At 58.0% G+C, this 121,896-nt stretch overlaps 10 protein-coding genes and 1 pseudogene across 12 annotated transcripts; 8 read left to right on the plus strand and 3 right to left on the minus strand.

Annotated features, from left to right (window-relative positions):
• Positions 1 to 19,416: 19,416 nt before the first annotated feature.
• STK35 (serine/threonine kinase 35) lies at positions 19,417 to 27,991 on the minus strand. Its single transcript, XM_074157568.1, is given in 4 exon segments — positions 19,417 to 20,129; positions 26,282 to 26,765; positions 26,767 to 27,023; positions 27,937 to 27,991. Coding segments are annotated over 4 exon segments (1,509 nt in total).
• Positions 27,992 to 32,038: 4,047 nt separating this feature from the next.
• PDYN (prodynorphin) lies at positions 32,039 to 36,333 on the plus strand. Its single transcript, XM_074156806.1, is given in 6 exon segments — positions 32,039 to 32,089; positions 32,091 to 32,198; positions 32,201 to 32,296; positions 32,298 to 32,446; positions 35,295 to 35,442; positions 35,758 to 36,333. Coding segments are annotated over 6 exon segments (1,128 nt in total).
• A 1,754-nt stretch (positions 36,334 to 38,087) lies between these two features.
• On the minus strand, positions 38,088 to 49,985 carry LOC141470653 (tyrosine-protein phosphatase non-receptor type substrate 1-like). 2 transcript variants are annotated; one of them, XM_074156804.1, is made up of 8 exons: positions 49,835 to 49,985; positions 42,775 to 43,128; positions 42,198 to 42,512; positions 41,713 to 42,063; positions 41,354 to 41,455; positions 40,878 to 40,899; positions 40,428 to 40,467; positions 38,088 to 39,701 (listed from the first exon to the last, which is right to left on the minus strand). In XM_074156804.1, exons 1-8 carry the CDS (start codon positions 49,914 to 49,916, stop codon positions 39,447 to 39,449), a joined length of 1,521 nt encoding a protein of 506 aa, XP_074012905.1. In that variant the 5' UTR covers positions 49,917 to 49,985; the 3' UTR covers positions 38,088 to 39,446. The 2 variants fall into 2 exon arrangements, with proteins under 2 accessions (XP_074012905.1, XP_074012906.1); XM_074156805.1 differs by having other exon boundaries at positions 41,354 to 41,451; positions 41,730 to 42,063; positions 49,835 to 49,916.
• A 14,712-nt stretch (positions 49,986 to 64,697) lies between these two features.
• LOC141470656 (uncharacterized) lies at positions 64,698 to 67,306 on the minus strand. Its single transcript, XM_074156807.1, has 5 exons — positions 67,234 to 67,306; positions 65,976 to 66,320; positions 65,647 to 65,848; positions 65,190 to 65,229; positions 64,698 to 64,931 (listed from the first exon to the last, which is right to left on the minus strand). The coding sequence occupies exons 1-5, from the start codon at positions 67,304 to 67,306 to the stop codon at positions 64,803 to 64,805; spliced, it is 789 nt and encodes a 262-aa protein (XP_074012908.1). The 3' UTR covers positions 64,698 to 64,802.
• A 647-nt stretch (positions 67,307 to 67,953) lies between these two features.
• On the plus strand, positions 67,954 to 70,156 carry LOC141470657 (signal-regulatory protein beta-1-like). Its single transcript, XM_074156809.1, has 5 exons — positions 67,954 to 68,065; positions 68,402 to 68,755; positions 69,018 to 69,332; positions 69,467 to 69,793; positions 69,913 to 70,156. The coding sequence occupies exons 1-5, from the start codon at positions 67,993 to 67,995 to the stop codon at positions 70,014 to 70,016; spliced, it is 1,173 nt and encodes a 390-aa protein (XP_074012910.1). The 5' UTR covers positions 67,954 to 67,992; the 3' UTR covers positions 70,017 to 70,156.
• A 1,077-nt stretch (positions 70,157 to 71,233) lies between these two features.
• Positions 71,234 to 73,455, plus strand: LOC141470914 (signal-regulatory protein beta-1-like). Its single transcript, XM_074157225.1, has 5 exons — positions 71,234 to 71,363; positions 71,700 to 72,053; positions 72,316 to 72,630; positions 72,765 to 73,115; positions 73,211 to 73,455. The coding sequence occupies exons 1-5, from the start codon at positions 71,291 to 71,293 to the stop codon at positions 73,312 to 73,314; spliced, it is 1,197 nt and encodes a 398-aa protein (XP_074013326.1). The 5' UTR covers positions 71,234 to 71,290; the 3' UTR covers positions 73,315 to 73,455.
• A 1,475-nt stretch (positions 73,456 to 74,930) lies between these two features.
• Positions 74,931 to 76,753, plus strand: LOC141471153 (signal-regulatory protein beta-1-like). Its single transcript, XM_074157569.1, has 4 exons — positions 74,931 to 75,351; positions 75,614 to 75,928; positions 76,063 to 76,413; positions 76,509 to 76,753. Exons 1-4 carry the CDS (start codon positions 74,931 to 74,933, stop codon positions 76,610 to 76,612), a joined length of 1,191 nt encoding a protein of 396 aa, XP_074013670.1. The 3' UTR covers positions 76,613 to 76,753.
• A 452-nt stretch (positions 76,754 to 77,205) lies between these two features.
• Positions 77,206 to 81,723, plus strand: LOC141471154 (uncharacterized; annotated as a pseudogene).
• Positions 81,724 to 82,096: 373 nt separating this feature from the next.
• On the plus strand, positions 82,097 to 90,927 carry NSFL1C (NSFL1 cofactor). Its single transcript, XM_074157039.1, has 9 exons — positions 82,097 to 82,219; positions 83,053 to 83,150; positions 84,121 to 84,195; positions 85,409 to 85,574; positions 85,915 to 86,007; positions 86,647 to 86,756; positions 87,213 to 87,350; positions 87,862 to 88,026; positions 89,076 to 90,927. Exons 1-9 carry the CDS (start codon positions 82,118 to 82,120, stop codon positions 89,236 to 89,238), a joined length of 1,110 nt encoding a protein of 369 aa, XP_074013140.1. The 5' UTR covers positions 82,097 to 82,117; the 3' UTR covers positions 89,239 to 90,927.
• A 6,587-nt stretch (positions 90,928 to 97,514) lies between these two features.
• Positions 97,515 to 108,217, plus strand: LOC141470966 (sodium-dependent lysophosphatidylcholine symporter 1-like). 2 transcript variants are annotated; one of them, XM_074157305.1, is made up of 15 exons: positions 97,515 to 97,899; positions 100,431 to 100,550; positions 100,874 to 100,998; positions 101,692 to 101,824; positions 102,233 to 102,311; positions 102,727 to 102,881; positions 103,005 to 103,095; positions 103,567 to 103,688; positions 103,803 to 103,886; positions 104,068 to 104,151; positions 105,112 to 105,224; positions 105,687 to 105,830; positions 106,111 to 106,287; positions 106,488 to 106,535; positions 107,813 to 108,217. In XM_074157305.1, exons 1-14 carry the CDS (start codon positions 97,813 to 97,815, stop codon positions 106,528 to 106,530), a joined length of 1,557 nt encoding a protein of 518 aa, XP_074013406.1. In that variant the 5' UTR covers positions 97,515 to 97,812; the 3' UTR covers positions 106,531 to 106,535; positions 107,813 to 108,217. The 2 variants fall into 2 exon arrangements, with proteins under 2 accessions (XP_074013406.1, XP_074013405.1); XM_074157304.1 differs by having other exon boundaries at positions 97,813 to 97,899; positions 102,727 to 103,095; positions 107,813 to 108,209.
• Positions 108,218 to 109,831: 1,614 nt separating this feature from the next.
• On the plus strand, positions 109,832 to 120,803 carry FKBP1A (FKBP prolyl isomerase 1A). Its single transcript, XM_074156986.1, has 5 exons — positions 109,832 to 109,939; positions 110,072 to 110,119; positions 116,573 to 116,685; positions 117,421 to 117,573; positions 119,417 to 120,803. The coding sequence occupies exons 1-4, from the start codon at positions 109,903 to 109,905 to the stop codon at positions 117,547 to 117,549; spliced, it is 327 nt and encodes a 108-aa protein (XP_074013087.1). The 5' UTR covers positions 109,832 to 109,902; the 3' UTR covers positions 117,550 to 117,573; positions 119,417 to 120,803.
• Positions 120,804 to 121,896: the final 1,093 nt, after the last annotated feature.

The raw sequence follows: 121,896 nt of genomic DNA on the forward strand, positions 1-121,896 counted from the left end.
GTGGCGAGCTCAATACCATGACCGGGGTGTTCATCAGCAAACCGGACAGGCGCCCTGCGTCTGAAGGTGCCTTCATACTCCCCCCGTGATTAAATCTTTGGGTCAGGGTTTAGCCTTAATGCTGTCTTGTACGCTTAGCTGGCGCATCTCCGCTAAGCTTTTTTAATTGAATGATAGGCAAGATCCATAACGCCAGCCCTGAGCTGCTGCTTGAACATCAAGGGAGGAGGCGATCTGTCATTTTAAGAAATCAATGCGTCTTCTCAAGGCAGCCGGAGCTTACCATTTCATTTCACAGCTGCCAAGAGATTAACTATACAATTGTCAGGTGTGATTCTCTAACAGACAAGGTAACAAATATGAGTGAAAGACGGTTGATAGCCTTGCTTGGCGGGGAGGGTTAGCAGAGATCAGTATTTGATAATGATGCCAAGTTTCTGCAGGAAATTAACGTTCACGCTCGTGTCACGGATCCCAATCCTGTCGTTGGGGCTGTGTGTGCTGGGAACTGGACCTGTCCTTTTCCCTTGGCCTTGGTGGTCCGAGGGCTTGAGGATACAAGAAGAGTCCTGTGGAGGTCCAGCCAACCTCGCCTCCTGTTCCAGCCATGGCCCGTGCCGGATGCCCCGGGAGGAGCTTAAAGCAAGGCTTGCACTTTGTGTCCGTTTCCCTTGGCGCCCTCCCATCTCATGATTTCTGAAGATGCGTTGGTGCTTTTGTATTCAATAGCTCTCGGTGGACAGCATGTCTGCCTTTGAGCTGGCGAGGTCTAGGCTATTCAGGGTGTCCCTGTACCCCAGAACTGACCTGAACAAGGCGGAGGCAGAAGATGGAAGTACTGCACAGCTGAGTGCAGTGGCTGAGCTTCTCACACAGCAAAGGGGAAGTCCTGGGCTTAGCGGCCTTTGCTCCTCATTTTGGAAGGGTTGGGATGTCACCTGAAGCACTCTCTATGAGCCCAGCTCGGTGCACGTTTGAAACAGGGTTTGTTGCTGGAGTTGTGCAGAGACTTTTGCACTGAGCTTGCTCATACGTCTCATTGTCATAAATGCTAACCTTCACCCCAAATTTAGCATGGAAAAACGGAATCCTTTTGGCTGCCCTATCCAGAACAGCTGGCCAAGCTGCTGTCTTGATTTTAGGAGTATGAGCATAAACCTGCTTATAGTCTGCAGCTGAGATTTTACTGTTTTCAGTAGCTTTGCATGAGCGATCAATTCAACTCTAGGATTTTATAGCAGCCTATGAATCTTTTTGAATTAATCCAAATACAAATGTGTTTGAAGCATTCAAACACCGTGTGTACCCCTTTTCGCCCTCTCTCTCATCAGCTGAGCTGTCTCTTTAGCAGAGCTGACAGCCGTTGTCTGTCACGTTTGTCATCTGCCCTGTCCTCCTGCCCACAGCATCAAACTAAAGACCTTGTTAGTCCTGTCTTTGAGATCAAGATATAAGCAGACAATTGATTTTTCCTCCCTCTTCTCATTAGTGAGCTCTGACACTTAATAAAACATATATTTCCACTCTCGGGGTAAGCAGAACACCCAGATAGTGCCTGTCAGAGAGAGCTGGGAGCGGGGATTCATCTTTATGGAAAATCAATATCTGGAACAGAGAAATTGGCAGAACCCAAATTAAAAGTCGCTGGCAATTTCTGTCTTCATATTTCACGTCTACTGCATTTCTGAAACAGTAATTTGCTGCAAAGGAAACCACCACGGGTCCAGGGAGGAGGACGGACTTTGTGCCTGGGTCTTCCTCTGCTGCTTCCAGGTGGGACCTCCTGGGTGAAGGTGGGTGTCAGGTTTGGAGCAGCTCTTTGAGCAGTGACTGGTTTAAGGTCCTGGGGACAGAGGGCTGCTCAGACTGTGGCTCTTTGTGTCAGAGGTTGTGTTACCACAACCGTTGCTGGCAGCACCATCGTAAAAGTCTCCCAATGTCACTACATCCTCCGAGGTACCCATACTTCATCATGTTTGCTTGGCCCCACGGGAGTGGGACTTTCAGAGCAGGGCAGCCCATCAGCTGGCTGCACCGAGCTGCTTCAAATCCCATTATCACAAGACTGTGACTGATTTACTCACCGCTGGCTCCAAGTTTTGCTAGTGCCTCATATACCTGAAATAAATTATACCTTCCAGATATATCCCCAAATCTAAGTCATGGCCACACAGCAGTGAACTTGCTTTGCTTGTCAGGCTGTGATTCAGAGGGCTCATTTTGAGAAGGAAGAGGGATGTAAGTTTTCTAAGGAACCTGGGGGAGAAACTGCTCTTCTGGGATGCAAAAACCCCAGCTGGACCAGGCCAGGAAGGAGTTAATTGTGTCCCCGAGGCAGCAATTATCTCCAGCTCATTACACCTACTAATGGCACCCAGGGAGGGAGCCCCTAAGCCTGGACCAGCTGGAGTTTGGGGTAGCTGTTTGCCTACAGCAAGCCAAGAAGTTTGGGGGTTTGGAGGTTGGTTTGGGGCAAAAAAATCTTCCCCGGTGTGTGCCCAGCCCTGAGATCTGCTGTGTGCAGGGCTGAGTGTTCGGAATTTCCTTGGGAAAGGGAGCCGTCATCTGTCAGCTCTCCATCCCTCCCCTGCTGTGATGGTTGGACAGCCCGGAGAGGTCTTGGCACTGATTGTCCTAGGGAGGACAACCCCTCCATTTTCCAGCGGTGACATTAATCTGAGTACCCAGGCTCGTGTGCAGGATGTGAGAGGTGAGAGCTCTCGTCTGAGCTGCAGGCTACAGCAGGGGTTGGCTTCCCGTTGATCTAGCTCAAGGGTCAGGGAAACTCGTTTATCTTGCTGGAAGCTCATCAAAAGCCCGTTCGGATACCCTTGTATCCACTTGACAAGACAGATGTCCCTGAGCGTAAGTCCAAGGCAGGCTGTCGTGTCCCAGATCCCATGAGACAGCCCCTGCTGGCAGGCTCCTCCGAGCGGCGAGCATACGTGCCCCTTTTTCTGGGAAAACTTCCCAAGGGGGGGGTCACGTTTGCTTGGATGTGGGACAGAGACCGAAGACAGAAAGCAGGAAGCTCGTTGAGCCTGCAGTCTTGTCCCCCGGTTGTCACCTGCGGGGCTGCGGCTGGTGGGGAGCAAAGTAACCTCAGGACAGGCAGGGTGATCCCTCAGAGCCGGGTGTCCCCCCCTCCCCAGGGCACAGGATGTGAAAGCAGCTCCGAGGCTTGAGCATTCATCCCTCTGGGAACACGGTGACCAGCACCTTTCGTACCAGCGGGCAGAGCTTGGAGCCTGCATCCCGTGATTTATCGCCTGGCTGGCCCACGCTCCCGGCCATCGCTCAGGGCCATCGCGTTAATCTGCAGTGCCAACTTGCCGCATAAATTAGCCCAAAAGCCTTCGTTCCCACAGCAGTCTCCGAGCGAGGGAAGGCTGCAAACCCCCAGGGCGTGAGCAAGGCTGGGGCATTTATTTCTTGCCGTTGAAGGCTCACGGGAGATTTGTCTGTGTTCCCAAACACAGGGCCGGTCGTGGGGCATTTCTGTGTTACAAGGAGGAATTGAGACCCGTGGTAAGATAAAAGCATCACAGAACGATAGGGGTTGGAAGGCACCTCTGGAGATCATCTCGTCCAACCCCCCTGCCAGAGCAGGGTCACCCAGAGCAGGTCGCACAGGATGGCGCCCAGGTGGGTTTTGAAAGTCTCCAGAGACGGAGACTCCACCACCTCTCTGGGCAGCCTGTTCCCGTCCTCTGCCACCCAACAACTTTGGCTTTGTGGAAGAGGGGAGGTAAAGCCCGCACATCCAGTTTAGTGCCCCACACTGATTTCTAGAAGACTTTTCAGAGGGGGAAAATAAGGGCCTTTCGCAAGATCACAGGTGCTGGCCCTTCTCGGGTTAAACCAGGAGCGATTCTGGAGAGAGATCCGTGCAGAGGGAGCAGGGTTGGAGCTCGGAGCGGTGCGTGGCTGGGTCAGGCTTTGCTGCCGCTCATAGGGATGCTCGCCCCAGGGGCATCATCCAGCCCTGAGGCTGGGGCAGGAGGCGGCCACACTGCATGGCAGTGGTCCCCATGGCTGATCCGTGGGGGCTGCTCTGGGAATACTGACAGCCCTGGGCTCCGGCAGCAGGACAGCAAAGGTGAAGTCATGCCCGTGTCAGCTCATCCATCTCCGCCGCTCGCAGGCTGGTCCCGGGGGAAGCACAGGCTTTGGCAGCTGTAAGTGGGTTGGAGGCGGATGCAATTCTGGAGAACAAGATTCCCTTGCAAAACCTGTAAAAAAAATATTAAACTTCTTGGCTGAGAAGCTTGTTTAAAGATCTTATCTCTGGCAGAGGAAATAAAGTCTTAATTCCCTCCCTCGCTGCTTGCCTCCCAGCGCGTCTTCGCAAGTGCTGGGTCCCCAGAGGAGCGCAGGCCATTAATTCTGCCAGGAAACGAACTGGAGATGAGAAGCGGTTTTTGTTTGTGGAACCAAGACTGACCTGAAGCGGCTGCGGGCGAAGCTGCTGCCTCTGCCACGTGCGGTCCCGGCTGTGGGAGAGGCAGGTGGAGGGGGTGTGGGGGGGTGGACACCCTGTGCAGCTCCACAAACGTGCGTTCAAGGCAGGTAGCAGGCAAAAAAATACATTTGGCTTTCTGACTTGGCCATCTTTCTTTTCTCGGTTGGAATCCGGAGGTGGTTTGGGTGATGTTGCCCCCTCGTTCCCTCCCCCGGGCAGGGCTGGCATCCCAGGGGCTGCCTGGGGTTTCTGTAGGAGGAAGGATGGGGTGGCCATGACCATCCTACAAACACCGGGGGCTGCACTGCTCCTGCCCGAGATGGCAGGGGAGAGCTGCTGGGATGCTGTGTGCGATGGGATAAATGGTATTTAATAAGAGCCAGCTTGATATCGCCCATGGCCTTATCTGCCATGTGGCAGAGCATCGAGGCTGGGATGTCCCTCCGCTGAGGACCCCTCTTGACTGTCCTGCATCCGAAGAGGGGGACAGAGGATGAGGAGGGTCCACCCTCCTGCCCTGCAGCACGGCAGCCGGTGGGGAGAGCAGAGCCCCTGCTCGCCAGCTTTCGTACCCTCGTGTTTCATCATCACCTCCACCCGCACGAAGAGCCTGGTCTGAGTCATCTCCTGGCTAAATGGAGTGTGTGGGCTTACGGCAGCTTTAGCTGTTCATCCTCTGCTTTGCTGGAGCCTGACATGGGGTAAAATAGAGCTATTCATCAATGTGGAGATGAGGCAGATGAATGTCCTGTACCAATAAAACGGGTCTTGCTCTCCTCCTACCAGCTCGAGCAGCTGGTGTCTCTTTGTGGTCCAGCGAGGACTGCTTAAGTGGCTGCTGCTTGAGGAGCTCAAGAGATCTTAAAAGAAATACGGACTTACGTTTTTGCACTGAATGACTTAGTGCTCTAGCTATAAAACGCAGCGCCAGAGCCTCTGTGGGGAGGAAGCTCTTGAAAATGTTCCTACCGTGTGTCGAAGCAGGAGACGGAGAGGGGGAGCGAAGCTGGTGGCAGCATCTCTGACATTAAATCCCTCCGGGGTGAGGTTGGTGCTTGCCCACCCAGCACCACATCTGGCCTGGTGGCTGCCATGGGTTTCCGTGCCTGTCCCACCCTCGCCCTGATGCCTGGCAGCGGCCTTTGCCACGTACAGCTCTACCCCGGCACGTGTCCCCTGCCGGTCCCCGAGGAGCCGCAGGGCAGGGGATGGCTGGTGCTGGGGGTACTTTTGTCAGCCATCAAGTCACTGAAGCGTTGTTGTGGAGCTCAGCAGCCCTCTTTGCATGCGAAATAGCAGGTCTCCAGAGAGCAAAACCGGAGTGAAACATTCCTCCCGGTGACTGACACCAACCTCTCCCTGTTAATGACGTTAAAAGCTTTTCAGCTGTCGGCTGCGCCGTGCGGTCACCTGCCCTCACCGGCTTCTTGCCTGCGGCACGGTGGCACACGTGCCAGCCGAGCCGGGCGCCCGCCCCAACCAAGTTCCTGCTGGTTTCCATCTTCATCACGTTTGCAGGGGCCGAGCTAACGAGAGCTGGGGGCCGTGGGAGCACATGGAGCATGTTACGTGTCTGGTCACGGACAAGTGCATGATGCCATGAACCTGGGGGCTGGCAAAATGATCCTTGTCACTGTTGGGGCTTAAAACAGAGGGAAGTCATGGGGGCAAAAGGAGCCTCTTTGGAGGGGCAGCAGTACTTGGGGGTGACTGCATGAGGAGGGGGACAGCGAGACGTGTCCAGGGCAGCAGGATTATGAAGCATCTCTACAGACAAGGTCAAAGCGTACGTCTCCCAACAAACCTTTCCCCTGTGGCGTCACCTCCTCCAGCAGGATGCCACCGATCCGGACCCCGAACCAGTGGTGTCCCCCCCACTCCCCAGCCTGCGGCGATGGTGTGAGCAGCCCCACTTGCCCAGTGAGTGCCGAGCTGGTGACCACACAGTGGCAGCAGTGTGGCACAGCCACTCTCGGCAGCTGCACTTGTCACCAGGACAGGGACAATCTCGGGGCTTGTCCTAGACCTGCTGCCAGTGTGACCGGAGCCGACCTGGCCCCTTCCCTGCCTGCAGGAAGGATGCTCTTGGCAGGACCAGGGGGGGATGTTTGAGCACCCTGGGTTGCCCTCACAGTGGGTACCATGCAGTCAATGCCCCTCAGCCCTGGGATAACCCAGCTGGAAGCTGGGGGCCAGGGAAAATGCAGCTTGAGCCCCCCCACCCCTTGCTTGCCTGTTGGTGAGTGGGGCAGCTCTGGCCCCTCAGCATCACTCTAGCAGGGGCCAACCAGCCCCACTGAGGCCCCGCTGGGCTGAAAGCATCCATTTTAGGTCTCTGTCGGCAGCAATTAGGGAGCACAATGCTGATGGCCGGGGTGTTGGGGGGGGCTGCAGCCATGCAGCTGGTGGTGCTGGGGCTGCTGGGGAGGGGGGAGGACTGGCCGCCCAGCATGTCCCAGCAAGTTTTTGAGGCCGTTACGCAAGGGCTGGCGAGCGGCAGTGAATGGCCCCGTGTGCCAGGACACCCTGTGTCCCACGATGGCTCGGGGTGGCCCCTCGCCGCTCGACATCCGGGACATCGCTGGTGACCATTCCTTGCCCGAAGGAAAACTCATCACTGTGGGAATGCAGCTCTGCCTCGTTGTGCTTTTCCCATCGTGGATGTCAGCCCTGGCACTGTGGGTCCCGGCTGGAAACAGGGCTACGAGGACTCCCAAACACTGTGACCACCTTGAGCATCTGGGATTTGGAGCAGAAGATCTCTGCAAAGGGAGAAAATATTTGTCCCTTACTAAAACGACAGTTCTGCAGGGCACTTTGCTTGCAGCCACCTCCGGAGTGGGTGGCCAGCTGGGCGAGGGGCTGCTTGCCCTCTTTGGCTCCCAAGCCATTGGGCTGCCAGGGAGGGGGGAGGACGGGGAGGCGTTTTTGCAGGCAGTGGCCGAGCTTGCCCACCCCGCTAATCGCCGTGGCCTACTTGGTGTCTGCAGCGAGAACGGGGCTAATCCTAATCCAGGACAAGGATAAACGGCTGCCGGTGCCGCGTGCCAGGGAGCCACGTTCTGCTTGGCACTGGCCACCATGCCTTGGTTTAGTGCCCCCAGCTGGGGTCAGGTTGGCTAGCCCAGCAAGGGTTTAGCTGGTCCCGCTCTCCGGGATGGAGCTGCGACCACTTTAGGGCCTTAGTCCCCCCCACCTCTTCTTTACAACCCCACTGCTGGCAGCACAGCCGAGGACAAACGCACAAAGCTCGTGTTTCAAGTTGTGTGTGGCTTTTCAACCCCATCAAATAGCTTTATTCACACAAACGTCCCTTAATTTACAAAGCCTCTGCCACTCATACACATCAGGGTATCCACAGTGTTCAAAGAACTTAAATAGAACGTCTCATACCAACCCAAGTAAACCAAGTACAAAAAATATTTATATAAACTTGTTCACACATAGGTCCTAGATTACCAGCTTCTGTGCAAAAAAAAAAAAAAATAATAAAGAAAAATACAGATTCATTTACTAATATCATTATCTTTAGTTTGGAGTCTGGGTTTAAGCCTTCTGCTCTCGCTAGCTCAGCACAGGGGCTGCAGGGAGCGGGGGGAGCCTGGAGCAGGGCTGGGACAGGGTGTCCCTGTCCTGGGGCTCACCCAGTGCTGCTGCAGCCCTGGCACCCCCTCGGCGTGGCAGGGAAGGGGCTCGCTTCTGCAAAGCTGCTGGGTTTTGTTGGATGAGCGAGCTGAAGGCCCAGGGTGGGCTGCGCAACTGCTGGGGTGGGGGCAGGTGCCAGAACAGGGACAGCAAGCACCCCCCTATGGTCCCCGAGAGCTCTGGAATCACCCTCAGAGCTAAAAGCACTTGGGCAGGCTGCAGAGAAATGGGAATTGTCAGGTTGCGGCTGGAAGAGAGCAGCTCCCTGCACTTCCCTTCCAGCCGTGCCCACCACCCCGACACCCTGCTCTGAACTGTGAAATGCTTTTGGACACGAAGGGCCACACGCTGGGATGTGCCCAGTAACCAGCTGAGCAGCAGAGGAGCTGCCGGCACGGCTCTCCCCACCACCAGCGATGGTAACGAGGAACCAGCAGCACGAGCATCGCCCGCATCCCACTGCCGAGGGATCCAGAGGCTCTCCTCTCCGGATGCTGCCCCTCTGCCGAGCCTCAGACCTCCTCAGCCTGGCTGATGGGATGGGAGGCTGCGAGGAACCGGGGCAGAGCACACAGCCTTCTCCTGTGGCACAGGCAGGGCTGAGCACCCTACGCCTGTGCCACAGCAGTGTCACCAAAAGGGGATCAGGAGCCCACCCCCCCCCAGTGAGCTGTAGTGTGAGGCTTGGGCAGCGCACACCTGGGGTAATGAAGCAGCAACAGGTTTCCCTGCTCTCGTGACCCGCAGAAAGCGCAGGGAAACGCAGCCCAGTTTGTGCCCCAAAGCAGTTGCCCCGTGAAGCTTGGCAGGCTTAGACCCAGACTCGGTACTGCATACGGAGGAGACATACAATGCACACAACGGAGGATTTCCATGACGATGGTAATGCTTGTTTTAAGTCTTATTGCTCCAGAAAGGCTCTGGGAGCCTCTGATATGTGAAGGAGCTGGGTCCTGAGGAGTAAAGGAAGACCACAGGGGTAACTCTTATCTGTCACTAGCACTGTTGAACCTCAAACACAGCAGCAAGGGGACAAGGGGGAGCTAATCTAACCCCTCTAGGCTAGAGCTACCTCTGCTCTCTCCTCCCCACGGACCGAAGCTGGTCGGGAGATCCCCGTGATGCCAGCAGTGTCAGCCTTGCTGCAGGCTGGTGCAGATAACACGTTTCCCAATCCTCCTGAGGCTTGGCTTGTTCCCCCCACCCACCCCACATCCCTCTTGTAAACAGCATAGTCAGAAGTAAACAGTTTCATACAATCACTCCCCCGGCACAGGCACCGGCTGTGGCCCCACAAGCTCAGAGGGCGGCGGGGTTTCACGAAAGGGTGCTTGGCTCCCACCACTCTGACCAGTTCCCCCCCCAGCACCTGGATGCTCAGCTTCGCTGCAGCCAGGAAGAGATGGAAACAGCCTGGCCCCGGTCTGGGCAATGGGCTGCAGGCTCGGTGCTGCTTTCTTTAGCTTGAGTTTTCCCAGCGGCGCATCCTAATGCCAAAAACATCTATAGCAGAGGGAGAAGTTCAGCCTGCAGGAGCTAGGCAGGAGATGCCCGACAGGCCCACCTGGGAAAAAAAAAGCCTAAACATCCTCCATCCCACAGCACGTGCAGGTTTGAGCTGTTCCCACTTTATTCTAGAGGGAGTGCTGGTCTGGGCCAAAGTAACTGGGAGGAGAGATGCTGGGAGCTGTAAACACAAGGCAGGTTCCCATATAGTCTGGGGAGTCAAGCACAAACAGCAGCAAAATAATCAGGGAGAAATGCTCTTAAAAGAACAAATTAATCAGGGAAGCATCCACAATGGCCAAAGGCTAGCAGCCCTCGGACTCATCCTTGGAAGTGTTTGCTAAATCCTAAAGTAAGGCACTACGGTCTAGCTCACTAACATCAAGCTGCTTTAAAAACACAACTGCAATGCAAAAAGCTGAGGTGGAGATGTGTGGTTTGAAGATGGCCTGAACCAGCAGTGGAGCAAGAGGGCTGACCCTCCCAGGATGCTGCCAGGCTCACCCCTGTCCCCAGAGAGGAGCAGGGTGCTGGCAGCCAGCTGGAAGCAGCAGTCCCAGTGAGCAACCCATTCCCCACCTTCCACCTCGGTTTCCACCCATGGAAAGGTCCCTTCAACTGGGATGTAATGCCTGGTGAGAGGCCCTTCCAGCCGGGAAAGCCACATGAGCAGGGCTGGGAGGGTAAAGCCCTCTCACTGCACTGGTTCAAGCCAGGGTTAGGTTGTAACAGTCAGGAGCAAAGGCTCTGTCAGGTGGGGGAAGGATGGTCCAGTGATCAGAGCACTAACACTGTACCTATGAACTACAGGGCTGAGCTCTTATCCTTCCTGAGGGATGCAGGAGCTGGGGGAGAAACCCCTCTAAAGCTCCTCAGCACGGCCGCTGCAGGGATCTGCTGCTAATTAGAGAGAAATGAGAGCAGCCAAAGTGCCGCTCACAGCCCCCGAGAGTGCTCTGCGAGTGCACAGAGCCTGCTAACCAACCCCAAACTGCTCAAACCCCAGTAACCAGCCTGGAAGGAGCCTCTACAGTCATGGTCTGGCTGTGGCTGGCCACAGCCCACAGAAGCATCCCTAAGAACAAACAAAAAAAGTGGCGTGGGAACAGGGGCTTGGCGCTGAATTCGTGCTGTCCGAACTTTCACAAGTCACAGACTGATGGTCTGGAGCCTCCTGGCATCGTCCTCCTAAAAGGGACCTGGCCTTCCTGCAGCAACAGCCTTAGCTTTGTGTCCTGGAATAGATGGAAGAGGAAAAAAAAAAAAAAAAGAAGAGATACCCCTCCCTCTTCTCCCTGCTTTAGCTCTGTCTTAGCCCAGCTGAATTCCCTGCATTTCCATTCACTCCTCTGAGGTCAGCCAAGTACACAGAGTAAATACAAGGAGGTGCTGTGTCAGTTCAGAACCTGAAGTGTCAGTGATGACACAGGAAAGCTGCAGCCTGCAGCTCCCGCAGCCAGGGACAAGGGGCTCAGAGGGACCCTGTGGCCCTGGCCAGGTCTGGCCATGGTAAGGGCTGAGCATCCAGGCAGCTCGTGAGCTCCCCAAACCACTGCCAGGTGATTGAGCCTGATGAAAAGTGTTTTTATAGTTGGTTCAGAACTTGCAGGGTGGAGAAGAGGCGGTGCTTTACATAGCATTTACAGTGAGCAAAGTCTAAAGACCATCAACACAGAGTCAGCCCTGGAATATTAGTGTTGCTCTAAATATAGGCAAGGAAATAGAGTATTAACTGCTCAGCCTGAGGTTCCAATCTCCTTACCTGAGCTGTACTGTAACCAAACCCAAACAGCAGCATTGCCTTTTGCTTCCTGAAGATAGTTATCTAGCGGGGAAAAGTGTTTCACAGGAGGCTAGAATCCAGCCTGTGAGCCATTTAGGCCAAACCTCCTCCTCTCCCAAGTTTTGTTCCTTACAACTGAAGTTTGGCATTAAACGGCTCAGAGTAGTGGACTGCTTTCTGTTGCTTTTGTACGCAGACGATGTCCACCCAAAAACGTACCTATGGGCTCCCCGTTACCCTCTGTATAGAAAGACTGTAACAGATGTCACAAGTGAAATCCACCTTGGGGAGAATGAAGGTCTGCCCATGGCAGCGGCAGACCTGCCTCGCTGAATGGCTTTCTAGCTTGTTTATGCTACTTTATCCTAATGTCGACTGCTCACAGCCTGGGCAGCATCCGCCTACTCAGAAGCCGCCTGGCTATGAAATTATTTAGTCGCTTGGTCTGAAAGACTCACTCTTTCTAAAGCATTGCACGCCCGATGCAATTCCAGCAATCACTTTCCTCCTGTTTCCCTTAGGCAAAAGCAATACCTTTAAACCCAAAGTTGTGCCCAGCTGGTGCCTGGTAACACACCTCGCTGCCAGGCTGCCAATCCCCACCTCCTTATGGAGCCAGATCTTCTCTAGAAACACCTACTGAGTCAAACGGCAGCACAGGAGACACAAGGAGGGCTGGGCAAGGGCAGCTCCACACTCTGGATCTTAAAAGTCTTGTGAGCATGACAGCTGTCAGCTTGTGCTCTTCCACATGCCCCTGCAGCCTCCTCCTGCACTGCCGGAACCCCTCTTCCCAACAAAACAAAGTAACACCCAAAGATTTCACATTGCCAGAGATCCTGCGGACCGGGGATCTTCTGTGTCATCATCTTCCCTTATCTTTGCCTTCCCTCGTTGCACGAAAATAATGGAGATCATGGGTCCCTGGTAAATAAACCTGCAAGAAGAACAAGAAAGGAGAAAGAGAGGTCAGGTACGTCAGCGGTTTTGTCCCAGTTACTACATTGTGACAACATCCTTCCAGCCCTCCCGCTGCCACCCAACCCAGACTGCAGACAGGTAAAGCAAGCAGGATCACAGGTGCAGCGTGCTCGCTGCAACTCTCCTTTCATTTCCAAGCCTTAATTAAAGCATTAATTGAGGGTCTGGGAGAACTTGAGGTGAGCGCACGCCTTCTTGTTACATGGCCCCATACAATGACTGCAAACAGCAATGCCTACAAACGACTGCACCGGGTAGAAGGTGTAATGGTACCCAGACTGGTGCTGGATGGAAGGGCTGGAGGATGCCACTGCGGAGAGGACACCCAGTCCCACAGCCCCCCCACTGGTTCCAGTTAGTCCGAGATGAGCATTGCCACATCTCTCCCCTTCGCAGTGCTTTTGTTACCGATCCAGGCACTGGACTGGGTTGGTTTACAGTCATTTCTTTCTCAGCAGTGATTCAGACAGCCCTGCACAGAGCACCCTGCCAAGACCAGGACGCTTCCAGCCACCCCAGTGTGTGGGCTGAGCTGGGATGGGTCGGCTGGGGGTCAAGCATCACTCCACACACCACTAACAGCCCCATCCCGCAGGGCTCACTGCGGCGACAGCCCGGCTGGAAGGAGGATGAGCATTTCCACAGCACAGTCCGGCCTTGAGGGTCCACGTGATGTGCTGGTGTGTGCTGGTTCCCGCTCCTCCACCAGGAAAGGTGGAACAAGCTGTGACACCAAGGACACCCTGCACTGCTCGCCCTGTGCGTCAGCAGCAGCTTGGGCTTCTCAAGTGGCTCTGCAAGAGGCCGGTAAAATCCATTGCAGTGCAACTGAAAGCAGAGCAGGACGGGTTCGCAGCGTGGCCATGCCACATCCTGCTCTTGAGATGAGGATGCTCCATGCCAGGGATTTCAGGGAAAAACAGGCAGATCTTTGCTGCTCCGGTCCCTGCTCCAACATACAGCATCCCCCATGGCCACTGAAGCAGCAAGGATGCTGCACCGATTCCTCCACAGCCCTGGCACTGCACCCTTCTGCCCTCCGAGCTCAGGGATGCAGAAATGCTCAACTCTGTACATAAATCACCAGCATTTTCCTCCCAGTTTGTTTGCAATCCTGCAAATTCCCTGTGGACATCCCATCCCATCCCATCCCATCCAGCGGCAGGGCTGGACTCAGCAGGGGAACAGCACACGTGCATGAGATGTCACTTCTGTATTAGACATACATCACCGAGGATGTCACAGCCTTCAGAGGAGGGACCAGCAGAGCTGAGGCCAGGGGCTGTGCTGGGAAGCAGCGGTGATAGTTTGATGAAAGCTGGGACCCATCTGCCTGATGGAGGGACCCGGGGATCCCCCCCACCTCTGTCAGCTCTGCCCACTGGCTCCTCAAGGGCTTCCTGCAGTGGGGGACAGGGCTGGAAGTCACTAAAACACACACAAACCTTCACCCCAAAGGGAGGACCCTGCTTCACTTCATCACCCCTCATGGTATGCACGGGTGGGAATTTTCCAGGAGTTCCCAGCAGTTTAATTTTTCCCCAAACTTGAGCTCTGACCTCAGGCAGCTGGAAATTACAGAATCACAGAATCTTCATGATAGGAAGGGACCTTTGAGATCATCGAGTCTTGAGGGGTGTGGATTTAGCTGCCCCCTTCAGCAGGGGCAGATCCAACTCGGGGGTACAGCCAGGTCCTCTCCCAACTGGGAACGGGCAAAGGGGCTCTGCAGAGACACCGAGCGATGGAGCAGCGTGAGGGACCTGCTGAAGAGAAACTGCCACTGCCCAGCAAATTATTCAAATCCCTTAGCCCTAGGAAATCTCATTAAAGAAATCCGTGCCCGAGGAACACGTTTCTGAAGGAAGAGGCTGCCTCTGGCCTCCACTGCTTGGAGCAGAAGCCGGGGCCATGGGCACACTGCTTTTTCAGGAGAGGTTAACTGGGAGATGTTGCCTTTGCAGGCTGCAATCATTTAAAAAAAAAAAAAAAAAAAAAGCCTTTCTGTTTGAGAAGGCAAAGCTTGCGAGAGGCACCCGGACATCAGGTCAGGGGCAATGGCGCGAGGAATTTTCTGGAAGATTTCTCCTGTGGTGCAGCTTCATTAACAAGTAGGGCAGTGTTTCTGTTTGCACTTCCCTGGAGTAGGAGCGTTTTCAGGGAAGGCTCTTGCTCGAGCAGCCCCGAGCTCACAGCTCTGAGACAGGAGAGCTCACTCCATTGACGCACGCTGTTTCGGGGGCTTGTTGGAGAGCTTTTAATCCCTCCACTGATGCCACTTATAGTTTTAATCAGCTCGAATGTTCATTCGGCATCAGCAGGATATGAACCAGCAGCCCATGGAGTCCTCATCCAGCACCTAAGGAAGATGACACTAATGCGTGGGTCACGGCAGAGATGGGAGGTGGCAATGAGGTCTGCGTGGCAGCAGAGGACTCAGCGCAGGGGAGGGAGAGATAACCCAGCACCTTCTCGTGTTAATCACATCACCTACCCCTGCGTGGGAACACCGGGTACGAGGGAAGGGGGCTGAGAGCCTGCTTTATCTCCTAAGTTCTTCCTCATGCTCTGTACGTACATTTGTGACGCACTCAGGTCCCTTAAATCCAACTGCAGTGGCCTCCCCCAGGAGGGAGAGCAGGGCGATGGTGGGAAAACGAAAAGACTAACACATCTGGCCAGAAGTGACGTGATCCAGTTCACCCTCAGGGCTCTGCTTCTCTCCAGATAGAGTCACCGCTGCCCAAAAGATGTCACCACTCTGCAGTGGTGACACCACCGCACCTGCTGCTATGGCCAAGAGGAGGAACTGACCTTGCTTTTACTGTCCCATGGCTTGTTTTGACCATGCCAAGATTCACAAACCACACTGAAACCAGTCTGAAGATAAAAATCAATGTTCAGAAATGAAACCACTACCCTTTTCCTTGACTCGCTCACCCATTCCTGGCCAGCAGGGTCAGGGCACTTTTACCGCATGGTAAAGTTTGAGTTGAGCAGTACTAACAGACAAGACCTAACTCAATAAAACGATGGCCCCCGCTCACTGACAGCTCCCCAGCACAGACACTGCTGATGTGTGTCCAACCCCTGCCCTCCGGCTGTGAAATTCAGCAGGACAGCAGTTTATTAGCGGTGCTCAGGAGCAGGCACAGCACCAGCGAGCTCTCGCTGGGGACAGACACCATCAGGCAGAGCAGAAGAGCTTGTTCAGCATCACCTCCCATCGCATTGTGAAAACACAAAGAGGAGAACAATGCAAATGCAAACAGCTACTTCCAGCTGAAACTGGAATGATCAAAACCTGGTGAGAGAGGAGGAGGAGTGCTGGAGCGAACCAGGCTGGCCTTGGCTGTCAGACACCTTCTGGCCCCCGAGATGCTGCAGTTCACACTACACCATGTGCACAGATTCCTGCCATTCACCTTCAGCATCCACCCCAAAAATCAGACCTACTGTTTTATCCACAGTGAAAATATCATGGAATATGATCTACCAGAACAAGCTGCCTTCTACATCGATCACGACCTTTGCAGTTTGATGTCCCACATGAATTAAACTGACAAATTTTCTTAATTATAAAACTGTAGGTGGTGGGTGCTGCTGCCACTTGGTCCCCCTGTATCTGGTTTTTGCAGCCAGTATCACTGGTGCCACGCCAGTGACCAGCAAACAGCCACGTGCTCTCACTGTACCTCGCTCCTCAACAACTGGCCTAAGAAGTGCTCAATCCTCACTGCACAAACCCCCAGCGTTAGAAGGTCCCACCAAAGCGGTGTCCACCACATGATCCCCATGTGCCCTGGGGAATTCACAAGGCAGCTACAAAACATGCAGAGAAAAAGATGTTCAAGTTGCAGGAAAGGAGGAGAGACAAGAGTGATCACTTCCTAAGTGAAATACTCCTTAGTGCCGGGCTATCACCCGGCAAACAAGAGACCATCAGCAGGTACCCAGCACAATCCAGCCACTCCCCAGTTGTACTAGAAAGGCTTTTGTCCTCTTTGCCCAAAAGGCATGCTTCTGGGAACAGTCTGGATTTAGATAACTCCTGCTGCAGAAGATGGGGAAGCACAGGGTTCAAATAAGAAAGGGAAGACCTTTGTTTTTTGCCCAGGGCAATGGCTGTCCACCTTTGCTGGACCTAGTGCCCCGGGGCCACCAGCACTGGTGCTGGTGGAGCATGGAGATAAGCAGGTTTGTCTCTACCCCAGCAGAAACCCAGCCAGAATCACTTTCCTGGCTGAGAACTGACATCCAATGTCTACATTTTGGAAGGGTAACAGAGCACGAAGCCTGTCGACTGACAGGTGCATGCAGCATCTGTAGCAGAACTAAAGGCAGAGCTGCTGGAACATGAAGCAAAATGAGAAGAGGTCAGTGACGTACCAAAGAATAAGCAAAAATCTTCTTGCCGGGGGACAGGGAGGGTTACAGTTTTCCAGGTTATGACATGAACCAAGGCTGAGCGGGGTCTGAAGCTATCCTGGGCAAGAGGAACCCACTGCATGACCCAGCAGCCCTATAAGCAACATGCCAGCACCACAATTAAGTTGGAAGAGGTTACTTGGGTTTCTCGGTCAACTTAAATTACCTGAGAGCAGAATTCAGATTCAGGCCCTGTTCTAAATCCCATTTTAAGCTTCTCAAGCGGGTTTCCGATTTGAGATTTGCATTTAATAACAGCCAGAGGCAGGCTGATTTGAATGCACAAAGACACAGACGCATTAGAAAAACCCTATAGGAAAGCACACCAAATATTCTGCCGTCCCACAAACAAGCCAGAGGAATTTTCCCCCGATTGCACAGCGCAATGCTCGGGGTTTGTGGTGAACATATGGCCGGCGCCGGGCTCCTATCTGGGCCAAGCAGCCACGCTACGTGTGCCGGGTTGTGTTATACAAGTGCATCCATCCCCGCTGTAGCTGTGTCACCGATCGGTGCCGACTCACGGCTGGCTCCGTCCGGGGATGGAGGTGGAGGGGCCGGAGTGGGGGGGGGGGGGACGTTTTGCAGAAGGCAGCTGGGTTTTAAGCAAACAGCCCCAGGGTAGGACTGTCCCCTCGGTGTTTGTTATCCCTGCATGTACTATTCTGCAGATATGCGCAGGATGAATTTTTCCCCGGAGGGCACGGGGTTGCATAACTCGGCAGCATCGTGTCAGCGCCGAGCGAGGGCAGATGACGGCCGCAAACCCCGACCCGACCCTCCGCCAGGCAGAAAAACTGCTCCCCAAAACCAGGGGAGACCCACGCCTCGCCCTGGGGCACGAGGTGGGGTGCCCCGAGACTTTATCACACCCATCTTGCGAGCTGGCATTTCTACAGATTCATTCCCCCCACCCTAATCCCCAGCCCACACTTGCACTGGGACCAGTGACGAGCCCCAGCCCCAGGCGGAAGCAGTCGCATCAATTACTTGCGCCGGAGATCTTAAGGGCGTTAAATATTTTGTGCCCGGGGGTGTGCGGAGGGGATGGTTTGTGGAACGGTTTGGACAAACCGGCAGTGACAGAACTAGACCTACCCCACGGGTCTTTCCTTTTCTGTCCTCTTATTTTTCTGCAAACAGCGCAACGCTTACCTGGGCACACACACGGAGAGGGGACGGGCAGCACATCACTTTACATAAGCTCAAGAACCCTCAGATGGGAAGCAATGAGGGTTTTGGGTTTGGTTTTTTTTTGGTTTGGTTTTGTTGGGTTTTTTTTTAGCAAAAACTGCCAAAATGCCCTCACCTTCCCCACCACCCTGCTGCTGGAGGCTCGCTCTCATCGGCTGCCAGTGTTTGCTGGTTAGAACAAGCCGTTTGGTCCCTCTCTGCTCTCCTGTACCTCTGGTCAGCTCTGGTCCAGCAGGATCTGTGTGGTTTTGGGGGGAGGTAGGGGCTGGGAGCCCAAGGCTGCGGTGCCAGCACCTGACACAGGCTTTCAGAAGTCTCCTGTGACCAGCCACGGTCAGGAAGCTCTGCAGGAGCTTGAGAAAGAACCTGGGCTGGGAAAACATCAGCCTCGCCCCTTGTAATCTGTAATTTTTCAGTTTCATTGAAGTGTTTGGCTGGGAGAAACCCTAGTAACAGCTCCTGTTTACAGACAGCTTTGCCATGCAGGCAGCGCCTCCCAGTCCTTCGGCGTCCCTGGTTCATGACACCACCAGCTCCCCCACGTCCCTGGGGATCCTTGCAGACCATGTGTGACCACCCAGGCCTCAGGACCTCTGAGCTTGGGACTATTTGGGAACCAAGCTGAGGGGAGAAGGGAGGGGACTCTGCTTGGAGTGAGCTCACTCTGAGCACGACTGTGTTGTAAGCTTCCTTCCTGAGCAGACACAGGTCTGAAAACACAGATGCTGGAGACCAAAGCATCCTACTGGGTTCGGACAACTGCAGTTCACACCAGAGGGAAGTCCTGCCTTTATCAAGGAAACGAAACGAGACGGACCCACGTGCCTTGTAGGTGAAAGCAGACGATTTTGTCTGTGCTGAGAAGGACCTGCCACTCCATTTGGAGCCAGCTGAGCCCTGAGGTGACCTGTCTGAGTCTCAGAGGGGAAGGGGACTGTGCTAGAGAATGAGGTGCTCTCACCACTGACCACAGAAGTTATACCCCACACAGCAGAGGAGGCAGAACTGGCAGTGACTTCCCTGCCCCTGGGAGAGATGGACGCACTCAAAGCTGATGTCAAAGTGTCTCACCACACACCAGCCTGTCTCAGCCACTGGCCAGGACCTCTGAGGAGGCTGACCTGGCTCCTACCCAGCCCTGCCAGCTCCATTGGGCCTTTTGGCAACAGCAGGACGTGCAGCTGCTAATTCTGCTTCCCACCTCTAGTTTATTTTTGCAGTAGAATAGGTGGGGGGGGGGGGGAAAAATATTACGAAGCAGTGCTCTGATGAATCACTATAGAAATAGCTCTGGAACATAAAAGACTCCTTTGTGTCACTACAAAGTGCATTATCAGGCTGGTACAGCAGACAGAATAATACAAAAACTGCAGATCACTTACCCAGCGGTAAAGCACAGCAGTGCCCTGCCCTGAATTTAAGCAGCACATGTAACCTGGTCCATTCTGGTTTCAAGCTCAAAGGCATCGGGTCGATCCTGCGGGTTAGCAGCCAACATGTCTTTCAAGAGCTGCTTGATGCCCTCAGACATGGAAGTCCTGCGTTTCTGAGGGATGTGCAGCTCCATCTTTGGGTTTTCTAGCAGCGCTTCCCCAACAGGCACAATCTCAGTCCCCTGTTTGATGTAGGTCCCCAGCAGCTCCTTCTTGGTCTCCGCGTCGATGAAAGTGATCCTCTCAATCATGGCCCAGATGATGATGCCGAGGGCGAAGATGTCAGCCTTGGCGGTGTAGTGTCCCTCCCAGACCTCGGGCGCCATGTAGAAATCGGAGCCACAAGCCGAAGAGAGCCAGTACTTGTTCACATTCACATTTTTGTTCTCGTGCGTGCCCTCCTTGCCCCGAGCAGTCAGGCCAGCGCAGACCTTGCTCAGCCCAAAGTCGGCCACCTTGAGAACGGGGGTGCCAGACTTCTCGGTTATCAGGATATTGTCTGGTTTCAGGTCCCGGTGGACAATATGGTTCTTGTGCAGGAAGGCAATGGCGCTGGTCAGCTGAAGCATGAAGCTCTTGTTTGTCACCGGGTCGGGTCTTCGTGAGAGGATGTACTGGTTGAGGTCTCCCCCTTCGCAGAACTCCATGACGAACCAGAGATAGCAAGGCTCCTCCGCGTAGCCCAGGATCCTCTCACCTTACCAAAAGAGACAAAAACAAGAGTGGGTTTTTCCGACACATTACAAAATGTCCACAGGAACTCAGAGCAGGCAAGAAAAGGGTCTGGTTTACACAGATAGTAAAGGCCTTAGGAATGTGACTGGGGACCTATCGCATCGCAGGGCACCAGCAGCGATGTTGACACTGCTGTGGCTTCAAGTCCTTTAGAATTCTGTTGAGTGTCACACACCAGCGCCATATTTATCGCCTGGGAGCCAGCTCAGGGACCTGCTCCCAGCAAAGTGCAGGTGTGCGAGTGAGACCACAGAATGATATGGAGTTGGAAGGAGCCTCTGGAGATCATCTAGTTCAACCCCCCTGCCAAAGCAGGTCCACCCAGAGCAGGTTGCACAGGAACGTCTCCAGGTGGGTTTTGAATGTCTCCAGAGACGGACACTCCACCACCTCTCTGGGCAGCCTGTTCCAGGGCTCTGCCACCCTCAAAGTTCCTCCTCATATTTAGATGGAACTTCTTATGTTCAAGTTTGTGTCCATTACCTCTTGTCCTGTCACGGGGCAGCAGTGAAAAAAGACTGGCCCCATCCTCCTGACGCCCACCCTTTAAGTATTTATAGGTGTTGATCAGATCCCCCCTCAGTCTTCTCCAGACTAAAAAGACCCAAGTCCCTCAGCCTTTCCTCATAACAGAGATGCTCCAGGCTCCTCATCATCTTTGTGGTCCTCTGCTGTACCCTCTCCAGCAGTTCCCTGTCCTTCTTGAACTGGGGAGCCCAGAACTGGACACAGTGCTCCAGCTGGAGCCTCATCAGGGCAGAGTAGAGGGGGAGGATAACCCAAGCACACATCTTCTCAGGTGCTTGCAGGGAATTTGGAAGCAGAGGGTTATTTTCCTCCACTACAGTCAGGCAATTCTCCCCAGGCTCTGAAAGCCAAAGCAACAGGCTCTGAAAGCACAATTAGCAACGAGTCTACGTGAAAAAAAAAAAACAGTTCTGCGTGAACACCAGCTCTCCCACCTGAGCTCTGCCGCAGGAGGCGAAGGCTGGCTTATACCTTACGCTTTACTAGTATAACTGCAAGTGGGGAATAAATCACATCCCTTAACGCTGTGCCACTACAGCCTCGCTAATAGCAGCCACACCAGTGTCACAGCCCCGCGGTGCTCCGGCACTTCTTAAGCTAAAATTTGTGCATTTAAGCGTTGTGTTTGTGCTAGGGGAGCTCTGCCACTTCATACGGCTTTCGCCGAGCGCCAACAAGCCTTTGAAGAGAAGAAATTGGAGGCCCAAATAGCAGACGTTTAAGTGCAATCTCTGCCACGCTTATGAATATAACTGTCGCCTCGCTCTTTAGCGCTGCTACTCAATATTACGGCCCAACAGCTTCTTCCTTCACCGGACACCTCGTTGACCTCTTCAAGCTCAGAGCGTCTCAGCTCCCAATTCATCACATCTAGGATTTACTCCACACACCCCCCCCGCCAAGGCAAATCACTGTCTCGGACAAAAACCAGACATATGGAGAAATGCAACAGCATTGTATCAGCTAAGGGGGCCGGGTTTGCTGCCGGCGGTCCCCAGGGCATCCTAGGGATGCCCTGGGGACCGCCGGCAGCAAACCCGGCCCCCTTAGCCCATGCCAGGATGCCAATCCTGCTGCCAGATCCCACATCACCTTCACAGAGCACCAAGGTGACAGTCAGAGCCTGCACACACAACCAGGGCATCGTTTTGCTCTAGGAACTAGGTTGTTTTTTTTTTATTATTACTATTTTCCACCCTCAAGCACCATAAGGGAGAAAGCTGGAGGACACCACTCACCTCTGCCACAGTTAACGAGTCGCAGAGACGAATCCAAAGTGTTTTGAAAGCAGTTAAATAACCCCACCCATTTGACAAAGTTGGGTTTTGTTTCAGCAAAGCCCTAGAGAACATCTGGGAAAGCAAACTTCCAGCAGCAGGTAAAGCCAGTGACTACCACGGACACCAAACCCGGCGCCTGCAATGGTCAGTGATCGGTGTGGGTGGGAATATTGGTTATTTGCACAAACAGTCTGTATCCATGGCTACTGCTATGGAAATGAAAAGCCTGCACAACAGAAAGATTTGGCTACACCTCCCTGCCCTCAGCAGAAGATGAAGGTTAGGTCTGGGGGATGGGGGGGACCGTGAACAGGCTGGAGACACGGGGCACTGGGTGCACTTTGAGAAGCCAAAGGAGACCCCCGAAGTGCTGGAGGGGTGCTCAGCACGTGAGCCCAAGGGCCAACTGGGAGCAGCATGGGACAGCTTGGCTCTGGAGGCCAAAACACCAACGAGGACAAGCAGGTTCTCTGGTGCGAGCCACCCTTTGGTGAGACTAACATGACAGCATGGAAATGGAAACAGAGGCCACTAGTCCCAGGAGCGGAGACCTTTGCACAGCCCCAGCTCACACTGCTGCTGCCACCTTAGATGTGCTAAACCCCAGCGCAGCAGAGCACAGGGCTTTGCTTTCCTGCTCCCCTCAGCACCATGTAGCCCTGAGACGGAGTGCAGGAGGGTTTGGGTCCTCTCAGCCAGGAACTGCCCCAGGACAAGCAGCACCGTGCCCACACACGGCCAGGAGCATCATGCCAGGGCACACAGGTGGGAGGGTGAGCATTCACACAGCAGCGCTGCCCAAAGCCCCTTCCCGCAGGGAATCAGCTCGAACTCCAGCTCACCAGCAGCACAGACCTGCTGGCTCCAAGAAGCCAAGATTTGTTTTTAGCATAACAAAGCCTCTGATTTAAAAATTGGCCCCTGGACATCAGCAGGGAGGACGCCGCTGAGCCAGCAGTAGCTGCTAGCACCGTGCACTTCACTTTGGGTGGAGCGCTGCGAGGAGAGGCTCAAGCCAAGAGTAATATTTCCTCATTTTCTTTCTATAATCTGAAAGTATTTTAGTTGTTAAATCATCTTCCTGCCTTCAAAACAAACAGCTTTAAACATAAAGAGCTGGCAAGCCGCTTCCTAAAGATGATGTTTGCAAACTGAAGTCAAGCAGCCAAGGGCTGAAGAGATGCAGATGCCAGGCCAGACCTGGTCTACATCACGAAGCGAGCATCCCTGTGTGTTCCCTGCCCAAAAGCAGGGCGACACACACTAACCTCCCCAAACCTGCAGCAGCGCTCCCACGACCTATCCTGGGAGCTCATTAACAGCTTGTTAATTTGCCTAGCATCGAAGGGAAAAAAAAATAATAATCAGAAGCAGCATCCCACTGTCGCATGTAACCTCCGACTCCCTCTGTGCAAAGAGGCTGCGCTGGAGAGATGAGAACCAGCAGCGTGAAGCCTGGATGCTCGAACTAATGGTAACACGCGTGGGCGATGCCAGGGCAGCCTGCGAGCGTGGCTGAGCACCGGCAGCGAGTCAGTGTCACCCATGGGTGACATGCTAGGAAGCAACACCCTATACAGGTTCACTTAAGGCAGCTCCATCACTGCTGTGGGTTAGGAACAACAAGAGGGGCACGTGGCCGTGCACAAGCCCCAGACGTGTGCGTGTATCAGGGCACCAAGCACACTGCTCAGGTCCATGCCTCTCCTCCAGGCTCAGTGCCGGGCTTTCAGCTTCCTTTTTGCGCTCTGTCCTTAAATTTATTATTCCACATCTCATTAAAATGATGACGGTTCAGGCTCCGCGCTGCAGCCGAGACCCGACATCGCCTGGTATCCCGACAGTTGTGCTCCCGATCCAGAAAGTCTCCGACTAATCCCCCCGCCTCCCTCCCCGTGCCCTGAGCCCCGGCGTGTTGGCACAGCATCTGTGCAGGCCCGTAAATAGCCCAGCTGCGGTCGTGCAGAATGGCACGGCAGCACGGCTACGTGCTGGCTACCTCGGCTGGAGCGACAGCACGATGGCTCTACGCAGGCAGCCCGGGAAGGAAGAGCAAGCAGAACCTGGGAGGCTCATCTAGCACTAGCTTTTGTTTTGAAAATATTTATCGGTGCCGTATCAGACTCAAAGCTTGGGAAAGAGGGAACAGCCTCTGCCCGAGCCTGTGGCCAGCACAACGCAGCCCAGTCAGGAGGAAGGCAGACAGCACTCTGGTTTGGGGAGTGAAACTGGTGCTTGGGATGAAGAGCCCAGCTCTGCTCCCCTCTTCAAAGGGGTGCAGCAAGACCATGGCAGGTTCCTGCCCGCCCCACGGCGTGCAAGTCAGGACTCTCTCTCCCTGCCAAGAGACAGGGGACACCTATAGCTACCCAAGAGCTTTCCCCAAGCCATGCCACCTCTTCTCGAGGTGTGCCACATGACAAATGGTGGGGCAGGAAACCCCCATATCTGCCAAAAAGAGCTTGAGTTGCTACAGCTAGACACACACCCAAAGGGAAGAGCTGGCTCCTCTCCCAGGGAGCTGTGCCCACAAAAGCACATAAAGGAAGCACCGGGGCTATACAGAAATTTGGACACTGCCCTTCTTGGGGAGGCTCCCTTGAGTGGTTGTCTGTGGAGTGTGAAGGGAGAGCAGGATCAGGTCTGGACATGTCCCCCCAGGAGTGCGGAGGGGACAGGAAGGGTAGGGGCAGTCTGAGAGCCTGAGTTTTGCTCGGAGGATGGGTCTCAGCAGCCCTACCTGAAGTTTGTAAGCCTGGGACAGGGCTTAGAGGCTGCTACACTGGGGAGCGTGGGGACACTGAGCTCCCCAAGGAGCAGATGGGAGCCCTGGCACACAAGTTCGGGGAAGGGAGGGGTTGGGATGAGCTGGGGGGGCTGGGGGGCATTGAGGATACAGAGCTCTGGTATTTTTCCACATCTTCACTGCACGTTGGCAGAGCTGGGTCTGACAAGCAGCCAAGGGAGCAGAGGGAGGGAGGGAGCATTTTGGAGATGTCACTATCACAATCATCGGCTGTGGCAGGAGAAGGTGACTCCTGACAGCCCCGTGATGCTGCTGATGGACCCCAGGGAAAGATGGGGGTGTCAGCCCATGCTGCTGGCACTGCTGCTTCTAGGGCTGTCCCCATAGAACCAGGACTGGGTGGGTGGGGGGAACGGGGACAGGAGAGCACAAAGAAAGGTCCTAAAGATGTAAGACCTCGAGGGAACAGGCAGGGCACCATAATGGGCTGCAGCCCTGGGGCACTCAGAGGAGATGGGACTGTGGCTCAGGTGGGGAGGGGGAAGATGTCCCCTTGGTGTGACTGGGGCAGAGACCAATGAAGGTCCCTGAGGGACATGCACGGGCTGTGGCGCAGATCAGAATAGCAGAGGGAGCCCCAGGAGGGGGGTGTAACGGAGGAAGAGGAGGAACGCACTGGCAGAGGGTGCAGGGAAGGCCTGAGGGCAGCACATAGGGATGCTCCACAGGGCTGGGTCTGAGCTTGGAAGTGATAATGGGGTCCCTCAGGAGGAGGGGCACAGGGCTGGGGTTCTGCAGAAGTGCAGGACACAGGGAGGGACCCCACAGGCAGGGCACAGGTTAGGGATTTAGGGAAGGGTGTCCCTGGGAGCATCACACAGAGGAAGGGAAGAGAGTAGTGGGGGGACACAGGCAGAGCCCAAGGGCACAGCACAGGGCAGGGGCCAGGACAAGTGATGCTTGCAGGAGTCTCGGGGGGCGTTTGGGGTGGGTGGCAGCAAAAAGGGGTGTTGGGGCAGCAGAGGGACCCTGAGGGGGAGCCCTGCAGGGACAGAACCCAGGAAGGTGATGGAGCAGTGGGGAGCATGCCTGGGCAAGTAGCACTGCAGTGCAGAGGGACCCCAGGGCTGGCAGGGGTGACAGAGGAGACTGGGACAACCAGGGGTGCAGTGGGGGGAGCCTAGGGGCAATTATACTGGAAAAGTGGCGAGTTGAGGTACAGGGAGGCATGTTGCAAGAGGTGGGGGGAATCTTTGGGTGCTCCTCTGAGGTCAGGGTGATGCCAAGGAGGGATGTGAGCAATGGAGTGATGCTGGAGGGCAAGGGGGGGCTGCCCAGGCTGCGGGTGTCTGGGAAGGGGGGGGTGATCCCAGGGGTATCCCAGAGGTTACCTGGTGTGGGGGCATCGATGACAGCAGGGAAGTGGCAGACCCGGGGGTGGATAACCCCAGAGTGTGTGTGCGTGTGGGGGGGGAATGGTGACACTGGGGATGGGTTGCACCCAGGGAGGATGACCCTGGGGTGCCCAGGAGGGTTCTGGGGGTGGGGGGGTAGGGGTACCTTTGAGGGAGGTCTCGACGAGGCGCAGGTAGAGCTGGCTGCGCTTGTTGCCGTGGCTCATGCGCTGCCCCAGGCCGTGCCGCTGCAGGACGCACTCCTCGAAGCGCACCACGTTGGGGTGCTGCCGCCGGAGGCTGGTCAGGGCCCAGAACTCCGCCAGCGCCAGCTCCACGTTCTCGGGGGCGTCGCAACGGATCCGTTTCACCGCCAACCGGGCGCCGCTGCGGCCCGACACCGCCTCGTACACCACGCCGTAGGCCCCGCGGCCGATCTCGGCCAGAAGGCTGTACCGCGGAGCCCCACCGCCGACGCCGCCACCACCACCACCGCCGCCGCCACCGCTACCACCGACACCAGGCCCGGGCCCCGCCACCACCGTCGCCGCTGCAGCCGCCGCCGCCGCCATAGGGCCTCGCCGCGCCGCCCGCCGCCGCGTCGCCCTTTGTGTCCCGCGGCGGCCGCCGTCCGCCGGCTCCATGGCGCCCGCCGCCGCCGCGCGCCCCCCCTCGCCCCCCGCCCGCCGGGGAGCGCGGAGCCGGCGAGCGCCGCGCGGGCGAGGGGGCACGCGCCGCCGCGTCGGAGGGCGGAAAAGCGCGCCCTGCCTGCCCCTTTAAGCGCTCGGCCAATCGCGGCGGGGCGGGACGAACCACAGCGGCGGCGGGGGGGGTGTGTGTGTGGGGAGGTGTGTGTGTGTGTGGAGACGGGGGGCGGGGGGTGTGTGGCAGCGGCGGCGGGACTCGCCCTCCACACACAAATACACACACACACACCCCGCGTAGCGGGTGGAGGAGGCGGCGGTCCGGTCCCCCAACCCGGTGGCCGGTAACCGGGGCGCCGAGCCGCCCGGGCGACTCAGTGCGGCGGCGGGTTCAGCGAGGCGGCCTGCCCCCACGCCACCCTCTTCCCCCCCCCCGCCGCCGCCGCCGCCTTGGTAGGCGCCGCCCCGGTGTAAACAGGCCGGTCATGGGGGCGCCCGCCCTGCGCTGCTGCTGCCCCGGCCGGTCCGGTCCGGTCCGACCCCACCCCGCGGGGTATCGCACGGGGAGGGGTGCCGCCGCCGCCACGGTGCGGGCCCGTCTCATGGGGCTCACCTGAGGCGTGGTGGCGGCGGGGCTCCGGGCCGGGTGCTGCGCGGCACCGGCGTGTTAACGCGGGGGGGCGGCGGCGGCGGGATAACAGCGGCGCCCTGACGTAACCCCTTATGTAACGGCGGGGGTGACCCGCCCGCCCCCCCCCGCCCCCTTCTCCCCCCCACCGCACCGGGACGGCCGGTGCGTTGGGGAGGGGGTGATGCCCCGGGGAAGGGGTGGTGCCCCGGGGAGGAGGATCGGTGCACCGGGATGGGGGTCAGTGACCCAGCGGGGGGGGATGCCCCGGGGACCGTGCAGCGGGAGAAGGGGGCACGGTGCACCGGGATGGGTGTCAGTGACCCCGCGGGGGGGGGATGCCCCGGGGACCGTGCAGCGGGAGAAGGGGGCAAGGTGCACCCGCGGTAGCCGTGTGGTGCGTGGAGGTCGGGGTACCGGAGCCGTGCAGTCGCACCGGGAAGGGCGGACGCGGGGGTGAGGGGCGGTTTGAGACCCTTCGGCAGCATTTGGGGGTCCCTCCCGGCCACCCTGCCGGGGACGGTCTGACTCTCCCATCCCGGGGCTCACCGGGGGTTTCCAGCTGGAAGTTCTCCGGGAAAGTCGCTGAGATCCCGGAGAGCATCGCCCGTGGGACGGGAAATGCATCGGCCACCAAACACGGGGCACAGCGACTGCCAGGTGCCGGGACCCTGAGAGGCGGCGGTGTCCCCCCCCGGGCTGCAGTGTGTCTCCCCGGGATGTCCCTGTGACTGGGATCCTGGCTCCCTGCGGGGCTGGTTTGGCCACGTTGCTCCCACGGGCAGGTGGTGTGGGATGGCCACGTCCCCACACAGGGGCCCTTGTCCCACACGCTGTCCCCAAACTGTTCTTCACCCCCCCGGCTGGGGACTTCATGTGCATCCATCCTCCCCGGGCAGTGCGGAAGGGCTAATCCCGGCATCAGGGCTGCTGGGCTTGGTGCTGCTGGGGGTGGGCAACCAGTGGCCTCCAGGGTTTGGGGCTTCACATGCCACTGTGCCACCCCCCCCACCATGGGCTGGGAGAGGGGGAATGGTGATAAAACAGGTTTTTCTCCAGTTCTTTTCTCCCCACATTTTCCTGACCCCCGACATGGATGACATTAGTGGCAGGCACCCTGCTGGCGGTCGAGGAGAGCATCTGCAGAGCCACTTTACGGAGGAGCTTGAAAAATTACCAGTTTCTTGACTCATTTCTGAGGCATGTGCCTTTCCGATCGCACAAACAGGCTGCATCATGCCGGTCCCACCACCCCGGAGGGGGATGGAGACCCCCAGAGCTCCCGGCACCCAGGGTCTGGCGTGTGGGGTGGGTGATAGCACCCATGGTGGGGCTGACCCTCGGTGGCACTGCGCAGGCTGTGGCTCCTGCAAGTGGTTTGAACCCAATTTGCTTTTAAGTGGGGCCACTTCATCTCTGGGGCTGGGGGATGCGGGGGCCGTGCCGCAGCCCCCTGCTCCCGGTGCCGCTCTGCGGTGGGGACAATGGCAGCGGCGTGACTCGTCGTGTTTCCATGGGCTCTGCTTTTTATTCTGGCGTAGAGTGGCCACTTGTGCCTCATGCCCACGCAGGGAGGTCACCGTGTGCCCGCACGTGTGCCCACCTGGGCTGCGCGGTGACCTTGAACCGCCACAGCATGATGCAGGCAGGGGCTGAATCGGCTCCTGGTCCCACGCCGCTGTTGTACCCGCTGCTGCGTCCCCCGCAGGGGTGGGCCCCCCCGCCCTGCTCAGTGCTGCCCACCTGGCATCTGCCTCCAGATCATCCCAGTGCAGCTACTGGATGTTCGCCCCAGTGCTGTTGTGGACAATCAGAGACTGCACAGCTCCTGTGGGTGGTTGGGAGGAGACCCCTGGGCTTAACCCCCCCTCCAAATTCTCCCCCCGAGCTGGTGGTGCCTCTCATGACCCACAAAATGCATCCAGTGTACCCCTTGTCCTGCAGCCCGGCAGCAGCCACAGGCAGCCCTTGCTGCTGTGCCCACATCTGCCTGCAAAAAGGCCACCTCCTGCCCTGCCCGTGGCAGCCTGGTGTCACTTTAGGGCCAGGAGGGAGAGTGAACATTTTAGGACTTTCTGGAAAAAACATGTCGCACTGAATAGGATAAAACTGATGGTGCTGGAGGAACCACAGCGGAGCGATTGGTTCCCATGGGATGCTCCCACCGGCAGCACCGAGTTGTGGTCCCAGTCCTTGGGGACAGTCCAGCTGACTGGCATTGCTCTTCCTGCCTGTGGGGGCAACTTACCCCCATCTCAGGACGGGGAACCAGCCACCCTTGTGGCTGCGGAGCCAGAGGTGCCGTGTCTGGGCTGGGGGCGTCGGGGCAGAGCTGTGCCACTGCCGCGGGTGACGTTATCTGCCATTAACTCCCACTTGCTTTCGCGGGAGCCTGGTGCGCACGCTCGTCCCCCTCCTCGCTAAACCCGCTTTTCACTCATGTAGTTAAGAAAACTTAACTTTTCTATTACCGCACATTTCTCTTACCCAGGTGCTTAATTACCATTGTCCCAGGGAAATGTCAGTGTGACTCAGAGACGGTTTCCCATTAGGAAGCGGCAGATGAATATTAATTAAACTTGCTGGTGGGTGGGCTCGCTCCCAGCTCCTTTCCCGGGGGGACCCTGTCACCCCCACACCTGCACGGACCACGACCGGCCCTGGGGAGGACCTTCTCACCCAGCTCAGCACATATGCAGCACACCTAGAAAATAGGACTCCGCTCTGGGGGACAGGAGTAACTTGACCTCCCTCCTGGAGCAAAAAGAATCAGCCCTGAGGAAGGAACGTTACTACAAACGACTTTTCTCTCTGTTCCTGTGGGGTTTGCTCCGTCTCCAGAACCGCATCTCCCTCCGGTGCAATTACCCTGCACTGGGAGGTGGCTGCACCCCGGGCTGTTGGGCTCCAGGGGGGTGCTGCAAGCAGGTCAGCTTTTGGGGTGGGGGGCTGGTGGCAGCCACGGTCACCCTCATGCCCTCCACACTCCATGTCCCCAGCAGGCACCGGCCTTTGGGGTGATACTGTTGCTCTCACCCAGAGACATGTCACAGCTCCTGGATGGAGCCATTTCCCCACATAACAGGTTGAACTGGGAAGGCCGGGCTTTAGGGATGGACTTGAGGACTTGGGAGGGCTACTTGATAGAAATAATGGGTTTGGTGTAAGAAATACTCCTCCCCGCTGTGTCTGTGGTGCCCACAGGACTGTTGGTCCCGGCAGCAAGGGTTAAACCTGCCTGGGGGATGCCGGCAGCCCCCCGGCTGAGTGTGTCTGTGGTGGTTTGCAGCTGCGTTTTGTTCTCCTCGGCTTTGTTCTGTGCCTGCACAGCCCAGCACATCGCAGTGAGGGGGGGCCATGGCTGCCCTCTGCCCATGCCCTCATGGGGCCCGAGCCTCCGTCCCCCCTTGCTGCAGCGCTGCTGCCTCCCGGGATGGGTCCCACAGGAGATGTCTCCTCTGTTGGCCCTGGGGAGATGCAGGATGCCCCTGCTCTTGCCTCACCCTGCTCCCTCAGTCCCTCCGAGCCTGGTCAGCCCCAGCCCAGGGGAGCCAAAATCCACCTCCAAGCAAAAGCCGTGGGATCCCACGTGCTTTCTGGGGAGCAGAGCCTGGCACCCCAAACGTAGGTGCTAGCGGAGGCAGCCACCAGCCTTGGGGACAAGGGACCATGGGCAGGCTGCCCTGCTCACCCAGTTGCATCTTCTGGGTGCCCCGTGGAGGGTCCTTGCCATGCCAATGGCCCCTGTGCTCCTTGCCAACACCGGGAGGGCTGAGCGGGGGGCACCGGGTCCGGCAGCCGGTGTTCGAGCCGGGGAGAAAGGCAGGTTGCTGGGAAACATCCCTCTTGAGCTCCGATAAAAATAGCTCCGTCTTCAAGGCGAGAGGACGGGCTGCGCTGCCGGCAGCGTGTGGGGTGCGCTCGTACCCACCGGGGCTGCAGGGGATGGGACAGGATGGGCTTACGCCGGGGGGTCTGTGCCTCAGACCCCCCCCCAGCCCTACACCTCTGTTGGGTCACGGTGCAGGGGGATGGTGGTGCACGGGCTTGGGGGGTGCCCAGTGCTGCCCTCCTTCACCCCCAAAATCACACTTGGAAATGTGTGCACAGGACTCAGGGCTGAAGTGGGGAAGGTGGGGAGGTCTCTGTCCCCCCCCCCCCCCCCCCCACTTCCGCTGTGGCTCATCTCTTTGCATTTGTCCCCAGGAGGAGGGGGGACGGGGAGAGGGGGGTGGTGGGAAGCCTGGTGGGTTTGAGCCCCTTCAGGGCAGAAGTGGGGGGTTTCCCTGTGAGAGCTTTGCTGCCCAGCCGCAGCCGGACTGGGTGGATTGGGGGGGGTGATCCTTTCCGCGGACATGAAGACCCTCTCGCTCTTCCCAGCAGCTTTGGATGGGCTTCACTCCTCCCCCCAGCATCGCCACAAGGACTGTGCCTCTCCCCAGCCTGAGTTGAGGGAGTCAGGGCTTCTCCCCTCTATCCCCCCTTCCTTCTTGGGCAGGATTTGAATTTGGTGGGCAGGGGCAAATCACACCCCCGGCAGCCAAACTCCTCTGACACGCAGCTGGGACCCCATCCCGGTCCCCTGCCACCTCCCGTGTTTGGAGCACACGTTTTGGCCCTGAGGACAGAGGCTGTCGGGGATCCCTGAGGGATGCAGCCGGTGATGGTGCAGCAGCGGGACATGCACCCCAGTCCCTGGGGTGGCCCGGGGGGCTGCGGGGAGGCCCCGGCACGGCGGGAGAGCCTGCTCGGGAGGTGGTGAGGATGCTGCGGGGCTGATTATTCACAGCTTCCCTCGCCCCGATTGGCTCCGCGGCGCCGAACGCAGCCGGGCCCCGCTGCAGGAGGAGACTCCGTGGCCATAAAAGCGGGGTGGGAGCCGGCGGGCGGCGAGTCCGGTGGGCACCCTGGGGCACTGCTGCAGGGCCACCAGCCAGCGTGGCCTTGCCACCGCCACCGATGACCGGCTCAGCTTGACACACACGGAGGGACACCCACCACCCACGACCCATCCTGAGTCGGCGAAGCAGGTGCTCGGCGGGACGGGGAGCAGTGGCAGGTAGGGCAGCCGGGGTCGCCGTCCCGCTCCCATCGCGCGGGCACAGCTTGGAGTATCACTCCTGCTCACCAAAGAGTGACTCTCTTTAAAAACACCTCCCCGAGCCACGGTGCCGAGAGTGGCTTGTGGTCGGGCTGGTTGCGTTATTTCAAGGGGCTCCCGGCCGGCTGCAGGTGCTTCCTCTCGTCCCTCGAGCGGTTTTGTAGCCCGTGAACTGCTCTCCAGAGCTTCGCTGGGGTTTGTTTCGACACCGATGCCGTGTCTTCCACCCTTGCGGCAGGGACACCCGGGGCTCGGAGGGTCAAAGGGAGCTGGGGGAGAGGATGGGGAGAGGTTTCTGTCTCCCCCCCCAAGCAGTAGCAGCGACCTCAGGGCTGGGTTTCGCTGCAATTCTGTTCCAAAAGTCATCGGCTTTTTTGAGGAGCCTTGTCCTGAAGGCATTTCCAGGCGTCACCACTTTTAAAGGTGAGGAAAGGGATGGCTGGAAGGGGATGATTCTTCTCCACCAGAAATCTCTGCAGGGTCCTCACCTGCCCGAGTTAGACCTGTGTGGGAGGAGAGACCTGCTCAGCCTGGGAGGGCTGTTCACATCCCTCACTAGAAATAATCGCAGGTTAATCGTGATGGCGGGGGGGCGATGTCGGTCTCTGTGCCGCCTGACACACACAGTCCTGAGTCCCTGTCTCTCTTTGGGCTGCCAAATCTGTAACCGACCCCTAGGGTGCACAGGCACAGCTCGGGGCTTTTCCGCACAAAAGCAAAGCCTGGGCACCAAAAACTGGAGTGGAAACGGGACAGGAGGAGGGGATCCCGGCAGATGCCTGACACAGGTAGGACGTGCTGAGGGTGGCTGCGGTGGCCGGGACCCACTTCTGGCATTGCCAGACGCTGCCACAATCCTTTCGAGGCGTTTCTGCAGGAGGGACGGCTCCAGAGCCTCGGGACTCCTCCAGGTAACGCAGGATCGAGCTCTAACTCTGCTTTTTTTTTCCTCCTTTTGTGTCCTTCTTTTTGCTTTTTTTCCAAAGCCCTTTGTTTTTCTCCCCTTTTCCTGCCCCAGTTTTACCAGTGTGTCCCCCCCCCCCCCTCGCTGCAGAAGCACGGGGAGTGCTGTGGGGGCATTTGTGGCACCGCTTGGACAAGGTACGTTTGCAGCAGGGTGTCCCAGGGTGTCTGGGCATGGAGGGTCCTCGGTCCCGCTGTGCCCCGGAGAGCCGCAGCTCCCCTGGGTGCCATGAAGTCCCCCGTTCTTCTCTTGCTAGCAGGGTACGGGGCTGCCGGCAGCAGAGGAGGACGGCAGGGACAAGGGAGGGGAAGCTGGTGGGAAAAGCGGGGATAAAAAGGTTTCCCAGTGGAGCTGCTGGGAAGCAGCCAGTGGCTTTTCTTGGAAGTTTCATTCCTCTCGGTGCTGCAGCTGGCACCTACCTGCGCGGCTGGTGGGTCCTCGCTCGTCGGGGCTGTCTCGGTGGCGGCGAGGCAATAAGGGACCATCGCTGTGTCTCAGCGGCGAGGGCTGGCTGAGGTCCCGCCGTGCCTGTGCCCATCCTGGGCATCTACCCACCCTGGTGCCCACGGCTCTGCCGGGGCGAGTTGAGGGGATGCACTTAGGGCTGCACGGAGCCGGTGCGCGCTGCAGCCGAGGAATGCAGACAGCTTGACACACGATGGTGCAGATAATTCAAATTAAATTTTAATCTAGCATGAATTAATACTGTGGCATTAACATTTCTTCATCAGTGCCAATTACAGTACATTAGCAGATACTGCTGGAGAATACAATAGTCTCTAATATGCGTCATTCATGTGTAACAGATCCCTCTGGGTCATGCCTTTCCACCCCAGATAAAAGCAGCCAAGGAGGTGGGGGGGGGTGCTTGTTGCCAGCGCACCCCTTTGGGGTCGGCTCTCGCTGCCAGGGCCATCATGGTCCCAGTGGCACCGCGGTCCCGTGGCACTGCAGCTGGGGCCAGCGCTGGTCTCTCCAGCCTCACCTGGGGGGTTCTGGAGCGGCACCAGGCACTGCTGCTGGCACAGCCCCTCTCCCAGCCGTTGCACGGTGTGTTCAGCCCTCTCTGGCCTCATCCACGAAGGCGAGAGGCTCTGGCACGGCTGAAGGACTGCGATCGCAGATTGCAGGTAGGCTTCCACCTGAAATCTGGCTTTTTTCCCCCTCCCTCCTTCTGCACCAGCCCAGCAGAAGCGGCGGATGGGAGGGAGGGGAGCCGGGACTGCCCTGGTGCAGCAACCTAGGAGTGTGAGACTGCACTGGATGATGGCGTCCTCCTGTCCCTTTCTGCTGATGGCTCCGATTGCGGTGCTTTTCTTCCCCAAGGCCAAGGGGGAGAGCCAGTGATTCATCCCCTCCACACCGCACAAATGCAGCGATTGCAATATTGCAGAGAAACTCAACGCTAAAGAAAAAAAGGGGCTTTTCTTTCTAATGGTACAGAAGGAATGATGGATGGGATGGGATGGGATGGGATGGGATGGGATGGGATGGGATGGGATGGGATGGGATGGAGTCCCTGCCCCGGGGACATTGGTGGCCCTGGGGGCCTGGCCGTGGCTCAAGGCTTGTGCCAACAACTGGGCTGCATCTGGGCTAAGGGATCACATCCCGTGGTGTCCCTGCTAGTCACTCCTGACCTTTTCTCTCCCTGCCTGGGACCCAGGAGCGGCACCCGAAGGTGAGTCCCATGGGCACAGGTCCTGGTGCGTGTCCTCAGGAGCAGCCACGCAGGTGGAGGTGGCAGGTACCCCACGCTGAGGGTGCCAGTGGGGTGGTGATGGGGTCCTTGGAGCCGGTGCGGGGAAGGTGATGGGCTCTGTGCTGTCTCTCCCTCCCCAGGCAGTGGCTGTGGGGTGAGATGGCGCGGCAGGCGCTGGCGCTGGCCCTCTGCCTCTCCATGGCCGCGGTGGCATCCGCTGACTGCGTGACCCAGTGCTCCCTCTGCGCAGCCCAGATCCGCGGCACCGAGAGCAGCGTCCGGCCCCTGGTGAGTGACGGCCCCATGCAGCCATTACTGGGGGGGGGTGTGTGTGTGTGTGTGTGTGTGTCACAGCGGTGGGGGTGTCACGAGTGCTGGTGCATGGTTGGCAGAGCTTGGTGTGCCAGGGTGGTGGTCGTGGGCACCCCAGGGTGCTGGGAACATGCAAGGTTTGGCATTTTGCTGAGCTTGGCAGCACGGTGGGTGCGGACCCCTGGGCTTGGGGTGGGGGCACCCCCAGGGTGGGGTGGGAGGAAGGCACAGGAGGGTCACCCCGAGCAGTGGGGTGATGCTGGTGGGTGCTCCGGTGCTGCTGTCTTGCAGATGTGCCTGTGGGAATGCCAGGGCTCCTCACCACCCGGCCCCGAGTGGGAGACGTGCAGGAAGGCGCTGGCGCTCCTGGCCCCGCTGGTGGCCCTGGCCGAAGGGACAGACCCGTCCCTTCGGGAAGCAGAGGAGGGTGAGGAAGAGCTGGAGCAGGAGCTGGGTCCTGGTGAGCTGCTGCCGGCGCCGGTCAAGCGCTATGGGGGCTTCATGAAGAAGATGATGGCCAAGGGGAAGCTGCTCTCCTTGCTGCGCGAGAATGCCCACACCAAGGGTGGCCTCAGCAAGAAGTTTGGGGGCTTTGGCCGCAAGCCAGAGGAGCGGGCAGCCCCCGAGGACTACCCGGGGCCAGGGCCAGCAGGTGATGGGGACGAGGAGCCCACGGGTGCCGGGGCTGAGGGGCAGGAGCTGGCGGAGCTGCACAAGCGTTATGGTGGCTTCATGCGCCGGATCCGGCCCAAGCTCAAGTGGGACAATCAGAAGCGCTACGGGGGCTTCCTGCGGCGGCAGTTCAAGGTGACCACGCGGTCGGATGAGGACCCCAGCGCCTACTCAGGGGAGGTCTCAGACCTATAGAGCCAGGTGTGGGATGGGCGGCACCACAGTCTCCACGCTGCCAGCCCGGACCACGCCATCACCCCCATCCCCATCCCCTGCCCAGCCCGGCGTGACTGGCATCATCCCTGCCTCACTCCCCCCCTCACCCCCTCCCCCCCCCCGGCCAGGGGACAATGGGTCCCCATCCCCAGTTGTCCCTCTCAGGTTCACCTGCCCATCCCTTAGTGACCCTGTGCATTGAGAGGACAGTGCCACCCCTCCAGCTGCTGGTGGTGTGGCTGTGGGTCCAGCCCCAGGGCTCCGGGGTGGGGGCAAATCGAGGCGGGGGGGGGGGGGGGGGTGTCATGTATTCTCCACTCTCCCGTGGTGCAGAAGTGCAGCAGGGTCTGGAAACCATCACAGCTGATGTACAGCACAATGGCCTCTGAGCACCAGGAAGGACGAGCCAGGGCAGGATGAGTCCCTCCGGGCTGGTAGGTGGCCAGAGCAGCCAGCGCGGCCATGGGAGAGGCAGCGGGACAGGGCTGGCACTGCGGCACCATCACCAGGGCAGGCAGCTGGCTGAGCACAGCCCCGACTCCCCTCCCCGAGTTCCACCCATCCCAGCGCTCGCCTGGTCCCCCCAGGCTCCCCCCTCAAAAAAACAGCCCCCAAAGGCAGGGTCGGACCTGCGCCCCGGCCCCTGCTCCCCCCGCAGCCAATAAAAGGCAGATGCCAATGAAGCCGAAGCCGTGCCGGGTGCTGAGCGTCCTCCATGGGGCAGACCACGCATGAAGGGACCACACATCCCAAGCTGGGGCCGAGGGGTGGGCTATGGGGGGGGGGACGCCATGGGTGCCCAGGGTTGACGTGCCAGCTGCAAGACCTGCAGGCAACGGCAGTGATACCCTCCCCACACCATGGGTGCTGAGGGGGATGTGGGGCACCCACACACCCCATTGCTGCTGCCCCTAGAGCAGGCAGGGGACCCCCCCCGCAAGCCAAGCAAGGGCAGGGATGCTCAGCCCAGCCCGGGTGCATGTGGGGTGCTGGCTGGGGACCTCCCACAGCACAGGGCCACCCAGTCACCCCCAGGGAAGGCTCCCATGGGAATTCCAGCAGCTGCCCTGGCCAGGAAGGGACAGCCCTACCGAGGGCAGTGACCAAGCCGTTCCCTTCCCGCTCGCACTTTTGAGGATGGCGTGACCCCACCGGCAGCAAGTCAGTGCCGAGAGAGCCCAGCCTGGGCAGCACGTTCCCTTTCAAACTTCTCCTTCGTAACCTCACCTTCCGTCTGGCTCGTCACAAAGGGGAAACTTCAGGCCTCAGAGGTCCTGGCCTTGGTGCAACACAGCTTGTGTGCCAGACAGAGCCGAGCCCCTGGCTCCGGGGTGGGAAAGGGGGGGGGAGGTCACCGCAGAGCACTGACATGCTCAGCTCACCCACAGCACAGGCTGCAGCTTGCTTGCACCCCGGTTTGGGCACCCCAGCTCTAGCTCACCTCCCAGGGGCACCTAAAGCTGCAGCGGGGCTGTGTGGGGAGAGCTGGCCAGACCCTGGGGTGGGCTGCTCCCCTCCCTCGTGCTGCCAGAGGGACCAGCACCACAGCCCCCATCGTAGCCTCAACCTGCTTCTGCCTTCCTCCTCCTCTCTTCCCTTCCGCAGGGCTGTGCAGGATGAAGTGCCCTCCTCCCCCCCCCCCCTCACCGCAGGACATGCAGACCCCCACCCCACCATGCACCCCCACTGCAGGTGACAAGTTGACCGCCCTAAGCACAGGGACAGGCTGATGTGCGGGAGCAGCCACAGGACTTTTCACTTTTATTATAAAAAAATATCTTGCAAGCAGAAAAGAAAAGAAAAAAAAAAAAAAACCAAACAAAACATAGTCTGTACAAGCAGTCACATTGTCCTCAAAGCATCACCAGGTCCCCCCTCACCCCCCCGCCAGCAGCCGTGGGGCCAGCCCCATGTGTGCCCACTGCTGCAAGGCCACCTGGGTGCTGCAGGAGCCAACGCAGGGTACTGACCCCCATGCGGTGGTCCAGGGAAGGGGGCACATGGAAGACACTTGTCCCCACGGGTGGGCTGGGAGAAGCCTGCCCGGCCCCCACGGCAGAGTTTGGGGTGTGTGTGTTTAAGTCTCTTTTAAGGTCTAGGGGTCTTTACTGAGAACTCAGTCTTGACTTTGCACATCTTATTCTAGTGTTAAGTACACAGCAGTACACCCACGTACAACACAAAACATTGGGTTTAAGCTCTAAAAATTAACAGTTACATGTCAAACAGTCAAAACATGTTACACAGTACCTGCGGGGAGCTCCCGGGGGGGTGGGGGGAAGGAACTGGGCTGGCGGGGGCACCCGCAGCCCAGCCGGCGTGGAGCTGCACGCTTTGTACAAGCCTGGGGCAGCGCTGGTGGGTCCCGGTGTGGGGCAAGGCTGTGCAGAGGAAGATGATGATGATGAGGAGGAGGATGCTCTGTGCTGGTGAGCTGTACCTGGAGCCTCCCCTGGGTGACAGGACCGGGGAAAGCCCACAGCACGGGGGCTTGGCTCGCCAGCCTTCCCAGCCTCATTGGCCTTGGTGCGAGACCGAGGTCCCGCAGAAGGGACACTTGGGAAGAGAGAGGTGGACACTTAGGTCCTTCCTTTAAAGCCAGAGTTTGTTTTCCAGGCGCTGTGGCAGAGCCCCAGAAGGCAGTGTGGGGGTCCCAGCCAGTCCCTGCGGGGTCGGGGTGGCTGTGTGAAGCTGTGCAAGCCTGGCCAGGCAGTGGCATCCCCACAGGAGCGGGTGTGGAGGCACTGTCCCCATGTCCTCAGCCCAGCTGGAGCTTCCCGAGGAGCCACAGCTCCGTTGGCTTAACCCGCTTGCAGGCAAACCTGGCACATCGAGGCTGAGCGGCCCCCGTGGCTGCGGGGGGAAGGTCCCCAAGGGATTGAGCCGGCAGCCCCAGGACCAAGCTGCCCCCAAAAATCAGGTCTTTGAGGATGGGAGCTGACCCCCACAGTATTGTGGGCTCCATTTCCACCCCAAAACGCGGGTACCACAGCACATCTTCACATCACTCGGTGCTTCCAAGAAAATCCTCCCAGGAGGAGCAGGGCAGCTCCCCTTGGGGCAGGGGGTCCCGGCAGCCACTGCAGCCCTGCTCACTTCCTCGGAATCTGGACACTGGCATACTCGGAGCCGGTCTCCTCAGGTTGTGGGGCTGGCCGCTTGGGCGCCTTGCTGAGGTGCACCATGTCCAGGTCGGCGTAGGTGAGGTTGTCATCGCCATTGGGCGCCCGGCTGGTCTGGATGCAGGCATACTCCGACTGCTGGCTCATCTCCACCATCCGGCGGATGGACTTCTTCTCTTTCTCAAAGTTGAGATCCGCGTAGGTCAGGTTGTTGGGGTCAGATTCCTGCGCGAGACAGCAAGAGTTCCTCACTCAGGAGGAAGAGCGAGGAGCACCCCCGTGCCCACCCCATGCACCAAACCCAAAGCCACACGCGTCTATCTGGCTGCATCTTGACCTGAGACAGCTCGGTCTCTGCTTGTACCAGGTAAATGATGCCAGCAGCTGGCTGGGACCATCCCACAGCAATGCTTTACCCCATGGCTGCATCTTCAAATCACCAGCCACCGCTGCCACTGACAGGCTTCAGAGCCACCACTGCGATTCAAGAGCCACCCCATCCTGGTGGGAATGGGCAAGGGCCAGCGTGCCCAGCAATGCCCACGCGGGAGCTGGCAGAGGCTGGGAGGGATGGACAGATTGCTGCTGATCACGACTTCGCTCATGGCTGCGTCACCACATGCAAAATAACTCCACAAATAGCCTGGCTGGCTATCGCACAGCTGGTTCTCCAGGCAGCACAAACCCAGACTTTCCTGGGAGGAGGAGGAGGGAGGGAGGGAGGGCAAAGGCAGAAAAGATGCTGAGAAGTGGCTATCCCATCCCTGGGACAGCTTCTGCTCCCTCTTCCAGCCACAGTGTGGAGACATCGAGACGTTTCACAAGGGGAACCACCACCCTCCGCTGGAGACACCGAGGTGTTTCATGCAGGAACCACCACCCCATAGCTCCTGCCTCCGGTGTCTCCCGGCTGCTCTCCCTCCCCGGGTCCCCGGGGATTGAGCGACACACCTGGGTAGTGGCCTCGCTGCTCTTCTCCGGCTCATGTAACCTGAAAGGGGGAACAAAACACGTCAGATTGACCCTCTTCCCTAGTGATGGAGCTCTGGTGGGGGTTCAGATGGAAAACAAGGTCCTTGCAGCAGCACCCAGCAGGATGAGTCCTTGCTGGTGACTATTTGCTCACGTGCTGGTCCAGCTACATCTCTGCAGGCTGGAGACCCACCTCCCACCCACTTGTTCAGCCTCACCAAAAGCCAAATGCTTGGGTACAAGATCACCATGGTGGCAGAACCACAGGCAGGGAGACCAGCAGAGCCTGCGCTCCTGCCTTCCCTTTCACAACAAGCTTTTGGGGATCCAGCTCCATCCCAATCCCAAGGGACCCCCGTTTGTGGGCTGGAGGTGTCCAGCTCAGAGCACCTGTGGCTGTCTCAGCGACTAGAAGAGATCCGCACTTACCTAGCGGACGGCGAGCTTTTCCCTGGAGGAAGAGAAATAGTTCAGGAAAGAAAGTTCAGGAAACAACATAACCCCCCCTGCCTTCCCTGGGGCACGTGAGCCCACACACAGAGAGTGCTGCAGGAGCAGATACACATCTTTTCCCAGAGGCGAGTGCCTGCAGTTTCCTGGAGTTTCACTCCATTTACTGCAGGACTGGTTTTGGGCAGAGGGCAGGAGGTGGTCAGACATTTTGAGGGGCAAGGAACAAGCAGCACATTTGAGACTGCTCCTGGCAGGCATTGGCATGCAGCGCAACCAGGCAGAGCTTTCCCTGCAGCCTGCAAACAGCCTGGAGAGCTCTAGTCCATCCTCCCCTTTGGGCACGAGCTGCTGGCACACAGCCGTGAATTCAGAATGCAAGCACTGATGCTCGAGAGAGGGAGAAGAGGGGTCAGGAGCAGATGCTTCTCCGCCACGCACGTGGGATTCCTTACCCTTGCTCTGCTTCAGCCGGATGAGGTAAAGAATTGCAGCCACCAGCAGTGCCAGCACAGTGCAGACCACTCCCACCACGATACAGATCAGGAGCAAACTGCCTGAAACATGAATGCAAAAAGGTCACCGTGGGCCTGAAAATCCTGGTACCGAGAGCCCCTGCAGCCTTACAACTGGTGTTAGCTGGGTGATGCCGCAAGCACCGAGGACAACAGCTCAGTACCTGTCAGCATCAGACCCCCCCAGCCCTCAGTATGGGGATTTTGTGTCCTTGAAGCAGGTTCTGGTATGACTTTCTCAGGGGGGTGATATCTTACAGCCCCCTGGCAGAGAACAAATCCCAGCAGCTCTCACGCACCATTAACTGCTGAGGACTCGTCATCCATTCCCTTCCTGTCTGGAGCAGTGATCCGCAGGGTGGCCATCCTGTCAACAGGGTCCTGGGCATCATGCACCACACGGCAGGTGAATGTGGACCCGTTCTTCTCCTCCATCGCTTTCACCTCCACCACGCTATTCAGCTGGAACAAGCCCTGGGGCATCTCCACCAGTCGGGAGGTGTTCTCCACGTTCATCTCTGTCCCATTCTCCAGCCAGGTGACAACTACATTTCCTGGGTAAAACCTCTTCACATGGCAGGTGAATTTCACGGTCTTGTTCACCCCAACGGGGCTTGGCGGGTCAGCATCCACATGGACAGTGGGAGAAACTGGGAAGAGAGGCAGCGCCTGATGCACAGCGTCCCCCGGCTCCGCTGCCAGTGGGGTGCCGTGTCCCTGCCCTGGGACTCCCAGCCCCGCGGGAGCTGGACACCCTGAGCAGTGGTTCCCCCCCAGCCCTCACCTCGCAGGGCTTGGCTGAGCTGGTACGTCCCCCTCAGTGAGGCTGTCAGCGTGCGGTGCTGCACCTCGCAGATGAGCTGTGAGCGGACGTCTTCCTCCCACAGCGTCATCATCACGGTGCTGGACATGTTGTAGGAGGATTTCGTCCGCCCGGAGGTGATCTGGGGTGGCTGAGCCGAGATGGAGGTCCGATTCTTGAACCATTTCACGCTGATGTTCTCAGGGAAGAACCCTCCGGCCGTGCAGGTGAAAGGCACCAATTCCCCCGGCCCCACTCTGTGGCCAGGCCCGGACACGAGCGGGTGGGTGGGTTTGGCTGCGGGGAGAAGCGTGGGGCCGTCAGAGTGGGCTCTCCCCTGCCCCGCATGGCCCCGGGGCTGCAGGCAGAGGGGTCTCCCACAGGGACACGGATGCACCCAGGGATGGTCCACAGGACCCACTCCTGGGACCAGCACCCAAGCCCCTTCCCCATCCTCACAAGCCCCGAGCAGAGCCCACCAGGCTGGGCTGGGCTGTGCCGGGAGCAGCACCCAGCAGGGCTGCTTCCCACCGGGAGCTGCCCTGGGAGCCCCACTCACCAAGTACGGACACCTCTGTGCCATTTCCACGCTGTAACACCTCCTCAGCAGCTGACACTGATTTGCGGAACTTCACGCAGTAATAGGTGCCGGCATCCTCGGGTTGAACATCCCTGATGTGGATGGTGTGTACTGTGTCGGACCCATCCACTGCCCTTGTCACGCGGGGGAAGGAGCCCGTCTGCTCATAGATGGTCTGGTTCTCACTGCCCCAGCCCTTCAGCCACTTCACGGGGCCAGGGGGACTGAGAGGGGATGTGGTGCAGATGAGGGTGAGTGTCTCTCCTGCTTTCACCGACACCTTGTCCTGGGGCTGCTGCAGCTCGAAGCCCAGAGTTGTCTGGGCACCCACACCTGGGGAAAAAAGAGACAGAGCCTAAGCCGGGCACTGCACCCCCAGCCCAGCTCCCCACCATCCCTTCCTGGCCACGGGACAGACTGCACACACAGCATGGACCACGGGTGATGGGGCTGTGCCAGCAGTCCCCGGGAGAGGCTGCGGTTACGGCTGCAGGCACAGACCTCTGCCCCCAGGTCTCACCAGCGGAGCCAGCCAGAGCTTTGCTAGATGGCCACATATCGTGCTCCGTACAGCTCAAAATCTCGAGCAAATCCCAGCTGCCCACGCCTGCCGGCACACTATGCTGCCTCCCAGGGCTGCTCGGCTTCGTCAGTCTGAAGGAAGCAAGGGCATGAAAACACTCCAAAAAGCAAGCTCCCCCTGCAGACGCAACACCGCATTTTCTGCGCCGAGCCTGTCCCATTTCTGCACTGAATCCAAGCCCCGATGCGCTCCAGCGGAGCACAGCCATTAGCCGAAGCCAGTGCCAGTCATGCAGCCGCCATTCCTGCTTGTCACCGACAGAGGAGAGCAGTCCCCTTCGAAGCATCTCAGAAACGCAGCTCCCTGACCCAGCCGACCGTGTTTCACCTCCCCACCGCCAACAGAAAGTACCCCCTCACCTACGCACCCCATGGTTGCCGATGCTCCTTCCCCCATGCACAGTCAAGGCAGGGAGAAACTCCTGAGCTCTCCAGGAAAACCACAGGGGCTCTGCTCTCCACAGGCAATACCAAAAATCCACCTGGGGTGGACCCACAGCCAGCACCGGGGGTCCGAGCTCACTGCCGTGCAGGAGAGATGCTCTGGGAGCCGGCTGGCTCAGCCCCGGGGGACCCAGTGATGCTGCTGCTTCCTAAAACCAGCTGGAGCAGCAGAGACAGCCACCCCCTAGCCTACGCAGCTCATCAAGGGATTCATTTTGGCAACACCATGCCGATATAGTTATTGCGACTGAATTGAACGAGATTTCAATCCAGGTCACTGCTTGAAGGAACATTTTTAAGCAACGCGGGAGCACGACCTAAAATCTGCCTGCTGATAACAGGGGCCAGGCACTGCTGACTGCTGCAGTCCCAGAGCTGGCAAGTGGGACGCAGAAAGGGTGTCAGGGTCATGCAGGGACCCCCGTATGTTTGAGCGGGTAACTCCTGCTGCAGCTGAGCGGTGCTGGGAGCTCATGGACCAGCGTCCCAGGAGGGTGGGAGCTGCATCAGCGCATTCAGCTCTTCAGCCTTGCTGGCTGAGGGGCTCCAGCTGCACCCCACATCTCTCACACCAGAAAAACCCAGGGATGTAACTCCTGTGAAGGCTGCCCTTGGTACTTCCACAGCCTCCCCCGCTGTAACTGTCCCCAGGATGGGACAAAATCCTTGGCTGGATGCTCCCAGGAGGACCCGCTGTAGGACAAGCTGCTCTGACCTCTCCCGGCCACGGCTGGCTCCCACCGAGCCGGGAGAGGATTTTTGGCAGCTGTTAATCCCTTCTGACTTCCAGGGGTATTTAGTGTATCCACAGATGTTCTCAGTCTCTGTGCAATTACTCGATCTTGATGGCCAAAGTTACCAGGAGCACAGTTTCTCCAGCTTGCTCAAGTTAAAGGCTTTTTGCCCAGGGCATTAGTCTGCTGCATCCCCAGCACAGGCTGATGCTCACAACTGAAAGCGTCAGCCCTTCGAAGTCACATCAAGGCTAATGCCGTAGCAGTGCTCGACACCGTGACAAGTTTGTCCCGCAAGACAAGCATGGAAGGAGAGAAACCTGGCTTGCATCACATCCGAGCGTATCATCCAGGCTGATCCTTGGTCTTGCATCCGAGCAGCAATGGTCTGGGCTTCTGCAAGGTGAGCCCGTGTTTCTTGGGTGACAACTGAATGCAGAGGAGCAGCCCCGGAGCAGAGCCCCTGCCCTCGGTGGGGGCTGATGTACCCCATGTGCAGAGCATGGCAGTGACACAGGGCACACAGCGCTGGCTCCGCTGCTGCAGCATCTCCTGAGCTTCTCCATCGCCTGCTGCCCCCGGACCTTTCGCAAGAGGTGGTTGAGAAACGCGTAGAGGAAGTTTAGAAGTACAGAAGCATCATCTGCCTCTCACTAAGCACCCGCATGGAGACATGACTGCTCTGGCCACAGGGACCCGGCACCCCCAGACACCCACTGCACAGACCCCCAGGCCCCTTTGGATGCCCAGGGCGGCCACTTTGTTAATTGCTCGCTCCACCAAGTTGGGCAAATGAAGCCACATTGCCTCACTGCTCATTAGAGCAGGGGGTTGGCAACCGGGTCCCCTCCCAGCCACAGGGGGTCTGCACCCAATGATGAACATGTTGTTCACCATTCCCCTCTGCAATCCTGCCCAAGAGACCGCTGCAGGGTGGTGGCCCCCCATTTCCCCTGTAGGGTCCCCCACGCCAGGGAGAGCTGCTCTGCTCAGATGGGCCAGCGCCACCTCGCCCAGGCAAGCCCACCCCAGCCTGCAGCGAGCCCAGTGCTTCCTCTTCATCCTCCTTCTCTCCATCTGTCCATCTCCCTGCAAGGCACGCACTGTACCGGAGGGGAGAGAGACAGGGAAAAGCACCTGCTTTGGGGTCCAGGAGCTGACCCCAACACCAGAGCATGGTCAGGGTGAGCAGCTCAGCTCCAAAGCTCATTTCTTGGTTGCAGTGATGGGATCTCAGAGCCGCATCCACAAAAGCACTGGGCAGTTAAACCGAGCACGGCTAGGCTGTAGTTCACTGCCACCTCGGCACAACGTCCCTGCCTTCCTGGGGACACAGGGATTTGTTTCTACCTCTCCAAGAGCCCAGGTTTGCAGCCAGGCTGGCGATGGTCTCTGTGCATCTCACCCTGCCGAGCCCACATCACCCCCTCACCAGGCAGCAGCGTGTGAGCCCCCCGCCCCGCTCCCCGTGAGGAAGGATTTACAGGCAGGGCACTCGCTGTTGTCCAGTGACAGGCTGCCAGAGGTGCTGCTGCGGCGGCGCCACCACTGCACGGGGCTTTTTTCATGGTGCTGCTACTCCCAAAGTGGTCCCAAGAGCAGCCAGAGAACAAAAGACCTTCGTGCTACCTCCGGTGCCACTTCCCTGGCAGCCCTCAGTCTCTTGGTCACTGCAGAAAACACTGCACGGCTTTAGGGAGCCTCTCAGATAGGGCTAAAACGTGGCTTTTTAGTATTTTTCCATATATTCTGCTGCAAGCCACCATGCTACTTTAGAGACTTTCACACGCAGCTCTGCTGGGCCGGTGCTCCCATTCACCCCATCCAGAGATGGCAGGACATCCTGCAAACATCCTGTCCCTGCACCCCATCCAGGGTTTGCAGGACACCTATCGTACATGAGCTTCAGCCATGATATGCCCCGTTAACACCACGCTCCCTTAACGAGACCTGCTCACACCTCCTACCCAAGGAGTCTGGGCCAGACCACCCAACTTCTCCACCTGCCTACCCTGCACCAGCACCAACCTGACTCATTGTGTGCTCAGAAGCACCTCCAAACTCCAGCAGCAGCCTGCAGAGCAACGCGCCCCCCTTCCTCCCCCCACGATGGGAAAACACAAAGGGGAAGTTGATAGAAAACCCCAGAATATGCAAGTTAGAAAATGCAAAGTTTCCACTGAAGCTTCTCTCCTCCCTTCCCCCTGAATGCAGCTTCTCCTTTGCACCCAGGAGAAGATGTCTCTCCTCCTTTCCCTTTCTGGGTGCTCACCCCGAGGAGCAATGGGGCCAGAAGCCTGGCCAAGCCCCCTCCCAGCAGGTATTTACCAGCAGCACACGTGAGACTCGGACCCTCACGACGTGCTGGTGCACCGGGAGCAGGATGCGGGGTGTCTTCGTGCTGCAAACACGTGGGGGACACCACGATTTCTCACGGCGAGCACCGGTTCAGTGCAGACCCGCTTCCCACCTGCACGTTCACCGTGCCGCCCGACGATGCTATTTTCTTAGACTTCGATTTCAAACCACCTGGAGTCGGAGCGCAATCCTTTTGCCACCAAGAGCAAGGGGAGTCCAGGTGCTCCGACCCCGTGATCTGCTTTATTCTACACTCCAGAATGAGCAAAGTGTTTTAGAGCCCTGAAAAATCGTCACCTGACAATTCCCACGTAGGTGGGAGCACCCTCCCAACTCAGGCTGTGCAGAGCCTCCCTCCTGTTATTCGGTTTGATCCTGTTATTCAATTTAAGTTGAGAGCAAAATAATCCCCAGCTCTCCCATGGTGGTGCAAGTTTTCCGTCGCGGTGACACATATTTTTTTTTTTTTTTCTTTTCTATATTCCACCTTTTGAAGTATTTGATACTGAACAGATTGCAAGAGGCCGGGGTTTAATTCAGGAGAGGCTGCTTGGATGCTTCCTGATAAAAATAGATTTTTTTTCCCCTTCCGAAGGAGCCAGTTAAGGAGCTCCGGGATGGTGAGGGAAGGGCCGCGTGCTCCAGAAACAACGTGCAGCTGGTCACCGGCATCCGGAGCCCCACGGTCACTCGCTGAAGGAACGGGCCGACGGGCAAGAGAAGCCCCAAAATAATCCTGTTGGAATTTCACCTGCAGCAGGGCTGCCCGTGGGGGAAACTAACAGGTGCTGCCTATAAAAAGGGGCCTGGAATCTGCAGTTCGGGGGAAGACACAAGAAAAGAGACCCCGGGGTAGCTGTTGAGAGCTATGCAGATCCCAGAGCAGCTCAGGGACGCTTATAGTAAAGGCTATATTTTACATACGTGACATCAGAGGAAGCCTCGGATCACACGCAGCCACCATTTGCAAGCTTCCCTCCTACAGCATTAGCAGAAATTCAGCTTGAAAGCCAGAGCCCCACGACCAAACAGATTTCCTCTTTAGAGCAGGCTCCTGGAAGCAGAGTTAAACCCTGCGTTGAGAAACGCCTGCACAGCAGGGTTTTCTGCACGGCGCAGATTTTGCAACGGGGCTTTGCAATCCAGCTTCCCAGCATCTCGCTCCTCTTTGCCCTACAGGAAGATCTCCTGCAGGATCTTCCCTTTTCCCCTTTGCTTCTGCAGAAGCGCCGTCGAAGCAGCCGCCTTCCGGCAGCGGGAGCCTGGGCCAGCTCTTCTGGAGTTCAGGCTTCGTTCGAGCCATGGCCCAGGAGGGTTCACCACAGGGTCTCCACCACATGGAAAAAAAAGAATATAAAGATCTGCACGCTTGCACCTGAAATCAGGGACGCAAACCACCTCCCAACCCAGGGCTTTCTGCCCCAGGACGGTTCTTTTCCTAAGGCTGGCTTGGAAAAATGGGGTTCTTCCTCCAAGGCCACGTTTAATTAAACTCAAGAGCTTTGCTGGAGCCATTCTTTCGTGGCAGGAAATCGCAACAGTTCACTGAGAAGCTGCGCTCGTCGCCAAAGCCTTCTTGGCTTTCAGCAACCGGGAGTTTTCAGCTTGGGGCCAACACTTCTCAGTTGTGATCAGGCAACTCAAAGCAATGAGTGTTGTGCTGAAAGCATTTGCTTTCTGCTCAAGTTTGTGCTCAACTCTCTGCCCAAGTAAAGCTTCAACAGTAAATATTTCCAGTGGGTTTGGAAGAGCACGGCTTTCCCCCACGCGGGATGGTGTTTCACCTGTGTGGGAGCCTGGGCCGGGCTATTTGAAGTGGGGTCTGGCAGGAAGGTGTGAAATTTGGTCAGACCAGGCAAAAAAACTCAGCAGCAAGATGCTCCTCAACAGGCATTGCTATTGCCCCAGGAGGTTTGCGCAAAAAATACCCATCCCTCCCCGGAGGCGCAGCCAGCGCCGGGCGGGAAGGAGAGCCATTCCTTCGCAATACGAACCGAAATGAACAGCGCTGAAACGAAACATCTTAGAAACGAAACATCCTTGAAAGCAGCAGCCACCACAGGGCTTCGTTCCTGGTGGGGCAAGAAACTTCCCACTGCTCACGAGGGAAGGGAAACAGCCAGGGAGCGGTGCACGCCCCAGTCGTCCCTTCTCATGCTGCATCCCCAAACCCCAGGGAGGGCTGGGGCACACATGGGGCCAACAGCAGGAGCCCGAGGTGACCCATGGCCAGCGCTCACAGCAGGGCCGGGTGGTGCAAGGTGCCTGGGAGGATGGTGCAATCCCACCGCTTTGGTGCTCAACAGTTGGGTAGAGCAGCAAGAACCGCATACTGTCGGAGGTAAGGCAGGGGGGTAGCAAGAAAAACAAGTTCCCAGCAGAGGGGGCAGGTAACCCTCACCAGAGCCTCCCCTTGCCCGCTCCACCATCCTCCCCATCTCTGGGCAGCTTCCGAGTGGGAATTTTGGGCTGCTTGCAGAGATTTGCCTCTCGCATAGCTGGCAAGGGGTGCCAGCAAATGGGTGGAAACAACATGCCTCTTCATGTCCCTGCCTCATTCCCTCGTCTTGCTGGTAAGGGGAATGTCTGCCTTGAAGTTTGCTCCTGGAGGAGCAGCCGGGCCAGGGCCCCGCGGAATCCCCTCTGCCATCGCCGCGCTCTAGGTCATCTCATGGAAAGGTCAAACCAAACGTGCGCGGCGAGACAGCATCATGTCGCGCTCGGGAGGTGTGCGGCAGAGGGGCAGCAGAGAGGAGAGAGGAGGATGGAAGGGAAAGAGGAGGAAAAAAAAAAAACAAACCAAACCAACCCCCCAAAAAACCCCAAAACCAAACCAAAACAACAAAAAGCGCCAAACCATTAACAGAAGAGCAGGGTGGCAGGAGCGGGAGAACCCGTGGCGGGTCGGAGCCATGTCTTACCTGGCCATCCGCGCAGGAACAGCAGCACCAGGCAGGTCAGCGACCAGGCGACACGGCCGGGGCCCCGGGGCAGCGGCTCCATCCTCCCCGGGTTCTGGGAAGCAGAGATTTAGAGCGGCTTCAGAGCGCGGCTGCGGGCTCCCAATCGCAGCTGGAGAAGGAAATCGCTCTTCTCAGCCCCAAAATGAGGAAGGAGGGCTGGGCTCCCCGCCTCTCCCCCCCCGCTCCCCGCCACCCCCACTACCAAACCCCCCCCCCCTCCACACCGGGCTGCGGGCACACGCACACGCGCGGCCCCGCCACCGCCGCCCGTGAGCACCGACCTGGCGGGGCCCCGGGCGGGCGCATGCCCCGGTGGCAAGCGGAGCCGCGCCTGCTCCCCCCCCCCCCCCCCCCCGCCGCGCCGCCTCCGTTGCCGTGGCACCGGGGCGGGATGGGGCCGGCCCTGGCTCGGAGACCACCCCCCCCCCACCCCCACCCCCCCCTCCGCCCACCTCCCGCTTCCCCGGCTGCGGGGGCGAAGCCAGCACCGCCCGGCCCGGAGCAAACTTGCTTTTGTAATGTCACCTCGGTGTTGCCCGGTGTGCTGCTGCCTTAAGGTGGACTTGGGTGACACCCCCTGAGCCCGTCCCGCGACTCCCGGGGGGGGGTCGAAGGGGTGCCCGGCTCCCCCCCCCCGGGCAAGCAGGAAGCACCCAGGGCAAGCAGGACACTGTGCCGGGCGGAGGAAGGATGGTTCAGTGGCCCCAGTGCTCGTCCAGGGCTGCGAGGAGGGTGGCTGAGGTCCCCCCACTTGCCACAGGCTTCCTGTGCTAGGATCGGGATGTCCATGGCTTCGGCACAGCCACAGCACGCAGCCCAGCATCCCTGCTCTGGAACTGGGAGGAAAACACAGGGGTGCTGGGGTGGGGGGCACACAGCTTTGGGGCTCCTTAACACACAGGACATTTTGTCCCACCCAAGGGACCATGCAGGGCCAGCAGCTGAGCCCAAGGCAGAGGCACAAGTGGCATTTTGGAGGTGCCATGGGACCAGGACAGCTCAGGCCTGACAGAGCAAGGAGGGGACTCTGGTGCAGCACAGGCAGATGAAGGGTGGATGGGGAAGGAAGGGAGAGACCTGCACCCCTTTCTTGCAGGGGGGGCATCCTTGAATCACACCCCGGGAGCGTGGGGACATCCCTGTGACATCCCTCAGCAGGGGAATGGGCTTAGTGGGAGCCCATCTGAGGGGGAGCGGCAAGATCCTGAGGATGAGGCAGCTGAGATGGGGCTGAGGGAGGGCATGGAGGAGGAAGGTGCCTGGACATGAGGATTCACGGGATGCATGTCCCTGCACTGTCCTGCTCCTCCCTGACACAAAGTCCTTCCCAGAGGATGCACAAGGACATTCTCCACTATCTGTGCCTGCTGCAGCTTCTCCCACCAGCCGTGGGCACTTCAGCAAGGCCAGGACAGGGACCAGCTTGTTTCCCCGTGCCCTGCGAGGGCACAGTCACCTGCAGCCAGACCTGATGCTGGCAGCTCCCAGCGGGACCTCCAGTAGGTCCCAAAACCACCCTGCCTACCCAGGGATGGGGCAGACGCTCTGCAGAGCGGGGCTCCCAGCCCCAGCCACCCACCCCACAGCATCCCCAGCAGCGCAGATCACACCCAACTGCTCTCCCACGCCAGGCTGGTCCCCGAGGGCACCATCAGGTGCCATGCCATGCCAGCGGACCGGCTGCCGGCTCCCTCTTCCCCCCCCCACCCCCCCCCCCCCTCAAGGCAGCCGCTGGGGCTGTCGGCTTTATTTAGAGCTTCGCATAAACAAACACCAAAGATATCTGAAGTGACTTGGCACCATCAATCTGCGCACGGCGTCAGCCTGCGCCGCGTTCCCGTCCCCGTCAGCCTCCCCCTCGGCCCCAGCTACACCCATGTGTTGCATCCAGCCTTAATTTAGCTCCCTTCACTGCTGGGAGCCGGGATCGGCCTCCCCAGGCATCTGCACTGCATGCCCCCCCCCTCCCCATCCCTCAGGGAGCACCCCCAGCAGCTGGAGGCTGCGGCCAGCGCTGCTCCTGCTGTAAAATAATTTGTGGCCAGCGCTGCTCCTGGGGAGCCCGGAGCAGCCGTTGTTTTTATTTCCCCTTTGCACAGCTGGCGAGGACGTGAGCAAGCGGCAGGGACCCGGAGGAGGCGTGGGGTCTGGCCTTTGGCCTTTTGCACATGCAGCGCGGCGTGGAAATAAATAATCCGTATGCAGAGGGATGGGATGTGGGATTAACGGGGGTTTGTGGAAACCTCGCAGCTACACTGCCGCTGGGCATCGCATCCCACCCAGCCCCGGCCTGGGAGCAGGCACCCAGCAAGAGGGAAGGTGCTGGGGACGCGCCGCAGCCGCTCGCAGCCACTTCCCTGGTTATTTTTAAAATGGAAGCACAGTTCCTGGAGGCCTGGCTGACTGCAGCCTGTCTGGGCTGTTCTCCCGCTCGGCGTTGAAGGTTCAGACAACCTGTTTCAAGGCGATTACAAAGCGGAGACAGCCCGTACGTACGCAAGCAGCCACCGCAGAGCGCTCGGGAAGGAAAAGTTAGAGCTTATAAAAAGCTCCGTGCAAGAGAAGGTAGCGCGGCAGAGCAGATGGTGCAGCGTGAGCTTCCCGGCAAGAGCTGCTATTGCTCCCCATTAGGAAGCATATGGGCAGGCTCAGCTGCCTCCCCTCCTGCCCACAGTCCTTCCACTCGGCATCGCTCCAACACGGGGGGTTTGGGGGAGCCAGCCTGGGAGGGCAACCCCTGCCCCATGGGCTGGCAACGAACCCTGGGGGGGGTGGGGAGGGGGGGGAAGGAGAGGAGCGCTGGGCTCCTTCTCACACCCGAGAGGGAGCGAGAGCGCAGCATTTCGGGAGGCACAATGCCATCGTTAGCAGCTTCCTCCTGCTCCCAACACCCACGGCGAGCAGGAGGCTGCCGCACCGTTCGGCAGGGCGGGCAGCGCTGCCAGGATCCCTGTGCTGCCAGCGGGCAGCCGGGCTGCCCTCGCTTTTGCGGCACCTTCACGCTTCAGTTTAAAACCGCTGCACCCGCAGGGATGGTTTTGGGGGGGGGTGGGGGCCGGGTCTCCCGGGGGGGACCACACAGCAGCCAGCATGGGGGCTGGGGGTAGCCTTTTAGCAGAGCTTTTCAAGAATAGGTTGATTTTCACAGCTCTGAGGCACGATGTGGAACTTGAATCACGCTGTCTGCACCCTTTTTGGGGAAGGCACATGCTCTGGCCAGGCTCACCCGCCCCCGCAGGCTTGGGCGCTGTGGTTCCCTTCCTGGGGACACACGCTCCAGCCGGCGACGTCACTGCTCCCAGCAGGGACCAGGGGGGCCCAGCGTGCTTTCACATTTCCCCTTTTTCAGCCATGTAGCTCTGCGTGGGCAGCGGGACCGGCTGCATGAGTGGCTTCCTCCTCAGGAGGTAGGGGATCCTTCCCTGCACAGGGACCCCATCTCTGGGAGGGGACCCAAAAGACCCCGGTGTCTGAGCCCAGCAGCATCCAACGGGGGCAATTACAGCCTCATCAGGGCGATCCCAGCTGGAAATCTCGCAGCACTGGTTTTGCCCAGACTGCTCTTTCATCCCCCTAATTAGCAACCTGTCTGATCCCCTCCCAGCACTGACAGCCCACGGGGACAGCGGTGGCTGACTCTGCTCAAGGGGGGTTCACAGGGCGATGGAGATGGGAGAGGTTTCAGCTCCTGCCCTGCGGTGCCAAACCTCAGCCTATTGACGAGCCACGTTTCACCAATGATGGAGGTGATGGCGGTTCTTTCCCTGTCCTGGGCTTTTCCCCTTGGGATCGCCACTCCCCAGCCCTAGACCAGCATGGTAAGGCTATCTATGGCCTGACCAACTGGCCACATCACACCAGGACACAGCGGCTATCCCAGAGGCTTGTGAGCTCAGTGCAGCCTCAAAACCCAAACCAGCAGGGAAAGTTAGAGATAAACATAGGAAAACCACAACTACTTTGGACATCAGCCTAGAAAACACCCTGAAACCAGCATCCAGCAGTGCTGTTTTGGGGCTGCAGGTGCAGAACTGTGCCCAAGCATCAGCAAGCAGCCAGCATCAGTTGGAGCCTTCCATGATAAACCTAAATAACACATCATACACCCCCGCTGAGGCACTCAGGGTTGCAGAGACTCACTGCCCCAGGGAAGCCAAGAGCCACTTGGTTATATCCTGACCCAGGACCAGCCCCAAACACAACCCAGCCCAGTCCCAGCACCACAAGAGATGCTGTTTTCATAGTTTGCCACAACAAAACGAGGTGTGCAACCACATCAGAGAGCCCAGCCCAGCCCCAGCGCCCACACGAGGTCTGCTCTGGTGCACACAAGCCAGCACAGCCTCCCTGTACTGGAGAACAACACATGCGTGGGGCTGGACACGCTCATCCCATCTGTCCTCCAGCTCCAAAGACAAATTTCAAGAGCCCTCCAGCCTACAAGCCAAGCAGACACAACCTACAGCCCTCCTGCCTCTCCCTACCACCCCTCGGGCATCAGTCAGCACCCTCAGAGGGCTCTCGCTGGGAGAAAAACACACAAATGCCTTTTAAAGTAGGTAGCACCAATTACACTGCTGATATTTAGGGCTTCCAGCACAACAAATGGAGCTTCAGCTTCATTAGGTACCATGCCAATTTAATCCAAGACATCCAGTACAGAAGGAGCTTAAATTAGTTTATCTGATGTTAACTCATAACAAGCAATATGTTAACAGGAGGATGGAAGGAAGTGACCTGCAGCCTGTTTGCAAGGAGCAGCACCCAAGGGTGGCCGAGCCAGATCGTGACCCAAGGAAAGGGCAAAGGCACCTACCACAGGAGCACCCCAGCCCCATAAAAACACTGATTTAAGAAACAGGAGCATGTATCATACCTGTTTGCTCACACATGCCCCAGCTGCAGCACCCACCACCACAAACACCTTCTAGGAGCACCCAGCCACCCCCCCTTATGTGGGAGAAGCCCTGATGGGGGTTAATGAGCTGCAGGTGCTTCATTAGGGCTGCGATTGCCAGAAGAAAGGCAGTAGTGGGCTATGGAAGCTGCTGTGAGCAGCCTGTGCATGGGCTTTGCCCCTTATCTTTTTGGGGGAACTCATGGGAACTGTCTGTAATTGCTTTGGCCAAGATTTTATCGTGTGATTTAGGGCTGAGCTGAGACATCTCAGGTCCTCGTCTGAGCTCTCGACCCCCGGTGGCGCAGATGGTGCAGGGGACGAGCGGGGAGGAGGTGCTCCCCGACGTGGGGGATTTTCCGAGGGGGCCACCTCCGCACACGTCGGCCAGACCCACTGCCTCTTCCCGCAGCCTCCCTGGGAGCCGGCTTCCTAATTGCAGCCCACTTAATTTTAGTGGCACTTGAGCGCTCTGCCTCAAGTGCCGCTACTCAGCTGGTCCCCTCCACGTCCATAGAATGACTTTCAGGGAGGATGAGGGAGGGATACCAGCACCGCTCACCCTGTGCTGGACTCTGCTGGGCTGGAGTGATGCTCCGAGTGCTCTCACGGCATTCCCACACCATCACCCTCGGCTTTGGCAGAGCTCAGCCAGCATCAGACCCTCCACCACCATCCACCGAGCAAAAAAAGAAGTATGTGGGCTACAACAGGGGCTGTATCCGCACCATGGCTCGCCCATGCCAGGGCCACGCGATGCTCCCGGGCTGCTCCCAGTCGGCAGCGGCACCCTGCGGGATGCTGCAAGCTGGGTAACTCAGCCAGGCTTCCTTAAATCAGCCCTGCATGCTTCCGACTGGGGGAATTCCTCCTGGCTGTGTCAGAGCAGGAAAGGTGGTTTATATCCTGTGCCTGGCCTGGAAGCAGCCAGGCTGACCTGGAGGCGATGGGCAGAGGGACTGGGGTTTAGGGTGAAACCACTCACCGGCTGGGAAATTCCACCTGGGGAGGCTTGGAAGGACAGGAACTGGTAAGGCTGGAGCTTGCTGGCTGCCATGGGCACTCGATGGGCTGCGATGACCTTTGTTTGTGGGCAGGATCTTGCCCTTTGCTCTGCAGGAGGATTTGCTCACTGGCCGTGGGCGCCGAGGCTGAGCAAAGTCTGACCAGGCTGCAGCCTCCTGGGTCCGCAGCGCAGGGACAGGGACCAGGGCACGGGGCAGCTCCCGGGGGGACACAGGGTGGCCCTAAGCCTGCACCCCTTGTGCCAGCAGTTGCAAAGCTCAGGGGCTGTCAGGGATGCCCACACTGGCTGGGGGCAGGGGCACGGCTGGGGGTCACCCCAGCTCTCCCGGGCTCCAGAGCCACAGGCTCAACCCAGTGCCATGGAACCCTCACCCACCCGGGGCTGGGAATGGAAGGGATGCTCAGCCCCAGGGAAGGCGGTGCTGTGGAGGAGAAAGTGGCAAGGAGGGGAGGGAAGGGCAGGCAGGGGCAGGCAGGTGGCTCCAGCCATGCTGGGGACATTTCAGAGCTGGGTGTTAATTGTTTATTCCCTCCTGAAAGCTGTTTGAGCTGAATCCTCCATCCCTGCTCTGGAGGAGGATGCTCTGCATCGTGCTGGCCCACAGGGACGTGGTGGTGGTGACAGGACCCAGATCCCCACAACGCGCAGGCAGCTCCCCCCAGCCCATGGCCAAATTCCTGTCCTGGGGGCTAACGGGAGGCCTTGTCACACTGACGCCAGACAAATTTACTTTACTCTCTCGAGCCCCTCCAGATGTGGCTCTCCCCAACTGGCCAGATCCCTGCCAGAGCTGCTGGTGGTTGCCCACGTTGGATGCAGCCCATCCTCCTTCAGCTGCCCCCTGCTCTTAACTTGGGGGCTGCCAGTGCCATGCCCGTGCCCAGGGCTGGCTGGGGACAACCCTGTGGGACAGCCTGGAAGCCAAATGCTCCTGGGGTGCTGCGGGTGGGTGATGGGGTGCAGGCTGTGGGGATGCATGTGACAACAGCGGGTGCCTTTGAGCCTACAGCCCCATGGAGCGACGCTAGAGAAGACCTTGGTCTCCCCTTGGTGGTACCACTAGGACCGTGGTGGGTTGAAGAGCCTGGCCGAGGGAGGAGCGATATAATCTTGGTTTTCTTCTGCCTTTTTTTCTCCCGCATCCTCTCAAAGTTCTTTGTTGATTGCAAATTGTTATCATGAAAGCGCATCCAACGCTGCAATAGCAGATAATGCTCCGCGCGCTCCCAGGCACGGCTGCTGTAACTCATTGCAGGCTGGGCTGCCTGATAAAGTCCTGTGGCAGCTGCAGATGAAAATAAAAATGCTAACGCGGGGGGATTTATCATGTTAAGCTATCTCAGCCCATCGCTTCCTGCTCGGCGGAGCTCTCACTGGAGGCACCAGGACGGCTGGGGGACTTTGAAGCCCAGGCTTGGTGGGGGCATTTGTGCTGTTGGACCTTGGCTGGCCGTGTAACCCCACCTCCGGGGAGACGCCCCAGCGGAGGGCTGAGCCAGGGCACATGGGGTGCAAGAGATGGGGTACAACCCCACCTCACCCTTTACTGAGTGTTATTAACGAGGACGTTGAGAGATAACGGCGTGGCTGGCAGAGGGGGGTTTTTCTGAGGTTATTTGTGGAAGTGCCATATCTCATGCATCACAGCGGAAATGGCAATTGCACGGTGGCTGGGGGGGGGATGCAACCCCCCAAAACAGCCAGACCCAGCCATGGATGGGGGTGCTGCTGTCTTTACCAGCCCCCAGCACCACCAGTGCTGTCCCCAGCCCTGACACTGGGCTGTCCCTGGCGGTGGCTGTCCCCGGCGGTGGCTGTCCCCACAGCTCAGGGGCCACGTGCCAGGCTCAGGGCTGTTTGCTTTGGCCCCGTTGAGACCAGGCACATCCCTGCTGCCTGACCTCTGCGGGGCTGGGGCCATGCTGGTCTACTACTGGGAGTTTGAGGAAAATGCTTCTGCAAGGGATTTGTGTTGTTTTGTCTTTTTTTTTTTTTTTTTTTTTTTTAAGCTGAAGCTGAAGGGCAACAAAAAGCACCAGGATTAATCCAGCTCTGCAAGATCCACCACGTTCCTGGTGACTGCACTGGTCCCAAGGGTCTGGCCTGGCCCTGATAAGGAGCTGCAAATCAGAGCTGTGAAATGCTGCCGTCCTGCCCCAGAGCCCGGCCTGCTGGAGCCGTGGAGGGGGATCAGGGATTTAAAGGGCCTGAGTGATGTCTAACAGGTTTAGAAAATATTGCCTGGGATTATCTACCAGCAGCGGTGACCAGAGATGTCTGAGCCGAGACACACATCGGCACCAGCTGATGTCTGCTGAGGGGGTGTGCACGCACATGGGAAGCCCGTTCTGCGTGTCTATGTGTTGCTGTGCATGCTTGTGCATGTGTTTGCATGTATGTGCACACACGTACATGCATGTGTAGTAGCAACGGCTCTGGGATGGGGCTGTAGGTACAAATCATAGAATCATAGAATGGTTTGGGTTGGAAGGGACCTTAAAGATCACCTCGTTCCAACCCCAAATGTGACCGCTGTCCCGATGGCAATGCGGGGTCTGAGCTGTGCACAGCCCTCAGTGGCTACTAGCCCCGTGCTGAGTCTCAGGTGCCAAGAGGGAATCCTGAGATCCGGTGGCAAAGCATCTGCCCCGCAGCACGCGCCAGGGATGCTCCAGCCTTCGTGGCGCTGCAGCCCTTTAACAGCAGCTCCTGACCGCCAGCATTAATGATATCCACCCAATTAGCCGCTGCGAGCTCTGCCTAGCCCCAAGGATTAGCAAACGAAATCATCATCCCAAGGCGTAAGCAGTTAACACCACTAATTAGTCATCGTGTGAATCCTAACCCAAACACTAACCCGGGCACAGGCAGCCTGCGCTGCGGGCAGGGGGCTGCTGCCCCCCCCCTTCCTGGGCCAGGGCTTCCCTGGGCTCCCGGAGACGGGAGCTGTTTACGGAGAATTTACTGGGCTCGGGGAGACGTTATTTTTACACGTTGCCATAGTTACCGATACCATTATAAAATTAAGCCTGAACCTTGCGGAAGAAATGGAGCCGTCAGAAGCGATTATTTTAGCGAGCGCCTTGTTGATGCTGCGGCGCTGCCCACCCCGAGGGGCCGACCCCAGCCGGGGCGATGGAGCTCCCCTGGCGAAAGCTCGGGGTGGGGGGGGGACACACGCATCCTGCTCACGGGCGCTTGACCGAGCAAGGGTCGAGGTGCCGGGCTCGTTGCCGGAGCACCGGGCTCGCCTGGCTGTGCCACGCTGGGAGCCACCGGCGCCGGCACAGCCTCTCCGTGCTGGCAGCGCTGCCGGGCACGTCTGGGGCAAACAAAAGCCCACTGAGAACGCGCTTTCAGCCCGCTCCGTGGCTCCCCCCCTGCAGCGCCTGCTTTTCCCCTTTCTCCTGCCTCTCTAAATATTTTTTTTCCCTTTCCCTGCACTTCTCCTCAGAGGGACACTTGTGCCAGGCTCGGGGCACTGCCAGCGCTGGGGCTGCGGCCAAGAATGGCTGAGTTTAAGGTCACTCTGTGCCAGGGGGAGCGGGGAGCCCTGGGGACCCCGGCAGCATCCTGTCCTTGCTGCCGGCCTGGGATGCCCTGTGCCGAGGGAAGGGAACGGGAGCTCCCCAAAGGGTTTCCCCATCTCAAGCAGCAGCCCGCAGCTCTTTTCCATGGACAAAACCCGTCGGAGTATCCCTGGTTGTGTGCATGGCTCACTCAGGGCATGACGCATGTCTGAATGTCAGGGGACCAGGACCACTCCAACATGTCACCATCAGTTGATCCACCATGAGGAGCCCCAGGCAACCCCAGCGGAGGCAGGACAGCGCTCCTGCCCGCCTGGAGACCCTCTCTCAGCGCTGGCAGGACCAAAAGCAGCAGCTGGATCCACCTTCCCTGTGCCAGCCCTGGAGGGCAATTGTCCCTGAGCAATGTCCCATCAAACACCGAAAGCACAAAGTGAGTCTTTCTTAAGCACTGCCTGTTCCTGTTCATCCCACGGTCCTGGAAATCCCTCTTTAATCATTGCCAGAATCTTGGCCTCCACTACATCCTGCAGCGAAGGACCGCACGGGCCAAAGGAGTGTTGGGCGCAAAGGATTTCCTTTCAAATGTGTTTGACACTTTCATTTTCACTGCCTGCCCCCTCTGATGCGATAGAAGAGATGGGGAATGGCTGGAGGGCAGCCACCGATCTGCCCCATGCCCCGTCAGCTCCAGGGATTTAATGAAAATGATTCCAGGTTGGGCAGAGAGGTTCCCAGTAGCATTAGCTGCAACGGCACAACCTCCTATTAGACACCAGAGAATCCACACGGAAAAGCGGCATCTTCCAAGCACCTACACCTCTCCTCAGCTTAAAGCCCTGTGGCCACAGGGCCAGGCTGTGGTGTGGGCATGGCCAGTCAGTGCCCAGGAGCCCCCCTCCTCCCTGAATGTCCGACAGGGCGCCTCGGTACCGGGCGGTGGTTGTCCCACAATGTGGTTTTCACTCAGGCAGTGCTCGGGGGCTGGAGCAATCTCTGCTGTGCCTGCAAGAGCCCTCACTCCATCAGGAGCCCAGGAGGAGGATGAGGCTGGCAGTGAGGCTGCAGCACCGAAACAGTTCCTATGACAACCCCAAATCCCAGACCTGTTTATCCCCTTTAATAAAAATCCACAATAACCATGAAACTGGGGAATAAGATTCAATAAGTAAGACATGAAATAAATCAGGAACGGCGTAAAAACATGTCACTGTTTTACTTTGGCTTCATTCCTTGCTTTCCAAGGAAAAGCCTGAGAAATAAGGAGCTGCAAAGGGGCGAGCTGGTGGGTTTGGAATTGGTGGGAGCAGGGTCCGGCCGTGCAGCATCCCAGGGCTTCTCCCTCCAGTTCTCTCTCTCGGCAGGAGTTCATCCCAGGGCAGTCAGTGGGCACAGGTGAGACCTGCGTGGTATTTCTTGGGGACATTCAAAGTGTCTCTGAGACCTTCTTGCCCTAGAGCACCCCAGCCATTCCTCCAGCTCCTTGTACTGCTCCCCATTGCTGTCCTGGCACAGAATCCCCATGGCATTGCTTGGTCCCTATGGGTTTCTATGTCATTGTGGGGTCCCCATAGCATCACCCGGTGCTTATGGCATCGAGGGGGCCCTGTGGGATCCCTGTGGCTTCAGATACTCTTGAACCCATGGCTGCTTGGCTAATGATGTGCAAAGGGACCAGCTTGTCTCTCCCTGGGCATGGGCTCGTGGCCACTACGGTCTCCAAGTGGCAAGGATAGGAATGGGGACAGGGATGAGAACAGGCATGGGGACGGAGCAGGAGCACAAGAGCATCTTGGACCAAGATATCCACAAATCAGGGCCTTGGCTAGAGCCGCTGCCCCATCAGCCACTGGAGGGGACAAGCTGGAGCGACATGGGCTCCCGGGAAACGTGATGGTCCCTGGGCACCATCCCTATAAGAGGCACTGCCGGCGTTTGGGGGGGTGTCTGCTTCTCACCACGGAGCTGGAGCATCCTGGGGTAGGGCATGAGGCATTTATCCCTGTCTCTCCTCTTTTCTCCTTGCTCAGCCCTGGCTCCAGCACAAGCTCAGCATTGTCCCACTCCCCTGCGAGTGCTGCCAGCCCTCTCCTGTCCCCCAGGATGCCAGGGAGATCCCTCATCTCCCTTCTTCAGCCAGCTCCATGCACTAGCTGAGACCATGCTCTTCCTCAGCATTAATTAAATCACTGCTTCCCCTCCCCTCGCTGCTGGGACCAGCCTCCTCCGTCAGCCACGCTCTCTGGACTAATTGCTCTCTGTTATTCCATGTTTTCCATTGGAGGCTCATGCTCCCTGCTGGCTCTCGGCACAGCCCGTGCCTCCCACGCTGGCTCCCTGGCACAGCACAGCACACTCCGCCACCCCAGCAGGCTGTGCCAGCCCTCTCCCCTCACCACCTCCTGGTGGTGGGAGCAGAGAAGATGCTGGGGCAGCCCCTGAGCAACCCCTTGACACTTTCCTGGCTCCTGCTTTCTGCCTCTTCCCAGGGCGGGGGTCCACACAGACCCCCACCGTGGCGCAGCCCAGCTCAGCCTATCCCCAACCCCTTTGCTCGGCTTTGCCGTCCCGCGAGGTCTCACCGGGCTCACAGACCACACGGAGGAAAAGCCCAGCTAAACCCCCCGCAACCACCCACACACCGGGAGCTTCTCGCCGTGGCAGGGGCCGCTGCCAGGCCCGTTTGCCAGGACACACCACCACGGCCTCATCCATTGCACCCTCGCCCCATCACGGTGCTGCCCTGGGTGTCCGGGATCCAGTGCTGGGACACTGCCCAAACCCCGGCTGGAGCTGGCGTGTCCCCTTCCTGGCTGGGACACTGAGTCTCGTACTACCACCTGTCCAGCCACCACCTCTGCTCTGGCAGAGAAGCCACCTTTGCTCATCCCTGGCTGCGGGCAGGAGGAGCCCGGTGGGTACCAGCTCCAGCATCGCCCCGTGCCCACCCCAGCCGTTGCAGCCCTCGTCCTGGCACAAGCACCCTCCTTCCTCGCTCGAGAACCCAGCGGGCGACTCAGCGGGACGTGACACCCGGCGGCACCAGGAAACCACCACTACGGATGAGTAGTAAATCCCTGACCCCAGCGTCGCCCCGCCGCTGCCCCCCAAGTGAGGTGCTGCCCCCCCCCAAGCAAGGTGCTGCCCCCCAAGTGAAGTGCTGCCCCCCCCCCCCCCCAAAGCGAGGTGCTCCCCGACACGCTCCTACCTTGTGCCTGAGCTCGGGCGCTTGTTTGTGCTTTCACTGCCGGCACACCCCGGGCTGGTGGCTTAAAGGATTTTCCTATAATAACCACTAAATCCCTCCCCTGGGCAGTAAGCCGCAGTCCTGGGCCCTTTCCTAGGTGCAGGGCTCTCCGCGGTGCTCTGCTCAATCGTTGCTTTGCATATGCTTATATCAAACTGGATTTCCCCCCCCGCCTCCTGACCCAGCCCAGTGCTTAAAAAGCCCTAAATCCCCGTGAATTTCATTTCCCCTTGTCTGCGAGGTCTATCCCCGGTTTTGGTCTCACCCACGTATTTTACATACTCCTGCTCGTAATCCTGACGTGAGCGCTCCGGGAGCTTCGGTCCCCTCCCCGCACAGAGGTCAGGAATTCCCGAGTCCTGCTCAGAGCAACTGCAGCCTCAGATGGCAAATGAGCCCCTGCCCACGGTGGCCATGGTTCCACTCGGGATCCAGTGCCACGGGAGGCTTCGCCCTGGCACCCCCACGCCACAGCCCCTTGCTGTCATTGAGGCTGGTACAGAGGGGACCGGGCTGGGGACAGTGCTGGGGGCGGCGGTGATGGACCCCCGCCCTGGCAAACTCCCACCAGGCTCACTGGGTGCCGAGTGCTCTCTGAGAAAGAAATGACCCCAAACTGCCCCCAGGGCAAGTCCCCCGAAAAGAGGATGATTACTCAGTCATGCAAATGAATTTCAGCAGTGGCTCCTCTCCCCCCTTAACAATCCTCTCACCGAGAGGATCTCTGCTGGCAGACACGGCTCCCCTGGGTACACACACGCTGCTGTTTCACATTGTCTTGTTTCACTTCTCTTTTTTTGATGGCACAGTAAAAAGTAGATAAAGTTAGAAACCAGCAACTGCAGCAGCTTTCAAGGTTACAGGCGGCGGCAGCGGCCGAAACTGCTGGTTCCTCTGCCTGAAAAGTGTGTGTCACCCTTAGCCCGGGCCCACAAAGGTGGGTATTTGTGTGCAGCGGCGCTAGGTGCGTTGGGAGCACCCGCTGCCACAGGTGGGTGGTGTGGCACGTCACACCGGGGTGTCCCCGGGTGCTGTGACCACGCTCTGTTCTTGGCCACCAGCCCGCTCCCCTCAGAGGTGGGCACCCAGCACACGTGCACCGAGCAGGGGATGCTCAGAGAGCAGACGTGCATGGAGTAAGAGATGAGCATGGAGCAGATGCGCAGAGCAGATGTGTGTGGAGCAGATGTGTGTGGAGCAGGAGATGTGTATGGAGCAAGGGATGTGCATGGAGCAGATGTGCGTGGAGTAGATGTGCATGGAGCAGATGTGCATGGAGCAGGAGATGTACGTGGAGCAGATGTGCGTGGAGCAGGAGATGTACATGGAGCAGATGTGCGTGGAGCAGGGGATGAGAGAGGGGATGCAGGAGACTTGCACAGAGCACGGGATGTGCACGGAGCAGATGTGCACGGCTCAGAGGAGAAGGGGTGGAAGGGCAGGCAGGCTGGTGCCAGCCGCCCTGCTTTTAACACAGCATCAGGATCCCTGTTCCCAAATACCAGCCCCGTCGGTGGGGCAGGGAAAGGCAGGGAAGGGCTCAGCCTCGGCCCATGAGCTGCAGCAAAGCGGCACCGAGGGCTGTTCCCTGCACGTGGTCAGAAGATGCAGGTTTGGGGGGAGCCGGGCAGGGTGGGAGGTGGGGGCTGCCCGTGGGGTCGGCACAATCAGCACAGGGTGAGATGGTACGGGGCTGCGGAGGTCACGCGTCACCTGGGACGCTGCGGGACCGGCACTATTGCTCTTGCTCTGAACACAGCAGGATGGGATGGAATGGCTGTTTGCTGGCTTTAATGAGGATGGGCTTGGTGCTGTGACAAGATAACACAAATTATGAACCTGCTGAGTTGTGAAAGTGCTGGTGGTGGCCTGTGCTGGTGGAGACAGGCGCACGAGACCTCCTCCTGGAGCAACTGGCACCGCACAGCTTCCACAAGGCAGAGGTGCTCAGCCCCATGGCCTGATTCTGTGCTCGAGACAGCCACTGGGTCCTGGCAGAGCTGCTGCCAAGGCCTGGCACAGCAGGTCCAGCCCCGAGCCTCACCCTGCCCAGTGGGGCCACCAAGACAGGAACAAATGAGGGGATCTTTGCTGAGCATGATAAGCTCAGGCCGGGGTGTGCCATGCAAACAGACCCACTTCTTCTTTATTGTGCCCTGCAGAAATGTCCCTGCTTCCTCCCCCAAAATGGGCTCTTTCAGCCTCACAGGCTGCAGTGCCGGACGTCACTTGGCAGCTACCCTGATGCTGGCGTACTCCGAGCAGGCTGCATCAGGGCTTCTGACGTGCCGCCGAGCCGCAGGCAGGGGCTGGAGATCGGCGTAGTGGATGTAGTTGTCCTCCTTGCTGCTTTGCTGCAGAAGGGCACACAAACGGTTAATGTTGTCACTAGATAAATCTTGCAAAAATAATCCTAAGGGCAGGTTCAAGCTGAAATGGGGGTGCCACGGCTGCAGGGGTGGCCCCATGCCGTGCTGCGGAGCATGCCAGGACCACGTGCAGGCAGCGGCTGCCCACCCAATGCCCACGCTGGCCCCGGAGCCTTGCAGAGTCCCTGCAAGCTGGGACATCAGCAGGAGATGCTCTTCCCCATATTCAGGGCTCACTCTTACCTGGTTGGGCAGATGTGAGCTCTCTGCATCCAGGACTTCGCTGCTGGGGGAAAGGACGGCCATTAGAGCAAAAGGAAGCTGGGTCCCCTCCCCACCCCGCTCAGCACAACGTTCCTCAGTTCCCTTCCCGAATTGCAGCCGGGCTTTGCAGCGTGTGGCCACGCGTGACACCCATGATGAAGGCAGAGGAGAGGGATAACAGGCTGGCTGTGTGCTTGGGCCAGGCTCAGACACCGCGGTGAGGGGCTGCAGGGAGCTCCCTGGTGCTGGGTGCTCCCCGCCACGCACTCCCGTGAAACACAGCGAGAAGCGATGCAGCGCAGTAATGTGTCTGTGAGTAAAGGACCCTTTCTGGGGAAAATCACTGCTCCAGAGAGAGAGGAACTCAGGATAAGGCAGGTGGATAAGGTGGGGCACTCGTCTCGGGGTGCAAAAGGAAGAGGTGGTGGGCACAAACCTGGGGGTACTGGGGGTCCTTGCACAGCACCGCATAGGGATGGGTGAGAAGCTGCCCATGGCCGCCGGCCTGGCCGGGCACTGGCTCTCTGCCTCGCCTCTGTGCTTTCTCCTGTACATGCAAAGGGCGACGAAGAGGCCGAGGAGGAGGAGGAAGCAGAGCACTACAGCTGTAGCCACCATGCTGGGAACCAGGGTTGTCTCTGCGGAGATACAAGGCAGAGCAGAGAGAGGGTGGTGGGTGCAGGGCAGCGCGGGACCCCACTGCCACCAAGGTGGGGGCCATGGGACAGGGTCCCTGGGAGCAGTGTCCTGCTTGGCTGCACTCACCATATACAGACACCTCTGTGCCTTTTCCATGCTGTAACACCTTATCACCGTGCACCGATTTGTCGAACTTCACGCAGTAATAGGTGCCGGCATCCTCGGGTTGAACATCCCTGATGTAGATGGTGAAATCTGTGTCGGACCCATTCACCGCCCTCGTCACGCGGGGGAAGGAGCCCGTCTGGTCATAGATGGTCTGGTTCTCACTGTTCCAGCCCTTCAGCCACTTCACGGGGCCAATGGGACTGCCACTGGACGTGGTGCAGGTCAGGGTGAGCGTCTTCCCCACTGTCACGGACACCTTGCCCTGAGGCTGCCACAGCTGGAAGCCCTGAGTCAGCTGGGCACCTGCACCTGGGCACAGCGACAGGAGGGTTTGGGGCTGAGCGATGGAACGAGGGCTTGCTCCACTCACCCCAGCAACACGGGCAGGGGCAGAGCGGTCCCTGCTTCTCCGAGTTTGCAGCACCTCAGCTGAGAAACATCCCTGGATACGGCAGAGCCAAAGCACAGGCACCGGGAGCGGCAGAAGCCAGGTTAAAAACGAACAAGGGGTAAATTTACATCCTCTTTCGTGTCGTTAAGGAGAGGTGCTGTGGGCGCTTGGAATCCGGTGAGGTAGAGAGGGAGCCAAGGGGAATTCCTGGCAGGAAAAACTCCCGAGTGCTGTTAAATATTAACGCCCCAGCTCTGTAAAACATGAGCCAAGATTACCGGGGCTCTGCGAGGAAGCGGGGTTCAGAGCCCGGGGCAGCGCGCAGCTGGCCAGGAGCCGGCTCTGAGCCGAGATGCGCTGCCCTAGAGAAGAGCGCAGCCCCCAAAACCCCTCCTGCCCCCAAATTTCTCCTGCCCAAAGCCCCCCTGCTACCTCCGGCAACGGCTCGGCGGGGCTCGGGGCTGCAAATCCCGGAGCGTCAGCTCCGCACACCCCGGGGGTCCCGTCTGTGCACCCCGGGGCTGGGCGCCGCAAATCCCGGGGCTCCGTTCTGCGCATCCCGGGGCTCGGCGCTGCACACCCCGCCCGCCTTAGGCCCCCCCCAGACCCCGCGCAGCCCAAAAAAGGTGGTCGGAGGAGGAAAGTGACCCCCCCGTCCGGTGTTTCTCTCTGCCGGCCTGCTCGCGATAGCGATCTGCTGCGGCGGCCGGGCCTCTCCCCCGCCGTCCCCCGCCGTCCGCCCCCCCGGCAGCAGCAGCCAGCGGGGCAGGGAAGCGGGAGAGCTGTCGGGGGGCTGCCACCGCCACCACCCCGCTCCGGACTCACCCGAGAGCCGCAGCGGGAAGAGGCTGAGCTGCCCGAGCAGGAGCTGAGCCGCCGCAGCCGCTCGCAAAGCCATGGGCACTGCCCGGACCTGGGGCTCCGGCGGCGGGAGAAGGGGAAGGAGAAGCTGCACAGGAAATGGAAGCGAGCGGGCGCGGGATGTTAACGCTTCTGGTGCCTGCCCCGGGGCGGGCACGGGGCGGCGGAGGAGCCGGAGGGCAGCTCCGCCAGGCTTCATCCCGAAGGGCATCATCACCCGAGGGACGAGAGCCTCCTGACACCGAGGGGCTGTGCAGGGCATGGGGAGGGAGAGCGGCTCCGCTCGCCCCGGTTTGGTTGCAGGGGGGTCCCCGGCGAAGCCCTGGGTGAGCTCTGCACCTCGGGCCCGTCGGAGATGCCAGCCCATGCCCCGATCCTGCCGCAAGGGCTGGGTGTCCCCCCAACGTCCCGGAGCACCAAGCTGAGGGCTGGCCACACGCAGGGGAGCATGATGGATTGGGGCCGCTCTCTCTGGCTGCCCAGTGCCAGTGGCCGCGGCCACGGCACACATCCATGGGGAGAGCGGGACTGACATCGCTGGGGTGGACCAGCGTCGTGACGTGAGACGGCATGAACGCTGGGAACCAGCTGGGACTTGTGCAAGGGGTCCGTGGAGGAACTTGGCCAGGGGTGAGCCCCTTCCTTCCCCTTTGCCGGGGCAGAGACCAGCACCCAGCTGAGCCGAGCCGAGCTGAACTGAGCCGTGGGGAGCGGGACGTGGGAATGACCATGGCTCTGGCAACACGGGCGCTGCCTCTCGCCTGCCTGATGCTGCTCCTGCTCTGGAGAGACCCGGGTGAGTGGGGGCTCTGGCACCTTTCCCCCGGCACGATCCTCCGCGCTGCTGGCAGGGCAATCCTTCCCTGTGCCCGCGGGTGTCCGGGGCTCTTCTCTCACTGCCTCCCTTCCAGCTTGCTTTCTCCCCCACCAAAGAGTTTATTTTATGCCAGCACATTTGGGGGTCCTGGGCCCCCACTGTCCTGCAGTCCCCAGCAGTGCAGGCTGCCCTGGGGGACAAGGGACAGGGATGTCCCTTGGTGTGGGCTTGGGGCTGGGGGTCTGGCGATGCCCCATTCTGTGCCTTGGCTCCTGGGCCCCCATCAGCCCCAAACCCTCCTGTTGCTCTGCCCAGGTGTGGGTGCCCAGACAACTCTGGGCTTCAAGCTGCAGCAGCCCCAGGACAAGGTGTCGGTGAAAGCAGGAGGGACACTCACCCTGATCTGCACCACATCCACTGGCAGTCGCCCTGGCCCCGTGAAGTGGCTGAAGGGCTGGGGCAGTGAGAACCAGACCATCTTTGAGCAGACGGGCTACTTCCCCCGCGTGACAAGGGCAGTGGATGGGTCCGACACAGTACACACCATCCACATCAGGGATGTTCAACCCGAGGATGCCGGCACCTATTACTGCGCGAAGTTCCGCAAAACAGTGTCAGCTGCTGAGGAGGTGTTACAGCGTGGAAATGGCACAGAGGTGTCCGTACTTGGTGAGTGGGGCTCCCAGGGCAGCTCCCGGTGGGAAGCAGCCCTGCTGGGTGCTGCTCCCGGCACAGCCCAGCCCAGCCTGGTGGGCTCTGCTCGGGGCTTGTGAGGATGGGGAAGGGGCTTGGGTGCTGGTCCCAGGAGTGGGTCCTGTGGACCATCCCTGGGTACATCCGTGTCCCTGTGGGAGACCCCTCTCCCTGCAGCCCCGGGGCCATGCGGGGCAGGGGAGAGCCCACTCTGACGGCCCCACGCTTCTCCCCGCAGCCAAACCCACCCACCCGCTCGTGTCCGGGCCTGGCCACAGAGTGGGGCCGGGGGAATCGGTGCCTTTCACCTGCACGGCCGGAAGGTTCTTCCCTGAAGACATCAGCGTGAAATGGTTCAAGAATCGGACCTCCATCTCGGCTCAGCCACCCCAGATCACGTCCGGGCGGACAAAATCCTCCTACAACATGTCCAGCACCGTGATGATGACGCTGCGGGAGGAAGACGTCCGCTCACAGCTCATCTGCAAGGTGCAGCACCGCACGCTGACAGCCCCACTGAGGGGGACGTACCAGCTCAGCCAAGCCCTGCGAGGTGAGGGCTGGGGGGGAACCACTGCTCAGGGTGTCCAGCTCCCGTGGGGCTGGGAGTCCCAGGGCAGGGACACGGCACCCCACTGGCAGCGGAGCCGGGGGACGCTGTGCATCAGGCGCTGCCTCTCTTCCCAGTCTCTCCCACTGTCCATGTGGATGCTGACCCGCCAGACCCCGTTGGGGTGAACAAGACCGTGAAATTCACCTGCCACGTGAAGGGGTTTTACCCAGGAAATGTAGTTGTCACCTGGCTGGAGAATGGGACAGAGATGAACGTGGAGAACACCTCCCGACCGGTGGAGATGCCCCAGGGCTTGTTCCAGCTGAGTAGCGTGGTGGAGGTGAAAGCGATGGAGGAGAAGAACAGGTCCACATTCACCTGCCGTGTGGTGCATGATGCCCAGGGCCCTGTCGACAGGATGGCCACCCTGCGGATCACTGCCCCGGCCAGGGAGGGAGGGAGTGAGTGGGCCCTGACCGTTAATGGTGTGTGAGAGCTGCTGGCTCTCGGTGGCAACAGGGGGCTGTGGGATTCCTGTACCTGAGCCACAGCCACTGACGTTCCCTTGTCCCCACTGCAGGTTTGAACCTCCTGTCCAGCCCCGGCTTGTGGATTGGCATCCTGCTGGAGAAGGGTCTCCTTGGCGGTCTCCTTGTCTTCCTCTTCAAGCGCGCGAGGGAATGAGGAGGGAAACACCGGGGCAGCCGCTGTGTCCTGCTCTGTTTTGGTCCCCGGTTCCCTGGGACGTGGTGCTGGGAGCAGGACTGGGTGCTTGGCCGCCACCAGCTTTGTCCTGTGTAGCTGGAAATAAAGAGGCTGAGATGCACAGGCTGCCCTGGGCTGATCTGCACCGCCTGTTCTGGGCACTGGCACTGCCCGCATCCCACACACCCGCCATCGCCGGGGTGCAGACCCCCGCTGCAGACGCCAACACTGTGCCCCCCCGCCCCCGGCGTCTGTCCCACTGCACTTTGTCCTGTGCAGTCCTGCAGAGCCCAAAAAGGTGGTCAGAGGAGGAAAGGCCGCCAACCCCTCAGCCCACAGTCCGGTGTTTTTCTCTGCCAGCCTGCTCCCGTTAGCGATCTGCTGCCGCGGCATCTCACCTGCCATCCGCCCCCCCAGCAGAAGCAGCCAGCGGGGCAGGGAAGCGGGAGAGCTGTCGGGGGGCTGCCACCACCACCACCCCACTCCGGACTCACCCGAGAGCCGCAGTGGGAAGAGGCTGAGCTGCCCGAGCAGGAGCTGAGCCGCCGCAGCCGCTCGCAAAGCCATGGGCACTGCCTGGACCTGGGGCTCCGGCAGCAGGAGAAGGGGAAGGAGAAGCTGCACAGGAAATGGAAGCGAGCGGGCGCGGGATGTTAACGCTTCTGGTGCCTGCCCCGGGGCGGGCACGGGGCGGCGGAGGAGCCAGAGGGCAGCTCTGCCAGGCTTCATCCCGAAGGGCATCATCACCCGAGGGACGAGAGCCTCCTGACACCGAGGGGCTGTGCAGGGCATGGGGCAGGAGAGCGGCTCCGCTCACCCCGGTTTGGTTGCAGGGGGGGCCCCAGCGAAGCCCTGGGTGAGCTCTGCACCTCGGGCCCGTCGGAGATGCCAGCCCATGCCCCGATCCTGCCGCAAGGGCTGGGTGTCCCCCCAACGCCCCGGAGCACCAAGCTGAGGGCTGGCCACACGCAGGGAAGCACGATGGATTGGGGCCGCTCTCTCTGGCTGCCCAGTGCCAGTGGCCGCGGCCACGGCACACATCCATGGGGAAAGCGGGACTGACATCGCTGGGGTGGACCAGCGTCGTGACGTGAGACGGCATGAACGCTGGGAACCAGCTGGGACTTGTGCAAGGGGTCCGTGGAGGAACTTGGCCAGTGGTGAGCCCCTTCCTTCCCCTTTGCCGGGGCAGAGACCAGCACCCAGCTGAGCCGAGCCGAGCTGAACTGAGCCGTGGGGAGCGGGACGTGGGAATGACCATGGCTCTGGCAACACGGGCGCTGCCTCTCGCCTGCCTGATGCTGCTCCTGCTCCAGAGAGACCCGGGTGAGTGGGGGCTCTGGCACCTTTCCCCCGGCACGATCCTCCTCGCTGCTGGCAGGGCAATCCTTCCCTGTGCCCGCGGGTGTCCGGGGCTCTTCTCTCACTGCCTCCCTTCCAGCTTGCTTTCTCCCCCACCAAAGAGTTTATTTTATGCCAGCACATCTGGGGGTCCTGGGCCCCCACTGTCCTGCAGTCCCCAGCAGTGCAGGCTGCCCTGGGGGACGAGGGACAGGGATGTCCCCTGGTGTGGGCTTGGGCCTGGGAGTCTGGCGATGCCCCGTTCTGTGCCTTGGCTCCTGGCCCCTCATCAGCCCCAAATTCTCCTGTCGCTGTGCCCAGGTGCAGGTGCCCAGACAACTCTGGGCTTTGAGCTGCAGCAGCCCCAGGACAAGGTGTCGGTGAAAGCAGGAGGGACACTCACCCTGATCTGCACCACGTCCAATAGAAGTCTCCCTGGCCCCGTGAAGTGGCTGAAGGGCTGGGGCAGTGAGAACCAGACCATCTTTGACCAGACGGGCTCCTTCCCCCGCGTGACAAGGGCAGTGGATGGGTCCGACACAGTACACACCATCCACATCAGGGATGTTCAACCCGAGGATGCCGGCACCTATTACTGCGTGAAGTTCCGCAAATCACTGTCAGCTGCTGAGGAGGTGTTACAGCGTGGAAAAGGCACACAGGTGTCTGTACTTGGTGAGTGGGTCTCCCAGGGCAGCTCCCGGTGGGAAGCAGCCCTGCTGGGTGCTGCTCCCGGCACAGCCCAGCCCAGCCTGGTGGGCTCTGTTTGGGGCTTGTGAGGATGGGGAAGGGGCTTGGGTGCTGGTCCCAGGAGTGGGTCCTGTGGACCATCCCTGGGTACATCCGTGTCCCTGTGGGAGACCCCTCTCCCTGCAGCCCCGGGGCCATGCGGGGCAGGGGAGAGCCCACTCTGACGGCCCCACGCTTCTCCCCGCAGCCAAACCCACCCACCCGCTCGTGTCCGGGCCTGGCCACAGAGTGGGGCCGGGGGAATCGGTGCCTTTCACCTGCACGGCCGGAAGGTTCTTCCCTGAAGACATCAGCGTGAAATGGTTCAAGAATCGGACCTCCATCTCGGCTCAGCCACCCCAGATCACCTCCGGGCGGACAAAATCCTCCTACAACATGTCCAGCACCGTGATGATGACGCTGCGGGAGGAAGACATCCGCTCACAGCTCATCTGCGAGGTGCAGCACCGCACGCTGACAGCCCCACTGAGGGGGACGTACCAGCTCAGCCAAGCCCTGCGAGGTGAGGGCTGGGGGGGAACCACTGCTCAGGGTGTCCAGCTCCCACGGGGCTGGGAGTCCCAGGGCAGGGACACGGCACCCCACTGGCAGCGGAGCCGGGGGACGCTGTGCATCAGGCGCTGCCTCTCTTCCCAGTTTCTCCCAGTGTCAATGTGGATGCTGACCCGCCAAGCCCCATTGGGGTGAGCAAGACCGTGAAATTCACCTGCCACGTGAAGGGGTTTTACCCAGGAAATGTAGTTGTCACCTGGCTGGAGAATGGGACAGAGATGAACATGGAGAACACCTTCCGACTGGTGGAGATGCCCCAGGGCTTGTTCCAGCTGAATAGCGTGGTGGAGGTGAAAGCGATGGAGGAGAAGAACGGGTCCACATTCACCTGCCGTGTGGTGCATGATGCCCAGGACCCTGTCGACAGGATGGCCACCCTGCGGATCACTGCCCCAGCCAGGGAGGGAGGGAGTGAGTGGGCCCTGACCGTTAATGGTGTGTGAGAGCTGCTGGCTCTCGGTGGCAACAGGGGGCTGTGGGATTCCTGTACCTGAGCCACAGCCACTGACGTTCCCTTGTCCCCACTGCAGGTTTGAACCTCCTGTCCAGCCCCGGCTTGTGGATTGGCATCCTGCTGGAGAAGGGTCTCCTTGGCGGTCTCCTCGTCTTCCTCTTCAAGCGCGCGAGGGAATGAAGAGGGAAACACCGGGGCAGCCGCTGTGTCCTGCTCTGTGTTGGTCCCCGGTTCCCTGGGATGTGGTGCTGGGAGCAGGACTGGGTGCTTGGCCGCCACCAGCTTTGTCCTGTGTACCTGGAAATAAAGAGGCTGAGATGCACAGGCTGCCCTGGGCTGATCTGCACCGCCTGTTCTGGGCACTGGCACTGCCCGCATCCCACACACCCGCCATCGCCCGGGTGCAGACCCCCGCTGCAGACCCCAACACTGCGCCCCCCTGCCCCCAGCATCTCTCCCGCTGCACTTTGTCCTGTGCAGTCCTGCAGAGCCCAAAAAAGTGGTCAGAGGAGGAAAGGCCGCCAACCCCTCGGCCCACAGTCCGGTGTTTTTCTCTGCCGGCCTGTTCCCGTTAGCGATCTGCTGCCGTGGCATCTCGCCCGCCGTCCGCCCCCCCAGCAGAAGCAGCCAGCGGGGCAGGGAAGCTGGAGAGCTGGCGGGGGGCTGCCACCACCACCACCCCGCTCCGGACTCACCCGAGAGCAGCAGCGGGAAGAGGCTGAGCTGCCCGAGCAGGAGCTGAGCCGCCGCAGCCGCTCGCAAAGCCATGGGCACTGCCCGGACCTGGGGCTCCGGCGGCGGGAGAAGGGGAAGGAGAAGCTGCACAGGAAATGGAAGCGAGCGGGCGCGGGATGTTAACGCTTCTGGTGCCTGCCCCGGGGCGGGCACGGGGCGGCGGAGGAGCCGGAGGGCAGCTCCGCCAGGCTTCATCCCGAAGGGCATCATCACCCGAGGGACGAGAGCCTCCTGACACCGAGGGGCAGTGCAGGGCATGGGGAGCGAGAGCGGCTCCGCTCACCCCGGTTTGGTTGCAGGGGGGTCCCCGGCGAAGCCCTGGGTGAGCTCTGCACCTCGGGCCCGTCGGAGATGCCAGCCCATGCCCCGATCCTGCCGCAAGGGCTGGGTGTCCCCCCAACGTCCCGGAGCACCAAGCTGAGGGCTGGCCACACGCAGGGAAGCACGATGGATTGGGGCCGCTCTCTCTGGCTGCCCAGTGCCAGTGGCCGCGGCCACGGCACAAATCCATGGGGAGAGCGGGACTGACATCGCTGGGGTGGACCAGCGTCGTGACGTGAGACGGCATGAACGCTGGGAACCAGCTGGGACTTGTGCAAGGGGTCCGTGGAGGAACTTGGCCAGTGGTGAGCCCCTTCCTTCCCCTTTGCCGGGGCAGAGACCAGCACCCAGCTGAGCCGAGCCGAGCTGATCTGAGCCGTGGGGAGCGGGACATGGGAATGACCATGGCTCTGGCAACACGGGTGCTGCCTCTCGCCTGCCTGATGCTGCTCCTGCTCTGGAGAGACCTGGGTGAGTGGGGGCTCTGGCACCTTTCCCCCGGCACGATCCTCCTCGCTGCTGGCAGGGCAATCCTTCCCTGTGCCCGCGGGTGTCCGGGGCTCTTCTCTCACTGCCTCCCTTCCAGCTTGCTTTCTCCCCCACCAAAGAGTTTATTTTATGCCAGCACATCTGGGGGTCCTGGGCCCCCACTGTCCTGCAGTCCCCAGCAGTGCAGGCTGCCCTGGGGGACGAGGGACAGGGATGTCCCCTGGTGTTGGCTTGGGCCTGTGGGTCTGGCAATGCCCCATTCTGTGCCTTGGCTCCTGGCCCCTCATCAGCCCCAAACCCTCCTGTTGCTCTGCCCAGGTGTGGGTGCCCAAATAACTCTGGGCTTTGAGCTGCAGCAGCCCCAGGACAAGGTGTCGGTGAAAGCAGGAGAGACACTCACCCTGATCTGCACCACACCCCCTGTCAGTCCCCCCGGCCCCGTGAAGTGGCTGAAGGGCTGGGGCAGTGAGAACCAGACCATCTATGAGCAGACGGGCTCCTTCCCCCGCGTGACGAGGGCGGCAGATCGGTCCGACACAAACTTCACCATCCACATCAGGGATGTTCAACCCGAGGATGCCGGCACCTATTACTGTGCAAAGTTCCGCATATCACTGTCAGCTGGTGAGGAGGTGTTACAGCGTGGAAATGGCACAGAGGTGTCCGTACTTGGTGAGTGGGGCTCCCAGGGCAGCTCCTGGTGGGAAGCAGCCCTGCTGGGTGCTGCTCCCGGCACAGCCCAGCCCAGCCTGGTGGGCTCTGCTTGGGGCTTGTGAGGATGGGGAAGGGGCTTGGGTGCTGGTCCCAGGAGTGGGTCCTGTGGACCATCCCTGGGTGCATCCGTATCCCTGAGGGAGACCCCTCTCCCTGCAGCCCCGGGGCCATGCGGGGCAGGGGAGAGCCCACTCTGACAGCCCCACGCTTCTCCCCGCAGCCAAACCCACCCACCCGCTCGTGTCCGGGCCTGGCCACAGAGTGGGGCCGGGGGAATCGGTGCCTTTCACCTGCACGGCCGGAGGGTTCTTCCCTGAAGACATCAGCGTGAAATGGTTCAAGAATCGGACCTCCATCTCGGCTCAGCCACCCCAGATCACCTCCGGGCGGACGAAATCCTCCTACAACATGTCCAGCACCGTGATGATGACGCTGCGGGAGGAAGACGTCCGCTCACAGCTCATCTGCGAGGTGCAGCACCGCACGCTGACAGCCCCACTGAGGGGGACGTACCAGCTCAGCCAAGCCCTGCGAGGTGAGGGCTGGGGGGGAACCACTGCTCAGGGTGTCCAGCTCCCACGGGGCTGGGAGTCCCAGGGCAGGGACACGGCACCCCACTGGCAGCGGAGCCGGGGGACGCTGTGCATCAGGCGCTGCCTCTCTTCCCAGTTTCTCCCACTGTCCATGTGGATGCTGACCCGCCAAGCCCCGTTGGGGTGAGCAAGACCGTGAAATTCACCTGCCACGTGAAGAGGTTTTACCCAGGAAATGTAGTTGTCACCTGGCTGGAGAATGGAACAGAGATGAACGTGGAGAACACCTCCCGACTGGTGGAGATGCCCCAGGGCTTGTTCCAGCTGAGTAGCGTGGTGGAGGTGAAAGCGATGGAGGAGAAGAACGGGTCCACATTCACCTGCCGTGTGGTGCATGATGCCCAGGACCCTGTCGACAGGATGGCCACCCTGCGGATCACTGCCCCGGCCAGGGAGGGAGGGAGTGAGTGGGCCCTGACCGTTAATGGTGTGTGAGAGCTGCTGGCTCTCGGTGGCAACAGGGGGCTGTGGGATTCCTGTACCTGAGCCACAGCCACTGACGTTCCCTTGTCCCCACTGCAGGTTTGAACCTCCTGTCCAGCCCCGGCTTGTGGATTGGCATCCTGCTGGAGAAGGGTCTCCTTGGCGGTCTCCTCGTCTTCCTCTTCAAGCGCGCGAGGGAATGAGGAGGGAAACACCGGGGCAGCCGCTGTGTCCTGCTCTGTGTTGGTCCCCGGTTCCCTGGGACGTGGTGCTGGGAGCAGGACTGGGTGCTTGGCCGCCACCAGCTTTGTCCTGTGTACCTGGAAATAAAGAGGCTGAGATGCACAGGCTGCCCTGGGCTGATCTGCACCGCCTGTTCTGGGCACTGGCACTGCCCGCATCCCACACACCCACCATCACCCGGGTGCAGACCCCCGCTGCAGACCCCAACACTGCGCCCCCCCGCCCCCAGCATCTCTCCCGCTGCACTTTGTCCTGTGCAGTCCTGCAGAGCCCAAAAAAGTGGTCAGAGGAGGAAAGGCCGCCAACCCCTCGGCCCACAGTCCGGTGTTTTTCTCTGCCGGCCTACTCCCGCTAGCGATCTGCTGCCGTGGCATCTCGCCCGCCGTCTGCCCCCCCCGGCAGCAGCAGCCAGCGGGGCAGGGAAGCTGGAGAGCTGTCGGGGGGCTGCCACCACCACCACCACCGCCCCGCTCCGGACTCACCCGAGAGCAGCAGCGGGAAGAGGCTGAGCTGCCCGAGCAGGAGCTGAGCCGCCGCAGCCGCTCGCAAAGCCATGGGCACTGCCCGGACCTGGGGCTCCGGCGGCGGGAGAAGGGGAAGGAGAAGCTGCACAGGAAATGGAAGCGAGCGGGCGCGAGATGTTAACGCTTCTGGTGCCTGCCCCGGGGCGGGCACGGGGCGGCGGAGGAGCCGGAGGGCAGCTCCGCCAGGCTTCATCCCGAAGGGCATCATCACCCGAGGGACGAGAGCCTCCTGACACCGAGGGGCTGGGCAGGGCATGGGGCGGGAGAGCGGCTCCGCTCGCCCCGGTTTGGTTGCAGGGGGGTCCCCGGCGAAGCCCTGGGTGAGCTCTGCACCTCGGGCCCGTCGGAGATGCCAGCCCATGCCCCGATCCTGCCGCAAGGGCTGGGTGTCCCCCCAACGTCCCGGAGCACCAAGCTGAGGGCTGGCCACACGCAGGGGAGCACGATGGATTGGGGCCGCTCTCTCTGGCTGCCCAGTGCCAGTGGCCGCGGCCACGGCACACATCCATGGGGAGAGCGGGACTGACATCGCTGGGGTGGACCAGCGTCGTGACGTGAGACGGCATGAACGCTGGGAACCAGCTGGGACTTGTGCAAGGGGTCCGTGGAGGAACTTGGCCAGTGGTGAGCCCCTTCCTTCCCCTTTGCCGGGGCAGAGACCAGCACCCAGCTGAGCCGAGCCGAGCCGAGCTGATCTGAGCCGTGGGGAGCGGGACATGGGAATGACCATGGCTCTGGCAACACGGGTGCTGCCTCTCGCCTGCCTGATGCTGCTCCTGCTCCGGAGAGACCCGGGTGAGTGGGGGCTCTGCCACCTTTCCCCCGGCACGATCCTCCGCGCTGCTGGCAGGGCAATCCTTCCCTGTGCCCGCGGGTGTCCGGGGCTCTTCTCTCACTGCCTCCCTTCCAGCTTGCTTTCTCCCCCACCAAAGAGTTTATTTTATGCCAGCACATCTGGGGGTCCTGGGCCCCCACTGTCCTGCAGTCCCCAGCAGTGCAAGCTGCCCTGGGGGACAAGGGACAGGGATGTCCCTTGATGTGGGCTCGGGGCTGGGGGTCTGGCAGTGCCCCATTCTGTGCCTTGGCTCCTGGCCCCTCATCAGCCCCAAATTCTCCTGTTGCTCTGCCCAGGTGTGGGTGCCCAGACAACTCTGGGGTTCGAGCTGCAGCAGCCCCAGGACAAGGTGTCAGTGACAGTGGGGAAGACGCTCACCCTGACCTGCACCACGTCTGGACTTGCCCCCCCTGGCCCCGTGAAGTGGCTGAAGGGCTGGGGCAGTGAGAACCAGACCATCTATGAGCAGACGGGCTCCTTCCCCCGCGTGACGAGGGCAGTGAATCAGTCCAAAACAGACTTCACCATCCACATCAGGGATGTTCAACCCGAGGATGCCGGCACCTATTACTGTGTGAAGTTCCACAAATCGCTGTACAGTGATGAGCTGTTACAGCGTGGAAAAGGCACAGAGGTGTCTGTACACAGTGAGTGGGTCTCCAAGGGCAGCTCCCGGTGGGAACCAGCCCTGCCGGGTGCTGTCCCTGGCACAGCCCAGACCACTGGGCTCTGCTTGGAGCGAATGGGGATGGGAAGGGGTTTGGGGTCTCCAGGTGCATCTGTGCCCCCATGGAAGACCCTCTCCCTGCAGCCCTGGACATGGGGAGAGTGGCAGAGGCCCCACACTTCTCCCCACAGCCAAACCCCCCTATCCAGACATGTCCAGCCCCAGCCACAGAGCAGGGCTGGGGGATGAGGTGCCTTTCACCCCCGTGGCTGAAGGGTTCTTTTGGAACGACACGCTCACATCCCCTTGTTCCCACTGCAGGTATGAGCCTCCTGTCCAGCCCCGGCTTGTGGCTTGGGGCTTTACAGCCCAAAAAGGTGGTCGGAGGAGGAAAGCACTCCCCAGCCCCCCACCTCACCGCCCCATCCGGTGTTTATCTTTGCCAGCTTGCTCGCGTTAGCAATCTCCTGAGATCTGCTGCCACGGCATCTCCCCTGCCATCTCCCGGCCCCCCTGCGCAGCGCCTGGCAGCAGCAGCCAGCGGGGCAGGGAAGCGGGAGAGCTGTCGGGGGGCTGCCGCCACCACCACCCCACTCCGGACTCACCTGAGAGCCACAGCAGGAAGAGGCTGAGCTGCCCGAGCAGGAGCTGAGCCGCCTCACTCCCCTCTTTGGCTGCCCAGTGCTGGTGGCTGTGGCCCAGATCTGTGGGGAGAGCGGAACTGACATCTCTGGCGAGGAGCAGCCTCATGACACGAGATGGTGCTGATTGATGTCCAGTGGTGAGCCCCTTCCTTCCCCTTTGCTGGGGCAGAGACCAGCACCCAGCTGAGCCGAGCCGAGCTGATCTGAGCTGTGGGGACCGGGATGTGGGAGTGACCATGGCTCTGGCAACACGGACGCTGCCTCTCGCCTGCCTGATGCTGCTCCTGCTCCAGAGAGAACCGGGTGAGTGGGGACTCTGGCACCTTTCCCCCGGCACGATCCTCCTCGCTGCTGGCAGGGCAATCCTGACGTGTGCCTGCGGGTGTCCGGGGCTCTTCTCTCACTGCCTCCCTTCCAGCTTGCTTTCTCCCCCACCAAAGAGTTTATTTTATGCCAGCACATCTGGGGGTCCTGGGCCCCCGCTGTCCTGCAGTCCCCAGCAGTGCAGGCTGCCCTGGGGGACAAGGGACAGGGATGTCCCCTGGTGTGGGCTTGGGGCTGGGGGTCTGGAGATGCCCTGTGCTGTGCCTTGGCTCCTGGGCCCCAAACCATCAGCCCAAAACCCTCCTGTTGCTCTGCCCAGGTGTGGATGCCCAGGTGGCTCAGGTCTTCAAGCTGCAGCAGCCCCAGGACAAGGTGTCGGTGAAAGCGGGATCGATGCTCACTCTGAGCTGCATCATATCTGGAGACGGTCCCCCTGGCCCCGTGAAGTGGCTGAAGGGCTGGGGCAGTGGGAGCGAGATCGCCTATGACCAGACGGGCTACTTCCCCCGCGTGACGAGGGCAGTGGATCGGTCCGACACAGACTTCACCATCCACATCAGTGATATTCAACTCGAGGATATTGGCACCTATTACTGCGTGAAGTTCCGCAGATCGCAGGGCAGTGATGAGGTTTTTCGGCGTGGAAAAGGCACAATTGTGTCTATATACAGTGAGTGGGGTTGCCAGGGCATCTCCCGGTGGTACCCAGACCTGCCGGGTGCTGCCCCTGGCTCAGACCATCCCATCCCATCCCATCCCATCCCATCCCATCCCATCCCATCCCATCCCATCCCAGCCTGATGGGCTCTGCTTGGGGATTGTGGGGACGAGGAAGAGGGTTGGGGGTCTGTCCCAGGAGAGGGTCCCATGGTGGGGGGAGCCAGCAGAGCCAGGGATAGTTGGGCAGACTGCAGCCACATGCCTGGGAGTGGCCATGCCACAAGCCTGACATGGGGCTCAGGGGATGCATCTCAGGGTTTGGTGCCACACAACCCTCCTGTGAGTATTTGGGGCTTTTCCATCACCGCCTCCCTTCCAGCTTGCTTTCATCTCCAGCTGAAGATTTGTTTTACTCCAGCATGTCCTATGTGTCCCAGTGTCTTCCCATCCCACAGTCTCCAGCAGTGTTCGCTGCCCAGTGGGGCCGAGGGATGCGGATGACTCTCTGTCCCTTGCTCTGTGCTCGGGTCCAGGGGTCTGGGAATGCCCTGTGCTGTGTCTGGGCTCTGGAGCCCTTCTTTAGCCCCAAACTCTCCTGTCGCTGTGCCCAGGTACGGACGCCGGGGTGGCTCAGGACTTGGAGCTGCAGCAGCCCCAGGACAAGGTGTCAGTGACAGTGGGGGAGACGCTCACTCTGACCTGCACCATGTCCAGAGACATTTCTTTTGCCCCTGTGAGATGGCTGAAGGGCTGGGGCAGCGGGAACCAAACTGTCTATGACATCTATGACCAGGCGGGCTCCTTCCCCCGCGTGACGAGGGCAGCGAATCAGTCCGAAACAGACTTCACCATCCACATCAGGGACGTCTGCCCTGAGGATGCTGGCACCTATTACTGCGTGAAGTTCACCAGATACATGGGCCGTGTTGCGGTTTTTCGGCGTGGAAACGGCACAGAGGTGTCTGTACACAGTGAGTGGGTCTCCAAGGGCAGCTCCCGGTGGGAACCAGCCCTGCCGGGTGCTGTCCCTGGCACAGCCCAGACCACTGGGCTCTGCTTGGAGCGAATGGGGATGGGGAAGGGGTTTGGGGTCTCCAGGTGCATCTGTGCCCCCATGGAAGACCCTCTCCCTGCAGCCCTGGACATGGGGAGAGTGACAGAGGCCCCACGCTTCTCCCAACAGCCAAACCCCCCTATCCGGACATGTCCAGCCCCAGCCACAGAGCAGGGCTGGGGGATGAGGTGCCTTTCACCCCCGTGGCTGGAGGGTTCTTTTGGAACGACACGCTCACATCCCCTTGTTCCCACCGCAGGTATGAGCCTCCTGTCCAGCCCCGGCTTGTGGATTGGCATCCTGCTGGAGAAGGGTCTCCTCGGCGGTCTCCTCGTCTTCCTCTTCAAGCGTGCGAGGGCATGAGGAGGGAAACACCGGGGCAGCCACCGTGTCCTGCTCCGTGTCGGCTTGCGGTTCCTCACGTCGCGGCACCGGGAGCGGCTCCCGGGACTCGGCCGCCACCAGCTTTGTCCTGTGTACTTAGAAATAAAGGATCCGGGATGCACAGGCCGTTCTGTGGCTCAATTCTGCATAACCCAGGGCTCGGTGCCGCTCACCCCGAGGCTCGGCGCCGCGCACCGCCCGGCCGCCAGGGGTCGCTGTTCCCAGAGCGGGGTGGGGGTGTGGGGGGGTGGGTGTGCGCGTCGCTCTGGGCCGTTTCCGGCCGGCGGGGTTTGGCGACGCACACTGGGTGGGGCGGGCGCGGGGCGGGGCCTGCGCGGGGCCCGGCGGGGTTTGGGCGCTGCACCGCGGCAAGATGGCGGACAGGGAGGAGGCGCTGAGGGAATTCGTGGCCGTGACCGGCGTCGAGGAGGAGCGAGCGCGTTTCTTCTTGGAGTCCGCCGGCTGGGACCTCCAGGTAGCTCCGTCGCCGCCTCGCTCCTCTCCGTCTTTCCCCGCCACGAGCTCGACCCGCTGAGGGGGGCCTGGCGGCGGGGGCGCGGCCGAGGCCGGCGCCGGGGAAGGCCGGGGCCACGGCCCTGGAGGCCGTCGCGGTGGCGGGGGAGGGAGCGCTGGGCCGGGAGCTCGGTCTCTGGTAGGTTCAGGCCTCGCTCGGCGGCCGGGCTGAGGGGTTGCCGCGGGGGCTGGCTGGGGCAGGAGCCCGGCCTGGTCCGGTTCCCTTCGTTAATTTGAACATCGCTAATTGTTGGCACGCAGCGAGGGAGAGGGGTCTGGGTTTTGCCGGGTTTGTGTAGGTTGTCCTTGAATGCTTGATTTTTCTTAGCGCTCCGCTGACCTTACTGCCAGCAGCGACCCCTGCACCCCCCAGTGAAGGGGGAGATGGGCCACCGCTCTGACCCGCTCCTGTCTTCTATCACCTGCAAACCATCTGCCCGTATTTAATTAACTCAGGGTCTACTCCTGGATGTCATAAAAGCAGCTGTTTCAGAACAGTAATTTTAGCGTAACCCCTGTAGAAATACTGCAGAAGAAGGGCCTCCCGCCGGGGAAGCTGCTCTGGCATTTCTCTGGTGGTGAGAGCCCTACAAAGCCAAACATTAGAAGGTGGTAAAGCCTCGTCTTTGCTAGGACCTCCAAATGGGGAAATTACATGAAACGTCCTTAGTGTTGACATGCCTTAAGAGGTCCGATACGACGGAAGCTTCAGCTGTGTTATATGTGTGTGGTTTTTTCCATTGTTCTGGAATGTTTGGTCTTGTCCTGAAAAGTTCCTGCCATGTTACTTTCCAGATTGCACTTGCCAGCTTCTACGAGGATGGAGGCGACGAGGACATTCTGACTCTTCCCCAGCCGACACCCAGCTCTATATCCAGAGGCACTGCAGCCAGGTGAGGAGGGAGCTTCAGCTCAGGCTGATCTCTTCATCGGCAGCTTGGAAACCTGACAGTGAAAACTACTGACATGAAAACGCAAGCTCTGCCTAAAGCATTGATGTATATTTTGATGTATATTAATTTTCAGGAGAAATAGCTCTGTGTTCACATCTGCTTCACCTCGTATGGCTCTCTAGAAATTGTGAAAACCTCAGCGTTTATACATCGTAGGCTCCGATATTGTGCAACTAATCCAAAGATCAGATAGGACAACTTGCCTCATAGCTCAGAAAAAAAATCTTGATTTGTTTTTTAAGGTTAGAAGACAGTCGGTTTGGTAGTGCTTTTATTTGAGCAGATTGTATCTCCACGGGAAAAATATTTTCTAATGTTGTGTGACACCTGATCTGATCAAGTCGAGCATTTTACAAAACCAGGTTAATTTTGCCGTACCGAATCCTTGTACAGTAGGGAAATACTATCCATCTTTGAAGAGAAAATGACTGCATTTTGAAGGAAAAGTGCTGTCGGTTCAGGCTTTGGTGAATAAAGTCCACGTTGCAGAAGAATCTAGTTTCAGTTTGGATCAGAGCTACCAGCCTCGGCAGAAGGAACGAGAGGGGAAGGACGTGGAGGCTGGGCTGTCCTGGGGCCAGGAAGAGAAACCTGTGCTTGTGCAGGTTTGGAAGTGGCGGCTTCAGTCCGCGAGCGAGGAAGGTGACTGAAGACTCCTCGCTTTTTCTGTGGCTGCAGCCACCGGCTGAGCCTCTTCCTGCTCTTGTTCTCTGTTGGTGTAGTTGGCAGAGAGGTCCAAGAGCTCGATTCGCCGCTCGGTTATGCCAGTGCTGACCTGTCATTTTATAGAGTAATGAGTCAGACCCTTAAAGTGGAACAGGGTCAGCCGGACTGCTGTGTTGGGGAGCTTTTGCTTATGTGGTTGAAATGCGTCACGAGGCTGACGCAATTCTCTGATTGCCTTTTGCAGTGACCATAGAGTAACATCGTTCAGAGACCTCGTTCACGCGCAGGAGGATGACGATGAAGAGGAGGAGGGACAGCGGTAAGTTTTCAGTTAAAGACTTAAATCCTGGCTGTTTATCCCTGCCCTTTTTGATGGCTTGCCGCTTGCGTGCAGGTTTGTTTTTTTTTTTTTATAACGCAAATTTAAGTCGAGATGACTTTCCTGTAGTGAAAAATCTCAGGCTTGACACAGAAAGGTTGGTCAGCGCGAAGCATGTGCACAAACCTGTGTTCAGCATGGCTCTATAAACACCACTTTTCATTGCTGAATTGTGCTGCTGAGAAAAAGCCAAAGGCAGGATGTGGAAGCCGTGGGTTAGGAATAGAAAAAAAGCCCAGATCATAATTTGTGTCCATAGAGAGCAGAAACGTGGAAATAATGCAGGGATTGTTTTTCTTTCTGCTTGAGGGTTTTGGGTTTGGTTGGGGTTTTTTTTCGGTTGGGGTTTTGTGGTTTGTGGGTTGGTTGGTTTTTGGTTTTGTTTTTTTTTTTTTTTTTTTTTTGAAATGCTGCTTAAGGGTAATGTAGTGGAGGTGGAAAGAAAAATGTAGGTCCCCTTTCCAGTGGGAACATGGTGTACTAGTGGGAAAGTCATCTACAATGTCAGCTGTGAGTAGTTAAATACCTTTAAGGTTAACAGGGAAGGTAAATTGAATGGAACTGATGGCTCAGTCTAGGTAGACTGTGTGGTCTTCTGCAAACAGATGTGAGCTCGCTCTGTATGTTTTTACAAGCCATCTGGAAGCTAATAAACCCAGTCTTCCAGAAGTGCTTAATTGCACTTCTCTGACTGTGCATTCGTTGCTTCCAGTTCAGATCCATCCTGCGCGGGGTGATCTTTCAGTGTAGGATGAATCAAAATACCGGTTAGACATTGCCCATCTTCTTCCATCTGACAGGTCAGAGACTTGCTGGAAGTCTTGAGCTTGATAATACAGCTGGGACTAGCACCTGAAACCGAGCCTTGTCAGTCTGGACTGTTTCTCTTCCTAGGCCTGAGACAGTTATTATCACTTTATTGCTATTGATTAATGGATAATTTTGCAGTAACTGACGTAAAAAGAAAGTCTCTGCAGTGCAGGAACTTGTAAGTGGCTACACAAGGAGATCCATGGGTAGGAGCTAGTATTTCTACATCCAAGCTGTACAAAAATGAACTGGATCCTGATATAAAACCGCTGGGTCCTGTCACGTGTGTTTCCTGGAGAAGCAGTGGTCCAGTCTTAACCAGAAGCCGTGTGCTTTCTGTTAGGTTTTATGCTGGCGGCTCAGAGAGAAGCGGACAGCAGATCGTTGGTCCTCCGAGGAAGAAGAGTCCCAATGAGCTGGTGGAGGATCTGTTCAAAGGAGCAAAGGAGCATGGCGCAGTGGCAATTGATCGGACGGCCAAGAGCGGTGGCGAGTCTAGCAAGCCTAAAGTGAGCAGTGATGAGTTCTTCCTTCTGGTCCCTGTTTCAGTTAAGGCTCCCACCGTGACAGCTGTTTGCTGCTGTGGAGTCCTGGAATTATCTTAAAAGTACAGCTAAGTCTGGACTCCTCTCAGTGCAGCTCCAATTCGTGTGTCACATCGGAAAGAAAAGCCACTTTCTTATGCCGTATTTATTAATTTGTTCAAGCTGGTGACCATCCCTGCAGGACGATAGATGTTGCTGATGCCACGGAGGCCCCCTGTTTATCTATAACAGTGTTGGGGAAAGGGAATCAAGCTGTCTTGGGTTTGTTTCTCTAAAACCTCTTTTCCGCCCATCTCTCTTGCAGCCTTTTGCAGGGGGAGGGTATCGCCTGGGGGCTACTCCAGAGGAGGAGTCAGCTTATGTGGCAGGAGAGAGGAGACAGAACTCTGCTCAGGATGTGAGTATCTCTCTGCTCTGTTTTGTAGATGTCACCCGGGGGATTTCTCTGCTGTAGCTACACAGCTTGCAAGCCCAGAGAGTTATAAAGCTTGATAGAAATTCAAGAGGACAGAAGTATGGTAAATCCTGCTCCTCATGGGATTTCCCGTTAGAGAATAGTAGATGGCTTGGGTCTTGGGTAAGCAGTTTTCTGGTGGACTTTTGGTTAAGAATCTGAGCGTTCCGTAGAAGTGCAGATTGTGAAAAATAGTGTGCAAAGAGCACTGGGCGATTAACTCTTCTTTATCTGTTGAAGAGATGTGGAGCTAACAGCATCAATGCAAGATTCTCTCGTGCTTGGTTTGTGACCAAATACATGTCTAGGCAGTGGTGGGAGCTTGGTTTTGGGTACTGGCCTAGCACACTCTTGGCTTTTCAACCATATTTATCAAAAGGGGATCTGTGGTGCCACCTTCTAGGAATTGATACATGACTGTTACATGGCTGGTGCTTTGGGTTTTTCACTCCACCCAGAGGAACCTGGCTGGAATGTTTTCTGCACCTTGAAATTCCTCTGCCAATTGTGAACTCTGCGTCCAGTTATTGTTCTTACCGAGATGTTTCAGTGAGGCTGATTGTTGTTTGGGGGCTGCTGCAGGTACATGTTGTGCTGAAGCTCTGGAAGAGTGGATTCAGTCTGGATAGTGGAGAACTGAGGAGCTACCAGGATCCATCCAATGCCCAGTTTCTGGATGATATCCGCAGAGGGTACGTAGTGAGAGGGGAGAGAAAGAGTATCTGTTTTCTGAAACACAAGCGTTTGTGGAATCAACGGCACATTTCACCTGAGCTTTCTTCTAAGAGCTGGATTCTTACTATGGAGCCCATGGGAGGGCAGACTTGAACATTTACTTCAGATCAATGGGAAGTGGCCTTGGTTTGTATGGGCCCTTGGGAGTTTGGAGTGAACAAACAGACTTTCATATTGGGCTGAGGATTTCTGATGCACCAGGTGTCACTTCTGTGTCACTCCAGGTGAGGGCCAAGGAAAAGTAACCTTTAATTTTTCTCCGTTAGTGGGGAGGTGTGCATTGATTGCCCTGTTAATTAAGCAAGGGCTCACTGCGATTCCTGAAATTCCAGAGGTCTGTGGCTGGCACTTTTTCTCTGCGCTTTCCTGACTTGTTTCTTCAGGCAGCTGCCTCAGGACATTTCTCTTTGCAGGGAAGTCCCGGCAGAGCTGCGCAGGTTAGCACGGGGCGGACAAGTGAACCTGGATATGGAGGATCACCGTGACGAGGAGTATGTGAAACCTAAAAGTGTCTTCAAAGCTTTTACTGGAGAAGGACAGAAGCTGGGCAGGTGAGAAGACAGCGGTGCTGGTTTTTATGTGTGTGATGTGAGAGAGTCACTTGAGAGTTTTGCAAGGTTGAGCCTTCTGATTCGTCTCTCTGAAGAAAAGGCACTCCATACCTGTGGTATGGGAGGTATTCCTCTAAGAGAGGAAAGGAGGTTGTACTGTGAGGTGGCTCAGCCTTTCCATGGCAAGAGACACATCCCTAGTTTGGAACCACCATGACGTGTCATGTAGAAGCAGTGTTTCCAAATTACCCTGCCCCTGTTCCCGTGGGTGTGTGAAGACCCGTGACGTGGTGCTGCAAAGAGAGATGGTAGAGGTGAAGTTCTAAACAAGTCCCTGCTGATAAACTGACTCCTAAATTCTCGCTTCCAACTTGCATTGGTGTCTCTTGACTGGGAGCTGTGGTAGTTGGGCCCAGCAGGTGATGGGGATCACTGCCTGACTCCTGGCACCCTGCAACCAGCTGGGTCATTTGGTTATTTAACAGCTCGCCTTGTGTCTCCCTGTTCTCAGCACGGTGCCCCAGGTGATGGGCACCAGCTCCCCAGCCCAGCAGGCAGAGAATGAAGCCAAAGCCAGTTCTGCCATCGCTATTAATGAGTCGGAGCCCGTCACCAACATCCAGATCCGGCTCGCTGATGGCGGGCGACTGGTCCAGAAGTTTAACCACAGTCACAGGTACAAATGCAACAGGAAACACAGGTTACTAACTGGGAAGGCCTGAATGACACTGCAACACTGCACAGATGGAGCAGATGTTAAAATCCTGGCTAGCCTGCAAAGGGAGCTCTGGGGATCCTTCTCTATAGGTGAATAGGAATAAAATTATTGTGGGGTTTTAAGGCAGTTGTTGAGTGTTGGAAGGATAGGATTTGCTTTCCAAATAGTGACGGATTATAGCCAGTGATACCGCACCTGGGAGCGTCATTATCAGCAGAACTTTCCTTGATTTCACCTATAAAAAATGGAATGTCTTCTAAGGGCTTTAGAAACTGTCAGATAATTAGGAAGTTGGTTCAATTATTCTGACTCTTCAGTTCAGACTTTTCTACTGGGCTATTCCCTGTGCTGACTGGAGCACCAAGGGATGCTCTTACAGCAGTTCAGTTCCCTTAGACGAGCAAAGCTGGCTTCTATACCCTGCTGCTTTGTTAAACTTCTCTCCTGAAGTCCTCCTTAACTACCTGACCTCAAAGAGTGTAGTCATTTGTTTATAGTCATTCCTGCAGTTTCTATAAGAAAATCAAGCGTGGTGCAAAAAACTACAAAAACCTGTGATCGGTTTCAGGGAATAGATCCAATGTTGCTGTTCAGGCTGCTCCTGGGAGTTGAGATCATCTGGGTTATGCAGTGTGTGATGAGCTCAGTCACTAACAGCAGATAGTTTCAAGCAATTTGTTAATCTGTTCATCCTGAAGGGTTCCGAAGGTTTCAATTTCAAATAGCCGCCTGACAACACAGGCGTTCCTGTTGGGCAGTGTGAAAGAACGTTTAGTTGTAAATCTTTAGCCTATAAAGCAGCTTGTGTTATTTCACTGAATGGGAGCCTACGGAGGAGTAGGTTAAATCGGAATTGCCTGGCTGCGGCCTCTACTGTTAGATGGAAAACAAGTGCAGCGACTGCAGGGTCGCGTGCTCTGGAAAGGGTGAATTTAGGGTGTTTTCACACGTTTTTACAGGATGTTCAGTAACAGCATCACCCCTGTGTGTTTGATCCCTTTGGACAGGATCCGTGATATCCGGCTCTTCATAGTAGATGCTCGGCCAGCGATGGCTGCCACCAGCTTCGTCCTCATGACCACCTTCCCGAACAAAGAGCTGACTGACGAGAACCAAACCCTGAAGGAAGCCAACCTGCTCAATGCTGTCATTGTTCAGCGGTTGACATAAAGGAACCCAACTCTGGCCACACGCCTGCCTGCGGCGTGCATGTGTCGTCTCCTCCTGTGCCTGCACCTGTGCCGTGCAGCACAGGCTCACATCTACTTGTAGCTCTGGGTTCTTAGGTCTTGGTTGGACTTTTTTTTTTTTTTTTTTCTCTTTAGTTGCATTTCCCATGGTTTTTTGTTTTTTTTTTTTGTGATGATGATCAGTGGACTTTAAAATAAATAAACAAAACGAATCCGTTTTGAAAGGAGCTGCAGCCTATTGTGCCACAGATTCTCCCACAAGAGTTCAGTTACCTTTGTGGGTTGTGTTACTGCCCTCTTTAGAGGGGAGGAAGGTGAGGGGGAAGGGAGCTCCCAGGGAGCAGTTTCTGTCCGTTGCCAATCGACTGCTCATCACAATCTTTTTGCTCTTCCCTCTCCTCCAGGGACTGCTGCAAAGTGCTTCCTTTATTTTCATACATTAAATAGCAACTATACGAGAATGGGTGGTCTGACTGTCAGGATAATGGTTACACTACTGTAAAAGCACTGGGGGGGAGAAGTCTTTGTGAAACAGCTGTTGCTCAGTGTGGGGAAAAGTCCACTCTGTGTGTGCAGGTGCAAGGTTTAATGCTCTTCTTGGGCTTTTCCGGAGAGAAAGTCCTGATTTTCCTTCCCTCGGCAGAACTCTTAGGGGCGTTGATTGCAGTACCCCGGCTGCTCTGCCTGCACTTTCTCCAGCAGTCCAGACTGACTGCAGTTTTAATTTGCTGTATTGCATTTCTCTGAGATACCCTGCTGCTGACTTTTTCTTTCCAAGAAGGCGTGAAGGTGAATCAGCTTGAAGTGACTGAAAGTAAAAGGCAAACAGAGTCTATCTTACTGGAAAGCAAGTTTTATTTTAAGAGGTGAATTACTGAGATGATGGAAACAGTTTGGGTGGAAAAACTCAAGGCTGTAGTACCCTTTGATTTATTTCCTCTCATCTGCTGAGGACTAATGTAGCCAAACACCTGGAATTCTCCAGCTTTGGTCTGTTCTGCTGTTTGTGGTTTGGGCTCGGGTCTCCGTATCTTTCTTTCCTTTGAACAGAACCCTGCGGGTGAATTCGTTACGCCTGGACATGAGGAACTGGTAGCGCTGGTGTAGCATCATGCATACGAGTTGCCATCTAGTGTTGTGCCAGGGCACTTTGCACCGGACCCATAGCCTGCTTGCTCTCCTAGCCCCTGGGCTTCGGAGCAGAACTCGGGGCTGTGCTGAACCGTGGGCTTCCAGACACCGGCGATATCCCCTTGAGAGAGGCTGGATCGCCCCATGCCAAGGGTTGAAGCCTTCCATCCACTTCCAGCCTTAGTCACGCTGGAGCCCCTGCGGCTGCTGCGCTGTAAGTCCACCCCCCTCAGTGCTCTGAAGCTTCCAGGTCCTCACCTTGGTGCCAGCAGAGAAGCAGCTCCGGGGATGTGCGGGCTGGGGGAGGGCCAGCAGGTTGGGCAGGTTCAGCGTGAGGAACTCGCTTGGCTGCCTGGGTTAATACAAAACTGCGGGAGTAGATGCCAGACCTTAGCAAGGGCATTTTTACAACAATTTCTCAACCGAGAGCTGAATTAACTTACATTTTTTTTTTTCATTACTAAATGGATCTATAATGTGCGTAACAGCAAATTTGTAAATTATTGTGAAAATTACCATTAAAAGCCCGCAAAATAGGAAAACGGCGTTTGACCCTTTCTAATAACGGCTACCATCTCTTCTCGTATTTTGGATGCAGACGTCTACTCTTACTGCTGTGGGTTGCTCTGCACGCAGGTTTCCAAGCGCTGAGCTGTCTTCAGCTAAATGAGATCAAATTTAAAAGCCTTTTTTTCTGTCGGGTGAACTTGGGCTTTTCCCGCCTGCATCGCTTGATGTCAGGTATTCTGATCGTTTAGTAACGTGCGTGAACCGGCACAGAGAGAATTCAGAAAGGGGATTTCCCTCAGAGCTGAATATAGTGCCCCGCTGCCTTGTGGGAAGTAATTAATTTTTAATTGTTCATCAGAGGAGTTCTCGTTTCCTGATCTTCTCCATACGTGTCATTTTGGGGACCTGGGACAACGTCTAGAATGCTGCCCAGGATGAACTCCTAGACCCAGAAAAAAAAAGTTTATGAATAGAAAGAGTACAAATTATGTGTCTCCTGCTTCTGCCTTGGGTATCTGGTGGCATCAGAGGGCTGAGGTGGTGACCAGTGTCCGCGGTCTGTGGCTGGATGAGCTGGACACATTGGTGCACCCAAATTAAACGAGGGGTGGCAGCTGGACAGCAGCTCATCCACCTGCCAACCTCAAGGATTTTGTCGCACAGATTCTGCTTACCAATGGGAAGTTTCACATCCAGGTTTCCTCTTGGCTCTCTCCTTGCCAGTGGGATGGAAAAGTGCTAAATTCGGAAGGGCTCTGGGCTCGGAAACGCTTCTCTGCCAGGAAAAGTTAATTTTCCCCCTGAGCCGGAGGGTGGCAGTGCTGCAGAGAAACCGCTCTCCACCTCCAAGGCTCCTGCTGAGAAACTCTGTCTGCGGGGACCTGCACCTTGTGCCCCTGTGTGTCTGTGAGACCCTCTGGGACGATGCTGCCGACTCCTTCTTCCTCTGATTCTTTTCTTGGGGTTTGTTTTTGTAACTAATGAGCGAGTCCTTATCTCCTGGCGAGCGGGACCAGCTCTGCCCGGCCGCCCGGCTATCTGAAGCGTGCCCGAGCGGAGCACCGAAGCGGTATCGGTAACCGAGATAGGCGTATCTTCTTCCAGAGCTGACAAAAGAGCCTGTGGAACAAATTGGAAGCAACGTTTCACTATAAAATAAGCTATAAAGCAAAAATGACAGCCAGGTTAATTAACGGGGAAGGCACAAATGATCAGAATAGGAAAAAGGGGGATAGTGGGAAGGGACCTTGATTTTTGTAAAGACAATCCCCTTCCCTGTCACTGGTGCAGCTCTTTCGTGTTTGACGTTCCCCTGCAGGAAGGGAAATGCTGGTTCCTGACACTGCTATAGTTTGTGATGGTTGTTAGTGAGTTTATTTGACTTTCTAGTAAAAATCTTCCTTTATCATTTGATTTCTTTGTTCTAACAGAGCCATGGGCTGAGATTGGGCTTTTCTAAAATGGACATTTATGCCTGTGAAAAAGCGTCTTTTTCTCCTTTTGCTCGGAGAAGTGTTTCACTTCGCCTTTTGTTGTCTGATTGTTCCCTCCACGGGGGAGTCCTGCCTGTCTTCCTGTTCTTTCTCACACTGCTGTTAAGGCAGTGCTCCATGTCTCATGTGAAAACTCACTTCTTTTCAGTTTCTGTACGATAAGATACAGCCCGGTTTCACGACTGTGCTGTCCTGTCTGGGGCTGATATCTTTCACGCTATCTGAGTGTTTTCCTTTGCTGTATTTTAATGGTTTTCCCTTCCTCAGATGGGCAATTGTAGGACTTCCTTGGATTTTTTTCCTTGCTACACAGTTCATTGTTTCCTCTTCTTCCTTCACATGTCTTTGTTGCTGAGATTTAGTTCCTGTGTTTTCTGATAGCATTTTGCACCATTTCCTGGGAACTTTGCCTCCCCTCTGTAACACTGCTTTTTGCCATGGGTTGTTTCCTGCTCCATGTTTCTTGCGTGGTCAGTGATTTGTCTCCTTCAGGAGGTTCTGCCATGCCGGTGCCAGCGATCCTGGTGTAGGAACATCCAGGTATGTAGTACCTTCAGCTGCTTCTTCAGGTAAAATAACGTTAACAGCGCAAAGCAGCTGTTGGCTGGTTGGCTTGTTTTGGCACAAACCTCGGGTAACTCAGAAGATAAATGGAAGCAACGATGAGAGCTAGAGAACAAGAATCTCAGTGGGCATACCTGCAGCTACAAAAGGATGACTGTAAATTTTGGTCTAAGTTCTTTTCTTGTTGCCTTTGGTTATGCTCAGTTATATTGAATTTAGTCTTTGCTCCTCGTTGCTGGACAACATGAAATCTTTCCAGAAGGAGAAAGTCACCTTCGTGCCGTGGCTGCTTCTTGGGTGGGTCTTCAGCTCCTCAGTGTCTTTAGTTGGAGAAGTGGTTAAAAGGATGTCAGTCTGCTCCTGGGATGTTCTTTGGAAGTTCAGTCAGGAGGGTTTTCTTTCCAAAGCAACACTGCTTTACAGAGCCTTTGTTATCAAGAAAAAGGACCTTGAGTTGATGTTTCTCATGACTCTGTAGTTACTGTGGAAAACTGGCTTGGGGGATTGGTGTCCTAATAAAACAAGATGCTTATGGGCTTCTTCAAAGTCCACCACCATGAGGGGAGGACCTGTGATATCTGCATTAATCCTTGAGTAGGAGCTGGTGCCTGTTCAGCAGTTTGCTGTTCTAGGTAAGCCCGTGGGAAGAATTGCTAGATTGTGAAAGCAAGACAGTGCTACCCCCTTACCGGTCTTGTTTCTGTTGGTGAACCAGAATGTTTATAGATGGAGAGAGGTAATTTTAAATGACAGATTTAATTAAGCAACAAAGTTGTTTTTCTTACCAGGTTGTGGGTTTCCATGGGTGCTTGTATGGTAAACGCCTGGCATCATCCATGGAAGGGTGTCTGATAGTTGCTGGAGGCAGAGCTGGGAAGCTGAAGCCCGTGGTTCTCAGCCAAGCCTGCTGCCAGTTCGCTTTCCTGGTGACCCAGCAGCATCCCCCATGAAAGAAAAGTCTTTCAGCTCCTCTTGCACTTCGAGACTCAGAGCAGACTTCTCCGGGCTGCATGTTTCTGTACCTGTCCTTCTGGCGCAGCAGCGATGAAGGTACACATCGGTGCTCTGCCTGGTGTGAAGGGAATTCACCTTCACACACACAGACCGAATCACGCAGAGCTGGGGCTCCTCATCTACAGTCCTTGTTAACGAGGTATGATCACCCTGCCCGCTTCCGTGATGCGTTTTAGGCAGTTTCACTTTACTTTGGGAAGGAAAACCACCTAAAGGTAGTTGATGTCTGCTGAGAGTTCAGCTGCAAGTCTCCTCCTTGCTCTGGTAAATAATGCATTCCACTCGGCACAAACATACACAGCGGGGACGATGGCAGTGCGTGGCTCCGGGAGCTGGCGGAGCGTGTGTCACTGCAGGCTGCGCGGGGACTTTCATGTGTTGGCTGCTGTCAAGGTGCTAACTGGGCTCCTGCGGCAACGCTGATGGAACAAGAAAGTCAACAGGCACCGTCTAAAGCAGCTTATTGCAGCTGCTGGCCAGGTGATCGGGCTGGCTGTCAGCAGGGATCCTGCCGGGTTTCAACAGAAACGGGAAGAGAAATCCTTTCTAGTTACCTGTTAGCAAAAGTTTTTTTACCAAACGAGTCCCACGTTTCCCAATTACACACTTCTACAGAGAGTAGTATAACGCTAATTATACAACAGGCCCACGTCTTTGGTATCTGAACAGCTCCTGTGTCAAGCACCTCTCGATTTACTAATTTATCATATTCTGACTTATTTACTACATTCCTAAATGCTTATCTTATTTGCTGTTCTGTCTTGTCTGCACTGAGCCTATCTCTCCCAGCGCTGGGAGTTCCTGAACAGATTCCAGATGTTCTTATTTACTCAGGTACATTTCGTGACTCCTCATTAAATTAACTCTTTATTGGCTTAGGGGCCAACAGTAGCAACAGCTCTTCTTCTCCTGTCTTGTCCACCTTGGTGGCTGTTGAAGTCATGTCTCCCTTTCCACCAAGAGAAGGCAGCTGTGCAAAGGGGAACACGAGAGCCTCTGGTTGGGCTTAGAGCAGTCAAGGAAGGGTGAAACTCCGGAGGACTTGCTAGTGGAACGTATCCAAATGCTGCCACTTGCTTCAGTGCCAAAAAATTCCCATTTGCTAGCTTTAGACTTGTTGGTTTTATTTTTTCCAGTGGGGCTCCCTTGCCTGAAGCAGCCCATCTCTAGGCCATAGTACCCTGAGAAAAGCTGTTCAGCTACCATGGCTTGGACCGGAGTTGTTTATATCCTGCTTTCCCGGGCCCTGGGCTGCCTTGAGAGATAAGATCTTGTGCTTCTGCGGCGAAGGGGGTTCTGGGGAAGGGACCTTTCCTTTGCCATAAGTAAACGCCAACGTGACCTTGTTTCTTAAGCTGCAGAGCTTTGGCTTCTCGGAGCTGAATATTTGTGCAACAGAGAAATGGGTGTAGCTGCAGTGCTGCCGAGTGCTTTCCCTATTCTCTCAAAACCGATTTCTAAGCAACTGAGAGCAAAAAATTAGTGTAGCGATGGACAAGCACCATCCTTTTGCCCTGGACCCTTGGTGTGCGCAGGGTAAGGCGAGCTGGTTTGGTTCGATTTCAGGCCTTGGCACACGGAGTTATTAGAAAGCTCTTTTCTTGCAGCGAGTGTATAGCAGTGATTAACAGTCAGATTGGTGCATTTTACCAAAATCTGCCTTTCCAGCACAAAGCTGAGCTCAGAGGCGGGCTGAGAGCTCCCCATGCTGCTCTAGGAATCGTGACATCCTGTCTAGACCCCACGGGTGATCTGTCTTCTGTAAGGCACCAAGCAACACAACAAAAGGCTTTGGGAGGATCTGAGCAGAGCAGAAATAAAGCTTTCCTGTGCTGAAGATAATTGTGCACTGAACTGGCCAGGGAGTGAGAGCTACACAGCTACTCTGGGAGGTAACGGTTGGTCATCTGTTGGCTTTCTAGTCTGTGAGCAGAAAATGCAGCTATTTCCACCTGGAGAGTAAACGAGTGCCAAAGAGCCAGAGGATTAAGTGCTGAGTACAATTTCCAAAGGTACCTTGTGTCTGTCCAAATGTAATTGCGTGTTGTGAGCGGGTACAAAATGGCCTAGAAAAAGAAAATAAAAATCAGGGTTTTTTTTTTTATATTTCCTTTTGAGTTTCCCTTTTCCTCTTGGGTGGGGAGAGATGTATTTTGCTTTCTTATAGAGATGTATGCTTAGATATGCTGGTGGGAGACAGAGATTTGGCTCCCACTGCGCTGGCTGTGGTCCAGCATGAGTGATATTTGTTATCTAGGATGTCAGTAAAGTAGCAGCGAAGAGAGATGCTGCTGACTCAGTTGTACTGTGACTTATTAACCAAGTTCTGACTCAGCCTGCAAAATTCAGGGTTGTTTTCTTTTTTTTTAGATTAACCCCTACTGGACAAGGCTGAAGATGACGCATTTTTCCGACAGTGTTGTGAGGAACCTTGCAGGGTGGCTGCCTGCGTTCCCCATGGGTATGGGTGGTGGTACAGAGACGCTAACATGGATTTAATGCTCCCAGTAGCTCTTGGTAACCTGGGAGGAGAACAGGGAGAGGGTTTTGCCTGTATTCTTCTGCCCTGGCTGCTGCATATAAGTTCAGTCTTGAGGACCGAGTCTGATCTAGCTAGAGAAGCCTGGTTTTGAAGAGCTGCCTTGATGAGGCGAGATGTGCCAAACAGCTGATTAGCGGGCACAGCGGCAATCCCTTGCCTGCCAGCCTTTTGCTGTGTGCCTTCTGTCCTCTGAAGCCGATTTCTCCCTCCGCCTTTGCTTTGCCAAGTGCTCATAACGGCGTCGGGCTGCGTGCTGCCAGCACCGCTGCCTTGGGAACTCGGCTGCTCCCACACAGCCAGCGCTGAGTAACGGGGCTCCTGCCGCTCTTAATGGAGGAGGAATTTTTGGTTTGTGATACTGAGACCGCTGGGCTTGACGGGCGATGAAGGGTCTGTGAAAGGGGGACTAAGAAAAGCACGTTTCTTGTCGCCAGGCTAAAACATACTGTGTGGGGTCTGCATTGCCACGGGAGATCTCTCAGGAGCTCATGGGCTGAAAGAGGTTGATAATTGCAGATTTCGCTTAATAGAGAAAGGAAAATGTATCCCACGCCTCCTACTCTCAGTGACGTTGTCCTGGGCCAACACCTTGCACCCATTAAGGAGAGCACAAAGCAAATGGGCAGGGGGTTTCCACAGCTCCGAATAAGGAGCCACAGCTGGACTCCTGGTCTTCTGGGACTTCCTTGGGAGAGAGGGGCTTTGTTGGGGAGTGACCCAGGGCAAGAACCTGCCTGTTCTTGCTGCCCTCTCCCTGCTTGTGCCTCTCTAGTTCCTTTGGTTGCCCACTCTGGGTTTCACATGCTGGTTCTTTGCAGCTGGTGGTTGCTGGTGCTGAGACAGGAGTCCTGGGGCGGCTTGAGCATGTTCCAACAGTGGGCTGGAGCTCAGGCTGCTTCTCCTCTCCCATAAGATCTCAGAGTGGCAGCAGCCCTGGGGTGGGGAGGAAGTGCTGGACCCAGGTTGACCTTTGAAGAGCACCAGATTTCTCCACTTAACTGCAGAGAGCCTGGGAGCTACTGCCCCGAGTACATGTTGCACTGTGAGCTCTGCCAGGTTTCCTGCAGAAACAGGGCAGGGTCTGGAGATGCTCCACCCTCAGGGCCAGTCACTTCCCCTCCATCAGCTCCCTCTGGGGCCCTGCAGATGTGGTAACTTCACTTGTCAAATTTCTATCCAGCTCTGATCTGAGCCTGTGGTGCGTTCTTTGACGTACAAGGCAACTTCTTCCTCATCCTGGGCACGGCAGCTTCTGCTTGCCGGCCACGTGCCACTGAAGGACAAGGCCGTGTCTGCAGTCATGCTTCCAGGTGGTCATGAAGATGCTGAGCTGCACAGCCTGACCCAAGAAGGAGCTCTCCCACAAAGGAGAGGGGTCCACAGAGAGGTAAGATCAACATCCCAGGGTGGTGCTTTCTCACACGCAGCAATGCGTTTCACACGTGCACGCTAACCCTCGCGAGTGCGCACACCCACGCAGAGCCTACCCGCATCGAGCAGCCACAGGCTGTGGGGGTGTTTCGAAGTGTTTATGACTCAAGCTCGAGAACACATTGTTAAAGCAAGGCTCTGCATTTTGTTGTTGTTCCTGACTTTCCAGTGAAATGGGCAGAGACGTGCAGAGCGAGCGCTTGTCCTACCTGCTGAGAGCATAAAGGGAACAAAAGCTGCCACAAAACCCTACAGCCGAGAGAAATGCCTTTGTAATTTTAGAAAAGGAACGGCTGTGGAAATGCAATGTTGTACGAATGAGTGCTCCTCAGCGGTGGGGCAAACCTAATGCTTCAGCCATGCCTGCGGGACAAGGCTAGTCTGCAATTTGAAATACAAGGGACATGACTCTCGCTGTGTGCTGTGAAAGGCAGAAAGTAAACTGGGACCAGAAGCTGAGAGGCACAAGCAGGCAGCTGAGGTTACCTGGCAGAGGAAAAGCAAGCGCTCTGCTCCCCAGGGTGTGCAGGAGCAGGCTGGGTCCTCGGTGAAAAGCGGTGTCAGTGCTTTTTCCATGGCGTGGGCTGCGGAGGGGTCCAAGGAGGGAGGAGGAGGCTGTGGAGGAGGCTAATCGCTGAGCGAGGGAAAGGCACTTGGAATGCTGCTTTTTGGGATTGTGCTTGTGTTTTTGGAAGCTGCTCCCTAGTACTATTACAATGAAGGTCTGTCATCCCTCGAGATTCAGCAAGCGATCTCCAGCCCAAACAGGCTGGGGAACCAGCAGATTGCCCCCTCACTCCACAAGAGATGAAGGCAAGTAGGAATTTGAAGCGATTCCTGACTTGATTTCCTGGTTACCCAGATGTCGATGTGAACATACAGTCTGTCCCTCAGAACATACAGTCTGTCCCTCAGCCCAGCCCCTCACACAGCTGCCTCCGTGCCAAGCATTCATCCCTCCTTACTCTGCTCCTCTGCAGAACTCTTACTGGAGGAGTTCACAGCCTTTTATAGACATGTCCAGACCAGGCCTGTTGCCTGGGATGGCCGTCTGCCCCGAGTGAGCAGAGGACCCTTCTGCATCTTTCCAGAAAGGGCTGCATATTTTTTGGGTGCAGGACAGCAAAAAATGTGCCTGCCTCATGCTGTGCTGCGCTGGAGCTGCTCAATGCTTGGGAAAGCTGAAACATGGTGTAGACCAGGAACCCGAGATGCTGACAAGTGATGAGCATGATCTGAGGCAGCCTGTGCTGAGATGGGAGGTCAGCCCCGGTCCCCAGACACCTGCGACCCCACCACTGGTGACCCTGTCCCACCAGAAATGGTCTCTAGCAAAGGTCTGCTCGTAGGAGAGCCAAGCTGCTGCCAAGGCCGTGGGCTGCTTCAGCCAAGTGGAAAGCCGAGCCCAGACAGGCTTCCTGCTTTCTATGCGGTCTCAGCCTGTGTTCTGCCGTATGCTCCTGGTCCTGCACGACGCAGAGGTGTATCCTGTTAGACAGCAAGTTCATTTCGGGGCTGGAAGGAAGTCAGTGCTGTAGGTTGCCTCTGGGAACCTGCCAGATACTTGAGGCTTGGTACGGTATTTACTGAAGCTAACCACATCCAAATAAAATAGAGGCTTTGCCATCAGCCCTTTTCCTGCACGCTGAAACGTTCCTTGTGCTTTCCCTGTTGATCTAGAGAAATCCCTTGGGCTCTGGCCTTTGCAGTCTCTCTCCTCCGATTGCCTCCATCACAGTCACTTTAAGCCTGATGCAATTTGTACTTTTTAATATTAAAGAATTTGAACCACTGGATTGTGGCTCAATAGAATACGAAAGAATAACGTTGGACCAGCTCAGCAGATAGCTCTGTATCTGGCATTAGATACGTATCTCATTTACATTAGCAGCCTGTGATCTCATGCAAACATGCCTCTGAGGAGAATCAAGGTGAAACACTAGGGATGTGGCCCTGGTGACAAGACAAGCCCAAGATGAGCAAATGAGCCAGATGCCCGCTGATCAGCTATTGCCCTGGGGCTTTGGCTGGTGGAGGAGAGGATGTAGGCTGGTGGGCTGGAGTGAGGGGAGAGGCTGTTGGCATGTTCAGCTCCTCAGGGTGGCTGTGCAAGAGAACTTGAAGGTTTATGAAGAACGTGAAACTCTGCTGAGCAGCATCTCACAAGCCAGGCTGCTGCCCGAGGGCAGGTTGTGAGCAGGTAACACTGTGCCCTGACCCACCAAGACTACCAGCAGAAGGGGAAGAACCCTACAGCAACCCAACTGCCATGTCCACCCTGCTTGTGGGTATCAGTGGAGTGATGTCCAGCCAAAGGACAGGTACGTGTGTCGTGAGTGGGTCCTTGAGGGGTTATGACATGACTCCGAGTTTAAATAGGCCTTGGAGAACCCAGTGGATGGGCCAAGCGGCAGCTGGAGGTGAGCTGTCAGCCAGAGGTGCATATCATTTCTCAGGTGGGCTTGTTCCCTGGTGTCTTGGCTGCAGGAGAAGCCAGGACTGCCGCTTTGGAGAAAGGTTTGCTATGCTGTCGGGGGCATTCCCTACCAGATGACAGGCAATGCCATCGGGTTTTTCCTCCAGATCTTCCTGTTGGATGTTGCACAGGTGAGTGGCCACATGAGATGGCGTTATCTGCAATGGGTTTTAGCGTAAGCTCAGCAGAATGGGCCAAGGGTGAAATTTGGTGGGTGGCCAAAGCCCTTGGAAATGCTCATCAGAATTAGGCATTCAAACGGGATCAAAATCACATGATGCAAATATTGTTGGTGGGCATGCAGGAGATGTTTCCGGGTCATTTCAACGCTTGGAGTGGTCTCCAGGGGATGCAGATGAAACGTTGGCTGGAGTGAGCTGCATCGTGCTGACTGCTCACAGCTTTTCGCCAGGACTTCTTTCCCTTTCCAGCTGTGGTTTCCATTTCCCCCCAGATGGAGCCATTCCATGCCTCTTTGATCATTTTCCTTGGAAGAGCCTGGGATGCGGTTACTGACCCAGCTATTGGCTTCCTAGTCAGCAAGAGCCCGAGAAGAAAATACGGCAAGTTGGTCCCCTGGTGAGTGTCTGGGCTGGAAGCTCAGGATGGTCTTTGCTGGGCGTAAATTCCTTCAGTGCAAGGAGGTAGCTGGGATGCCTCACTGGGTGTTTAATGTGACTGTGGCTTTCGGAGAATTACAAAAACTTAACATCAGAAGGACACTAAAGAGAACATAACTTGCAGTGGGGTCCATATGTCATTGCAATGGAAGAGGAGAAGAGGAGGTATGTACTGCAAACTTGCACACTTACTCTTTGCCTGGGGCCTCGTGTCTGCAAGGCCACAAGGTTCAGTGCTCTGAGAGTCCTGTGTGGTGGCACAGAGGGAGTTTGGTAGCCAGCTGTGCCAGCAACTCTCCACCGGGCTCTAACCACAGGCAGATCATGCGTGTAGAGGGTTACTGCTGCCTCCAGAGTTCTGCGGCAGGGGAAGGACCTGGAGTAGTTAAGCAAGAGAATAAGAAACGTTTGACAACTTGGACATTACTTTTTCTCTTAACCCTTGTGTTTAGGATTAACACCCCGCCCCAGCCTGACTGATGGGCACTCACTTGAGCAAAGCTGCTTCTTCTCCCAGTTCTTGATCTTGCAGTAGCTGAGCTGTGGTTTGGAAGCTGGGGAAGAGGTTGCGCTACGTAGCTCAGCTTGTGCAATGAGAATTGTGACCTCCTTATCTGAGGGTCGCATCTGACCAGCTCTGCTTCCTTCCCAGGATTGCGTGCTCCATGCCATTTGGGGTGCTCTGCTACTGCATGATGTGGTCCACCCTCTCGGATGCCACCCCCACCTCCCTGAAATTCCTGTGGTACCTGTTCATGTACAGCTTCTTCCAGACCTGCATTACTGTAAGGAACACGGTGCCTGGGGCTGGCTGTCTTATACATCATCCTGTACTGCAAGGAACAGGGACATGGTCAGCTGGGGAGTCCCAGCTTCTCCAGGAAGGGACTTGGAGCAGAGCCTGGGAGAGCTCTAGCTGGGGGGCAGCAAGAGATGCAGGATGGTGCAGACCACCCCTGCAGGGATAGCGAGGTGGAGCGGTGGGTGCATTTTAATCTGGGATTCAGCTGGGCTGCCTGTGTATGGTGATGTGAACTTCTCCATCACTGGTTTGTGGGAACAGAGCAAATCTCAGAAGAAGAGGGTGAAAACCCACCTGTGTGCAGGGGTGGCACAGAAGGGATGAGGGATGTCATGACCGGCAAACCAGGGAAGCAGCAGCCAGAGCTGTGTTTGAACTGTGCTCTCCCTAGTGCCACCACGTGCCGTACTCTTCCCTGACAATGTTCCTGGGAGGAACCCAAAGAGACCGTGACTCAGCCACTGCCTACAGTAAGTGTCTGCGCCCCTTCAGCCCCCGGCTGCCTGTGTTCCTGGGAGACTCTCCCCAGAGGAGAGGTGAATAAGTTCCTCTGGCTCTGATCAGGCTACAGAGTTGGATGGGATAAAGCAGGGATGAAACCAGTCATCTTCTGCAAAGAATTTACCCACAGAAACATTTCTTAGATCTGTATCATCCTTAGGGGACTCAGAACTCAGATTTATTGGTTCCAATCATTAGAGCATTTACCGCTGGAGCTAAGGGGAAAAAAAATAAGAGCAGGTAGAAATATCAGGTCTCTTCCTCTGAGGCAGCTCTGGATGTTGGTGCCTCCAACTACATTCCCAAAGCTGGTTTCTTACCTGAGGGATGTGTCCCATCAGCCAGGGAGTGGGACTGAGGTTTCTCTCTCGGTCATCCTGGCAGGAATGGGGATGGAGGTGTTCAGCACGCTCCTTGGGTCAGGAATCCAGGGGCAGATAGTGGGCAGTTACCATGCCCACATGATGAATGGCTGTTACGTGCCGAACGAGACCCTGCCCAACACCACCACCAGCCTCACAGACTCTCTGGAGAACACGGTAAGGGCTGGCCCGCCTGCACCCTGTTCCTCCATTAAACTCTGGGGCAGGTGCCGCTGGCTGTGCTGCCGGCTCTGTGCGTGGTACCCACGTTGTCACTGTGCACTGTCTCTCATTTTCCAGCGTAGGGCCTATGTATTTGCATCCCTGGTCCTGGGCTCAATCTATTGCCTGTCCTGTCTGATTCTCATCTTTGGAGTCAGGGAGCAGCCTGGTAAGATCCATTTAGATGCAATTTGGAGGGTGCCCAGTGGCGGCAGATGGTGAGGGTGGGGTTGCAGAGGAAGGTGCGAGGCAGAGGGAGCTGGGCAGCTATATGGGGCATTGCTCTCCGGGTGTGGGGCTCAGAAACACACACGTACTTGGATGCTAAGACCCTCCTTAGTTTGGGCTGGCAGCATCTTGCTCCTCCATGGGCCTGGGACAGGGTCTGCAGCTCACCGCTTCACACTGAGCGGGTCTCACCAGCACGCAGCCTGCAGAGCTACACAGGCCAGCCCGAGTGCCCAGCGTAAAGACGTGAAAACCTGCCTGTAGCTGTTGCCTCTGCACTGAGACATCAGACTCCAATAGCTCCTCATGCTGAGCTGTATCCCAGACACAGCAGCACAATCCCCCTGCGCCTCCCACCCCATGGCATTTGTTCTGGCATCTCCCGTGCCAGCCCTGCTGTCTCTCCTCTCAGGGCCCCTCAGTCCCCTGGGGAAGGTTGAGCTGTCCTTTGCCAGCTGCCTGAGGATGGTCGTGGGACACAAGCCCTACACCCAGCTGCTGTGTGGCTTCCTCTTTGCATCCCTGGCCTTCCAGGTGCGAGACCTGCCACGGTAGGAGGAGAACTTGGTGGATGAGATGTCCAGGCAAGTTATTCAGACAGTGAACTCGGGACCCCCAGCCATGAACACCTCCGCATTGCTTTCCCAGATCACACAGGGGATCTTTGCCTTCTTCTGTACTCATGCTGCGGGGCTGGCTGGGAAGTTCCAACACTTAGTGCTTATCATGTTGGTAAGTGAGCCCCAGGCAGACCTTCCTGGTGCAGAAGTGATCCCTGGGTCACCCCAGCCCTTGAGCACGGGCAGCTCAGCCCATGTGCTTTGCTTCTGCCCATCAGCAAGGATGTCACCCAGGTAGAGACTGGCAGTCCTGGGGGGGAATTGCTAAGACACCCTTTTGTTTCTCTCCTCAGGTCACAGCTTCCGTCTGTGTTCCCTTTTGGCAGTGGTTTTTGGGGAGATTTGGAAAGAAAACAGCAGCCTCACTGGGTCTGGCGGTGAGTTTGCCCATGGTTATGGCTGTGGACTGAGAAGCCCTGTGAAGGGACAGCCTTGCCTCCAGCTGCTCGTGGTGTCTGGGGCAAAGAGCTGGCTGGTGGCTAAGGGTGGCCGTGGGCGCGCTGTCCCCTGCACTACAGATGACCAGGAGTTAAGCCAGTGGTTGATGGCAGCTCTGCACTTCCTCATGTCTGGTCGTTGCTGGTATTGGTGGCCATGGCTTTGCAGAGCTTTGCAGTAAGGTGCAGGGAGGCCGAGGGACTGTTCCCTGGGACAGTGGGGAAATGGCTTTTTGCAGCATCGCCCAACCAAGGGCTCAGTCTCTGAGATTCCTATGGCTGCAGATCTGGTGAGCAGCGTGTGATCAGACGCTGTACCAAGACACCAGTCTCATGCGCAGATGCAAACATCATCCTGTGGCCTCTGTCCTGCTCCAGGATCTTGCATGCTTAATGTAAGTGACCTGAGTTCTGCCGCCCAGCTCCATGCAAGGCATGGGGAGGGAAGGAAGAGCTGTGCACCACGCTTGGCACTGGCTGGGAAACAGCCTGCCCATCAGACATACATCCTGGCTGCTGCCTGGCTCTGCAGGTCAGCAAGGAAATCCCATTTGTTTTGTTTTTGTTTTTTTTTTTTTGCAGAATTGGGTCCTCAAATCCCATTGAGGATCTATCTCTAGATGCCTTCCTCACAGACATTGGGTGTAGCCATAGCAGATCCAGCTTTTGTTTAACCACTCGGCTCCATTGCCCTCCATAACCAGCCCCTCTTTACCTACAAGGAAGGTTTTGCTGCCAGTGTCAGCCTGTCCTGGGCTCCGTGCTGCAGTCACGGGGGACAGGAGTTGATGAAATGTGTGGGGAAGGGTGGAGCGTGGCCTTTGGTTGGGGCAGAGCAACCTGTCAGCAGTGGAAAGGGCCCATGTGCTTTTGTTTTTCCTCTTCCTCTCGCCACTGCAGCTGATCATCCCAGCCCTGGTAGCTGTCACCCAGGTGATGCACAACTTCCTGGCCTTCGTCTTCCTGGTGATCATGGCAGGCTGCAGCATGGCTGTGCTCTACCTTTTACCCTGGTGAGCAGAGGCAGCTCCGAGCCACTTGTCAGGTGGAGAGGAGGGGAAGGTTACATGGAAAGCACCACCCCTGATGTGCCAAGGCTGCCCGTTTGCTCAATACAGCAGATTTTTGGGCTGCAGAGGGACCCGTGAAGGTGGGACTGTGAAGGGATGTGGATGCGATCCATGGTCCTGCGGCAGCATCGTTCAGTCTGTGTTCAGGTTCAGCAGCAGGATGCGTCATTGCACAAGGCGCAGTTTTTCTTTTTTTCTGAAGCAGCTGCTGTACCCTCTGTAAGACGCTCTCTGCCCTATTTGCCCAAGGCAGAGGGCAGGCACAAAATGGTCACCAGAGTGGGGTTCTGCAAGGGGTTTCTGTCTCTCTCTGCTACTTGGGGAAGCCTGGAAGCGGCTGCAGGTGAGTTCAGCTGGCACTGGCGTGGGTGTCACTGACACCTCTGGGTGGCTGTCTGTCCCCAGGTCCATGCTGCCAGATACAGTGGATGACTTCATGCTGAGGAACCCCAGCTGCCTCAACCTGGAGGCTCTCTTCTACTCGTTTTATGTCTTCTTCAACAAGTTTGCAGGTGGCCTTGCCGTGGGGATATCAACACTGAGTTTACAGTAAGCCCCAAACTCTCCCTCCCCTATTTTGGCAGACCAGCACAGGCACTTTCCACATCTGTTTTCTAGAGTGTTGATAGGAGATGCTGGAATGAGTCACAGGGATATCCAAAAGTGTCTTTCCAACATTTACTGGGAGCAAGAGGAGCAGAAAGGAGTGGGATTTCCCCAAAATTTGGCATCTGATACCAGACTCTAGAGGAGAGCGACAGAGGTGCCTGCTGGCCTTTCTGCGGTGGCCCAGTGGGGCTGGGGGAGGGAAAACCATTCTCCTCTTTAGTTTTGCAGGTTACCATGCTGGAGACTGCACGTACAAGCCCTCCGTCATCCTCACCCTGCAGCTTCTCATGGCCCCAGTCCCAATAAGCCTGCTGTTCGTTGCCATAATCATTTTCTGCCTCCATCCCATCAATGAAGAGAGAAGAAAGCAGATGAGAATGGAGATGGAGGCAATGGGGTAAATTCCAGCTCCCTGGGTGTCTGCCTTGGTCCTAGCCCGACACAAAAATGTTGTACAAGGAAGGGACAGTGTGTGTCCAGCTGCGTCCTTGGGCTACAATCCTCTCTAGGGGTGCATTTCCCAATGGGCTTTGGGGGTATTTTGGAGGCTGCTGACTTCACACCAGATTTCATGAGTGCTTGTGTTCCTGTTAACAGGCATCAGGTACAGCACAGCAGCCGAGAACAAACCCAGGGCTGAACTGGGTGAGTTCATCGGGAAGGACATGGCTTTGCTGCGCTGTCAGGATGTGCTGCTCTCGGGGAAAATCGTCGCTTCCTGTTGTTTCCTGTTCCCTGTCCCAACGGCTTGTTTTGCATCCTGACCCTTTCCCGGCTGGCAGGCACAGGACGTGGAGGGGCTCCTGCTGCAGCCCCAGCTCTGCCATCTCACCAGAGCTGCTTTCTTCAGGGCTTGGCCTCTCCGGTCTTTTGGCAGGTCCTGACAGATCTGGGCAAGGCAGATCTGTGCTCTCTTTCTGGGGAAAGACTGCAGTGCCGGGGAGGAAGGGCCCCCACCAGACCCGGAGCAGTGCTCTCTCACACTGGGGTGCAGAGGTGTCACTTAACCCTGTGGGAAAGAATGCACAAAGAAGGCAGGAATTGTTTTCAAGAGGAAACTATTTTTGGCCAGTTTTTAGGGAAAATACTGCCGAGATGATAGTGCATGTCTTTGTGCTTCGACTGCCCTTTCAGAGTGAAAGGTTTAGAATTTCTTTGAACAAGGGTGAAGTTCAAGCCAGCGGTGTTTTAAAGCATATACAGAAACAATGACACCTGGCAGCAGGGTGGTGGAAGCCAACTCTGTCCATCTGCCCAGGCCTTGTCAGCTGAACCGCTTCTGGGAAACCAGGAGCTTCTCAGCACAGGAAGTTGCGGGAATGGGCTTTGTTTCCTCCGGTCAGGCAGCTGGGGGGTTTCTGGCAGCTTGTCCTGGTTTTCACCGGGTTGGCAGGTTACGGCAGAAGTGTCAAACGAATGTCAAGACGAGCCGAGTTGCTTTTCAGTCATAGCCCATAAATCGATCTCCCACAGCAGCATCTTGTGAGAGCTGCTCGGCACCCCCACGTCTCTCCTGGCAACAATGAGGGGGCAGCGGGGGGCAGGGGGGAGAGAGAAGAAATCAGCCATCTCATGGCTGGTAGCGCTGAGCTGCGTTCAGCCTTGTGCAGCGGCAGAGCGTGAGGCTGGTTATTTTTAGGGCTAGAGCTGCATCTGACCGTTGGTTGACCTTGCAGCTCTCCAGTCTGGTGCACACTGGCAGGATCTGAGCAAATTACTCCCCAGTTGTGCGCTGAATTAATTTTGAAGCCTTAAGTCTTGCGGTGTAACTTCGTGATCAGTGGAGGAGATTGTGTTTTAGAGCTGCATCAGGGCGCCTGCAGGACTGTCGCAGCAGTCGGAACAATTTCAGTCCAGATTCAGAATAATTTCTCCCTCTTTTTCCTCTTTTTTCTTTTTTTTTGTTGTTTTGTTTTCTGGAGTGTGAAGGATCACCTGGGATCACCTTGGGATCACCTGACTAAACCCTCAGTCCCGTGTTGGGATGCACTGCCCTCTGCCACCGCGCTGCTTTCAGCCTTGCTGCCTGCGGAGTTAAGAAAAAGCAAGTGCCTTCGAGCATTGAGGAAACGCTCTGATCACTGGGAGTTTCAAATTCTGCAGAAAGTATGAATGATGTCCAAAGGCACCCACCCCTTGGGACTGAGGAGTGGGCTTGATCTGAAGCTCCCAACCTGCGGCATGGGCTGTGAACAGGCCACGGGCCACTGCAGAGCAGGGAGGTGGTGCCTGCCAGTCCCGCTGCTGTGCCTGGGGTGTTGCTTCTGTATCTCAAATAATGCCCCATTTATTTTTTACACTATTAAATCTGAATGCTCATGCTTTTCCCTCTTGGTATTTCTTGTGAGTTTTGCCAGCAGACAATCCAAAGGGTAGGGAGCAGCTGAGGCAGAATTCACTTGTTTTCAAGCCTTTGGGCTTGAAAAGTTTAGATACCAGAATCTGACCTCGAACTTCCCTGGGTCTCGACCAGCCCTGAGCAGTTGAGGGGTGGTCAAACCTGGCTGAGCTCCTTGCCCCTGTCGAAGCACTGTTTGTTGCAGTGGCCTGGCTTGCTGGTAAAATGAGCAGGTTATGCCAGGGAGTAGAAAAAAAAAAACCACACCAAAACACCCTACCCAGGGCGAGAGCTGCAGTGCCTGGCGTGTGCCAGTGTGCCAGCACCAGCACGGCAAGGGCTCTGGCGTCGGCACACAGCGAGCAGTTATTTTTCCTTTTCAGATCCTTGTTTATCGCTGGCCCTTGTAGGGAGAGCCGGCCCAGCCCTTCACCGAAATAGCATTAATCAGGAGGGATGAGAGCACACCCCTTTTTTCTCCCGTTGTTTTTCCTCCTGACTCTGAGCCCTGCACATCTGCCCCGCTGACGGGTGCATTCGGGGAAAGTCAGGGACCACAGGCAGCATCTCTGTGTTGCAGCTTTAACATAAAAATGCTACGGCATCAAAGCAACAAAAAAACCCACCCCCTTGGTATTTCAGTATTTAAAAGATGCAAGTGAGGAATAGAAGCAATTAAAACTTGCTTCATCCCATTATGTTATTTTAGGAGTCTCCCCCTCTTGTGTCCCATTTTAATGCACTTGCTGAAAATACTGGCTTTTTATTAGTCTCTTGGCTGTCCTTGGAACTTCTCTGTTCCCTTGTGGATGCTCAAGTTCATCTCCTTGAAGTAAGGAAATAGGACGCTTTGAGGCAAAAATCCTGCGCCTGGAGTGATTCTTTTTTGACCAAAAAAAAGAAAGTAGTTGCTGCTGTTCCAGGGAAGAAAGTCCTTTTGAATGTGGGATTGTTCAAACCTGTGCGTCTTTTGTTGAATATACCCCAGTAACATGGTACTGGTGCTGACCTCCCGCAGCGCCGTGAGGAGCCATGGGAGAAGCAGTGTTAATATAGATCTATAAAACAGCACCTTACCTGGTGGCTGGCATTGCATGTGCCCCACACTCTCAATTTAGGCACGGCCTAGCCTTGGGAACTGTGGAAATTATTAAAAGTTAGGGTTAGGAATCTCGGGGTTCCGGGGGAGCCCCACTTTGGCAGCCCGGGGCCTCCACAGCGGCCTGCACTGGCCCACACACCCGGGGCCGGGCGGACTCGCTGCTGCCAGGCCCCGCGCTTCTGGGGCCTACAAATGGCGGAGAAACGGTCAAAGCCTGCAAGGACCCGAGCCCTGGGGGTTCCCCGGGAGATAAAGCGGCTGTGGGGAGGAGGGCTAGCCGAGCCACGGGGTCGCTCGCCCGGGCCCGCCGCTCCCTCACGGCGGGGGCCGCCGCGTTTCCCCGGCAACCGCGCGGTGCCAAGATGGCGGCCGGGGCCGGCCAGGAAGGAGGCTTGGGGCGGGGGGGGGGGGGGGAGCGCGGAAGATGGCGGCGGCCGGGGGCGGGGCCGCTCTAGGCGGCGGGCGGGCGGGCTCTATGGCGGCGCGGCGGCCGAGGCTGCGCACACGTGGCCCCTCCTCCCTCGGGCTGCGGGCGCTGCGGGTGCGCGAGCGGCACCGGCACCGGCACCGGCATGGGCGTGCATGTGGAGACCATCGCCCCCGGCGACGGTGAGCCGCGGCCTGCCCTTCCCTCTCCTTTTCTTTCCCCCTCCCTTCCCCACCGGACCGGTCCTGATCTCGGTTCCCGGTTCCGGTCCCGGTTCCGGTCCCGGTGGGCTGACGGTGCGTGTCTCCCCGTAGGGCGGACGTTCCCTAAGCGCGGCCAGACCTGCGTGGTGCACTACACGGGTGAGTGCCGCCCGCCGCGGGGCCTGCAGGGCGGGGCTGCCCCGCCGACACCGGGGGAGGGTCCCCCCGGCGCGGCCCGGTGACCGAGGGACGCCACGGGGGAGCGGGGTTTCTCTGTGTGTGTGTGTCCCCTTCCCCGCACCGGCAACCTGCGGGGACCCCGGGCCCGGCCCGTGTGGGCGGCCGGGCTGGGCCGCGGCGCTGCCTGGGGGAACCGGGGAGGGGGGGGGGGGGGGTCTGGCCCGCCCCCGGGGGGGCAGGAGGGGTTCTACCGGGGGTAGGGGGGTGCTGGGCCCCGGGGCGGGGGTCTAGCCGTGCCCGGGTGGGGAAGAGGGGTTCTGGCTGTGCCCTGAGGCCGTGGGGAGGCCCTGGTGAACCCATCGACGGGGGGGCTTGGCCACCCGCCTCCAGCCCTCTTTTGGGGGTGCAGCGGGAAACGGCTTGGGGGGGGGGGGCAGCCAGGGTCCCCCCCTCACGGGCCAGCGCCCAGTGGGTCCTTGGGGGTCCCAGAGCCCCTTCGCTGGGTGCTCCCGTGGGACACCGGCGTCTCCCTGGCTGGCAGTGAGACACACACCCCCCCCAGCCCCGGAGTTTTGGGGTTCGCTGTGTCGTAGCGGGGTCCCTACACCCCCGAAGCCATCCCTGCTGCCCCAGCCCCTTCTCTCTTGTTGGGGGGGGGGGGGGGGGAGACACCCGTGGGGCAGACCCAGACTCACAGCCCACCCCGGGCCAGTTTTAGGGCTTGGGCAGTGTGGGGGGCACTAGTTCCACGGTGGGGGGGACCCCAGTGCGGGTAATACCTGGTGCTTTTTGGGGTTCGGGTGTAATATTTCGATGAGGGGCTGCCCCGACAGCTGGGGAGGGTCACCGTTTGCAGGGTCTCCTCCAGCAGCCTTCTGCGAGCTTGGGCGGGGGGGGGGGAGGGAATAAACCAACCTTGGGCCCCCCAAAAATGCTTTGTGGGGTCATCCCGGGGTCTCCTCTCCCCCTCGGCTGCCTTTCGAACAGCTCCGGCTCATTGGGCTGGAAAAGAGTCGATCCGTTTGTGGCTGTTTCTGCTCATAACCGAGTCCCCTTCCCGCCCCAGCGCTTTCCGCCCTCCCCTCGCCCACGGTGGGGGGGCCCAGGGCGCCCCTCTCTGTGGAGAGATGCCCAGGAGGGCTCGGCGGGCATCCAGCCCATCTGCTTCTCCTCCGTCTCCCCCCCCATCCCAGTTCTTCCCGTTCCCTCCTCAGGAGGGAGAGGAAGCGGCTCGGTCTCCCCCGGCCGCCCCGTTTCCTCCGGTGGAAGAACAAAGGGAGGCTGGCAGGCAGTCAAGTGGCTCCCGGTGGGCCAGCCCTTGCCGCTTGCCAGCCCTGCCGGGCTCCCGGCGCCGGCTCTCCTCTCCCGCGGCGCTGCCGGAGCTCCACCGCTCTTCCCAGCTCCGATCCCCCATCTCGGCAGAGCTGCCGGTGGGTCACCGGCTTCCCGGTCTCCATGGCCTGGCCCTTCAAGCAAAGTACAGCGTGGTGGCTGGTTCCTGACGGACCCTCCCCAGCAGCGTTCATCCGCCGCACGTGGGAGCGGTTCTTTAATTTCCTTTTAATTTTTTTTTTTTTTTTCTTTTGGTTATTATTGGCTCCTTTTGGCCTTTATTCCCCCAGTTCCCCCTGCAGGCAGCTTCTGCCCCCCCCCCCCAACTCCCCGCCTCGGCAGGCAGCAGAAATCAAACACCTTCGGGCCCTGATGCCATTTTTGTTGCTGAACGCTGCCCCTGCGAGAGGCCAGAGCGGGGCTGGGCTCTCGGGAAAGCTTTGATTTCCCGGCCCCGTTACGGTGCTCGCCGAGCCCGGGGCAGCATCGGGGACTGCGGGAGGTGCTGTGCTCCGAGGGTCTTTCCAGACCCCCGTGACAGCTCTGTCCCCGCCTGCCCTTTGCTCCCGTGCGGAAACCTGCCGGCGCCGGGGAGATCCAGCCCGTGGCACACCATGGTGGGCGTGCGGCGATGCAGCTCTCGCTCCGCTGGGTTACGGGTATGGAGAGACTTGGTTAAAAAACGTTTTGGAAGACCAACCCGGTGACCCAAGGGTGGGGGAGCGTGGGGAGCCAGCTCGGTTGGCCATCCAGCATCTGCCGATGCTTCTGCCAGGACCCAAGCCTCTGTACCATGGGGCTTAGCCCCACTGAGAGCAGCCATTGTGTCCCCGGGGGTGAGGGATGGACAGACAGACAGACAGCCCCGGTGCGGGAGGGCTGTGCTGAGGAAGGAGGTGGCGAGCCGAGTATCCTCCAGGCCTCCGATTTGGAGACGCCGGTTTCTCATGCTGGGGTTGCAGAGGTGGAGGTGTGTGGGGGGAGCTGGGGGAGATTGGACCCTTTTCACCCTCCTCTGGTCCCAGTTGCCTGCTCTTTGCAGGAGGTGGTGCCTGCTGCCGGAGAGCTCACACGGTGGGGCATCTGAAACAGCCTTTGATGTGAAATCTGCTACAAAAGGGCTGTTAAAGAAACTAAATCAAGGGTAGAGTTCCTCGCTGTGTTCGGAACTGCTCGCAGCAAGTGGCGTGTGGCAGGAGGGCTGCATAGAAGCAAGTAGGTGGGAGTTGGGGGGTGTGAGTTTGGGTCCAGCAGCTGTGAGCCCCCCTGGGTCTGGCTGCTGGTGTGGGAGCCAGGGCAGAGCTGGTGGATTTGGGGATCCCGTGGTGCCCCAGAACCCTGCTGGGGCTGGGTATCATGTTCCCCAGGAGCGATCTGGGGGGTGATGAGAGCTGGTGCAAGGGGGATTCACTGTCTGAGTGTGTGGGGAGACCGCGGCCACCCTCCTGTGCTTGTGGAAGGGAAATGGGGGGCCGTGGCCGTGCTGGGGAGCACCAGGACAGGAGCAAGCCTGACTTGGCTTGGCCAAACGGCCTTGCCCGAGCAGCAAAGTTCACCCAGGTTGTGTCTTGGAGGGAGGTGGGCTGAGAGTAGATGGATGGAAATGGGGAGGGACACTGGAAAAAAACCTGGCTTTCTCTAGCAGGACAGCACAGAGAGGACCACCGTGCCTCCCCAGGACCCGTGCATGGCCGCGCAGGCTGGCCACAACCTTGGCTGCCGGCTCTTTCTGTGGTCTGCACGGCGCCTGGCCATGGCAGTGCTCTCCCCGCTGTGTCTGGGGGCTGCCACACTCCAGCAGCAGCAGCAAACGCTCTGCGGTTGCGAGATGTTTCCTATCAAGGCGTGCAACCGCCGATCGGTGGGTTATGGCAGCTCAGCGCCTTCTTCCAAAGAACCACATCCCTGGCTGTGCTGGGGTCCTCTCTCCTGCCAGACCACGGTGACTGGTGGGCAGAGCCCCCTCCTGCATCCAGCTGCGGGTGGCGATGGGCTGGGTGATGGGAAGCGCTGGTGGAGGCAGGATTTAACCTCATCTGGGCAGCCCTGTCCTGATGCAGGGGGTTGGAGCATGCCCTGGTCACTGTCTGGGTATCCCAGGGCTTTCGGGAAGGGTTTTTGATCCCGTCCCTTCCTCCGGCTGGAGCAGAGGTGCTTGTCCCAGTGCTACAGTCTCTCCCTGCCTCTCTTCGGGAAGTTGGGTCTTTGCAGGAGACCCTGGGCAATGGCTGTGCCAGGATCAGCACCCCGGGGCCAGCGGGGATGGAAGGAGCGTAGGTGAGGCTCCGTGCCCCACCGGCAAAACCCGAACCTGCAGGTTTATCTCGGGGGCTGCCCCTGCCTGCTCCAGCGCCGCTCTCCTCTGCCTCTGCCCGTCCAGGGGGGGAGCGGAGCCAAGTCGCACATTGCAGCCGGCGTCTCCCGGCTGCTGCCTGCCAAGTGTGGCAGAGACCTGGCAGAGCCACGCTGCCTGCCCCTCTGGAGCTGGGACTGCTCTCCAGAGCCCCGCTCCCCGCCCCTGCCCTGAGCTCCATCCTGTGACTGGTGCACCCCTGGTTGCAGGGCTCCGTGCTCTTCCTCCCTCTGGTTCCCCCGAGACCCCCCCAGTGTCCGTTTCGCCCAGATGAGACCTCCAAGGGTGTCAAATCTTTCACTCGGCGTGGGAAATGAGGCAGGTGGGTCTCCGTAACCCACCTCTGTGGGCTCTGCCCTCCTTGGGGGGCCAGTGTTGGCGGTGGGTGAGGGACCCAGCTGGGGGCTACGGCAAGCCAGGATGTGCTGGGGGCTGGCTGCTCCTCCTGGGGCTCTGGCGGGGCAACTGCTTTTGCCAGAGGATGCTTTGTCTCTCTAATAGCTTTAAGATCTCGTTATCTCCTTGCTCAGGGATGGCAGGGATGAGGAAATGGTTGCTTATACTTGTCCAGGGCTGGAGAAGTCTCCTGGGAGCCTCGTGGGCAGAGGAAGTGCCTGAGATGAGGATGCTGTCTCTGAAGCATCGGAGCCTCTTTGTTTTCTCCGCTGGTGTGATGTGGGGAGCGTGGCAGCCCCATGTCAGGGAGCAGAGACAAGCTCCTGTGTGTGACCTTCGCCATCCTGGGCTGGGGGAAGCCCGAGTGATCGATCCCCCTGGGCTGCTGCAACCAGCTTAGTCTCTTAATTCCCCTTTCCTGCGGCCAGGATGCTGCTGGCTCCAAAACGCTTCCCAAGGCTGGATTTGGACAGGTGAGCTCAGTGGCAGGGACAGACAGTGCCGTCTGCTCCCACATGAGGTCTGTAGCATCCCCTGTGCCACTGATGGTGCCTTTACGTTCCCCTGGCCGGGGCATTAAATGGGATGCCCTTCTGCAGGCAGCAGGTGCCCCGCAGACATCCCACAGGTCCCTGTTTGCCGTAACAAGCAGGGAGACTTGTGCTGTGTGGTGCCCTGGGGGAAGGGTGGCACACACAAGCTGTCCCGTCTGTCCTTCTGCAGCCACCCCAGCTCGTTACGATGCCTGAGGGCTCGGAGCTGAGCTCAGGGTCAGCTCGTGTCGCGGCCAAGCGGCGCTGCCAGAGCCAGCCGGCACGGCCTGCCCTGTGTTCCCGCTGCCAGCATCCCCGCCGGGTGGGAGGAAGGCCAGCGGACAGGCGCGGGGAGCGGTGCCAGACGGGGCTGGAAGCAGGTTCAGCGACAAGAGGTTTATCCTGGAAGGAGGAAACGAGAAAACTCCAGACTTACTATTCCAAAGTCCAGGGCTGCAGCCTGACCGGCTGAGCTGGTGCTGGTGCTCTGAGCTCTGGAAGGAGGAATTTTTTTTTTCCTTTCTGTGAAATTAGAAGCTTAATTCCACTCCCTGACTGAAACGGGGGGCTGCTGGTCCCCACTCCCAGCATTTTCCTGCAGCCCAGGGGTTTTGGTGCTCATTGTGCCTGCAAAGGTGATGTATTTTTTCACGTTCCCTTCTTTCTGTTCAGTGCCTCCCATCACAACTGCCCATGTCTTGTGTGCCGTTTGCTCCGGCTGCCGTCACGGTGCGAGCTGGAGCTGGGATGCCCTGACTCATCTCTTGCACAGATGCATTTTCTCTTGCCCATGAGCAGTGCCCCGGTGACGGGAAATCACTCTGCCCTGCGCGTTGCTGGATGAGTTTGGTTTTGCAACACTGTAGAGCTGTTTCCAGTCAAGGAAGCAGGTTTTGGGGCAATGAAGAAGTGAGGAGCATTTCCAGGAGGTTTTATTATCGCTTTTATTGCATGAGGCGCTGGCTCTGTTAATGTGGAGCTGGAGCTGCCTTGTAGGAGCAGCAAATCCACTGACCGGTGGATTTGCTGCTCCTATAAGGCAGCTCCAGCTCCGAGATTCCCCAAGAAGGTCAGGCAGGGAGCAAGGGAGGGGAGGAAATTCCTCCTTTGCTGGTGTTGGGGAGTTATATTTAGCCCTGGGGATATCAGCTTTGCTCGGCCCTCCTCATGCAGCGTGTGCCGAGGGAGCGAGCGCTGCCCTGGGCACGTGTGGCCAATGCTTGGTGCTGCCTCCCCCTGTTATCATTCCTGGGAACAGGAGTGATTTGGCTCAAGACCAGCAGGATGCAGCTGGCCACAGGGAGGGCTGGAGGGCCACCAGCAGCTGAGATGGGGCACCTGAACCCTGACTCTGTTTTGGGTGCCCAAGGATGGAAGCTTGTCCGTGGTGAGGAGCAGGAGGTGTGTTTGCTGGTGGGATGAGAAGTGCCATGCCTGGTCCTGCTGCCTGAAAAACATCTGGCAGCGGTGCTGTGAGGTGGGGAAGGTTCCTCCCACCTCTCTCCATCCTCTCCCCTCACCTATCCTCGGTCCCAGCCCAGAGAAGCACTTCTCTCTGGGTTGACAATCCTGCCCTGCCCCACGGCTGGATGCTCTGGGGGGTGCTGGTGGGGGGTTTCCCCCCATGCAGGGCTGCCTAGTGCAGGTGTTTCCCCGGGGGAAAGGAGGCTGAGCTGAGAAGCATCTTTGACTCAAGGCCATGTGAGCTCTCCCAGGGGTGACTGTCACCCGCTCGGGCTGCCAGGTCACAGCCTGTTTCATGCAGGCGTGAGTGGCTCTGTCCCTTTGTCACCATCGTCTCCCTCCCTCTCTCCCCAGGTATGCTGGAGGATGGGAAGAAGTTTGATTCCTCCCGCGACAGGAACAAGCCGTTCAAGTTCGTGATGGGCAAGCAGGAGGTGATCCGCGGCTGGGAGGAAGGAGTCGCTCAGGTGCCCGGTGCTTCTCCATCTCGCGGTGTCCCTCGCAGGGCTGCGCAGAGCCATGTGCCTGGGGAGCTGCAGCGTGGGCGGAAATCACTGTGTGCCGCTCCTTCTCTATTTTATTTTATTATTTTTTTTTTAATTCCCTTGTGTTTTCCGCCTCTCCGCCCCCTCGGCGCTGAGAGGTGTGGGTGTGAATATCACCTTCTGCATTGCCACCTGCCAGATGGCAGGAATGGAGCAGGGCCGGGTCCCAGTAACACCTACGGCACGTCGGTGACTCAGCGGTGACATTTCTCTACTGAGTCAGCTCCGAACGAACGCGGCGGGGAGCACTCGGGCCACCCGATCCGAGCAGAGACGGCTCCCGGGCTGCGAAGCCCACACGGAGGGAGGGTTGGTGGGCACGGAGTGGCTTCGGCTCCTGCCTCTGTGACTGCGGCCAGCTCTGTGAGCTGCTGGGGACGCAGCACGAGGGTGCCGGTGGCTTTAGGCAATGACCTGGCATTCCCCACCTTCGCTTGCGTGAAGGACATCTCAAGCCCTGCTCCTTTTCCAGCCCATGCTGCCTGCATTTCCCTCCTGGTGTTCTTCCCATTCCTCTTCTGTCCCCTCCAGTTTGGGTTGTTGCTCTTGCCCAGTGTAGGGAAAGGAGTGGGGACAGGTCTGTGTCCCTCTTGCTGTCACTCACACGGTGTTTATTCACATCTCCTGATGTCCCTGTGTTTCTTTCCCTGCCCCCAGATGAGCGTTGGTCAGCGGGCAAAGATGACCATCTCCCCAGATTACGCCTATGGCTCTACTGGCCACCCAGGGATCATCCCACCAAACGCCACTCTAATTTTTGACGTGGAGCTCATGAAATTGGAATGACCTACCCCAGCACCCTGTCCTCGGGTAAGGAGGGGCAGCTGCTGTCGGGGAGTGTTGTGGCTTGAGGGTGACAGAAGGCCTCCATCCTTTGCCTCGGGCTAGTGTGGGGAGGTGGGATGGAGGTGATGCCAGTGAGGGGGTATGAGAAGGTAGGGCGGGTTTCTGGCTGTAGGTAGAAGTTGTTCTCACCAGGAGGCTGGTGATCTGGGGATCACTGTGGTGGTACGAGCAGAGTTCTCAGCCTGGCAGAGCGGGTTCATGCCATGGAGGCATTGCGGTGCCAGCTGACCGTGCCTCGGGTTCCTTGCATTGCTTTGCTGCATGGCAGTGCTCGGCTGCCTGCTCCCCTTCTGCCTTCGTGCTGCTGGTGTGTGCGTCTGAGTGTGGGCAGGATGGGGCTGTGCTCCGGGGTCTGTGGGTCAGACAGTGCAGGCAGGATGGGGCTGTGGTCCGGGGTCTGTGGGTCTGTGTGTGGGCAGGATGGGGCTGTGCTCCGGGGTCTGTGGGTCTGTGTGTGGGCAGGATGGGGCTGTGCTCCGGGGTCTGTGGGTCGGACCATGCGGGCAGGATGGGGCTGTGCTCCGGGGTCTGTGGGTCTGTGTGTGGGCAGGATGGGGCTGTGCTCCGGGGTCTGTGGGTCTGTGTGTGGGCAGGATGGTGCTGTGCTCTGGGGTCTGTGAGTCGGACCGTGCGGGCAGGATGGGGCTGTGCTCCGGGGTCTGTGGGTCAGACAGTGCGGGCAGGATGGGGCTGTGCTCTCTGGTCTGTGGGTCAGACAGTGCAGGCAGGATGGGGCTGTGCTCCGGGGTCTGTGGGTCTGAGTGTGGGCAGGATGGTGCTGTGCTCCGGGGTCTGTGGGTCGGACCGTGCGGGCAGGATGGGGCTGTGCTCCGGGGTCTGTGGGTCGGACCGTGCGGGCAGGATGGTGCTGTGCTCCGGGGTCTGTGGGTCGGACCGTGCGGGCAGGATGGGGCTATGCTCCGGGGTCTGTGGGTCGGACCGTGCGGGCAGGATGGGGCTGTGCTCCGGGGTCTGTGGGTCGGACCGTGCGGGCAGGATGGGGCTGTGCTCCGGGGTCTGTGGGTCGGACCGTGCGGGCAGGATGGGGCTGTGCTCCGGGGTCTGTGGGTCGGACCGTGCGGGCAGGATGGGGCTGTGCTCCGGGGTCTGTGGGTCTGTGTGTGGGCAGGATGGGGCTGTGCTCCGGGGTCTGTGGGTCGGACAGTGTGGGCAGGATGGGGCTGTGCTCTGGGGTCTGTGGGTCAGACCGTGCGGGCAGGATGGGGCTGTGCTCCGGGGTCTGTGGGTCGGACCGTGCGGGCAGGATGGGGCTGTGCTCCGGGGTCTGTGGGTCGGACCGTGCGGGCAGGATGGGGCTGTGCTCCGGGGTCTGTGGGTCTGTGTGTGGGCAGGATGGGGCTGTGCTCTGGGGTCTGTGGGTCTGTGTGTGGGCAGGATGGGGCTGTGCTCCGGGGTCTGTGGGTCTGTGTGTGGGCAGGATGGGGCTGTGCTCCGGGGTCTGTGGGTCGGACCGTGCGGGCAGGATGGGGCTGTGCTCCGGGGTCTGTGGGTCTGTGTGTGGGCAGGATGGGGCTGTGCTCCGGGGTCTGTGGGTCGGACCGTGCGGGCAGGATGGGGCTGGCCTCCAGGGTCCGTGGATCCGGCAGGATGGAGCTGGGCTTGGGAGCGTGTGGGTTCTGCGGTGTGGGCAAGATGGAGCTGGGCTCCCCCTCCGTAATCGGAGCTTGATTTCTGCTTTGAGCAGAGCAGTTTGGGATGAGGCTGCCGTTCCATGAGCGTGCTCCCTCCTCTGCTGGGTCCCCTCCATCGGCGGCTTTGTCACTCTGCTTCTCCTCTCTCCTGGCAGGTTTGGCACATGGAGGAATCCAGAATCTCAGCTTCAAGAAGAGTGCACATGACTTTGTACGGAGCTTTTCCTGATAGTCCACTACACTCATTGTATAACCTTACACCTTGATTGAATGCCTTTGGTCACTAAGCTTTGCGTCTGACTCTTCCTCCTTGTATCGTGTTTTTATGTCTTTTTAAACTATACGCCGTAAACCTCAACTCTTTTTGGGTCAAGTTCTTAATCTTATTTTTGTTCCAGGTGTAGACTATGTTTTACCAGTAGCACGCAGATGGGCTGACCTTAGATAGGAATCGTTTGAACAAAAGGAAACCTGTTAGTTACTGGTTTTGGTGCAGATCTCTATGGTGTTTTCAAACCAGAAATTGCTGCTGCTGCAAAAGCCATAGCAGAGTGAGGCTGTCGAGGCTGAATGGATGCCGAGAGCAAAGTAGCGCTAGGATTGTGTGTAGGTACCCTGCCTGGAACCGGGGTGGCGAGGGAGCAGCCTGTCCTTTCCCTGCTCCCCCCGGGGAGGGCGGCAGCATCGCTGGGGGCACCGTGAGTTTGCTCCTGGGAAGAGGGGGCCGCTCTGTCGTCTCATGGCGGACTGACCGACCTTCCTTCCTTCTTTCCTCCCCTCCAGCCCGCTTTTGGATTTATGGAGATGGGTTTCCATCAGAGCTCCACCACACCCTGAAAATTCAGTAGCTTACATTGAGCTTTCTTTAAAGAAAAAAAGGAAAACGGCAGACAAACGGAAAGGTGCTGTCTACAGGGGAGGTGGCGGGGGCTGGTGGGGAGTCAGCTCAAAGGAAAAAGTCCCTGTCCCTTCTCTCCCTCCCCCTTGGAAAGGAAACATCAGACCCCTGTTGTCCCCGGTCTGAGCACACCTGACCGTTCTCTCCTGACACCTGATGCTGGTCATCGCCGCTTGTCTGGTCTCATACGATGCAAAGCTTCCCCCGCTGCTGCCCTCCCTGCCCTCTCCCTCTGCCCTGCCTAGTGATTTGGTAAGAGAAATTGCCGCCGTTCACTTCCTTCTCCACCGCATAAAGGTATCAAGTTTTATTATTGCAATAAAAACGCTTTATGCTGGCTTTTCTCAACCCTGTGTCTTGGAGGTTTTTCCCTTGCCTGTCTGTCGCTCAGCACAGTGGGGGCCGTGCCGGGCTCTGGGGGTGCTGTGGGTGCCGTGCCGGGCTCTTGGGGTGCTGTGGCAGCATAAGAGCCAGCCTCTGGCTGTGCTGGCTTGCTTTGGCGTGAAGCTCGGGTGCTTGGCCCTGGGAGCACAGAGGGATGCCTGGGGCTTGCTGGGTTCTGCGGGAAGGTGATGGTGGCCTGCTGGAATTCGTATAATTAATTACCTTACTATAACCTATTAAACGTTGCCCTCTCAGCCTCTCGCCGTTGTGGCTGTGACTCAGCCTGGACTGGGAATGTTAAGAGCAGATGGACTCGTGCTCCCAGGGTCCGTCCAGTTCTGGAGAAGCGTATCGATATCTCTCGATGTATTTTATAGAATGGTTTCGGTTGGAAGGGACCTTAAAGATCATCCAGTTCCAACCCCTGACATGGGCAGGGACACCTCCCGCTAGACCAGGTTGCTCAAAGCTCCATGGTCTGGATGGGGCTTTCTATTTCGGTCCTCTTCAGAGGCTGGATGTTGCACCGTGGCACATCCAGCTGCCAGCATTTGCAGGCCAGACCACCATGGACCTGAAAAGCCTCTCGGAGGTTTTTTTTCTGGGGCCTTTCTCAGTGATCCCCCCACCGTGCCTGGTCGGTGGGGCTCCCTGGGCCCCTCTGCTTCTGGTCCTTGCCGTGGCACCTCAGATGTTTGCTGGTGGTGGCTGGTGTGGCTCCGGGTGTAGGTGCCAGCACCCGGCTCCTCCGCAAACGGCCTTTGCTCCGTTTGTCACCATCGATAACGCGGCTGCGATCAATAACGCAGCGAGTCCCCGCTCCCGAGCGGGTTTGTTGGGAGCAAAGTTTGTGTTTTAAGGGGAGGCTGGGGAAGGCGATGGAGGGAACAGCAGCCACGGGGCAGGAGCAGCTCTGCCGCCCGGGCTGCGTTCAGGGTCATGGGGAATCGGGGCCACGCTGTGCAGATATTAGCACTACCCTTAATTGCTACTCAATTAAGCGGAACGGGGCGTTGCCGGGGTGCCAGCATCGTTCTCTGCTCTTTGCTGCGACCACTTCTAGGCGGAAACTCGAGGCGAGCTTGGGTTTCTCTTCTTGCAAAGCTTTTTGCTTTAATTATTAACTGGTGCCAGGCAGCGCTGTGGCTTGTGGCTGGAGATAAGCCAGGGCTGGTGGGGGACTGGGGGGAGCCCGGTGGCCAGCGGCTGCCCCCTGTGCCCTGGGCACATAGCCCATCAGTGGTGGCTCCTGCAGCACCCACAAGTGCAGATGGGGTGTGGGAGCTCCAATTTGGGGGGGATGAAGGGTTTGGGGCAGGCACAGACTCCCCGGGAACCATCGTCTGGCTGCTG

The sequence above is a fragment of the Numenius arquata genome, chromosome 12 (genome assembly GCF_964106895.1).
Source record: "Numenius arquata chromosome 12, bNumArq3.hap1.1, whole genome shotgun sequence".
NCBI classification, from domain to species: domain Eukaryota; kingdom Metazoa; phylum Chordata; class Aves; order Charadriiformes; family Scolopacidae; genus Numenius; species Numenius arquata.

What these genes read in the sequence shown, in the direction of transcription:
- LOC141470653 (XM_074156804.1), bottom strand. Translation starts at nt 49,916, where the DNA reads ATGGAGCCGCTGCCCCGGGGCCCCGGCCGTGTCGCCTGGTCGCTGACC. An exon ending in CCGGCTGAAGCAGAGCAAGG is followed by an intron (nt 40,900 to 41,353) that starts GTAAGGAATCCC and finishes CTCTTCCTCCAG; the next exon opens with GGAAAAGCTCGCCGTCCGCT. An exon ending in GCAGCGAGGCCACTACCCAG is followed by an intron (nt 39,702 to 40,427) that starts GTGTGTCGCTCA and finishes TGTCTCGCGCAG; the next exon opens with GAATCTGACCCCAACAACCT.
- LOC141470656 (XM_074156807.1), bottom strand. Translation starts at nt 67,306, where the DNA reads ATGGCTTTGCGAGCGGCTGCGGCGGCTCAGCTCCTGCTCGGGCAGCTC. An exon ending in CACAGAGGTGTCTGTATATG is followed by an intron (nt 65,849 to 65,975) that starts GTGAGTGCAGCC and finishes GTATCTCCGCAG; the next exon opens with AGACAACCCTGGTTCCCAGC. An exon ending in AGGACCCCCAGTACCCCCAG is followed by an intron (nt 65,230 to 65,646) that starts GTTTGTGCCCAC and finishes TTCCCCCAGCAG; the next exon opens with CGAAGTCCTGGATGCAGAGA.
- LOC141470657 (XM_074156809.1), top strand. Translation starts at nt 67,993, where the DNA reads ATGACCATGGCTCTGGCAACACGGGCGCTGCCTCTCGCCTGCCTGATG. An exon ending in CCTGCTCTGGAGAGACCCGG is followed by an intron (nt 68,066 to 68,401) that starts GTGAGTGGGGGC and finishes TGCTCTGCCCAG; the next exon opens with GTGTGGGTGCCCAGACAACT. An exon ending in GCTCAGCCAAGCCCTGCGAG is followed by an intron (nt 69,333 to 69,466) that starts GTGAGGGCTGGG and finishes CTCTCTTCCCAG; the next exon opens with TCTCTCCCACTGTCCATGTG.
- LOC141470914 (XM_074157225.1), top strand. Translation starts at nt 71,291, where the DNA reads ATGACCATGGCTCTGGCAACACGGGCGCTGCCTCTCGCCTGCCTGATG. An exon ending in CCTGCTCCAGAGAGACCCGG is followed by an intron (nt 71,364 to 71,699) that starts GTGAGTGGGGGC and finishes CGCTGTGCCCAG; the next exon opens with GTGCAGGTGCCCAGACAACT. An exon ending in GCTCAGCCAAGCCCTGCGAG is followed by an intron (nt 72,631 to 72,764) that starts GTGAGGGCTGGG and finishes CTCTCTTCCCAG; the next exon opens with TTTCTCCCAGTGTCAATGTG.
- LOC141471153 (XM_074157569.1), top strand. Translation starts at nt 74,931, where the DNA reads ATGCCCCATTCTGTGCCTTGGCTCCTGGCCCCTCATCAGCCCCAAACC. An exon ending in CACAGAGGTGTCCGTACTTG is followed by an intron (nt 75,352 to 75,613) that starts GTGAGTGGGGCT and finishes TTCTCCCCGCAG; the next exon opens with CCAAACCCACCCACCCGCTC. An exon ending in GCTCAGCCAAGCCCTGCGAG is followed by an intron (nt 75,929 to 76,062) that starts GTGAGGGCTGGG and finishes CTCTCTTCCCAG; the next exon opens with TTTCTCCCACTGTCCATGTG.
- NSFL1C (XM_074157039.1), top strand. Translation starts at nt 82,118, where the DNA reads ATGGCGGACAGGGAGGAGGCGCTGAGGGAATTCGTGGCCGTGACCGGC. An exon ending in GCGAGTCTAGCAAGCCTAAA is followed by an intron (nt 85,575 to 85,914) that starts GTGAGCAGTGAT and finishes TCTCTCTTGCAG; the next exon opens with CCTTTTGCAGGGGGAGGGTA. An exon ending in AAGTTTAACCACAGTCACAG is followed by an intron (nt 88,027 to 89,075) that starts GTACAAATGCAA and finishes CCCTTTGGACAG; the next exon opens with GATCCGTGATATCCGGCTCT.
- LOC141470966 (XM_074157304.1), top strand. Translation starts at nt 97,813, where the DNA reads ATGCTTCCAGGTGGTCATGAAGATGCTGAGCTGCACAGCCTGACCCAA. An exon ending in GGAGAGGGGTCCACAGAGAG is followed by an intron (nt 97,900 to 100,430) that starts GTAAGATCAACA and finishes TCTTGGCTGCAG; the next exon opens with GAGAAGCCAGGACTGCCGCT. An exon ending in GTGCTCTACCTTTTACCCTG is followed by an intron (nt 105,225 to 105,686) that starts GTGAGCAGAGGC and finishes GTCTGTCCCCAG; the next exon opens with GTCCATGCTGCCAGATACAG.
- FKBP1A (XM_074156986.1), top strand. Translation starts at nt 109,903, where the DNA reads ATGGGCGTGCATGTGGAGACCATCGCCCCCGGCGACG. An exon ending in GACCATCGCCCCCGGCGACG is followed by an intron (nt 109,940 to 110,071) that starts GTGAGCCGCGGC and finishes GTCTCCCCGTAG; the next exon opens with GGCGGACGTTCCCTAAGCGC. An exon ending in GGGAGGAAGGAGTCGCTCAG is followed by an intron (nt 116,686 to 117,420) that starts GTGCCCGGTGCT and finishes CCCTGCCCCCAG; the next exon opens with ATGAGCGTTGGTCAGCGGGC.